This window comes from Pseudophryne corroboree, chromosome 8, assembly GCF_028390025.1.
Source record: "Pseudophryne corroboree isolate aPseCor3 chromosome 8, aPseCor3.hap2, whole genome shotgun sequence".
NCBI classification, from domain to species: Eukaryota; Metazoa; Chordata; class Amphibia; order Anura; family Myobatrachidae; genus Pseudophryne; species Pseudophryne corroboree.
The window spans coordinates 79,331,767-79,453,662 of record NC_086451.1 but is presented as its reverse complement, the minus strand read 5'-3'; the positions used below and the strand labels follow the sequence as shown (position 1 = coordinate 79,453,662).

Here is a 121,896-nt window from a genome sequence, read left to right as displayed (position 1 = left end):
CAACGCCTTGTCTACCCTGGGGGAGGATTCCCAGCGTAACCTGTCCGTTGGCGGGAAAGGATACGCCATCAGCAATCTCTTGGAAATTACTACCTTCCTATCAGGGGAATCCCACGCTTTTTCACATAATTCATTCAATTCATGTGACGGGAGAAAAGCCACTTCTTGCTTTTTCTCCCCATACATATAAATCCTTTGGTCAGGGACAGGATTTTCCTCAGAAATGTGTAACACATCCTTCATTGCCACAATCATGTAGCGGATGGCTTTAGTCATTTTAGGCTGCAACTTTGCATCATCGTCATCGACACTGGAATCAGATTCCGTGTCGACGTCTGTGTCAACTAACTGGGATATTGGGCGCTTTTGAGACCCTGACGGCCTCTGCGCTGTGGGAGCAGGCATGGGTTGAGACCCCGACTGTCCCAAGGCTACATCTATATCCAATCTGTTATGTAAGGAGCTTACATTATCATTTAACACCTTCCACATATCCATCCAATCAGGTGTCGGCCCTGTCGGGGGCGACACCACATCTATTTGCACTTGTTCTGCCTCCACGTATCCTTCCTCATCAAACATGTCGACACAGGCGTACCGACACACCGCACACATACAGGGAACGCTCTGACTGAGGACAGGACCCCACAAAGGCTTTTGGGGAGACAGAGAGTATGCCAGCACACACCTCAGCGCTATATAACCCAGGGATTACACTGTACCTTAGTGTTTACCCAGTAGCTGCTGTGTGTATATATATATATATATATATATATATATATATATATATCTGCGCCTAAATTTATGTGCCCCCCCCCTCTCTTTTTTACCCTCTATTGCACCTGTATACTGCAGGGGAGAGCTTGGGGAGCGTCCTTCCAGCGGAGCTGTGAAGAGAAAATGGCGCTGGTGTGCTGAGGAAGAAGGCCCCGCCCCCTCAGCGGCAGGCTTCTGTCCCGCTTCTCATGTGTAAAAATGGCGGGGGCTTGCACATATATACAGTGCCTGACTGTATATATGTATACTTTTGCCATCAGGTATCTTAATTGCTGCCCAGGGCTGCCCCCCCCCCCCCCCCCACCACCACCACAGTGAACGGAGTTACCTTAAGTGAAGACAGGAGTCTTCTGCCGCCGATTTCGATGTCTTCTTGCTTCTGTACTTCTGGCTCTGCGAGGGGGACGGCGGCGCGGCTCCGGGAACGGACGATCAAGGTCAGGTACCTGTGTACGATCCCTCTGGAGCTAATGGTGTCCAGTAGCCTAAGAAGCGCAACTTAGCTGCAGTGAGTAGGTTTGCTTCTCTCCCCTCAGTCCCACGTAGCAGAGAGTCTGTTGCCAGCAGAAGCTCTCTGAAAATAAAAAACCTGACAAAATACTTTTTCTAGCAAGCTCAGGAGAGCCCACTAGGAGCACCCAGCTCTGGCCGGGCACATATTCTAACTGAGGTCTGGAGGAGGGGCATAGAGGGAGGAGCCAGTGCACACCAGATAGTACCTAATCTTTCTTTTAGAGTGCCCAGTCTCCTGCAGAGCCCGTCTATTCCCCATGGTCCTTACGGAGTCCCCAGCATCCACTAGGACAGAGGTTCTCAAACTTGGTCCTCGTGGGCCCACACAGTGCATGTTTTGCAGGTAACCCAGCAGGTTCACAGGTGTATTAATTACTCACTGACACATTTTAAAAGGTCCACAGGTGGAGCTAATTATTTCACTTGTGATTCTGTGAGGAGACCTGTAAAACATGCACTGTGTGGGCCCACGAGGACCAAGTTTGAGAACCTCTGCACTAGGACGTTAGAGAAAAGTTTTTCCCCAGCAGCGCTGTATAATATGTAAACCGCCAATTATGTGCCGCCCCCTCTCTTTTAAGCACCCTTTCACCGTGTGTAAGCAGGGGAGAGTCCGGGGAGCTTCCTCTCAGCAGTGCTGTGGAGAGAAAATGGCGCTGGTGAGTGCTGAGGGAGAAGCCCCGCCCCCTCGGCGGCGGGCTTCTGTCCCGCTCAAACTTAGTAAAATATGGCGGGGGTTCTTTTATATACATGTACAGAGCCCACCTGTACATGTATATAGTCTTTTTGCCATGCAGAGGTTTATATTGCTGCCCAGGGCGCCCCCCCCCCTGCGCCCTTACAGTGACCGGAGTATGTGAGGTGTATGGGAGCAATGACGCACTGTGCAATACCTCAGTGAAGCTGAAGGCTTCTGTCTTCTGTACTTCTAGCTCTGAGGAGAACGGCGGCGCTGCTCCAGGGGTGGACGCCCAGTAAGAACCTGCGTTCACCCCCTCTGGAGCCAATGGTGTCCAGTAGCCGAGGAAGCAGAGCCTATCTTTGACAAGAAGGTCTGCTCCTCTCTCCTCAGTCCCTCGATGCAGGGAGCCTGTTGCCAGCAGTGCTCCCTGTGAAAAAGTAGTAAAAGGTAGAAAAAAACCCAAACAAAAATGCTTCTAGGCAGAGAACTCTGGAGAGCTCTCTGCAGTGCACCCATCTTGCTCTGGGCACAGTGTAAAACTAAGGTCTGGAGGCGGGGCATAGAGGGAGGAGCCAGTGCACACCCAGAGTCCAAAGCTTTCTTAAAGTGCCCTATCTCCTGCGGAGCCCGTCTATTCCCCATGGTCCTTACGGAGTCCCAGCATCCTCAAGGACGTTAGAGAAATTACCAGTATGTTTTTGGATATTCATTACTATAATCAATTTAGTCTCAAGGGCATACACGGTGCGATTCTGCCTATGTGATTTCCCTTGATCACCCCAGAGCCAAAATCCAACGATATTGACTATACACATGGTACGATTTTGGCTCAGATTGATTTTTACTATGGTCAATTTGACTATACAATGTACTAGATTGTTTACCTGCCTGCAATCTACTTTTACTCCTGTTGCCAGCCATGTGGGATCGCGCATCGGCATCACAAGCTGAATACACACTGTGCAATATGCCCCAACCCAGATGTAATTAACGTCAACTCATTTTCCATAATTTATTTGTTGCAGGTTATTGTATTTGGAAAGTGGGCGGAAACAATAGGGAACATTATTACTTTGGGGAGATTCATAATAGTGGCAGGTCTGCTATACAGAGAAAGCATTCCCAGCTATACAGTCACCAAGCCTTACAGTGTAATACAGAGTTTCCCAAACTGCACCATTACAGTCCAGGTTTCAAGGATAGCCATGCTTGAACACAGGTGACTTAATTAGTAGCTCAGTTAATTTGATGTAACCATGTGGACTCAATCATGGATATCCTTAAAACCTGGACTGTAATAGCACAGTTTAGGAAAGGCTGGTGTAATAAAATGCAACAGATGTGCAAGATGTTACATCAAGTGTTCTTTAACACCCATACACATAACATGAAGCTCAGATTACTGGGAGAATCATTACTTTGTAGCTTTTCACTGACCTGAACGCAAAGATCACAAAGATTGTGTAGAAAAGTTTTATTATTCGGCATAAATGACAAAACATGACAATTCTATACACCCGGACATGCCACTCTCCCCAACACGATCTCTTTATGCTTGGATGTTGCCCTTTGCTGTGTATGCTGTGTAGTATAATAAAATGCCAATCAATGCAGCGAATACCTCTGTGGATACCCAAGGACCGTTCCATGCACCCTGAAAATGAGCACAGAATACAAAATTATTCTTTAACCGATAAAAACGCAGCAAGTAAGATCTTATGAATTACATGTCAGACCTATGAATGTGTTTAGTATAGAGGAGCGTCGAGCACCTGTATTCTGCATCAGTCTGACAGGATCCCGACACTACAGTGGGGGGACCCTTCTCAAATTCACAGACAGCAGCATGTTACAGTACATTCTCTGTAGATGGTAAGCAGGGCCTTCTTTCCTCTCTGTATTTCTGTTATTACCCAGTTTCGTTTTACTACTGTTGTGTTCCCAATTGTAATGCATAACAGAAAATCCTGGCACAATATAAATAAATTACACTCAGTCTTTTCTGTGGCTTCCCACTCCCCCCCCCTTCTTTTACCAATATCAAACTGCCCCTCCACATCGCTATAAAACAGACACCCCAAATAGGCCCAACTCGTCTGCTGAAGTATCCTTTGGTGACATGGACATTTTATTTCATTGGCTACATTTTATGAAAGAGCGGACTTGAACTGCACACCCTACCCTTAAAATAAAAGTGCAACCTTGGCTGAGACTTGTAGTACCATACAAGAAAGGTTAGTCAGTAGCAAATACAATGGAGGCAACCAATGTGCACTACACAGTGAATGCTGCAGTTTATTATACTATTTTTGATGTGCAGTAAGGTCAGTGGCTGGGGAGGCACAGGCTCGTATCACAGCCTGATTTACTCGAAAAACCACCACATATGCATGGAGTACGCTAATGGGCAGCAATCACGGCCTTATATGCAACCAATCCTGAGATGACACCTCACAGATCACACAGCCCCCATCATCACAAATCACCCTGCCTCTACACAGTGTGCCACAAGCCAACACGTGGGGGAAGAAAGAGCGAGAAAAGAGATGGGTCCATGCACTGCAGTAGTACTGGAAGCATACTGCCATATACCGTCACGCTGCTGCTGTGTACAGGATCCTATCCCACCAACAGGGGGCACTGTTCAACCATAGGGTGGTGTATAGATAAATAAACATAGTCCCTTCAGCATAACCGTTAGGCTGCGGCATTTCCGGGGACAGCAGTACGGGAAGGGGGCAGGGAGCATAGAGGAGAGGCTGTCGAGATTGTGCAGCTGGGCAAAGAAGCATGAGCACAAGACGCATCCTCCCTGAGGCAGATATGTTAGTGCCTCACTAGGTCCTTTTTCTATGCAGTATTATTGGCTGCAGCAGGGCTCCGCCCCCAGCTCCAGGCACTGACTGACATACAGAGGGAAGCCAGAGCCGGTGCCTGCCTCCTCTCTCCTCCTGGAGCACAGCATACTTGCTGACATTTGCCTATGAAAATTAGTAGAATACAAAGAGGATATTTATAAGTTATAAACATCTTCCTTATATTCTAATAATTTTTATAGTAAACACTCTGGAGTAGAAGGACAGGAGAGGCTCTGCCTCCCCTGATTAGAGATATACACACACACGAGAAAAATAAGAATTTACTTACCGATAATTCTATTTCTCGGAGTCCGTAGTGGATGCTGGGGTTCCTGAAAGGACCATGGGGAATAGCGGCTCTGCAGGAGACAGGGCACAAAAAAGTAAAGCTTTACTAGGTCAGGTGGTGTGCACTGGCTCCTCCCCCTATGACCCTCCTCCAGACTCCAGTTAGGTACTGTGCCCGGACGAGCATACACAATAAGGGAGGCATTTTGAATCCCGGGTAAGACTCATACCAGCCACACCAATCACACCGTACAACTTGTGATCTAAACCCAGTTAACAGTATGACAACAGAAAGGGCCTCTTAAAGATGGCTCCTTAACAATAACCCGAATTAGTTAACAATAACTATGTACAAGTATTGCAGATAATCCGCACTTGGGATGGGCGCCCAGCATCCACTACGGACTCCGAGAAATAGAATTATCGGTAAGTAAATTCTTATTTTCTCTATCGTCCTAAGTGGATGCTGGGGTTCCTGAAAGGACCATGGGGATTATACCAAAGCTCCCAAACGGGCGGGAGAGTGCGGATGACTCTGCAGCACCGAATGAGAGAACTCCAGGTCCTCCTTTGCCAGGGTATCAAATTTGTAAAATTTTACAAACGTGTTCTCCCCCGACCACGTAGCTGCTCGGCAGAGTTGTAATGCCGAGACCCCTCGGGCAGCCGCCCAAGATGAGCCCACCTTCCTTGTGGAGTGGGCTTTTACAGTTTTAGGCTGTGGCAGGCCTGCCACAGAATGTGCAAGTTGAATTGTGTTACAAATCCAACGAGCAATCGACTGCTTAGAAGCAGGTGCGCCCAACTTGTTGGGTGCATACAATATAAACAGCGAGTCAGATTTTCTGACTCCAGCCGTCCTTGCAATGTATATTTTTAAGGCTCTGACAACGTCCAACAACTTGGAGTCCTCCAAGTCGCTAGTGGCCGCAGGCACCACAATAGGTTGGTTCAGATGAAATGCTGATACCACTTTAGGGAGAAAATGCGGACGAGTCCGCAGTTCTGCCCTATCCGAATGGAAGATTAGATAAGGACTTTTATAAGATAAAGCCGCCAATTCAGATACTCTCCTGGCAGAGGCCAGGGCTAGTAACATAGTCACTTTCAATGTGAGATATTTCAAATCCACCTTTTTCAATGGTTCAAACCAATGGGATTTGAGGAAATCTAAAACTACATTTAGATCCCACGGTGCCACCGGAGGCACCACAGGAGGCTGTATATGCAGTACTCCCTTGACAAAAGTCTGGACCTCAGGGACAGAGGCCAATTCTTTTTGGAAGAATATTGACAGGGCCGAAATTTGAACCTTAATGGATCCCAATTTGAGACCCATAGATAATCCTGATTGCAGGAAATGTAGGAAACGACCCAGTTGGAATTCCTCCGTCGGAACCCTCCGATCCTCGCACCACGCTACATATTTTCGCCAAATGCGGTGATAATGTTTCACGGTGACTTCCTTTCTTGCCTTAATCAAGGTAGGAATGACTTCTTCTGGAATGCCTTTTCCTTTTAGGATCTGGCGTTCAACCGCCATGCCGTCAAACGCAGCCGCGGTAAGTCTTGAAAAAGACAGGGACCCTGCTGTAGCAGGTCCCTTCTCAGAGGTAGAGGCCACGGTTCGTCCGTGAGCATCTCTTGAAGTTCCGGATACCAAGTCCTTCTCGGCCAATCCGGAACCACTAGTATTGTTCTTACTCTTCTTTGCCGTATGATCTTCAATACCTTTGGTATGAGCGGCAGAGGAGGAAACACATACACTGACTGGTACACCCAAGGAGTTACCAGTGCGTCCACAGCTATTGCCTGTGGATCTCTTGACCTGGCGCAATATTTGTCCAGTTTCTTGTTGAGGCGAGACGCCATCATGTCTACAATTGGTCTTTCCCAACGGTCTATTAACATGTTGAAGACTTCTGGATGTAGACCCCACTCTCCCGGATGAAGATCGTGTCTGCTGAGGAAGTCTGCTTCCCAGTTGTCCACGCCCGGGATGAACACTGCTGACAGTGCTATCACGTGATTCTCCGCCCAGCGAAGAATCTTGGCAGCTTCTGCCATTGCACTCCTGCTTCTTGTGCCGCCCTGCCTGTTTACATGGGCGACCGCCGTGATGTTGTCCGACTGAATCAACACCGGCTTTCCTTGCAGGAGAAGTTCCGCCTGGCTTAGAGCATTGTAGATTGCTCTTAGTTCCAGAATGTTTATGTGAAGAGACTTTTCCAGACTCGTCCATACTCCCTGGAAGTTTCTTCCTTGTGTGACTGCTCCCCAGCCTCTCAGGCTGGCGTCCGTGGTCACCAGGATCCAATCCTGAATGCCGAATCTGCGGCCTTCTAATAGGTGAGCCTTCTGCAACCACCACAGAAGTGACACCCTTGTCTTTGGTGACAGGGTTATTCGCAGGTGCATCTGCAGATGCGACCCTGACCATTTGTCCAACAGATCCCTTTGGAATATTCTTGCATGGAATCTGCCGAATGGAATTGCTTCGTAAGAAAGCCACCATTTTTCCCAGGACTCTTGTGCATTGATGTACTGACACTTTTCCTGGTTTTAGGAGGTTCCTGACCAGATCGGATAACTCCTTGGCTTTTTCCTCTGGAAGGAAAACCTTTTTCTGAACCGTGTCCAGAATCATTCCTAGGAACAGCAGACGAGTTGTCGGGATTAAATGGGATTTTGGAATATTCAGAATCCACCCGTGTCGTCTTAGCACCTCTTGAGATAGTGCTAAAGCTGTCTCCAGCTGTTCTCTGGACCTTGCCCTTATTAGGAGATCGTCCAAGTATGGGATAACTAATACGCCTTTTCTTCGAAGAAGAATCATCATCTCGGCCATTACCTTGGTAAAGACCCGAGGCGCCGTGGACAATCCGAACGGCAGCGTCTGAAACTGATAGTGACAGTTTTGAACAATGAACCTGAGGTACCCCTGGTGTGCGGGGTAAATCGGAACGTGTAGATACGCATCCTTGATGTCCAAGGATACCATAAAGTCCCCTTCTTCCAGGTTCGCTATCACTGCTCTGAGTGACTCCATCTTGAACTTGAACTTTTTTATGTAGAGGTTCAAGGACTTCAGATTTAGAATAGGCCTTACCGAGCCATCCGGCTTCGGTACCACAAATAGAGTGGAATAATACCCCTTTCCTTGTTGTAATAGGGGTACTTTGACTATCACCTGCTGAGCGTACAGCTTGTGAATGGCTTCCAACACCCTCTCCCTTTCGGAAGAGACGGTTGGTAAGGCAGACTTCAGGAAACGATGAGGAGGATCCGTCTCTAATTCCAACCTGTACCCCTGAGATATTATCTGCAGGATCCAGGGGTCTACCTGCGAGTGAGCCCACTGCGCGCTGTAATTTTTGAGACGGCCCCCCACTGTCCCCGAGTCCGCTTGAGAGGCCCCAGCGTCATGCTGAGGTTTTTGCAGGAGCCGGGGAGGGCTTCTGTTCCTGGGAAGGAGCTGCCTGTTGGTGTCTCTTCCCTCTTCCTCTGCCTCGTGGCAGGTACGACAAGCCCTTTGCTCTCTTATTTTTGTAGGAGCGAAAAGGCTGCGGTTGAAAGGTCGGTGCCTTTCTCTGTTGGGGAGTGACTTGAGGTAAAAAAGTGGATTTCCCGGCAGTAGCCGTGGCCACCAAGTCTGATAGACCAACTCCAAATAACTCCTCCCCTTTATACGGCAAAACCTCCATGTGACGTTTTGAATCCGCATCGCCTGTCCACTGTCGTGTCCATAAGGCTCTTCTGGCTGAAATGGACATAGCACTCACCCGAGATGCCAGTGTGCAAATATCCCTCTGTGCATCACGCATATAGATAAATGCATCCTTTATTTGTTCTAACGACAGTAAAACATTGTCCCTATCTAGGGTATCAATATTTTCAATCAGGGATTCTGACCAAACTACTCCAGCACTGCACATCCAGGCAGTTGCTATAGCTGGTCGTAGTATAACACCTGCATGTGTGTATATATTCTTTTGAATAACTTCCATCTTTCTATCTGATGGATCCTTAAGTGCGGCCGTCTCAGGAGAGGGTAACGCCACTTGTTTGGATAAGCGTGTGAGCGCCTTGTCCACCTTAGGGGGTGTTTCCCAGCGCGCCCTAACCTCTGGCGGGAAAGGGTATAATGCCAATAACTTTTTTGAAATTATCAACTTTTTATCAGGAGCAACCCACGCTTCATCACACACGTCATTTAATTCTTCTGATTCAGGAAAAACTGTTTGTAGTTTTTTCACACCATACATAATACCCTGTTTTACGGTATCTGTAGTATCAGCTAAATGTAACGTCTCCTTCATTGCCAAAATCATATAACGTGTGGCCCTACTGGAAAATACGTTTGAATTTCTACCGTCGTCACTGGAATCAGTGCCCGTGTCTGGGTCTGTGTCGACCGACTGAGGCAAAGGGCGTTTTACAGCCCCTGACGGTGTTTGAGGCGCCTGGACAGGCATTAATTGATTGTCCGGCCGCCTCATGTCCTCAACTGACTGTTTAAGGGAAGATAAACCATCACGTAATTCCACAAATAAAGGCATCCATTCTGGTGTCGACCCCCTGGGGGGTGACATCTGCATATTTGGCAATTGCTCCGCCTCCACACCAATATCGTCCTCATACATGTCGACACCACGTACCGACACACACCGCAAACTCACAGGGAATGCTCTAATGAAGACAGGACCCACTAGCCCTTTTGGGGAGACAGAGGGAGAGTCTGCCAGCACACACCACAAAGCGCTATATATACAAGGGATATCCTTATATTAAGTGCTCCCTTATAGCTGCTTTAATATATATATATATAGCCATTAATGTGCCCCCCCTCTCTGTTTTACCCTGTTTCTGTAGTGCAGTGCAGGGGAGAGACCTGGGAGCCGTTCTGACCAGCGGAGCTGTGACAGAAAATGGCGCCGTGTGCTGAGGAGATAGGCCCCGCCCCTTTTTCGGCGGGTTCTTCTCCCGCTATTTTTCCAGTCAGGCAGGGGTTAAATATCTCCATATAGCCCCTATGGGCTATATGTGAGGTATTTTTAGCCTTGTATAAGGTTTATATTTGCCTCTCAGAGCGCCCCCCCCCAGCGCTCTGCACCCTCAGTGACTGCCCAGTGAAGTGTGCTGAGAGGAAAATGGCGCACAGCTGCAGTGCTGTGCGCTACCTTATGAAGACTGAGGAGTCTTCAGCCGCCGGTTTCCGGACCTCTTCACGCTTCAGCATCTGCAAGGGGGTCGGCGGCGCGGCTCCGGGACCGGACTCCACGGCTGGGCCTGTGTTCGATCCCTCTGGAGCTAATGGTGTCCAGTAGCCAAGCAGCAAATCCACTCTGCATGCAGGTGAGTTTACTACTTTCCCCCTAAGTCCCACGTTGCAGTGATCCTGTTGCCAGCAGGACTCACTGTAAAGAAAAAAACCTAAACTAAACTTTCTCTAAGCAGCTCTTTAGGAGAGCCACCTAGATTGCACCCTTCTCGTTCGGGCACAAAATCTAACTGGAGTCTGGAGGAGGGTCATAGGGGGAGGAGCCAGTGCACACCACCTGACCTAGTAAAGCTTTACTTTTTTGTGCCCTGTCTCCTGCGGAGCCGCTATTCCCCATGGTCCTTTCAGGAACCCCAGCATCCACTTAGGACGATAGAGAAAATCAAATAGGATAAACTCCCCTCCTACAAATCCTACACCTGCCCATCTTAAAGTATAGCAATTTGTCACCAGGGCACATTTTCTATTAAGACGAGGCCTGCGCTTCAGAGGGGAGCGGGGAGATTGTGTATTACTGAGAGAAATTTTCTTCCCTCCACCAATACCTATTTAAACTAAGAGCGGTATCTGATCACCAGGAGCTCTCCTATTGGACTCTGATGCAGACACTTACCAGGGATTATGCTTCGGGTGCCTCAGGCACTCAAAGCATAATCCACGGTAAAGAGCTACCGCAGTCGTGATAACGCATAGGATCGGGGACTTGTCCCCGAACCAATATGTTTCAGGCGATCGTGGTTTCAATGTTGGGTGATAAAAACGGCCTCTAATTGGATACCGCAATAATGACCATCGGTCATTAATCACGATATCTCGCCGTTTTGATCAGCTGAAACTGCATCAGGGCCAATAGGATGCCGCCCTAAGTTTCAATGGTACAGGGATGAATGGGATTACTTAGAATATCAACTGATGGCACCCAATTCTGTCTTAAAGTGACAGTTGGTAGAAAGGTGCAGTATATAGATCCATAATATACTTTCCCCTGTGCTAGAAAAATTAGCCAAGTCTCTTGAATCCTAAATATACAATTTGCTTTCAGTCCGTTAATATGCTTAAAGACAGGAAGACTGATAAGCATGCATCAAAATACCAGTTATTGCAATATCAAACCGACTGACTTTACTTAAAGGGCTACATTTGGGAAGCTTACCCTGTGATCAACATCAACAGTGAAAAGAGGCTTGATGGCAGAAATATCTTCATTGTTCCTCTGGGCCTATAGATTAAAGTAATCATTAGTATATACTGGATACATTATTTACAAAGTTAACAGAACGTAGATCCCCTTTGCTGCTGACCTTTCTCAGTAGACTGTACGACTCTTCGTCAAAGAACTTGACTTCATAGGTCCCAGAGCGAGCATTCTTGTGTTCCAAGCTCCAGGAAACCTAATATGAGATCAGTAAACATGAACAAACAATATGAAAGCAACACGTGTTTGCTAGAGCTCGTAAGCTGAAAACCAATTTTAGGTATCGGCGCACCTCACAGTAAAATTATCAATATACAGTTTAACTAGGTTCTGCAGGAATATGTTTTTTTTTTGTTTTTTTTTGCTGCTGTCCATTCAACAGGCCTTCTGGTACCAAACTTCCAATATAAAATGACCAAAGGAGCATAGCCCAGAGTTATCAGCTCCCTAGGGCACATTTATTTTTTTTAACTGGGGGATGATGGGTATAGAGGGGGAGGAGCTACACATGACAAAGATTTTTTTAAATGCCAGCTCCCTCTAACCATGCCTCTATACCCCAGAGTACACATCCCCATATAGAACACTAATAATTAAAAAGAAAAAAAGAAGAAAAAAAAAAAGGATTTTAGTACCTACCAGTAAATCCTTTTCTCCTAGTCTGTAGAGGATGCTGGGAACTCCAAAAGGACCATGGGGTATAGACGGGATCCGCAGGAGCTTGGGCACACTGAAAAGACTAACTGGGTGTGAACTGGCTCCTCCCTCTATGCCCCTCCTCCAGACCTCAGTTATAGGAACTGTGCCCAGGAAAGACGGACATTTAGAGGAAAAGATTTTAGTTCAAACTAAGGGCTAGAACATACCAGCCCACAACCACAACATACCGTACAACCGGAGTAACAGTAAACCAGATAACAGTATGAATTTAACTGCAGCAACAAGCTGAAACAACAAATACACAACCTGTGTGTAAACCAATGCAACTAATAAGAACACACTGCAAGTAACAGTCCGCACTGGGATGGGTGCCCAGCATCCTCTACGGACTAGGAGAAAAGGATTTACCGGTAGGTACTAAAATCCTATTTTCTCTTACGTCCTAGAGGATGCTGGGGACTGCAAAAGGACCATGGGGTCTATACCAAAGCTCCAACACGGGCGGGAGAGTGCGGACGACTCTGCAGCACCAATTGAGCAAACATGAGGTCCTCCTAAGCCAGAATATCAAACTTGTAAAACTTAGCAAAGGTGTTTGAACCCGACCACGTAGCTGCTCGGCAAAGCTGAAGTGCCGAGACCCCTCGGACAGCCGCCCATGATGAGCTCACCTTCCTGGTAGAATGGGCCTTCACTGATTTCGGCAACGGTAGCCCAGCCGAAGAATGAGCTTGCTGAATCGTACCACAAATCCAGCGTGCAATAGTCTGCTTCGAAGCAGGATGACCAATCTTGTTGGAAGCATACAGGACAAACAGCACCTTTGTTTTCCTGGCCACCGCCGTTCTGGCGACGTAGATCTTCAAAGCTCTCAACATCAAGAGACTTTGGAACTGCCACAGCATCTGTAGCCACAGGTACCACAATAGGTTGGTTAATGTGAAATGAAGAAACCACCTTCGGCAGAAATTGTTGACGAGTCCTCAATTCCGCCCTATCCGAATGGAAGATCAAGTACGGACTCTTGTGTGACAAGGCCGTCAACTCAGACACCCGCCTGGCAGACGCCAGAGCCAACAGCATGACCACCTTCCAAGTGAGAAACTTTAACTCAACCTTACGCAAAGGTTCAAACCAGTGAGACATAAACTGTAAGACCACGTCAAGATCCCATGGAGCCACAAACGGAGGATGGATATGCATCACTCCCTTCACAAATGTCTGAACCTCAGGGAGAACAGCCAATTCCTTCTGAAAGAAGATAGATAAAGCCGAAATTTGCACCTTGATGGAACCAAGTTTCAGGCCGGCATCGACGCCTGCCTGCAAAAAATGGAGAAACCGACCCAAATGAAATTCTTCCGCAGGAGCAGCTTTAGTCTCACACCACGAAACATACTTTCTCCAAATACGGTGATAATGTTTCGTCGTAACTTCCTTCCTCGTCTTAAGGAGAGTGGGAATGACCTCCCCGGGAATACCTTTCCGAGCTAAGATTTGGCGCTCAACTTCCATGCCGTCAAACGCAGCCGCGGTAAGTCTGGAAACACGCATGGTCCCTGCAATAACAGGTCCTCTCTGAGAGGTAGTGGCCAAGGGTCTTCCACAAGTAATTCCTGAAGATCTGGATACCAGACCCTTCTTGGCCAATCTGGAACGACAAGAATTGCTTGCACTCTTGCTCGTCGAATGATTCCCAGCACCTTTGGAATGAGGGGAAGCGGAGGGAACACATACACCGACTGATAGACCCACGGAGTTACCAGGGTGTCCACTGCTCTGGTTGGGGGGTCCCTTGACCTGGAACAATACCTCGGAAGCTTCTTGTTGAGGCGAGACGCCATCCTGTCGATCAGCGGAGTTCCAACGCTTCGTCAGTTCTGCAAATACCTCTTGATGAAGAGCCCACTCTCCTGGAAGGAGATCGTGTCTGCTGAGGAAGTCTGCTTCCCAGTTGTCCACTCCCGGAAGGAAGACTGCTGACAGAGCGCTCACGTGCTGTTCCGCCCAGCGAAGGATTCTTTGGCCTCCGCCATAGCCGCCCTGCTCCTTGTTCCGCCTTGACGGTTTATATGCGCCACCGCAGTTATGTTGTCTGATTGTATCAGGACAGGCCAACCCTGAAGAAGGCTTCTTGCTTGTAGCAGGCCGTTGTAAATAGCTCTAAACTCGAGAACATTTATGTGGAGACAAGCTTCCTGGAGCGACCATTTCCCCTGGAAATTTCTTCCCTGGGTGACTGCGCCCCAGCCTCGGAGACTTGCATCTGTTGTCAACAGGACCCAATACAGGATACAGAATCGGCGCCCTCCTAGGAGGTGAGAACTTTGTAGCCACCACAGGAGAGAAATCCTGGCCCTGGGAGATAGACTTATCTTCCGGTGCATGTGCAGGTGAGACCTGGACCACTTGCTCAGCAGATTCCACTGAAACGCCCGGGCATGAAACCTGCCAAACGGAATGGCTTCGTACGCCGCAACCATTTTCCCCAGAACCCGAGTACATTGATGAACTGACGCTTTTTGGCCTCAGAAGCTCCCTGACCATCATCTGGAGTTCCAGAGCTTTGTCTTCCAGAAGAATCACCTTCCGCAAGCCCGTGTCCAGAACCATGCCCAGAAAGTGCAACCGAGTGGTCGGGATCAACTGAGACTTTGGCAAATGTAGCAGCCAACCGTGTTGTCGCAAAACGGACAGAGACAAATCCACATTTCTTAGCAACCGTTCCCTGGACCTCGCCTTTATCAGGAGATCATCCAAGTACGGGATAATGGTAACCCCCTGCTTGCGAAGGAGTACCATCATTTCTGCCATGACTTTGGTGAAAATCCTCGGGGCCGTGGAAAGCCCAAACGGCAACGTCTGAAATTGGTAATGAGAATCCTGTACCGCAAACCTTAGGAAAGCTTGATGCGGAGGATATATCGGGACGTGTAAGTAGGCATCCTTTATGTCGACTAACGCCATAAAGTCCCCCGCTTCTAGGCTGGCAATCACAGCTCGAAGAGATTCCATCTTGAACTTGAAAACCTTCAAGTATGGATTGAGGGACTTTAGATTCAGAATCTGTCTGACTGAACCGTCCGGTTTCGGTACCACAAAGAGGCTCGAGTAGAACCCCTCCCCCCGTTGGGACGGGGGAACGGGAACAATGACCCTCCGTTGACACAACTTTTGTATTGCTGCCTTCACCACCTCCCTGTCCAGAAGAGACACTGGTAAGGCTGAAATGAAGAACCGGTGAGGGGGCACCTCCTGAAACCCCAGCTTGTATCCCTGAGATACTATATCTAGGACCCAAGGATCCAGGCCTGATTGAACCCAGACCTGACTGAAGATCCGCAGACGGCCCCCCACCGGTCCGGACTCCCCCAGGGAAGCCCCAGCGTCATGCGGTGGACTTGGTAGAGGCAGGGGAGGACTTTTGGTCCTGGGCGCCTGATACTGCAGGCGACTTTCTTCCCCTTGCTTTACCCTTTGATGCGAGGAAGGACGAACCTTTTCCACGCTTGTATTTATTGGGACGAAAGGACTGCATCTGCTGATGTGGTGTCTTTTTCTGTTGTGTGGGAACATAAGGAAGAAAAGATGACTTACCCGCCGTCGCGGTAGACACCAGATCAGACAAGCCGTCACCAAACAAGACATTACCTTTGAAGGGAAGAGCTTCCATAGCTCTCTTGGAGTCGGCATCAGCATTATGTTAAGCGCCTTGAGTCCTATTGGAGAAATAAATAAAATAAATTTATGATAAAATTTATTATAAAATTAAAATTATTATTATTATTATTATTCCACTGATGAATCCACAGTGCTCTCCTGGCCGAGATCACCATGGCATTGGCTCTTGATCCCAAGAGACCAACATCCCTCACCGCATCCTTCATGTAATCTGCAGCGTCCTTGATATAACCAAGGAGTAAATTTACTAAGATGGGAGTTCTATTTAGATAGATAAATGAGAAGTAGAAGGGCAACATCCTATCACCTTCTAGAAGATAATACCTGGAATCTGATTGGCTGCTATTGGCAACATCCCATCTCAAATAGAACTCCCATCTTAGTAAATTTACCCCCAAGAGTTAAAAGAACATTATCTTTATCAAGCGTATCCATATCAGCCGCTAAATTCTCAGCCCATTTAGCAATAACACTACTCACCCATACCGACGCCACAGCAGGTCTGAGCAATGCACCCGTATTAGCGAAAATGGACTTCAGAGACGTCTCCAGCTTGCGATCCGCCGGATCCTTGAGAGCTGCCGTATCAGGGGACGGAAGCGCCACCTTCTTAGACAACCGGGATAGAGTCTTGTCGACATTCGGAGATGACTCCCATTTTTCCCTGTCATCAGAGGGGAAAGGATACGCCATGTAGATTCTCTTGGGAATCTGCCACCTCTTTTCCGGCGACTCCCAAGCCTTTTCGCAAAGAGTATTCATTTCATGAGAGGGGGGAAACTTCACCTCCGTTTTTTTCCTTTTGAACAAGCAAATCCTTGTTTCCTGCACCGCAGGTTCGTCAGAAATATGTAAAACATCCTTTATAGCCACAATCATGTACTGAATACTCTTAACTAACCGTGGATGTAAAGCAGCCTCAGTGAAATCGACATCGGAATCAGAATCCGTGTCGGTATCCGTATCTACCAACTGAGTAAAAGGCCGCTTTTGCGACCCTGATGGGGTCTGCACCTGAGACAAAGCATCCTCCATGGATTTCCTCCATACCAGAGTCTGAGATTCCGATTTATCCAACCTTTTAGACAAAGAGGCCACATTTGTATTAAGCGTACTTAACATAGTAAGTAAATCAGGTGTCGGCTGCACCGAAAGGGCCAACTCCAGACCCACATCTGCTCCCCCAGCAACCTCCTCCGGGGAATAACACTCAGCCTCAGACATGCCAACACGGAACGTCGACAGACACACACACACACCGCCTCAACTAGGGGACAGACCCACAAGGAAGCCCAGATAAACACAGAGGGAGTATGCCAGCTCACACCCCAGCGCCTATATATCCCAAAACAAAATATATGTGGACAGCGCTGCTATGGATTATGCACCAATAACTGTGTCCCGCCCCCCCCCCCCCCTCCCCTCGATCAGCTCCCTGTTCTTTTAAAGGAGCTTGGAGGTCCCTGGCCAGCGTTCTCTGCAGCGGCGTGGAGGAGAGAAAATGGCGCTGATGAGCTGTGCGGCTAAGCCCCGCCCCTTCCCAGAGCGCTTCAGCCAGCTAAATATGAAATTAAGAAAATGCCGGCGGGGGTCTGAAAAACGGTGCCGAGGCAGCGAACTGCCTTCTGCCAGCTCCCAGACCCAGTAACATGCTGCCCAGGGCGCTCCCCCCCCAGCAAACCTGCACCCTGTGAGTGCCGTTGGTGAAGGGTGTGGGAGCATGGAGCGCAGCGCTACCGCTGCGCTGTACCTCGTTACTGGAGTCTTCTGCCGTCACTGAAGTCTTCTGGATACTCACCAGACTTCTTTCTTCTGGCTTCTGTGAGGGGGGTGACGGCGTGGCTCCGGGAACAAGCAGCTAGGCGCACCAAGTGATCGAACCCTCTGGAGCTAATGGTGTCCAATAGCAGAGAAGCAGAGCCCTTAAACTAAGAAGAAGTAGGTCCTGCTTGTCTCCCCTCACTCCCACGCTGCAGGGAGCCTGTAGCCAACAGGTCTCCTTGAAAATAAAAAACCGAACAAAGTCTTTTCCAGAGAAACTCAGGAGAGCTCCCCTAGTGAGTGTCCAGTCAGTCCTGGGCACAACGTCTAACTGAGGTCTGGAGGAGAGGCATAGTCCAGTTAAAGTCTTTTCAGTGTACCCAAGCTCCTGCGGATCCCGTCTATACCCCATGGTCCTTTTGGAGTCCCCAGCATCCTCTATGACGTAAGAGAAAAAAGAAGAAGAAAAAAGATTAAATTAAAAAAAAAAAAAAATTATATTATTATATCTCCTATATAATAGCCCTATTCTGTGATCTTGTGATTCATTTGCTAACGCTGGGCGGAGTCACAACAGTGGGCGGAGTTAGTCAAATGAGTCACAGATCTGGCCAAATCTATAGGACACTAGGAGCAGCTGCAGAAGCAGATAGTATGGACATGGCACAGGCAGGGTGCATACCTCCCAGCTTTCACACACACACACTCTCACACGGCAAAAAGGGGGCGTGGCTTCGCGGGAGGGCCCCCGTTTTCGTCAGTGAGGGGGCATGCCCAGCGCTCTGTGAGCTGCTGGCATGCCCCCAGGGGCTGATTATGAGTCCGGGGGGCACAGGGTACTTGAGACAGGGGAGCCCTATCTCATTGCTGTGCCTGCTGTGGGTTGGGGGCGTGGCCTAATCGCGGGACGCGAGGCCACGCCCCATTATGCAAATTCCGGGATTTTTTTTTTTTTTTTTAATGGTATTTTGGCCCCTCAGCTAGAGGCAAATCCAGAGGAGGTGGTCGCTCCCCCCTACACACCCGCACAGGCAGAAGAAAGCAGGGAGACTGCTGCCTCCCTGCAACACCACAGACCTGCCAATACGCAGCAGCGTGTGCTGATTGTAGCACAATGCTGCCGCTGCTGCTGGCAGGACGGGGGAGCTTCTGAGCTGGGACAGAGCTACTCCAGCCAGGGGGCCCCCCAAAACTGTGGGGCCAACGGTACGTACCGCCTGCCCCCCCCCCCCCCTTAATCCGGCTCTGCTGCTGGAACCCCCCCTTAATCCGTACCCCCTGATGCCCCCTCTCCCTCTGTCTCCACTATTCACCGCTGCTCTGCTAAGCAGAACAGCGAGTACAGGAGCTTTCCAACTGCCCCCCCCTGCGACCCGCGGGTGGGACAGCGGGACAGACCCCAAAAAATGGGACTGTCCCGCGAAAATTGGGACATTTGGGAGGTATGGGGGTGTGTGAGGGGGTATGCCATACTTGACCCCCACATCAGCATACTCAGCAGGGTCTCTCTGGCAGGGAGGAGCGTCACATTCTGGCACACTCCACGCTTCTTAGCTGTAGTTTTGTGGGTCACCAGCCGCTGTGCACTTTCCGTACTGCCTCTGTTATCTCCAGCCCCTGCGACCCCACCGCTAGCTGCAGCGCTGCCACCCGCAGTGAGTTGCGCCCAGCTCCTTCACACACTTTAGCCGGCGGGTAGCGCTGCAGAAGTCCGCGCTGCTTGCAGGCTCTGACCCCCTCCTCCCTCCAGCATCAGCGTCTCCTGGGAGCTAACCAGTCACTCCCAGTCTCCCCTTACCATAGTGCCCAGCAGCCGTGAGGTCCGCGCCACGTGCATGCTATGACCCCCTCCAGCATCTCCTGGGGGCTAACCAGTCACTCCCAGTCTCACCTTACCACAGTGCCCGGCAGCTGCGCGAGGTCTGCGGTGTGTGACTGAGGAGGGGGGGAGTGATGCGGACGGGCAGAGGAAGCAGGAATACAGCCTAAGAGAGTCAGCCCTGCCAAGTCTCCACCAGCAGCAGATGCCAACAGGTTGGAGTGGAACAGCAGCAGCCAGCAGCAGTGACTCCGGTAAGACACATCTGTCTGTCACCACTGTTCTGTCCCTAATACCAATCTCTCCCGTGCCCTGTGTTCTGTCATGTCCCTGTAACCCCTGGCCTTGACCTGCCACCCTTATCCTGGCCCTTTCACCCTTATCCTGGCCCTGTCACCCTTATCCTGGCCCTGCTACCCCTATCCTGGCCCTGTCACCCCTGTGCTTGCCCTGTCAACCCTATACTGGCCCTGACACCCCTGTCCTGGTCCTGCCGCCCCTACACTGACCCTGTCACCCCTATCCTGTCCCTGTCATTTCTGTCCTGGCCCCGTCACCCCTGGCCCCGTCACCCCTGTTCTGACCCTGTCACCCCTGTCCTGGCCCAGTCAACCCTGTTCTGACTCTGTCACCCCTGTCCTGGCCCAGTCAACCCTGTTCTGACTCTGTCACCCCTGTCCTGGCCCTGTTACTGCATACCCTCCAACTACCTTTTTGGCAGGTACAGTACCCGCAGCACCTCCAGACCTCTCCCCAATGCACCACACCTCCGCACCTTCCCCTCCCCCACATGCTGTGCCTCCAGACCCCCTACATCACCCGCAGCTCCCACTCCTCCGCCCCTTCACCACCCCCAGCAATCTCCAGGCCCCCTCCACCATTCACCCCCCTTATATGTCTCCCCCACACCTGCCCCCCTCCACCCGCAGCATCTGCAGACACCCTCCTCCATCCGCGGTCCCCCCCTCACCCACCCCTCCCCCACCTGCCCCACCACCACCTGCAGCACCTCCGGACCTCCTTCCCCATCTGCCGCAACACCCGTATCTGCCCCTCCCCTACCCATGGCGCCTACGGACCCCTACCCCACCAGTGGCACTCCCGCCCCTTCCCATCCCACAGCACCTCCGGAACCCTTCACCCATCTGTAACATCCCCACACCTGCCCCTCCCCCACCTGCAGTGGCTCCGGACCCCTCCCCCATCTGCATCCCCCACTCCTCTGCCCCTCCCCCACCCGCAGCACCTCCCAACCCTTCCCCATCCGGGCCCCACCCCCACTTCCGCCCCCCCTCCATCCGCAGCATCTACAGACACCATCCGCAGTACCCCCCGCACCCGCTACATTCTGTACATTGTGGTCTGCAGGTGCTGTTCACGCCGTCGCAAGGGGCTGCGCCTCCTTCACCATCGCACGCCCTTTCATTGTGCAATATTTAACCACTAACAAAGGAATGCAGGTGATACTCCATATAACACAAATATTGAACCCCAATATATTTGTGTGTAGTGATCCGTCACTCTCTGGTGTAGGCAAATGACTGTCCGGTTCCCTTACTTGACCCTCTTGTGCAGGAAGGTAATTCTAGTGCATGGACGTACGGCACTCAGGACTCTTAATAAATTGAAACGTTGACAGTCAGAAGGGCCTGCTTTGCCTGGATTACCAGAGTCCTGAGTGCCGTACATACACACATTATATTATATTATATATATATATATATATATATATATATATATATATATATATATATATATACACACACACACACACACACACACACACATATACATATACATACACATATACATACATACATACACACATATACATACATACATACATATATATAAGTCTGGTTAGTCAAGCGGTTCATATTCAATTTCCTACCTGATATCTACCAATGTCCTGGCCCCTGGTGACAGGAAATTGTTTTCCATTCACATCTGCATAAAGAGCAACGTTCTGCAAAGAGGGAAAAAGCAGGAGCTTGGTCAATACAATGGAAGTAGATATTTTACAAGTTATTTGTATGCAAAAACAGTGAACGTTCTTTGACGGCAGCAATATACAGCATGAAATAAGGCCACAGTAACACACATTGTTTGTATAAGCTTTTCCATACTGTAGTAATGACTCTTCCAGTACTGGCTTTTCTGTAAAAATCATAGCCTCATCCTACACAGGGCACAAGTCCCCAGTGCCCAAGGAACCTCTCTGTGCAGTCTGCCTGCAGCCGCCGGATTCCAGGGATCTGTGGTGCGGCCATGCACTTGTAATCAGAAAGACCAATAGCAATCCACTATCTGTGATAACACAGAGCCATTTCACACTCAAAAATCCGGACAAAAGTCTGAGTTTTTTTGCTAGCAGTGCCACACACACACACACACACAGCTTTGAGCCGTGTTTAATGCTGTCCACATGTGCAGCAGCACGGCACAAACAGCCCATTCACACACACACACACACACACACACACTGCCTTCAGGGGCGGCACAGCCACAGCCCGGCAGTTGTCCTATTCAGTGGCTAGATCCGGCTGCTACACGACGACCAGGCCATGTCCGTGCTGTGTTGAAGGACTCATCCGGCTTAAGTATTCACTACAATCCTGGCACAGCAAACAGCCGTCCGGGAGTTTGCCATGCCGGTCAAGACCAGCTAGCGTGAAAGGGGCCCAATAGCGGACTAATCCTTTTGCTCACACCCACATCTGCAACCATTTCAAATTAGTGAGCAGAAGTAACCGCCATGTCCATCTAGGAGTGTAGCTTTAAGTAACTATAAATCAATAATTTTCATTGGAAAATAATAAGAATTTACTCACCGGTAATTCTATTTCTCGTAGTCCGTAGTGGATGCTGGGGACTCCGTAAGGACCATGGGGAATAGCGGCTCCGCAGGAGACTGGGCACAACTAAGAAAGATTTAGGACTACCTGGTGTGCACTGGCTCCTCCCTCTATGCCCCTCCTCCAGACCTCAGTTAGGAAACTGTGCCCGGAAGAGCTGACACAATAAGGAAAGGATTTGGAATCCCGGGTAAGACTCATACCAGCCACACCGTACAACTCGTGATACTATACCCAGTGAACAGTATGAATAACAACTGAGCGTCTCAAACAGATGGCTCCAAACAATAACCCTAAAGTTAGGCAATAACTATATACAAGTATTGCAGACAATCCGCACTTGGGATGGGCGCCCAGCATCCACTACGGACTACGAGAAATAGAATTACCGGTGAGTAAATTCTTATTTTCTCTAACGTCCTAGTGGATGCTGGGGACTCCGTAAGGACCATGGGGATTATACCAAAGCTCCCAAACGGGCGGGAGAGTGCGGATGACTCTGCAGCACCGAATGAGCAAACTCAAGGTCCCCCTCAGCCAGGGTATCAAACTTGTAGAATTTAGCAAATGTGTTTGAACCCGACCAAGTAGCAGCTCGGCAAAGTTGTAAAGCCGAGACCCCTCGGGCAGCCGCCCAAGAAGAGCCCACTTTCCTCGTGGAATGGGCTTTTACAGATTTAGGATGCGGCAGTCCAGCCGCAGAATGTGCAAGTTGAATCGTACTACAGATCCAGCGAGCAATAGACTGCTTTGAAGCAGGAGCACCCAGCTTGTTGGGCGCATACAGGATAAATAGCGAGTCAGTTTTCCCGACTCCAGCCGTCCTGGAAACATAGATTTTCAGGGCCCTGACTACGTCCAGCAACTTGGAATCCTCCAAGTCCCGAGTAGCCGCAGGCACCACAATAGGTTGGTTCAAATGAAACGCCGATACCACCTAAGGAAGAAATTGGGGACGAGTCCTCAATTCCGCCCTATCCATATGGAAAATCAGATAAGGGCTTTTACATGACAAAGCCGCCAATTCTGACACACGCCTGGCCGAAGCCAAGGCCAACAGCATGACCACTTTCCACGTGAGATATTTTAGTTCCACGGTTTTAAGTGGCTCAAACCAATGTGACTTAAGGAAATCCAACACCACGTTGAGATCCCAAGGTGCCACTGGAGGCACAAAAGGGGGCTGAATATGCAGCACTCCTTTAACAAACGTCTGAGCTTCAGGCAGTGAAGCCAGTACTTTTTGGAAGAAAATCGACAGAGCCGAAATCTGGACCTTAATGGAACCTAATTTTAGGCCCATAGTCACCCGACTGTAGGAAGTGCAGAAATTGACCCAGCTGAAATTCCTCCGTTGGGGCCCTTCTGGCCTCACACCACGCAACATATTTACGCCATATGCGGTGATAATGGTTTGCGGTCACCTCCTTCCTAGCTTTAATCAGCGTAGGGATGACTTCCTCCGGAATGCCCTTTTCCTTCAGGATCCGGCGTTCAACCGCCATGCCGTCAAACGCAGTCGCGGTAAGTCTTGGAACAGACAGGGTCCCTGCTGCAGCAGGTCCCGTCTGAGCGGCAGAGGCCATGGTTCCTCTGATATCATTTCTTGAAGTTCTGGGTACCAAGCTCTTCTTGGCCAATCCGGAACAATGATTATAGTTCTTACTCTTCTCCTTCTTATTATCCTCAGTACCTTGGGTATGAGAGGAAGAGGAGGGAACACATAAACCGACTGGTACACCCACGGTGTCACTAAAGCGTCCACAGCTATCGCCTGAGGGTCCCTTGACCTGGCGCAATATCTTTTTAGCTTTTTGTTGAGGCGGGACGCCATCATGTCCACCTGTGGCCTTTCCCACCGGTGTACAACCATTTGGAAGACTTCTGGATGAAGTCCCCACTCTCCCGGGTGGAGGTAGTATCTGCTGAGAAAATCTGCTTCCCAGTTGTCCACTCCGGGAATGAACACTGCTGACAGTGCTAACACATGATTTTTCGCCCATCGGAGAATCCTTGTGGCTTCTGCCATCGCCATCCTGCTTCTTGTGCCGCCCTGTCGGTTTACATGGGCGACCGCCGTGATGTTGTCTGACTGGATCAGCACCGGCTGGTGTTGAAGAAGGGGTCTTGCCCGACTTAGGGCATTGTAAATGGCCCTTAGTGTGTAGGGAAGTCTCCTGACTCGACCATTGTCCCTGGAAGTTTCTTCCCTGTGTGACTGCCCCCCAACCTCGAAGGCTGGCATCCGTGGTCACCAGGATTCAGTCCTGTATGCCGAATCTGCGGCCCTCAAGAAGATGAGCACTCTGCAGCCACCACAGCAGCGACACCCTGGCCCTTGGAGACAGGGTTATCAGCCGATGCATCTGAAGATGCGATCCGGACCACTTGTCCAACAGATCCCACTGAAAGATCCTTGCATGGAACCTTCCGAATGGAATTGCTTCGTAAGAAGCCACCATCTTTCCCAGGACTCGCGTGCAGTGGTGCACCGACACCTGTTTTGGTTTTAGGAGGTCTCTGACTAGAGGATGACAACTCCTTGGCCTTCTCCTCCGGGAGAAACACTTTTTTCTGTTCTGTGTCCAGAACCATCCCCAGGAACAGTAGACGCGTTGTAGGAACCAGCTGCGACTTTGGAATATTCAGGATCCAGCCGTGCTGTTGTAGCACTTCCGAGCTAGTGCTACTCCGATCAACAACTGTTCCCTGGACCTCGCCTTTATAAGGAGATCGTCCAAGTACGGGATAATTAAAACTCTCTTTTTCCGAAGGAGTATCATCATTTCGGCCATTACCTTGGTAAATACCCTCGGTGCCGTGGACAGACCAAACAGCAACGTCTGGAATTGGTAATGACAGTCCTGTACCACAAATCTGAGGTACTCCTGGTGAGGAGGGTAAATTGGGACATGCAGGTAAGCATCCTTGATGTCCAGTGATACCATGTAATCCCCCTCGTCCAGGCTTGCAATCACCGCCCTGAGCGATTCCATCTTGAACTTGAACCTTCTTATATAAGTGTTCAAGGATTTTACATTTAAAATGGGTCTCACCGAACCGTCCGGTTTCGGTACCACAAACATTGTGGAATAGTAACCCCGTCCTTGTTGAAGGAGGGGTACCTTGATTATCACCTGCTGAGAATACAGCTTGTGAATCGCCTCCAGCACTGCCTCCCTGTCCGGGGGAGCTGTTGGCAAGGCAGATTTGAGGAAACGGCGAGGGGGAGACGTCTCGAATTCCAGCTTGTACCCCTGAGATACTACTTGTAGAATCCAGGGATCCACCCGTGAGCGAGCCCACTGGTCGCTGAAGTTCTTGAGACGGGCCCCCACCGTACCTGGCTCTACCTGTGGAGCCCCAGCGTCATGCGGTGGACTTAGAGGAAGCGGGGGGAGGACTTTTGTTCCTGGGAACTGGCTGTATGTTGCAGCTTTTTCCCTCTACCTCTGCCTCTGGGCAGAAAGGACGCGCCTCTAACCCGCTTGCCTTTCTGGGGCCGAAAGGACTGTACCTGATAATACGATGCTTTCTTTGGCTGTGAGGGAACATGGGGTAAAAATGCTGACTTCCCAGCTGTCGCTGTGGAAACGAGGTCCGAGAGACCATCCCCAAACAACTCCTCACCCTTGTAAGGCAAAACTTCCATGTGCCTTTTAGAATCTGTATCTCCTGTCCACTGCAGAGTCCACAATCCTATCCTGGCAGAAATGGACATTGCATTTATTTTAGATGCCAGCCGGCAAATATTCCTCTGTGCATCTCTCATGTATAAGACAGCGTCTTTAATATGCTCTATGGTTAGCAATATAGTGCCCCTGTCTAGGGTATCAATGTTTTCCGACAGGGAATCTGACCACGCAGCTGCAGCACTGCACATCCATGCTGAAGCAATAGCCGGTCTCAGTATAATTCCTGAGTGTGTATATACAGACTTCAGGATAGCCTCCGGCTTTCTATCCGCAGGCTCCTTTAGGGCGGCCGTGTCCGGAGACGGTAGTGCCACCTTTTTTGACAGACGGGTGAGCGCTTTATCCACCCTAGGGGATGTCTCCCAACGTGACCTGTCCTCTGGCGGGAAAGGGTACGCCATTAGTAACTTTTTAGAAATTACCAGTTTCTTATCGGGGGAAGCCCACGCTTCTTCACACACTTCATTTAATTCATCAGATGGGGGAAAAAACCACTGGTAGTTTTTTCTCCCCAAACATAATACCCTTTTTTGTGGTACCTGGGGTAATATCAGAAATGTGCAACACATTTTTCATTGCCGTAATCATAACGAGTGGCTCTATTGGAGTGTACACTAGTCTCATCGTCGTCGACACTGGAGTCAGTATCAGTGTCGACATCTGTGTCTGCCATCTGAGGTAGTGGGCGTTTTAGAGCCCCTGATGGCTTTTGAGACGCCTGGGCAGGCACGGGCTGAGAAGCCGGCTGTCCCACATCTGCTATGTCGTCAAACCTTTTATGTAAGGAGTTGACACTGTCGCGTAATTCCTTCCACATGTCCATCCATTCAGGTGTCGACCCCGCAGGGGGTGACATCACATTTATCGGCACCTGCTCCGCCTCCACATAAGCCTCCTCATCAAACATGTCGACACAGCCGTACCGACACCGCACACACACAGGGAATGCTCTGACTGAGGACAGGACCCCACAAAGTCCTTTGGGGAGACAGAGAGAGAGTATGCCAGCACACACCAGAGCGCTATATAATGCAGGGATACACACTACACACAGTGATTTTTCCCCTATAGCTGCTATAATACACAGTTTGCACCTAAATTTAGTGCCCCCCCTCTCTTTCTTACCCTATTGAGCCTGGAAACTGCAGGGGAGAGCCTTGGGAGCGTCCTTCCAGCGGAGCTGTGAGAGGAAATGGCGCCAGTGTGCTGAGGGAGATAGCCCCGCCCCCTTCTCGGCGGACTTCTCCCGCTTTTTTCAGGATATTTTTGGCAGGGGATTTTACACATATATAGTCTTACTGACTATATTATGTGTTTTTTTGCCAAGCTAAGGTACTCTTATTGCAGACCAGGGCGCCCCCCCCCCAGCGCCCTGCACCCATCAGTGACCGGAGTGTGTGGTGTGCATGGGGAGCAATGGCGCACAGCTGCAGTGCTGTGCGCTACCTTAATGAAGACCGGAGTCTTCAGCCGCCGATTTCCTGGACGTTCTTCTTGCTTCTGGCTCTGCAAGGGGGACGGCGGTGCGGCTCCGGGACTGGACGACCGAGGCTGGGCCTGTGTTCGATCCCTCTGGAGCTAATGGTGTCCAGTAGCCTAAGAAGCCCAAGCTAGCTGCAAGCAGGTAGGTTCGCTTCTTCTCCCCTCAGTCCCTCGTAGCAGTGAGTTTGTTGCCAGCAGATCTCACTGAAAATAAAAAACCTAAATATACTTTCTTTTCTAAGAGCTCAGGAGAGCCCCTAGTGTGCAACCAGCTCGGCCGGGCACAAAATTCTAACTGAGGTCTGGAGGAGGGGCATAGAGGGAGGAGCCAGTGCACACCAGGTAGTCCTAAATCTTTCTTAGTTGTGCCCAGTCTCCTGCGGAGCCGCTATTCCCCATGGTCCTTACGCAGTCCCCAGCATCCACTAGGACGTCAGAGAAAATAAGATTTTACTCACCGGTAAATCTATTTCTCGTAGTCCGTAGTGGATGCTGGGGACTCCGTAAGGACCATGGGGAATAGCGGCTCCGCAGGAGACTGGGCACAGCTAAGAAAGAATTAGGACTACCTGGTGTGCACTGGCTCCTCCCACTATGACCCTCCTCCAGACTTCAGTAAGGATACTGTGCCCGGAAGAGCCGACACAATAATGAAAGGATTTTGAATCCCGGGTAAGACTCATACCAGCCACACCAATCACACCGTATAACTCGTGATATTATACCCAGTTAACAGTATGAACATAACAGAGCCTCTCAGATGGCTCAACAATAACCCTTTTAGTTAACAATAACTATATACAAGTATTGCAGACAGTCTGCACTTGGGACGGGCGCCCAGCATCCACTACGGACTACGAGAAATAGATTTACCGGTGAGTAAAATCTTATTTTCTCTAACGTCCTAGTGGATGCTGGGGACTCCGTAAGGACCATGGGGATTATACCAAAGCTCCCAAACGGGCGGGAGTGCGCGGATGACTCTGCAGCACCGAATGAGAGAACTCAATGTCCTCCTCAGCCAGGGTATCAAATTTGTAGAATTTTGCAAACGTGTTTGCCCCTGACCAAGTAGCAGCTCGGCAAAGTTGTAAAGCCGAGACCCCTCGGGCAGCCGCCCAAGAAGAGCCCACTTTCCTCGTGGAATGGGCTTTTACAGATTTAGGCTGTGGCAGGCCAGCCACAGAATGCGCAAGCTGAATTGTGCTACAAATCCAGCGAGCAATAGTCTGCTTTGAAGCAGGAGCACCCATCTTGTTTGGTGCATACAGGATAAATAGCGATTCAGTCTTCCTGACTCCAGCCGTCCTGGAAACATAAATTTTCAAGGCCCTGACTACGTCCAGTAACTTGGAGTCCTCCAAGTCCCTAGTAGCCGCAGGCACCACGATAGGTTGGTTCAAGTGAAAAGCTGATACCACCTTAGGAAGAAATTGGGGACGAGTCCTCAATTCTGCCCTATCCATATGGAAAATCAAATAGGGGCTTTTACATGACAAAGCTGCCAATTCTGACACCCGCCTTGCCGAAGCCAAGGCCAAAAGCATGACCACTTTCCACGTGAGATATTTTAACTCCACGGTTTTGAGTGACTCAAACCAATGTGACTTTAGGAAACCCAACACCACGTTGAGGTCCCACGGTGCCACTGGGGGCACAAAAGGAGGCTGAATATGCAGCACTCCCTTGACAAATGTCTGAACTTCAGGCAGTGAAGCCAGTTCTTTTTGGAAGAAAATCGACAGAGCCGAAATCTGGACCTTAATGGACCCCAATTTTAGGCCCATAGTCACCCCTGACTGTAGGAAGTGCAGAAATCGACCTAGCTGGAATTCCTCCGTTGGGGCCTTCCTGGCCTCACACCACGCAACATATTTTCGCCATATGCGGTGATAATGTTGTACGGTTACATCTTTCCTAGCTTTAATAAGCGTAGGAATGGGTGGCGTGGCCTAACGGGACATGGAGTAGCAGCTCGGCGTGAGTGCTCTCCACTCCCGTATATCCGTTTGGACATCCTGTGTGGACCCCCCCGAGCCCAAAATACCTTGGCGGACAGGGGAAGGTCTGGGGCAGCTGTGAGACCGTCGGGAGCCGCCGGACGGGCGCGGACTGCGGAGACTCGGAGCGCCAAAGTTTCTCCTTTCTGGCCTCCCTCTGCATCTAATATGGCGCCGTGACTTCCGGTCCCGGCTCTCTGGCGCGGCCCCTGGAGAACGCGCTGTGCTGGAGCTGATCACACGGGGAACGATGAGAGACCCTGCCGGAGCCTGCAATACTCCTTCCAGCTACTGTGTGCTGTACTACCCGCGTCCCCCCCCTCATCTGGGGGAATAAGGTACTTGACTGCTGGACCCTGTACACCATTCTCCTTGCTCCCTCTAGTGCTGCAGTAAACCGAGATACCCTCAACCCCCCCTCATATCTTCTGTGCTGCCTGAGTGCTAGATAGCCCTGGGCTGGGAAGCCCATATATTATAGGGGTCGGGTATCCTCCTCAGTGGTCTCCCCTGCATGTTTCTGAGGAAAGGCACTGAACTGCTATATATGGTGGTCTGAGGAGCTGAGACTGTGTCCTGCTGTTTCCAGTGTGTGCATACTTCACTGTTATTCTGAACCACATAACCTCTGGGTTGCTGATTGATACTCTCTGATCTACTGATTCTGCACTACTATAAGATATCTACAAAATGGTGAAGAATCATCATAAATCAGCTGCGGCCCGGCTCGCACAATACTCGCATACCCCCAGAGGGCGCGCGGCGGCGTCGGATGGGGGTGGAGACGCCCCGACACCGGGGTCCCCCAGCCACTCGACATCCTCCGGCGATGCCTCGGATGATGTGCTGCATAAAGTGTTGGAAGCCCTGGCGGCTAGCGAATCCCGTCTCTCTGACAAGATAGGCCAAGTACAAGCCGACCTGACCATAATTCACCACGATATCCAAAAGATTAGAGAGCGGGTCGGTGAGGTCGAGACACGAACATCCACGCTGGAGGATAAACTCCCCCCGCTTAGCTCCCGTGTCACAGCCATGGATGGTCAGCTGTCCGATATTAAAAGCAAGATGCTAGACATGGAAGGCAGACTGAGAAGGAATAACATCCGTTTTGTGGGGCTCCCGGAAAAAGAGGAGGGCAGCTCCCCTGAGCAGTTCGTGGAATCTTGGCTGAAAAATTCTCTTGGAGCTGACTCCTTCACGCCATTCTTCACGGTGGAACGAGCCCACAGAATTCCTTTCAGGCCGCTGCCGCCGGGTGCGCCGCCGCGCACACTCATAGTGAAATTCCTTCACTATCGAGATCGGGATGCAGTTCTATCCTTGGCACGCACCAAGAGGCCCCTGATGTGGAATGGCTCCAAAATTTCAGTGTTTCCGGACTTTGCGCTGGAGGTACAAAAGGAACGTGCACAATTTGTTCCGATTAAAAGACGCCTCAGGGAACTTAATCTACAGTATGCAATGCTGTTTCCCTCTAGGCTGAGGGTAGTGGCGGACGGAGAATCAAGATTTTTTGCTACACCTCGGGACGCTGCTCTGTGGTTGGATCGATGGGCCCCGGCCAGACGGGCGCTTGCTCCTGATCCTTAATGTGTGATGTAAAGTCCTATGTCTAGGCTGGTACTTCTTACTGTTATCCATATCGCAGTGCATTACTCGGCTAACACTGCATTGCTCCTGCCAAGTTTACTTTCTGATTTTGTTGATGTCTCTGTTTAGGGCTCGGGGTGGGATCTCCTCACCTTTTTTAGCTGAGGGAGGGGGACCTACGCTTTTTGTCTTTGGGTCATTTTACTCATTGCCCTCACATGTTAGGCTAATTTTTGTTTTTTTTCTCTTTGTTGTAAGGGAACAGGTTAATGGGGGAAGGTATGCCCCAGTTCGGGAGGGTATACAGGGTGGGGGAGGGGCAGGATGGGAGGGAACGTATTTTGTTGTTTGTTTTCTTTTTTTCATTTTTTGTATGTGTTGCAGACGCTATGGGGTTATTGATTTTTACTACTGCATCTAGTTTCGAGGTAGAGGGTCTGGCGGGGATACGCGGGACCGACCATATCTTATGTTTTGTCCTGACTTATGGCTTCTAACCAACTCAAATTATTATCCTGGAATGTCCGGGGGCTAAACGATAAGGTCAAGCGTTCACTAGTGCTTCGACATGTGAAACAATATGCTGCAGATATTATTTGCCTCATGGAGACCCACTTAGTGGGGGCAAAAGTCCTTGCTCTTAAGAAACCGTGGGTGGGATGGGCTTACCACTCCACCCACACGACACATTCACGGGGTGTGTCAATCCTAGTTAGAAGGTCGGTCCCGTTTGTCCTTGATCAGGTCCAGCTGGACCAGTGGGGCAGATATGTCTTTATAAAATGCCAAGTTTATGCTATGTCTGTACTTATCCTGGCTGTTTATATACCGCCCCCTTATTCCCCGGCGGTTCTTAGAAAGGCAGCTGAGTTTATCGCGATGTATCCGAATGTTGCAATAGTCTGTCTTGGAGACTTTAATAATGTCCTCGACCATGCTCTAGATCGAACTAGAAGGTCCCCTGATGCTCCTGTGATGCGGAGGGGGGACTTTGCGCTACTGGTGGACAGTCTGGGCTTGGTCGATGCGTGGATGGCTCGTCATCCTGGTACACGACAGTATACATGTTTTTCTCCTACCTACTCATCCTTTTCCAGGATAGATCTGGCCCTCACTTCTAGGGGCCTGCTGCCGCGGGTGATTGATGTTCACTATGCTACTAGGGGCATATCAGACCATTCCCCGGTAATCCTTAGTCTAGATATGGGAGATGTTAGGGGGGCACGGTTTTGGAGGTTTAATCCCTTTTGGCTGACCCAGATGGGCACCGATGCGGAGTTGGAGGAGATATGGGAGGTCTTTCTGCGGGAAAATCAAGGTTCGGTGTCTGACACAATACTATGGGATGCCTTTAAGGCACATGTCCGTGGCACCCTGATCAAGAGAGTGGCAGCTTTGAAATCTGGCTATGCCCGGGATGAGCGTAACCTTGAAGCTAACCGTAGAGCTCGGATTGGACTGGATACTTTAACTAGGCCCCGGGACTCAGGTGGTCTGGCTCTCCCGAAACTTAGATTTTATTACTTAGCAGCTCAGCTGTTCCACCTTATTCCTTGGGTATCTGATCCGTCCAGGGACCTATTAATCTCTAACGTCTTACTAGCGCTTAACATAAATTTGACACCCCTTCAGCTCTTACTTAGTGATAATGTAGCACTCCTAAAGATGCCGTTGGTCAAACAAGCGATTATGGTTTGGAGACAGATACACTCCATGTTAGGAGGAGAGGGATGGGATCCTGACACCCCATTGATGCACACTCGGGCTCTCACACACTTTACATCCCTACATGTAGGTTCGGTGTGGGGACGCTGGGGGGTTTACTCCATTAATCACTTATATTCCTCGGGTACATTCATCTCCTTTGGACAAATGCAAACTGAGTTTAATATACCCGCATCCTACTATTACAGATATATTCAGCTTCGCCATGCTTGCACGTCTCAGTTTGGGGCTGCTCCGCCTCTCCTTCGGAAGTCTCCGGCCCACCTGCTCCTGACCGATAACCTAGGAACGGGGTCTATCTCCGCTCTCTACTCCGCTCTGCTCGGTGCCCATCATTCTAACAGTCTCTTACACCTTAAAGCCAAATGGGAAGTAGATGTGGGACCGATCTCCCTGGAAATATGGGAGGAAGCCCTGGGGGCTGCGCGCGCAGCTACCACATCGGCCCGTTTTCAACAGATACACCCGTTTATATTACACAGAGTCTACATCACTCCCAGACGTCTTGTCAATATGGGGGGACGGAGCGACTCTAGATGCCCGAAGTGTGCCTCTCTTGACGGTACCTTCTGGCATCTATTATGGACCTGCCCGGTGGTGCAGGACTTTTCGCGGGAGGTGATACAGATTATAGCCGCTACGGGAATCCCCCTAGAAGTGTTTACTCCCCTTGTGTGTACCCTCGGGGTCATAGACGAGGAGATACTGGATGCCCATTCCAGAAGATATACTCTTAACCTATGTGCTCTGGCAAAGGTACTGATAGCACGCTCATGGATGGCGGCTGCCGGCCCCGACGTTAATAAATGGATACCACTAGTGAATTCGGTTGCGTCCCACGAAAAATTTGTTTACATTTCTAGGAAAGCCCCGGTAAAATATTACAAGATATGGGATAGGTGGCTATCGTCACCATGGTGCCAATATACCCATGCCTCTCCCCACTGATAGCCTAGGTTGGTCTTTGATTAATTTATATAATACTACATGACCTGATGTGATGTACAAATGATGCTTAGTGCGGTTATAATGTAGTTGTCTGCAACTCTCGTTATATGTTTATGTTGTTATGTAGCTCTTTACAATAACTGTTGAACCAAGAACGAATACACGGAGCACATGCTTTGGTTTTTCTTTCTTTTTATTTTTGTATTGTTATGTCATGTATGTTTGCCAGAAAATCAAATAAAAACACATTGAATTTAAAAAAAAAAAAAAATAAGCGTAGGAATGACTTCCTCCGGAATACCCTTTTCTTTTAGGATCCGGCGTTCAACCGCCATGCCGTCAAACGCAGCCGCGGTAAGTCTTGGAACAGACAGGGCCCCTGCAGCAGCAGGTCCTGTCTGAGCGGCAGAGGCCATGGGTCCTCTGAGATCATTTCTTGAAGTTCCGGGTACCAAGCTCTTCTTGGCCAATCCGGAACAATGAGTATAGTTCTTACGCCTTTTCTCCTTATTATCCTCAGTACCTTGGGTATGAGAGGAAGAGGAGGGAACACATAAACCGACCGGTACACCCACGGTGTCACTAGAGCGTCCACAGCTATCGCCTGAGGGTCTCTTGACCTGGCGCAATATTTTTCCAGCTTTTTGTTTAAGCGGGACGCCATCATGTCCACCTGTGGCCTTTCCCAACGGTTTAAATCAGTTGGAAGACTTCTGGATGAAGTCCCCACTCTCCCGGGTGGAGGCCGTGCCTGCTGAGGAAGTCTGCTTCCCAGTTGTCCACTCCCGGAATGAACACTGCTGACAGTGCTAACACGTGATTTTCCGCCCATCGGAGAATCCTTGTGGCTTCTGCCATCGCCGTCCTGCTTCTTGTGCCGCCCTGTCGATTTACATGGGCGACAGCCGTGATGTTGTCTGACTGGATCAGAACCGGACGGTTTTGAAGCAGGGGCTTTGCTTGACTTAGGGCATTGTAAATGGCCCTCAGTTCCAGAACATTTATGTGTAGGGAAGTCTCCTGACTCGACCAAAGTCCTTGGAAGTTTCTTCCCCGAGTGACTGCCCCCCCAGCCCCGAAGGCTGGCATCCGTGGTCACCAGGACCCAGTCCTGTATGCCGAATCTGCGGCCCTCTCTGAGGTGAGCACTCTGCAGCCACCACAGCAGAGACACCCTGGTCTTTGGAGACAGGGTTATCAACCGATGCATTTGAAGATGCGATCCGGACCATTGGTCCAACAGGTCCCACTGAAAAGTTCTGGCATGGAACCTGCCGAATGGAATCGCTTCGTAGGAAGCTACCATCTTTCCCAGGACTCGCGTGCAATGATGCACCGACACCTGTTTTGGTTTCAGGAGGCCTCTCACTAGAGACGACAGCTCCTCGGCTTTCTCCTCTGGGAGAAACACTTTTTTCTGGACCGTGTCCAGAATCATCCCTAGGAACAGTATACGTGTCGCCGGAACCAGCTGAGACTTTGGAATATTCAGAATCCAACCGTGCTGGTGTAGCATCTCCTGAGATAATGCTACGCCGACCAACAACTGCTCTCTGGACCTTGCCCTTATCAGGAGATCGTCCAAGTATGGGACAATTAAAACTCCCTTTTTCCGAAGGAGTATCATCATTTCGGCCATTACCTTGGTAAATACCCTCGGTGCAGTGGACAGGCCGAACGGCAACGTCTGGAATTGGTAATGACAATCCTGTACCACAAATCTGAGGTACTCCTGGTGAGGATGGTTAATGGGGACATGCAGGTAAGCATCCTTGATGTCCAGAGATACCATGTAATCTCCCTCTTCCAGGCTTGCAATAACCGCCCTGAGCGATTCCATCTTGAACTTGAATTTTCTTAAATATGTGTTCAAGGATTTCAAATTTAAAATGGGTCTCACCGAACCGTCCGGTTTCGGTACCAAAAACATTGTGGAATAGTAACCCCGTCCTTGTTGAAGTAGGGGCACCTTGACTATCACCTGCTGGGAATACAGCTTGTGAATTACCTCTAACACAGCCTCCCTTTCTGAAGGAGTCGTTGGTAAGGCAGATTTGAGGAAACGGCGGGGGGGGGGGGGGGGGGTAATGTCTCGAATTCCAGCCTGTACCCCTGAGATACTACTTGAAGGATCCAGGGATCTACCTGTGAGCGAGCCCACTGATTGCTGAAGTTTTTGAGACGGCCCCCCACCGTACCTGGCTCCGCCTGCTGAGCCCCAGCGTCATGCGGCGGACTTAGCAGAAGAAGCGGGGGAGGACTTTTGTTCCTGGGAAGTGGCTGTATGCTGCAGCTTTTTTCCCCTACCTCTGGGCAGAAAGGACGCGCCTCTACCCCGTCTGCTCTTTTGGGGGCGAAAGGACTGCACCTGATAATACAGTGCTCTCTTTGGTTGTGAGGGGACATGTGGAAAAATGCTGACTTCCCAGCTGTTGCTGTGGACACTAAGTCTGAAAGACCATCCCCGAACAACTCCTCACCCTTATAAGGCAAAACTTCCATGTGCCTTTTGGAATCTGCATCCCCTGTCCACTGCCGGGTCCATAACCCTCTCCTGGCACAAATGGACAGTGCACTTATTTGATGCCAGCCGGCAAATATCCCTCTGTGCATCTCTTATGTAAAAGACAGCGTCTTTAATATGCTCTACGTTTAGCAATATAGTGTCCCTGTCTAGGGTGTCAATGTTCTGACAGGGAGTCTGACCATGCAGCTGCCGCACTGCACATCCATGCTGAGGCAATAGCTGGTCTCAGTATAATACCAGTGTGTGTGTATATAGCTTTTTGGAGAGCCTCCTGCTTTCTGTCAGCAGGTTCCTTTAGGGCGGCCGTATCTTGGGACGGCAGTGCCACCTTTTTTGATAAGCGCGTAAGTGCTTTATCCACCTTAGGGGGTGTTTCCCAACGTGACCTATCCTCTGGCGGGAAAGGGTACGCCATTAGTAATTTTTTTGAAATTACAAATTTTTTATCAGGGGAAGCCCACGCTAGTTCACACACGTCATTTAATTCTTCAGAAGGGGGAAAAACTACGGGTAGTTTTTTCTCCCCAAACATAATACCCTTTTTTGTGGTACCTGGGGTCACTTCAGAAATGTGTAAAACATTTTTCATTGCCTCAATCATATAACGAGTGGCCCTATTGGACATTACATTTGTCTCTTCGTCGTCGACACTGGTATCAGTATCCGTGTCGACATCTGTGTCTGCCACCTGAGGTAGCAGGCGTTTTAGAGCCCCTGATGACTTTTGAGACGTCTGGGCAGGCACGGGCTGAGAAGCCGGCTGCCCCACATTTGGCATGTCGTCAAATTTTTTATGTAAGGAGTCGACACTTTCGCGTAATTCCTTCCACAAGTCCATCCACTCCGGTTTCTGCCCCGCAGGGGGTGACAACACATTTATAGGCACCTGCTCCTCCTCCACATAAGTCTCCTCATCAAGCATGTCGACACAGCCGTACCGACACACCGCACACACACAGGGAATGCTCTGACAGAAGACAGGACCCCACAAAGCCCTTTGGGGAGACAGAGAGAGAGTATGCCAGCACACACCAGAGCGCTATATAATACAGGGATTAACTAAATTATATCCCCTTATAGCTGCTATATATGTATTTTGCGCCTAAATGTAGTGCCCCCCCTCTCTTTTTTTACCCTTTTCTGTAGTGTAGACTGCAGGGGAGAGCCAGGGAGCTTCCTTCCAGCGGAACTGTGAGGGAGAAATGGCGCCAGTGTGCTGAGGGAGATAGCTCCGCCCCTTTTTTCGGCGGACTTTTCTCCCGCTTTTTTATGGATTCTGGCAGGGGTATTTATCACATATATAGCCTCTGGGGCTATATATTGTGATATATTTGCCAGCCAAGGTGTATTTATTGCTTCTCAGCCCCCCCCAGCGCCCTGCACCCTCAGTGACCGGAGTGTGAAGTGTGTATGAGGAGCAATGGCGCACAGCTGCAGTGCTGTGCGCTACCTTGGTGAAGACTGATGTCTTCTGCCGCCGATTTTCCGGATTCTTCTTGCTTCTGGCTCTGTAAGGGGGCCGGCGGCGCGGCTCCGGGACCGAACACCAATGGCCGGTTCCATGCGGTCGATCCCTCTGGAGCTAATGGTGTCCAGTAGCCTAAGAAGCCCAAGCTACCACCAGTTAGGTAGGTACGTTTCTTCTCCCCTAAGTCCCTCGCTGCAGTGAGTCTGTTGCCAGCAGATCTCACTGTAAAATAAAAAAACCTAACATATACTTTCTTTCTAGGAGCTCAGGAGAGCCCCTAGTGTGCATCCAGCTCGGCCGGGCACAGGATTCTAACTGAAGTCTGGAGGAGGGTCATAGTGGGAGGAGCCAGTGCACACCAGGTAGTCCTAATTCTTTCTTAGCTGTGCCCAGTCTCCTGCGGAGCTGCTATTCCCCATGGTCCTTACGGAGTCCCCAGCATCCACTAGGACGTTAGAGAAATAGGATTGTACAGTAAAGATGCTGGTTTTAATGAAACTGCTACCAGAATCCATAGGGAGAAAACAACGACTAACCCCACTACCAATTCATATCTGCAAATGACTGTACAACTCACTTCAGTGGTCAAGGCCTACAGTAACAGACCTGCCAATGGTTCGGAGTAGCGTTTTTCTCTTGCATGGGATACACTATGGAGAGGTCATTATCTGGACCCCACCATAAATCCATTGCCATGCAACTAAAGAGAGCAGGATGAGGAAAGGGTTTGCTTAGTTGTGTGCTAACTCACCTGTGCCCCATTTGTGCAAGTCAGAGAGATCTCTACAATGAAAACCACTTCAGAGGATATGACAGCATCTGAGGTAGTATAGTAGGATGGCACAATGACGGGATCAGTGCAGGTCTCAGCTGAAAAGGAAACATGGTTTAGACACGTAAAAATTGAGCAGTAAATGCTACACTTAGTGGTAAAACAAAAAAAAAAAAAACCCACACACACAAATATCCATGCAGTCCTAAACTCTAAATCACATCTGTTTTTAAAGCATGTAATATTTAAACTGGTTTATTTAAAAAGACTTTAACTGTTGAGATGCTCAGTTTAAGAAAGCGCTGTGTCACCCAAGAGGAGACAGCTGGTGACACGAGAGTAGACAGCAGTGACAAGATCAGTGGAAGAGGTAAATTAAAGTATAAAGCATAAAAAGTGGTGTTGGAAGGCTTAAGCAGCTGATAAGCTCACAGAGAAGATGTGTAGAGGGGGGCAACAACAGATCATTGGGGTACACCAACTTGAAGGAGAGGGGAAGAGGCAAGAGGAGCAGTCGGCAAGGAAGATGGTGAACCTTGAGCATGCAGTGACGCTGTGGCTGATGGAGTAGAGGATTATCAAGAGGGTGGTGAACAGTGGAAGATAAGTAGGGAGAAAAGAGATGGCTGGTGGCCTAAAGGTGCATACACGGTGTGATTTTCCTTGCAATATGAACTATATAGTGCATATCGTGCAGGCAGCCCACAATGACTACATCGGTGGTGCCGGACTCCAGCCACATAGTCCATGTCAGGCATTTCCTGCATCGCACCGTGTGTATGCACCTTTAGAGCAGCTTGCGTCACATGGAAAGATTGAAAGCCAGACTGTAGTGGGTCGAGGAGACAGTGGAAGGAGAGAAAGGTAATAGTTGGGCAGTTGTAGAGGTAAAGGGGATGTGAGAGCTACAGTGCTATAGGTGGTGGGAGGGAAGGAGAGACATGGTATAGGGAGGGATTCTTAAGAACAAGGGAAACCTGGGACTGGGTGAAAATGAAGGAAGGTGCCATTGATAACACATATACAGTTTTGCAGCAAAAAGCTAAGGGGTCTATTCATGAAGCAGTGAGTGGAGTAGTGAGCCAGTGGAGAAGTTGCCCACGGCAACCAATCAGTCTTGAGGTACATGTATAAAGTGCATTCTCCACACTTTTCACTTCTTCGTGAATAGACCCCCTTGTATAAACACAAAATAGTCCCATAATATTGGGATAATACTTACCTAGAGTAGATACACAAGCACTTACAGGTACTGCATTAGATATCATCTCTTAAAGCAAGTTGTTAATCATACAATGTGCATGTGGTACAGGACTGAATGGGGAACGTGCAACTTCACTTCCTCGCTGCCCAATGTACATCAGTAAAAGGAGTATGTGCAGCTCACTTCAGCGGTCAGGCCTACAGGGACCTGCCAATGGTTCGGAGCAGCGCTTCTCTCTAGCATGGGTGACACTATGAGGGGATCACTGGCAAAGCCCACCATAAATCCATTCCCATGCCCGGGCAAGCATCAGTGGCTGCAGCTGGGATTCGAACCGGGCTCCGCAGCACTGAGCTGCTCCATAGTCAGAGCCTCTAACCACTGAGCCACCGCCTGACATCTGCTCACACAGCCTGCTCCGCACAGCCACATTATGGGTGACCCTACAGAGTACGGATCCCCCAGACATTGCCATGGCCTATGCTACCGCCGGTCACTTATTACGGCCGGGCAGAGTCAGGGGATCGCTATACAGATCTATACGCAGTATATATGTGACATATGGACATGTATGTGCGACCCGCACTCACCAGTACAACCCGCCAAGGCCAGCAGCACGGCCACCAGCACACGCACCGCTCCTGCCATAGCTGCGGGTAAGACACGACAGCAAAACCGGCTGCTACTGCTGGATATTCTAGGAGAAGGAGGGAGGAGTCTCTCTAGGACACCTCAGCTTGAAATGCAGTGCCCAGTGGGATACATTTTAACCGGCGCCATATTTAGTGTGGGCACCACCCTAGCAATTAGAGGTCCGGACCCTTTTAAACGACCTGCCCCACAGAATAGCTCACACCTCAAAGCAAATAAAAATGCGGCAGTAACAGGTTTAAAATGAACCGATGCGTAACCCTGAGTCCCTGCTCTGCTTGAAGCTGTGGGCGGAAGGACACTTTCCGTCATTTGATCGTGTTTCTTCGGCGCATGCGTAATAATCAGCAGCGCACATTTCAGCGAATGCGTGATAATTAGCGACGCACATATTTTGGCGCATGCTCAATAGTGGTCACTTGGTTATTGGACGCGCAGGTCATCATCTGTACATGCGCAGATGGTTGCTGGCATAGCGCACTGCAACGCGTTCCCTCCTCCAACATGGCTGCCCGCTCTGTGTCCGCTGGTTACCGGGTTCTGCTGTCAACTCTGCCCGTGAGGGCTGGCATCAGACAACAGGTAGTGCTGGGACTTGTTACTGATTGCCATTGACTGTACAATAAATCTGTAAAAGCACTATTCATGACATCAATGTATTAATATGACTAGCGTCTTCAATGCCAGAACAAACTCCATTAACAAATATTAATAAGGCTCTATAGTTACATGAAATATATCCCGGGCTTTCAATATACTCCCCTGTTTACTATTTGTTATTAAATATCACCATATCGCTGTGCAGAGGATGTGTATGGTGTGTTCCTCTGTCCCGTAATCACTAACCCATGACCTTCTCTCCAGGGGGGACATGTACTAAGCAGTGTGATAAAATTGGGTTAGTAAGCCAGTGGAGAAGTTGCCCATGGCAACCTATCAGCTGCTCTGTATACTTTTATAGTATGCAAATCATAAATGTTACAGGAATGCTGTTTGGTTGCCATGGGCTCTCTTCCCCACTTTTAGCACTGTTTAGTACATCTCCCCCTTAGTCTGTTCCAGATCCGCCACTGCGGTGGGAGCTGTTGGGGTATGCTGTCACTGCACGTGATGGAGGCGGGTCAGGTCATAGCGTGTTATTATATAGATACACATCAGGTGACCTGCCTATTGGAGCACACAGTCTACTTTCTCTAGCATGCTCACTGCACATATCGGTGGTATTTGTTTGACCAGAGTAAATACACCTACCGGTATGTTTAGGGAGGAAACCCATGCAGATTCCACACGGATAGCAACATGCTACAAGAAATGTATTACACTTTTTTTCTAGACCCTATTCAGAAAACAGACAATCATAGTGGGTCATTCTGACCTGTTTGCACGCTGCCGTTTTTCGCAGCGCAGCAATCAGGTCACTACTGCGCATGCGTATGTACCGCAATGCACAGGCGCGTCGTACGGGTACAAAATGGAACGTTGCTGTTCGATGGATTTAACGAAGAATCCATACGCACAGCCGATCGCAAGGAGATTGACAGGAAGAGGGCATTTTTGGGTGTCAAAACTGACCGTTTTCTGGGAGTGTTTGGAAAAATACAGGCGTGTCCAAGCGATTGCAGGGCGACTGTCTGACGTCAATTCCAGGACCAGACTGGCTGAAGTGATCGCAAGGGCTGAGTAAGTTCAGACCTACTCAGAAACTGCATAAAATGTTTTTTGCAGAGCTCGGTTGCACAGGCGTTCGCACACTTGCAAAGCTAAAATACACTCCCCTATAGGCGGCGACTATCTGATCGCAGCGCTGCAAAAAGTAGCTAGCGAGCCATCAACTCGGAATGACCCCCATAGTCTTTAGTAAAAGTAGTGATTGATTCACATTTAGTGATGTATTATTATTATTATTAGCCTTTATTTATATGGCGCCACAAGGTTTCCGCGGCGCCCAGTTACAGAGTACATAAACAAAATAATCAAAACAGAAAAATAGTGACTTACAGTTGAAGACAATATAGGACAAGTACAGGGTAAATAAACATAGCTATAGCAGCAGATGACATTGAAATAAGTATCAGGATGGCAGAAAACCGTGGTATTTGGTGCAGTTGAATACGGTTTAAGCGAAGGATAAGTATATGATGGTTGAGGACCCTGCTCGTGAGAACTTACATTCTAAAGGGGAGGGGATTGTTATTATGTATGGTTATTATGTGGAATTGCCTGTGCTGTTCACAAGTGCATATATAAAGCAACAGACAAAGAAAATCTAAGCTGTAAAGCTTGTCTTGCACTAATGGTTCCCATACACTTATGAGATAATCGGTGCTATCCTTCGATTTCGACCACATCTGTGAGAGAAATTGAAGGATTGTATGCACATTTTAGGTACCTTGATGCGCGGGCACGCCGCTCGAATATCGCGTCTCAAGATATTATGTGCTGCACTTAATATTTCTCGCATCGCAGTGCGATCGCATGTGGTTTTAAACCCACATGAGATATATCGCACTGCGATGTGCAATGGGCACTCACCGGGAGCGGCCAGAGGCCGCTCCCACTCGGCGGTGACGTGCCCATCACGTGATTACCATGCGATCTATCACATGATCGCATGGTAATCACTTTGGCAGTTCAGGTGCGATTTCATCCCACCTGAACTGCCGGTGCGATGCCCTGCGATGTCGCGTCACGGGGCATCGCACAAGTGTATGGCTAGCATTAGAATTGTTGCCATCATGAATAGTAACCTAGGGTCCTCAGTCAGCACTGTTCTCCAGAAATTCAGTTGTTTCCGGCATCTATTATTCTCATCTAAACGGGAAAGTACAAACTCCCAAACGATTATCAGGATTCAATTGTGTTTGGATGCGCATGCATATCGTGCAGGTCTCGCCCAAGCAGACAGTTTAACTGCATAAAACAGCTAAACCCGTCTAAAGTACTGCTTTAGGCGTCCAAACTACTGTTAGGGTGTTGAAAGTGCCGACTTAGCGCACATTTCTTCTCACACCTCAGGAGGCTGTAAGATGAAATGGAAATAAGGAGCTGCTGTTTGCAAAAGACTGTTGCCTGGGACAATGCCCATTCATTCCATCCAGCCACTAGGAGAGTGCTGCAATTATTATCAGAGTGACTGCTCTACTATTCAGCTGCCACTAAAAATCCTCTATTATAAAGATCCAGAGGTATAAGATCGCCAAGGAGAAAGCGCTGTCCAGTGACTTGGTATGCTGGGCACAGCTGCTAATAAGCAGATATAATACTCACTGGTCACGTTTTTAATGTGATGTTATTGGAGGACTTTGATCTAGTCCACCTTCATCACATATGGTCATCTTCTACTGTCTAATGGGCCCTACACACTGTGCGATTTTAGTGAAAGATATGAACGATCTCGTTCATTAATGAATGAGATACCGTTCATATCTGTCAGTGTGGAGGCTCCAACGATGAACGATGCGCAGCCCCGCGCTCTTTCATCGCTGGTGCCCCGTCACCTGTGCATGCAGGCCAATATGGACGATCTCGTCCATATTTGCCTGCACTTCTATGGTAACGGGGGGAGTGAAGAAACTTCACTCCCCCCGTCACTCCCCCCTTTCCCCCGCGCCGCCGGGTCGCCCGTCTGCTATATCCGACGTCGGGCAGCTCAGCGGCGGATCGGTATGTGTGTAGGGCCCAACACTTGACTGGATTGGAGAACTGCAGTTATTTGTTTGAAATCAAATTAGGTGTTTTGTATCATACAGATTAAAGTTATGTCATCTTGGATCCAAACTGGTATACTGACTGTATCCTATGGACACATATTTGTATGATATGAGATACACAGTGCTAGAAAAGTATGCCTAGTTAAGTGGCCTGTGGATACATATCAACCCTCTGCTCCAGTGAAACAGTGCTTTATATGGACAAATACAACGGTAAAATGCTTGCTTTATTTTTCCATAGGGATAATCTTTGAACAAGATGATCGGTCAGCCATGGGAGTACCCTCCTTTTATGTGGAAGTTGTAATAGGTGGTGCTTAAGCACCTGTGCAGAAATGGTTCTGTAACTCAGAGCAACCAGTTACTATTATTTTCCAAGCACATTTTAGAAAACAAGACATAAAAGCACCTTTTATGCATCATTATCTCTGCACCCGTTTTTATAAATGTCCCCCATACTAATATCAAATAAATGTTGCAGTTTATCAGGTTACTTTCAATATGAGGATCACAGTTGTTCCCATTTGCTTCATTTTTAGGCTTTGCCTGCTGTCTACGCTCAGCACAGGGACTATTCATCGGTAAGTGTCCTTGTACAGTCTATGTTTTATTTACACCCCCCTTCAAAGACCTCAAATACTGTACATTATTATATCTACTGGTGCTCAGTGTAACCATGCTTGGTATAAACATAGAACCATTGTATATCTGGCCTCAGTAACTGCAGAACCATCCTAACGATAGGTTGGTAGGATCTCTACTGGTCATTGGATGAACACTATTGTCCTGTGTGTGAGGCCCTTCTCCAACAGTAGTAATGGGCCTTATTGTTGGCCAAAGTTGATCTGACTGTACATGCCGAGCACCAAAAGTTAATATGTAGATTCTATTGTAATCCAAATATATGAGCCCATTCTTTTGTGCCCTTTCATACAGTATAACATTCACTGTTAGATAAACATTTTCCCAAGTTTAGTTCTGCTAAATGTCTAACCACATGATGATATCAGTACAAATATATAACTAATCCCGAAACCAAGTTCTTCTAAGTCTCTGACTGTTGTTTTCTCTCTTTTAACAGCAACAAATCATAGTAAGTATGTACACGTTATACCTTTTATCATTTTCTTGTGTGCGCTCTTTATGTTACATTACTGATCTGCATGTAGAGTTACACCATTTATCACATAAGTGCCTTTGGTACTGTAGGTATGTTTCCCAACATCTGACATAGTTTTCACCATCCCCCAATCTGATCTACTCTCTTGTCTAGGGCTAATCCCAAAAACAGTGATAATTATTGTTTCAGGTGTTTAAATAAGATTTTACTCACTGTTAAATCTATTTCTCGTAGTCCGTAGTGGATGCTGGGAACTCCGAAAGGACCATGGGGAATAGCGGCTCCGCAGGAGACTGGGCACAACTAAAAGAAAGCTTTTAGACTACCTGGTGTGCACTGGCTCCTCCCACTATGACCCTCCTCCAAGCCTCAGTTAGGATACTGTGCCCGGAAGAGCTGACACAATAAGGAAGGATTTTGAATCCCGGGTAAGACTCATACCAGCCACACCAATCACACCGTATAACTCGTGATACCATATCCAGTTAACAGTATGAAACATAACTGAGCCTCTCAACAGATGGCTCATAACAATAACCCTTCAGTTAACAATAACTATGTACAAGTATTGCAGACAATCCGCACTTGGGATGGGCGCCCAGCATCCACTACGGACTATGAGAAACAGATTTACCGGTGAGTAAAATCTTATTTTCTCTAACGTCCTAGTGGATGCTGGGAACTCCGAAAGGACCATGGGGATTATACCAAAGCTCCCAAACGGGCGGGAGAGTGCGGATGACTCTGCAGCACCGAATGAGAGAACTCAAGGTCCTCCTCAGCCAGGGTATCAAATTTGTAGAATTTAGCAAACGTGTTTGCCCCTGACCAAGTTGCAGCTCGGCAAAGTTGTAAAGCCGAGACCCCTCGGGCAGCCGCCCAAGATGAGCCCACTTTCCTCATGGAATGGGCTTTTACTGATTTAGGATGCGGCAATCCAGCCGCAGAATGCTACAGCTGAATTGTGCTACAAATTCAGCGAGCAATAGTCTGCTTAGAAGCAGGAGCACCTATTTTGTTGGGTGCCTACAGGATAAAAAGCGAGTCAGTTTTCCTGACTCCAGCCGTCCTGGAAATATAAATTTTTAAGGCCCTGACTACGTCCAGTAACTTGGAATCTTCCAAGTCCCTAGTAGCCGCAGGCACTACCATAGGTTGGTTCAAGTGAAAAGCTGATACCACCTTAGGGAGAAACTGGGGACGAGTCCTCAATTCTGCCCTATCCATATGGAAAATCAGATAAGGGCTTTTACATGACAAAGCCGCTGAAGCCAAGGCCAATAACATGACCACTTTCCACGTGAGATATTTAAAATCCACAGTTTTAAGTGGCTCAAACCAATGTGATTTTAGGAAACTCAACACCACGTTGAGATCCCAAGGTGCCACAGGAGGCACAAAAGGGGGCTGAATATGTAGCACTCCCTTTACAAATGTCTGAACTCCAGGCAGTGAAGCCAGTTCTTTCTGGAAAAAAATCGACAGAGCCGAAATCTGGACCTCAATGGAACCCAAGTTTAGGCCCATAGTCACTCCTGACTGTAGGAAGTGCAGAAAACGACCCAGCTGAAATTCCTCTGTTGGGGCCTTCCTGGCCTCACACCACGCAACATATTTTCACCAAATACGGTGATAATGGTTTGCGGTTACTTCTTTCCTGGCTTTTATCAGCGTAGGAATGACTTCCTCCGGAATGCCCTTTTCCTTTAGGATCCGGAATTCAACCGCCATGCCGTCAAACGCAGCCGCGGTAAGTCTTGGAACAGACAGGGCCCCTGCTGTAGCAGATCCTGTCTGAGCGGTAGAGGCCATGGGTCCTCTGATATCATTTCTTGAAGTTCTGGGTACCAAGCTCTTCTTGGCCCATCCGGAACCACGAGTATCGTTCTTACTCCTCGTTTTCTTATTATTCTCAGTACCTTTGGTATGAGAGGCAGAGGAGGGAATACATAAACCGACTGGTACACCCACGGTGTCACTAGAGCGTCCACAGCTATTGCCTGAGGGTCCCTTGACCTGGCGCAATATCTAGTTTTTTGTTTAGGCGGGACGCCATCATGTCCACCTGTGGCCTTTCCCAACGGTTTACCAACAGTTGGAAGACTTCTGGATGAAGTCCCCACTCTCCCGGGTGTAGGTCGTGTCTGCTGAGGAAGTCTGCTTCCCAGTTGTCCACTCCCGGAATGAACACTGCTGACAGTGCTAAGACGTGATTTTCCGCCCATCGGAGAATCCTTGTGGCTTCTGCCATCGCCATCCTGCTTCTTGTGCCGCCCTGTCGGTTTACATGGGCGACTGCCGTGATGTTGTCTGATTGGATCAGTACCGGCTGGTTTTGAAGCAGAGGCCTTGCCAGACTTAGGGCATTGTAAATGGCCCTCAGTCCCAGAATATTTATGTGTAGGGACGACTCCTGACTTGACCAAAGTCCTTGGAAATTTCTTCCCTGTGTGACTGCCCCCCAGCCTCGAAGGCTGGCATCCGTGGTTACCAGGACCCAGTCCTGTATGCCGAATCTGCGGCCCTCTTGAAGATGAGCACTCTGCAGCCACCACAGTAGAGATACCCTGGTCCTTTGAGACAGGGTTATCAGCCGATGCATCTGAAGATGCGATCCCGACCACTTGTCCAAGAGGTCCCACTGAAAGGTTCTTGCATGGAACCTGCCGAATGGAATTTTGCTTCGTAAGAAGCTACCATTTTTCCCAGGACTCGTGTGCAGTGATGCACCGATACCTGTTTTGGTTTCAGGAGGTCTCTGACTAGAGATGACAGCTCCTTGGCTTTCTCCTGTGGGAGAAACACTTTTTTCTGTTCTGTGTCCAGAACCATCCCCAGGAACAGTAGGCGTGTGGTAGGAACCAGCTGTGACTTTGGAATGTATAGAATCCATCCGTGCTGTTGTAGCACTTCCCGAGATAGTGCTACTCCGACCAACAACTGCTCCTTGGACCTCGCCTTTATAAGGAGATCGTCCAAGTACGGGATAATTAAAACTCCCTTTTTTCGAAGGAGTATCATCATTTCTGCCATTACCTTGGTAAAGACCCTCGGTGCCGTGGACAGTCCAAACGGCAGTGTTTGGAATTGGTAATGGCAATCCTGTACCACAAATCTGAGGTACTCCTGGTGAGGATGGTAAATGGGGACATGTAGGTAAGCATCCTTGATGTCCAGGGATACCATGTAATCCCCCTCCTCCAGGCTTGCAATAACCGCCCTGAGCGATTCCATCTTGAACTTGAATTTTTTTATGTATGTGTTCAAGGATTTCAAATTTAAAATGGGTCTCCCCGAACCGTCCGGTTTCGGTACCACAAACAGTGTGGAACGGTAACCCCGTCCTTGTTGAAGTAGGGGCACCTTGACTATCACCTGCTGGGAATACAGCTTGTGAATTGCCTCTAGCACAGCCTCCCTGCCTGAGGGAGTTGACGGCAAGGCAGATTTGAGGAAACGGCGGGGGGGAGACGCCTCGAATTCCAGCTTGTACCCCTGAGATACTACTTGAAGGATCCAGGGATCCACCTGTGAGCGAGCCCACTGATCGCTGAAATTTTTGAGGCGGCCCCCCACAGTACCTGGCTACGCCTGTGGAGCCCCCGCGTCATACGGTGGACTCAGAGGAAGCGGGGGAAGAATTTTGATTCTGGGAACTGGCTGACTGGTGCAGCTTTTTCCCTCTTCCCCCGTCTGTGCAGAAAGGAAGCGCCTTTGACCCGCTTGCTTTTCTGAAGCCGAAAGGACTGTACCTGATAATACAGTGCTTTCTTAGGTTGTGAGGAAACCTGAGGTAAAAAAAATTTCTTCCCAGCTGTTGCTGTGGATACGAGGTCCCAGAGACCACCCCCAAACAATTCCTCACCCTTATAAGGCTCTATGTGCCTTTTAAAGTCAGCATCACCTGTCCAGTGTCGGGTCTCTAATACCCTCCTGACAGAATGGACATTGCATTAATTCTGGATGCCAGCCGGCAAAATATCCCTCTGTGCATCCCTCATATATAAGACGATGTCTTTAATATGCTCTTATGTTCGCAAAATAGTATCCCTGTATGACAGGGTCACAGACCACGCTGCAGGAGCACTATCTGCAGGTCTCAGTCTAGTACCTGCCATTCACCCTCTGTGTAGTACCTGAGTGTGTAAATACAGACTTCAGGATAGCCTCCTGCTTTTTATCAGCAGGTACCTTCAAAGTGGCCGTATCCTAAGACGGCAGTGCCACCTTTTTTGACAAACGTGTGAGCGCCTTATCCACCCTAGGGGATATCTCCCAGCGTAACTTATCCTCTGGCGGGAAAGGGTACGCCATCAGTAACTTTTTAGAAATTACCTGTTTCTTATTGGGGGAACCCACGCTTTTTCACACTTCATTCACTCATTTGATGGGGGAACCAAACACTGCCTGCTTTTTCTCCACAAACATAAAACCCTTTTTCTCTAACGTCCTAAGTGGATGCTGGGGACTCCGTAAGGACCATGGGGAATAGCGGCTCCGCAGGAGACTGGGCACATCTAAAGAAAGCTTTAGGACTATCTGGTGTGCACTGGCTCCTCCCCCTATGACCCTCCTCCAAGCCTCAGTTAGATCTCTGTGCCCGAACGAGAAGGGTGCACACTAGGGGCTCTCCTGAGCTTCTTAGTGAAAGTTTTAGTTTAGGTTTTTTATTTTCAGTGAGACCTGCTGGCAACAGGCTCACTGCATCGAGGGACTAAGGGGAGAAGAAGCGAACTCACCTGCGTGCAGAGTGGATTGGGCTTCTTAGGCTACTGGACATTAGCTCCAGAGGTACGATCACAGGCCCAGCTTGGATGGGTCCCAGAGCCGCGCCGCCGGCCCCCTTACAGAGCCAGAAGAGGTCCGGAAAATCGGTGGCAGAAGACGTCCTGTCTTCAACAAGGTAGCGCACAGCACTGCAGCTGTGCACCATTGCTCTCAGCACACTTCACACTCTGGTCACTGAGGGTGCAGGGCGCTGGGGGGGGCGCCCTGAGACGCAATAATAAACACCTTGGATGGCAAAAAAATGCATCACATATAGCTCCTGGGCTATATGGATGCATTTAACCCCTGCTAAAATACATAAAAAAACGGGTGATAAGGCAGCCGATAAAGGGGCGGAGCCTATCTCCTCAGCACACTGGCGCCATTTTCCCTCACAGCTCCGTTGGAGGGAAGCTCCCTGGCTCTCCCCTGCAGTCACTACACTACAGAAAGGGTTAAAAAAGAGAGGGGGGGGGCACTAATTACGCACAGTATTAACTATACAGCAGCTATAAGGGGAAAACCACTTATATAAGGTTATCCCTGTATATATATATATAGCGCTCTGGTGTGTGCTGGCAAACTCTCCCTCTGTCTCCCCAAAGGGCTAGTGGGGTCCTGTCCTCTATCAGAGCATTCCCTGTGTGTGTGCTGTATGTCTGTACTTTTGTGTCGACATGTATGAGGAGAAAAATGATGTGGAGACGGAGCAGATTGCATGTAATAGTGATGTCACCCCCTAGGGGGTCGACACCTGAGTGGATGAACTGTTGGAAGAAATTACGTGACAGTGTCAGCTCTGTATAAAAGACAGTGGTTGACATGAGACAGCCGGCTACTCAGCTTGTGCCTGTCCAGACGTCTCATAGGCCGTCAGGGGCTATAAAGCGCCCGTTACCTCAGATGGCAGACATAGACGCCGACACGGATACTGACTCCAGTGTCGACGGTGAAGAGACAAATGTGACTTCCAGTAGGGCCACACGTTACATGATTGAGGCAATGAAAAATGTTTTACACTTTTCTGATAATACGAGTACCACCAAAAGGGGTATTATGTTCGGTGAGGAAAAACTACCTGTAGTTTTCCTTAATCTGAGAAATTAAATGAGGTGTGTGATGATGCGTGGGTTTCCCCCGATAACAACTGATAATTTCTAAAATGTTATTGGCATTATATCCTTTCCCGCCAGAGGTTAGGGTGCGTTGGGAAACACCCCCTAGGGTGGATAAAGCGCTCACACGCTTGTAAGGGCTCTATCCTCTCCTGAGATGGCCGCCCTTAAGGATCCTGCTGATAGAAAGCAGGAGGGTATCCTAAAATGTATTTACACACATACTGGTGTTATACTGCGACCAGCAATCGCCTCAGCCTGGATGTGCAGTGCTGGGTTGGCGTGGTCGGATTCCCTGACTGAAAATATTGATACCCTAGATAGGGACAGTATATTTTTGCCTATAGAGCATTTGAAAGATGCATTTCTATATATGCGTGATGCACAGCGGAATATTTGCCGACTGGCATCAAGTCTAAGTGCGTTGTCCATTTCTACCAGTAGAGGGTTATGGACACGTCAGTGGTCAGGTGATGCGTATTCCAAACGGCATTTGGAAGTATTGCCTTATTAAGGGGAGGAGTTATTTGGGGTCGGTCTTTCAGACCTGGTGGCCACGGCAACAGCTGGGAAATCCACGTTTGTACCCCAGGTCGCCTCTCAACATGAGAAGACGCCGTATTAGGCGCAGTCTTTTCGTGGATAAGCGGCCAAAAGGTTCCTCATTTCTGCCCCGTGACAGAGGGAGAGGAAAAAGGCTGCAGAAATCAGCCAGTTCCCAGGAACAGAAACCCTCTCCCGCCTCTGCCAAGCCCTCAGTATACGCTGGGGCTTTACAAGCAGAATCGGGCACGGTGGGGGGCCCGTCTCAATGAATTTCAGCGCGCAGTGGGCTCACTCGCAAGTAGACCCCTGGATCCTTCAGGTGATATCTCAGGGGTACAAATTAGAATTTGAGACGTCTCCCCCTCGCCGTTTCCTAAAGTCGGCTTTACCGATGTCTCCTTCTGACAGGGAGACAGTTTTGGAAGCCATTCACAAGCTGTATTCCCAGCAGGTGATAATCAAGATACCCCTCCTGCAACAGGGAACGGGGTATTATTCCACACTGTTGTGGTACCGAAGCCGGACGGCTCGGTGAGACCGATTCTAAATCTAAAATCTTTGAACACTTACATACAGAGGTTCAAATTCAAGATTGAGTCACTCAGAGCAGTGATTGCGAACCTGGAAGAAGGGGACTACATGATGTCTCGGGACATCAAGGATGCTTACCTTCATGTTAAAATTTACCCTTCTCACCAAGGGTACCTCAGGTTTATGGTACAGAACTGTCACTATCAGTTCACACGCTGCCGTATGGATGGTCCACGGCACCCCGGGTCTTTACCAAGGTAATGGCCGAAATGATGATATTCCTTCAAAGGAAGGGAATTTTAGTTATCCCTTACTTGGACAATTCCCTGATAAGGGTAAGATCCAGGGAACAGTTGGAGGTCGGTGTAGCACTATCTCAGGTAGTGTTGCTGCAGCACGGTTGGATTCTCAATATTCCAAAATCGCAGCTGGTTCCGACGACTTGTCTTCTGTTCCTAGGGATGATCCTGGACACAGTCCAGAAAAAGGTGTTTCTCCCGGAGGAGAAAGCCAGGGAGTTATCCGAGCTAGTCAGGAACCTCCTAAAACCGAGCCAAGTCTCAGTGCATCAATGCACAAGGGTTCTGGGTAAAATGGTGGCTTCCTACGAAGCAATCCCATTCGGCAGATTCCACGCAAGAACTTTCCAGTGGGACCTGCTGGACAAATGGTCCGGGTCGCATCTTCAGATGCATCAGCGGATAACCCTGTCACCAAGGACAAGGGTGTCCCTCCTGTGGTGGTTGCAGAGTGCTCATCTTCTAGAGGGCCGCAGATTCGGCATTCAGGACTGGGTCCTGGTAACCACGGATGCCAGCCTGCAAGGCTGGGGAGCAGTCACACAGGGAAGGAATATCCAGGACTTATGGTCAAGCCTGGAGACATCACTTCATAAATATCCTGAAGCTAAGGGACATTTGCAATGCTCTAAGCTTAGCAAGAACTCTGCTTCAAGGTCAGCCGGTGTTGATCCAGTCGGACAACATCACGGCAGTCACCCACATAAACAGGGTGGCACAAGAAGCAGGAGGGCAATGGCAGAAGCTGCAAGGATTCTTCGCTGGGCGGAAAATCATGTGATAGCACTGTCAGCAGTATTCATTCCGGGAGTGGACAACTGGGAAGCAGACTTCCTCAGCACGACCTCCACCCGGGAGAGTGGGGACTTCACCCAGAAGTCTTCCACATGATTATAAACCGTTGGGAAAAACTCGACAGGTATTGCGCCAGGTCCAGGGACCCTCAGGCAATAGCTGTAGACGCTCTGGTAACACCGTGGGTGTACCAGTCAGGGTATGTGTTCCCTCCTCTGCCTCTCATACCCAAGGTACTGAGATTGATAAGATGGAGAGGAGTAAGCACTATATTCGTGGCTCCGGATGGCCAAGAAGGATTTGGTAACCGGAACTTCAAGAGATGCTCACGGAGGATCCGTGGCCTCTACCTCTAAGAAGGGACCTGCTCCAGCAAGGACCCTGTCTGTTCCAAGACTTACCGCGGCTACGTTTGACGGCATGGCGGTTGAACGCCGGATCCTGAAGGAAAAAAGGCATTCCGGATGAAGTCATCCCTATCCTGATCAAAGCCAGGAAGGATGTTACCGCAAAAACATTATCACCGCAATTGGCGAAAATATGTTGCGTGGTGCGCCTCGATGGTGGAAATTCAACTGGGTCGATTCCTACATTTCCTGCAAACAGGAGTGTCTATGGGCCTGAAATTGGGGTCCATTAAGGTTCAAATTTCGGCCCTGTCAATTTTCTTCCAAAAAGAACTAGCTTCAGTCCCTGAAGTTCAGACGTTTGTAAAAGGGGTACTGCATATACAGCCTCCTTTTGTGCCTCCAGTGGCACTTTGGGATCTCAATGGAGTTTTGGGTTCCAAAAGTCACATTGGTTTGAACCACTTACATCTGTGGAGTTAAAATATCTCACATGGAAAGTGGTCATGCTGTTGGCCCTGGGCTGGGCCAGGCGCGTTGCAGAATTGGCGGCTTTATCCTGAAAAAGCCCTTATCTGATGTTCCATTCGGACAGGGCGGAATTGAGGACTCGTCCTCAGTTTCTCCCTAAGGTGGTTTCAGCGTTTCACCTGAACCAACCTATTTGTGGTGCCTGCGGCTACTAGGGACTTGGAGGACTCCAAGTTGCTAGACGTTGTCAGGGCCCTGAAAATATATGTTTCCAGGACGGCTGGAGTCAGGAAATCTGACTCGCTGTTTATCCTGTATGTACCCAACAAGCTGGGTGCTCCTGCTTCTATGCAGACTATTGCTCGTTGGATTTGTAGTACAATTCAGCTTGCACATTCTGTGGCAGGCCTGCCACAGCCAAAAATCTGTAAATGCCCACTCCACAAGGAAGGTGGGCTCATCTTGGGCGGCTGCCCGAGGGGTCTCGGCTTTACAACTTTGCCGAGCAGCTACTTGGTCAGGAGCAAATACGTTTGTAAAATTCTACAAAATTGATATCCTGGCTGAGGAGGACCTGGAGTTCTCTCATTTGGTGCTGCAGAGTCATCTGCACTCTCCCGCCCGTTTGAGAGCTTTGGTATAATCCCCATGGTCCTTACGGAGTCCCCAGCATCCACTTAGGACGTTAGAGAAAATAAGAATTTACTTACCGATAATTCTATTTCTCATAGTCCGTAGTGGATGCTGGGCGCCCATCCCAAGTGCGGATTGTCTGCAATACTTGTACATAGTTATTGTTACAAAAATCGGGTTATTATTGTTGTGAGCCATCTTTCAGAGGCTCCTCTGTTATCATGCTGTTAACTGGGTTCAGATCACAGGTTATACGGTGTAATTGGTGTGGCTGGTATGAGTCTTACCCGGGATTCAAAATCCTTCCTTATTGTGTACGCTCGTCCGGGCACAGTATCCTAACTGAGGCTTGGAGGAGGGTCATAGGGGGAGGAGCCAGTGCACACCAGATAGTCCTAAAGCTTTCTTTAGATGTGCCCAGCTCCTGCGGAGCCGCTATTCCCCATGGTCCTTACGGAGTCCCCAGCATCCACTACGGACTATGAGAAATAGAATTATCGGTAAGTAAATTCTTATTTTTTTTTAGTGGTACTTGGGTTAATGTCAGAAATGTGTAACACATTTTTTATTGCCGGGATCATGTAACGGATGTTCCTCGTGGATTGTGTATATGTCTCAACCTCGTCGACACTGGAGTCAGACTCCGTGTCGACATCTGTGTCTGCCATCTGAGGGAGCGGGCATTTTTGAGCCCCTGATGGCCTTTGAGACGCCTGGGCAGGCGCGGGCTGAGAAGCCGGCTGTCCCACAGCTGTTACGTCATCCAGCCTTTTATGTAAGGAGTTGACACTGTCGGTTTATACCTTCCACCTATCCATCTACTCTGGTGTCGGCCCCACAGGGGGCGACATCACATTTATCGGCATCTGCTCTGCCACCACATAAGCCTCCTCATCAAACGTGTCGACACAGCCGTACCGACACACCCCACACACACAGGGAATGCTCTGACTGAGGACAGGACCCCACACAGCCCTTTGGGGAGACAGAGAGAGAGTATGCCAGCACACACCAGAGCGCTATATAATTTAGGGATTAACACTATATTGAGTGAATTTTTCCCAATAGCTGCTTGTATATACAATATTGCGCCTAAATTTAGTGCCCCCCCTCTCTTTTTAACCCTTTGAGCCTGCAAACTACAGGGGAGAGCCTGGGGAGCTGTCTTCCAGCTGCACTGTGAAGAGAAAATGGCGCCAGTGTGCTGAGGGAGATAGCTCCGCCCCTTTTTCGCAGACTTTTCTCCCGCTTTTTTATGGATTCTGGCAGGGGTATTTATCACATATATAGCCTCTGGGGCTATATATTGTGATATATTTGCCAGCCAAGGTGTTTTTATTGCTGCTCAGGGCCCCCCCCCCCCCCCCCCCCCAGCGCCCTGCACCCTCAGTGACCGGAGTGTGAAGTGTGTATGAGGAGCAATGGCGCACAGCTGCAGTGCTGTGCGCTACCTTGGTGAAGACTGATGTCTTCTGCCGCCGATTTTCCGGACCTCTTCTGGCTCTGTAAGGGGGACGGCGGCGCGGCTCCGGGAACGAACACCAAGGCCAGTTCCATGCGGTCGATCCCTCTGGAGCTAATGGTGTCCAGTAGCCTAAGAAGCCCAAGCTAGCTGCAAGCAGGTAGGTTCGCTTCTTCTCCCCTTAGTCCCTCGATGCAGTGAGCCTGTTGCCAGCAGGTCTCACTGTAAAATAAAAAACCTAAAATAAACTTTCTTTCTAGGAGCTCAGGAGAGCCCCTAGTGTGCATCCAGCTCGGCCGGGCACAGAAATCTAACTGAGGCTTGGAGGAGGGTCATAGTGGGAGGAGCCAGTGCACACCAGGTAGTCTAAAAGCTTTCTTTTTGTTGTGCCCAGTCTCCTGCGGAGCCGCTATTCCCCATGGTCCTTTCGGAGTTCCCAGCATCCACTAGGACGTTAGAGAAATTGCGTTGGGCGGCCGGGATCCCAGCGGTCCTCGTACCAACACTGGGATCCCGGCTGCTAGAATGTCAGCAGGGGGGCAAGTGCAACGAAGCTCGCCACAGGTTTTATTCCCACTGTATGGCTGTCGTGGACACCCGTGAGTGGGAATAGCCCCTGTAGCCGGGATTCCGGCTGGTGGCATTGTTAGTGGTCGGTATCCTGATCGTTGTGATCCCGACTGCCGGCAACGTAACTACATCCTGGTTTAAATGATCCACAGATTAAGATACTGCAATCTTAGTTTAGATGCAGGTCGCTGTGCGTGGTGACTAGCAGTCTTGGTGCTGGATACCTAATGTGCTAACCGGTACTCATTACTTTCCCTGAGACATAATGCCTTCCTGACCTGTCTGGTTATAGCCCCCGCCTGCGAAGTATGGAGGAAGGCATACTGTGGCCATGATCCCTGGAGATGGCATTGGGCCAGAACTTATGCTGCACGTTAAAGAGATTTTCAGGTGAGCGGCTCCTACACTGATAGAATGCTATAGATTTGTAGCCCGCTGCCCTGTTACTGTAACAATGAACCTGATGTGGTTTCAGACACGCCTGTGTGCCAGTGGATTTCGAAGTGGTGAATGTTGACTCCTCTTGTATAGATGAAGAAAACTTCCAGGATGCCATTACTGCCATCCGGAGAAACAGGGTGGCACTGAAAGGTATTTCCCTGCCTTAAGTCTCCTTGAGACTTGTTCATTATGGGGGATGGGGAGGGGGGTCGGGAGCGGCTGGGGGGGAGGGAGCGGCTGGCACCTGGACTGCACACCTTTAACACTAAACATAAATGGCCATATGTAATAGAGTCCGAGTTTGCCGGAGGTGCGGGATGATGGCCGATCTCTGACATTTTTTTTAAAGCGGCAATTATTTACAAGGCATGATTTTGCCTTGTTAATGATTGCCCCTTTAGAAAAAAGTCAGCGATTGGCTGGCATCCCGCACCTCTGACAAACTCAGACCCTGTTACATATGCCCTAATGAGAGTTGCTACCATGCAGATACTTGTAGTGCCACACACACAAAGAAAATGTAGGTGCACGCTCCAAATATTACTAATCAGAATAACTGTAATAAATTCTGCAGTATAACATGGAGTGAAATTGAGACTCTTAGCATAATTTTGGCCAAAAGTATGGGCATACCCACCGCCTCCAGGTGACCTCATCAGGTAGGTCCCCAACATTACTAAGGTTCAAGTCCAGGGCACAGGACCCCCCCCTCCCCCTCCCCTCCAGGCTAGCCCAACGAAACCGCTCAAGGCACCTCACTAGTGGGAAATAGCAAGTAAAGTATTAGACGGTGTTTGATAAGAAGCAGCTGTTATGTGTTAGAAGTGTTAAGCTGGGTACACAGTAGACGATGTGTGTACCCAGCAACATCGCTGGCGACGGAACCTGGCAGGGGGAGCGGCAAATGCACACACACTTGGTGACATAGGGGGCCATGGTGCACTCGGCAGTATGGCCCCCGCTAGCAATGTCGCCTGTTGGCCCTGCATGCAGGGTCGATGGAGGATGTCGCTGACGACGCGCGGGAGCATGCATCGTCAGCGACATAGTGGGTAACTACTAGACGGATGTAACGCAGTTTTGCCTTGTAAATGTTCGCTGCTTTAAAGAAAGTACGATTTCGGCTGGAATCTCGGAGCTCCGGCCGTCTGACTCTGCATTACATCCGGCCCTTTGTCTAGTGTGTACCCAGCTTTACATAGGTGAGCGATAAAAAAAGAAGGTGCTGAAGAGTACTAAATTGAGTGTTACATCATGATGCCCTGAAGCGGACCGGTCACACCAACCCAGGAGGCCTCACGCCCCAAACTCTACCTCAATACTGCCATACTAATATACATTTATTAAGGTCTTAAGGACTTGTCCAGCGCAGAAGATCTAAGTATGTTTATTTGTTTTGCTATCAGGTAACATTGAGACAAACCATAACATGCCTCCCTCTTACATATCGAGAAATAATTTGCTACGGTAAGTGACAATATAATATGTATCCTGTTACACAGTATATTATTTGTACAGTTTCAGTTTAAAAAAAAACAAAAAAAAAACCCCATTATTCTATAGATCATTAAGTTTGTGGTAAGAAAGGAAAGTAAACTGCAGCCACTTCTTAATTATCTCATTGTTGAGCCACGGCTTCAAAATAAACCACGGTGGTCACTCGGTTTTTACACTCTGGTAAATAAAGTATTTTATAACATTGAAAGCAGCATTAAGACTCCTCCCCCCTCCCTTGCATATACAAGTTGGCAGATGTATCAAACCTTCCAAAGAGGAAAAGTGGAGAAGTTGCCCATATCAACCAACCAGCATCTAGCTATCATTTTGTAGAGTGTACTAAATAAAGGATAGCTAGAATCTGATTAGTTGCAATGGGCAACTTCTCCCCTTTTCTTCTTTAGAAACTGCAAAAGAAGTTTTAACCTTATAATCTTTGCTGCACCAACCAATCATCTCTTAACTTTTATTTCTCTAGCATCCATAATGGATACTGGGGTCACTTAGTACGATGGGGTATAGATGGGGTCCAAAGGAGCCGGTGCACTTTAGATTTCTTCAACTGGGTGTGCTGGCTCCTCCCCTCTATGCCCCGTCCCACAGCCAGTCCATTAAGGAGTTAACTGGTAACGCATTCAGGGGACCATGGAGTCTGCCTAATATGATAATTCATGTGACTAAGAAATTCATATACAGCCTTACCTTCCCTCCAGAGGATAGAAAGGTCTGGAAAAACCCCTAAAGTAGATAACTCAATATAAAAAAATAAACAGGAATACCTGTTCAAAGGGGGTTGTCTATCAGAGATTGGCATTGCTGCCTCACATCACTGGGGTCGGGGGGGTTCTGTGCCCTTCATGACCCTGGCGTTGTGGAGTTTGTATGTTCTCCCTGTGCCATACCTCCCAACTTCTGTCTCTAGCAAGGAGGGACATCTGCGTGTGCGGGCCACCCAAAAAGGGGGCGTGGCTTCGCAGGATGGCCCGCGATCGCGAGCCACACCCCCGTTTTCGTCACTGAGGGGGCGTCTATTCACTGCTGCTCTGCTAAGCAGAGCAGCGAGTGCAGGAGCCTCCCAACTGCTCTCCCCCCCCCCCACCACCACCGTGGGACACTGCAGCCCGCGGGTGGGACAGCGGGACAGTCCCAAAAAAAGGGACTGTCCCGCGAAAATCGGAACAGTTGGGACGTATGCTGTGCTTTCCCACGAAATGGAAAACTGATGTCTAATACATAACCACAAGCTTAGAGACCCATCTCTGTAGGCTGCTTGATTACGCAGGCCATTGGTACAGAGGCCGGTAACCTTTAGCAGGGTTAAAATGAAAAGCATCGCCAGCTGGCTTTATGATGCTTATGTGGCATATGCAGGAGTTTAAAAGCTTCCTATGTGAGACGGTTACAAAAAAAAAAAAAGGCATTATAAATGCCTGTACATCGCCTTTCAGCCTTCTGCCCAAGATCAAGAATAGTATATGTTCTTATTGTTCATGTTTGATACGTCCCCTATCTGGGAGCCATATATTATATGAAAATTTAGAACAGGGAGATGGGTAAACAGCTTGCTCTGTCCACTCCGCACATTAGCCGGGTACTGCAGTACTACTATGACACTCTCTGCTCGCAGAGCTTATGATTACGTCAGTGGTTAGTGAATGCTGGGTTCAGGAATCTCATGGATCACTACCGGTGGGTCCACGTACCTACCGTCGTTGCTACACCCACCAGATGTGCTTACCTGAGATCATCAAGTATTGGGGGCAGTGCCAGTGGTGCCTCAGGAGAAACAGACCTGTTTTACAGGATCACAAAACAGAGCACCAAGTCTATTTCATGAATACTTCTGAATAAAGGTGGTCCTTGACTCCTAAGGGATTCCAGGCTAGGGGGCTTTCTAAAATATGTCAGCATATTTAAAAAAAGCTCCTGCCAGGATCCCTGAGTAAAAGATCTGTTTACCCTGGCATAAAGAGTGTGTTTAAATTCACTCCACTTCACATTCTGAAGAATCACTGGAGATATTACAAGAGGCTGTACTAAGACTGGGTCAGACCCAAGCTATAGTTCCAGTTCCGCCTCGTATAGAAAACAGGGGATACTAATCCAACCTGTTGTGGTACTGACTCCGGACGGTTCGGTAAGGCCCATTTTAAATCTAAAATCCTTGAACCCTTACCTAAAGGTCTTCAATTTCAAGATGGAATCCCTGCGAGCAGTGATTGCGGGTCTGGAAAAACAGGAGTTCATGGTTTCACTGGATATAAAGGATGCTTATCTCCTTATCCTGATTTGGCCGCCCCACCAGGCTTACCTGTGGTGTGCCCTGTTGAACGACCACTACCAGTTCCAGACTCTGCCCACGGCTCCGAGGGCCTTCACGAAGGTGATGGCAGAAACGATGTTTCAGCTCAGAGTCCAGGAGGTCAACATCGTCCCTTACCTGGACGATCTCTTGATAAAGGTGAGATCCAGGGAGCTTCTATTGCTCAATATCAACCAGACTATTCAGCTTCTGTCACATCATGGGTGGATTCTAAATTTACAGAAGTCTCACCTGGAGCTAACTCATCGGCTCCTGTTCCTGGGAATGTTTTTGGATACAGTGGCTCAGAAGGTATTCCTCCCAGAGGACAAGGCAAGGACGCTCCAGGAGATGGTCTGAGCGGTTCTAAGGCCAAATCGGATATCCATCCATCTTTGCATACGGTTGTTGGGAAAGATGGGAGCCTCTTACGAGGCGATCCAGTACGGAAGGTTCCATGCCAGAACATTTTAGTTGGATCTCCTGAGCAAGTGGTCCAGATCACATCTTCAGATGCATCTGATCATACGCCTCTCACCTCAGGCCAGGGTTTTCCTCCTGTGGTGGCTACAGTCCTCAAACCTACTGGAAGGTTGAAGTTTCGGGATTCAGGATTGGATCCTCACAACGGACGCAGGGCTGGGGAGCTGTCACCCAAGGGGCTCAGTTCCAGGGCAGGTGGTCCTCCCACTAAGCCTTACTTCCGATCAACATTCCAGAACTTCGGACGATCTACAACGCTCTGCTATAGGCCTCTTCTCTGCTTCAGGATCAGGCCATTCAAGTTCAGTCGAACAACACCATGGCAGTGGCATACATCAATCGACAGGGAGGAATAAAGAGCAGAGCCTGTATGAGAAAAGTGTCAAGGATACTCCCCTGGGCTGAAAGAAATGCAAGAGCAATGTCAGCCATCTTTATTCCAGGGGTGGACAACTGGGAAGCGGACTTTCTGAGTCGTCATGACCTACACCCGGGAGAGTGGGGGGGCCTCCTTCCACAGGTGTTTCGGCAGATCGACCTGATGGCTTCTCGGCTCAACAAGAAGCTTCACTGGTATTGTTCAAGAACCAGGGACCCTCAGGCAATAGCAGTGGATGCACTGACGACACCGTGGCCTTACCGGGTGGTCTACCTGTTTCCGCCGATTCCGTTGCTCCCAAGGGTGCTATAGAGAATCAGGCATCAAAGAGTCCAGGCAATTCTAATTGCCCCTGACTGGCCACGGAGGGTGTGGTACGCGGATCTTCTGGACATGTCCGTTGAAGACCCTTGGACTCTGCCACTGAGAAGAGATCTTCAACAAGGACCGTTCGTCTACCCGGACTTACGGCGGCTTCGTTTGACGGCATGGAGCTTGAGCGGAACATCCTAGCTCGCAAAGGCCTTTATTGCAACCATGGTTCAGGCCAGGAAGCCTGTAACGTCAACTCATTACCATCATATCTGGAGGAGGGATGTCTCTTTGTGCGAGGTGCGCACGTGTCCTTCTGCAGATTGTCGCCTGTGACGCTTTTTGCGTTTCCTACAGGCTGGAGTGGATATGGGCCTACGTCTGGGCGCCCTCAAGGTCCAGATTTCGTCCCTCTCTATTTTTTTCCAGAAGAAGTTGACAATGTTGCCAGAAGTTCAGACTTTCTTGCAAGGGGTACTTCACATTCAACCTCCCTTTGTGCCACCAACGGCACCCTGAGATTTGAATGTGGTCTTGGAGTGTCTACAGTCCTCCTGGTTTGAACCTTTGATGGCGGTAGAAGACAAGTACCTTACGTGGAAGACAGTAATGTTGCTGTCCCTGGCTTCTGCTAGGTGTGTCTCAGAATTGGGGTCCTTAATGTGTAAAAGTCCATACTTGGTCTTTTACGAAGACAGAGCAGAGCTCAGGATTAGGCAGCAGTTCCTGACGAAAGTTGTCTCTGCATTCCACTTGAACCGACCTATTGTGGTCCCGTCTAGTTCTGGCTCTTCTGCTCCTCTGGAGGCATTGGATGCTGTGCGAGCTTTGAAGATCTATGTCAAGAGGACTGTTTGGATCAGAAAGACGGATTCCCTGTTTGTGCTCTATATGATGCGCAGAAAAAGGGTTGCTTTGCTTCTAAGCAGTCCATTGCTCGTTGGCTTAGGCTTACTATCCAACAGGCCTATGTGTCGGCAACCTTACCTGTTCCTCGGTCTCTGAAGGCCCACTCTACAATATCGGTGGGGTCTTCCTGGGCAGCTGCCCGTGGAGTCTCAGCCTTGCAACTATGCTGAGCTGCTACCTGGTTGGGGTAGAACACCTTTGTGAAGTTCTACAGGTTTGATACCCTGGCCAAAGAGGATACCCAGTTTGGGCAGGCGGTTCTGCAGATATCTCCGCACATTCCCGCCTGTTCTGGAAGCTTTGGGACGTCACCATCGTACTAAGTGACCCCAGTATCCCTTATGGATGCTAGAGAAAATAGGATTTTGGTTACCTTCCGGTAAATCCTTTTCTCGTAGTCCACAAGGGATACTGGACGCCCGCCTCAGTGCGTTGCCTTTTTTGCAGGTTTTTCTTCTGTAAAAGTTTACCTGTTCAGCTGTTGCTGTTTTGTTACCAGCCGTTGCTGGTCGGTTTATGTTGTGGTGTGCTGGTGTGTGAATCTCTCCACTCGTTGTTATGTTCCTTCTCTCAAGTATGTCCATTCTCCTTCAGGCATAGTTTTACCTGGACTGGCTGTGGGAGGGGGCATAGACGGGAGGAGCCAGCACACCCAGTTGAAGAAATTTAAAGTGCACCGGCTCCTTTGGACCCCATCTATACCCCATCGTACTAAGTGACCCCAGTATCCCTTATGGACTACGAGAAAAAGATTTACCGGTAGGTAACCAATATCATATCTTTTTTTTTCAAACACAGGACAGTTAGGAACTGATTAGTTGGAGCACCATTTCAAATACATAATGAGTGATAACAAGAATGTCGATTGTTATTGAATATGCCCCTTTCTTCTTATAGCTAAATTAATCTGCACGGGGGATGCCTATAAAAGGAAATTAATGTCTATTGTTTGTGAGGTGTTTTTTTTTGGGGGGGGGGGGGGGGGGGGGGTTGGTGGAAGTAGAATCAAGCAGGGCATACACTATACATTATTTGATTATCTGGCAGATCTGGCTGGTTGGAATGAGAATCTGGTAATGGATGAGAGCAAATGGCAATTTGCTCCCAAACACTGGAAAAGAGACAAAAAATTGTATTCAAACAAATTGGTTAAATCACAGAGTTAACCAATTTGGCTGAACTACGTTATTAATTTCCAAACACTCCCCATATAATAATTATTCTCCACCTCCCCTTCCCCCCCACCCAGAGCCCTGTGTAATTCATCAGCTTGCCAATAACTAGTATTTATTCTCTTCCTGCCCCCACCACTTTGTACGTCATATATTATGTTAGCAGCAGGTGGAGGAGAGAGTGTCTCTGATAATCACACACCACTCTATTAACCGTGGTCGCATGCAGATGTATGATGTCACTGGGAGGGTCCTGCACACATCAGCCAATCTGTGATAGTGGGTGGGTTCAGTAGGTCGGCACACATGCACCTATGGAAGGAGGGGGCACTAAAATGGTTTGTATTACATTGGGAGGTGGCAGGCTAACATGTAATGCCCTGCAACAAGTAATGTGGTAACACATACACAATTTATAGGGAGGATACGTACCTCTGTTTAGTTATGTTATAGTTATTATTAACCTCCAGTAGACTGAAATTCATTGGCTTTCAAATACCATCCTTTATATTTTACTTAATACATTACTTTATCTTTCATCTTTGGTTATAGTTTTTTTTTTTTTTTAAACCTTTATATCTTCGCAGTTGATTGTACATGACCCAAAACTGCAGAGTGAATACAATTGTTCATATCTTAGATATAATTGCATGAGAGCTGTATGATATCCAATGTGCACAAAATAAATAACTGTCCTCAATGAATTAAGGGCTTTATTCAGGTTTGTTAGGAAACCAAAAAAGCACACTAATGGACAAAACCATGTGGGTAATTCTGAGTTGATCACAGCAGGAAATTTTTTAGCAGCTGGGCAAAACCATGTGCACTGCAGGGGGGGGGGGGGGGGGGGGGGCAGATGTAACAGGTGCAGAGAGAGTTAGATTTGGGTGGGGTATGTTCAAACTGACTAAATTGCAGTGTAAAAATAAAGCAGCCAGTATTTACCCTGCACAGAAACAAAATAACCCACCCAAATCTAACTCTCTCTGCACATGTTATATCTGCCTCCCCTGCAGTGAACATGGTTTTGCCCAACTACTAACAAAATTCCTGCTGTGATCAACTCAGAATTACCCCCCATGTGCACTGCAGCGGGGGCAGATATAACGTGCAGAGAGAGTTAGATTTGGGTGGGGTGTGTTCAAACTGACATCTAAATTGCAGTGTAAAAATAAAGCAGCCAGTATTTACCCTGCACAGAAACAAAATAACCCACCCAAATCTAACTCTCTCTGCAAATGTTATATCTGCCCCCTCCCCTGCAGTGCACATGGTTTTACTCATTAATGTGCTTTTTTGGTTTGCTAACAAACCTGAATAACCCCCTGTGTACAAAAAGAGGCACTGTATTTAGTAAAAACACAAAATGCTTATGTATAAGCCAATAGATAAACACCTGAAACACTATTAAACATCCGAGTATATTGCAACGATCATTGTGTGATTTCTCTTTTATATCTCCAGTACAAGCCTAGACCTTTACGCTAATGTTATCCACTGTCAGAGCCTGCCGGGGGTGCAGACACGCCATAAGGACATTGACATCCTGATAGTGCGTGAGAACACGGAGGGAGAGTACAGCAGCCTAGAACATGAGGTCAGCCATCTGCAGAGACATCCTAGTCCCAACCCTGTGCATTCTTCTTTGTAACTGAATACATTGTACACCAGAAGATACAGTTAGAGGAGGTGGCCTAATTTGTTACATTTATTAATGAACACTTGTAAGATTGTTCAATTTATTTCTAAGAATTGAGCATTGTGTAAAATTTACAACAGAAACCTTGGATAAGGCAACATATGCAGATATACTGTACGTCCGTTCTGTTTTTGTGAGCTGAATGGACCATTTGATCTCTGTGGAGAGATGTAAGTGTTCACACAGCTGTCTTCTCAAGGAGATGATGCAGGGTGCAACTTATTCTGCATTCATCGTCGTTCCTGCTCTGTTTATAGACTATAAATTCCACAAAACGATCACTTACGAGTACAGAGTTGATTTGACATTGTTCAAAATAGTGACACAAAATATGACAATTTGCACCTGTGCGTGTCTCTATTTACATGAGGTTTGCTCTTCTATAGTGGGCACAATTATCAAGTATAGTATCCTGTCAGGATCAAAGATGATTTCTTGCTGCAGTTTGGGCAATGCTAATAAAGTTTTTTTTTTCCGCTATGACTTCAGTTTGCGATGCAATTCTATTTTCCCTTTTGATGTTTGTAGGGTGTTTTAGCAACCACTTGTAATTAGCACCTTCATGGCATGTAGTGCTTTGGGCGCCCAGCTATTTTGAATGCTGTAACAACGATCTGATTACATATAAAATGTCAAATAGGGAGTTTTTAAAATGTCATTGCACATACTGATAAACTCTTTTGAAACTTTTATTAAACTTAAAGGGTGTCTCCTGTTAAAAATAAATTATTTCCATAGTCATTACAGTTTGTTTTTCCAGAATTTTATTTTTGACGCCATCTTTACAGATTCAGCATGTCCAGCAATGGCTACGTATGTACTATAGTGTTCTTTAACACATGACATTATTAAGGCAGAGCTATCGGAGTGTCCAGGGCCATCAATGTGGCAGTGGACAGGCAGAGAGAGAGTCAGAAGTCCTGTGCAGCCCCTGGTTAATACACCGAGGCCAGATCTGAATTGTGCAGATACTTAAGGTTGTGGCCACAGTTAATTATTTATTAATAGGAAACAGTAAATACTATGTCTACAGGCCAGTTAACCACGATTGCTGCCAGAATGTCTACCAGCAGCTTCACGGGATATAGATTCGAGAAGATTACTTCTTGCAGCCTATAGAGGTACAAGCAGCGGTCAGCCTAAAGTAATTGCCCTAATTGAGTCACCCCGTGTGAGTGAAGCATAAAGTTCATATTTTGGGAGTTAACCTTTAAACAAGCAGTGATGATTTAGAATATTATTAGCTTGTCGGTCCATTTTCTAACAACTTTACCTTGGGTGTGGTATACAAGATCTACAGTCATTAGGTCAACCTCATAAAGTCGACATATGAAAGGTTGACACAAAAATGCTCGACACACTTTTCTTTTTGCATTTTTAGGGTTAGTGTGGATAGTTTTTTAATCAGGAGCCACCATTTGTAGAAACGCGTTCCCTCACGGGCCCGCTACGCTTGCCTCGCTTTGGGCACAGTGCCTCACTCGTTGGCCACAAGATTACTAAAGGCTATGATTTGTGACATGGATAGTCAAGGATGTAAAAAGTCCAAAAACATGAAAAATCCCCCAAAACATGTGAACCTGCCAACCTTTCATGTGTCGACCTTTTGTCCATGTCCACCATGTGCCTGTTGACCATATAGGTTTGACCTAATGACTGTCGACCCATTGTCCGGAACCCCTCTACCTTAGGGTTGGGTCCACCAGTCCCTAACCTTTTTTGGACCATGTTTTGGGGGGGCAGGAAGGACAAAATAAGATCGACTTTTAATGGCTTTGCATAGATTTTATTGTATCATTGTCCCTTTTATTTCTTATTGCAAAAGTTAGTTATAGAATGCTAAAGGAGATTACTTTATCTTTTGCTTTGCAGAGTGTGTCTGGAGTGGTGGAAAGTCTGAAGATCATCACTCAAGTCAACTCTCTACGCATCGCAGATTATGCCTTTAAACTGGCACGAGAGAAAGGAAGAAAGAAGATCACAGCGGTGCATAAAGCCAACATCATGTATGATACAGTAGCAGCACCATCTTTAAACTGATGCTATCTTTGGCATTTTTTGTGATATGCCTTAAATTAGTATACGTTCACCTCACATGCTCACGGCTCTGTCCGTCATTGTTCTTGAATAGCAGGTTACTAAAGTCCAAGTAGCAAAGAGAAATAATGTTAACCATTTAAATCTGGTGTTCTGAACTGTGCCATATTAGTTATGCCCCTAGGTTGGCCATAAGATAATTGCAGCCACAGTTGTGGGATGATGGGAAGGTGAAGAGAACATCTGATTGTTTCTACAGGAAGCTGGGAGATGGTCTCTTTCTTCAGTGCTGCAAGGAGGTAGCTTCTGGGTATCCCGACATCACCTTTGAGAGTATGATTGTGGATAATACCACCATGCAGGTAAGTGAATCAGCTTACCATTCACTCGTGGCTCTTTATAATATGATGGCAGAGGGCAAGATTTGGCGTTGTCACAGATCTGCTTTTGTACCATTTTACTTGATACAGCATTGTGTAGATGTTCAGTCTGTCCTTTAGGCCATTCATCGTAGTGTAGAACGACTAGAGCTGGTGATCGTTATAACTTACCGTATGTATTTCCTGTCTCTCTTGAGCAACCTTTCCTTTATTGCAGCTCGTGTCCAACCCCCAGCAATTTGATGTCATGGTGATGCCCAATCTTTATGGGAACATAGTGAACAATGTCTGTGCAGGACTGGTTGGTGGCCCGGGTCTTGTGCCTGGAGCTAACTACGGCCGTGTGTACGCTGTATTTGAGACGGTAAGGTGTTTCGATAGCTTGCTGGGGTTATTTCTTTACAATTATTATTATGATTATTATTTCTTTATCACATTAGGTTATGTACAGGACAAGTGGCTCATGTGTGAATTTGGATTTGGTAACATGCAAAAGGATAATAGTAATGTTTATATAGCGCTTATCTCCAAAAGGACTCCAGGGGTAAAATGTAATAGCCGCAGGAAGCAGGCTGTGCGGGACGTCGTGTGAGTCTGTCTGGATTTTTAAAACTGTAATCATTTACACGGCAAAACCAGGTTGGTTTTGCGATGTAAATGATTGCCGCTTTAAAAATCCAGACAGACTTGCACGAAATCCCGCACAGTCTGCTTCCTCCAGGCTATTAAATTTTATCCAAACTGCTCTACAATTTCAGAAAATAGGACCATACTGAAAAGGAGGCAGACGTTTTGGGTGCACTTCAGTGGTCACATGGGGTGGATACAGGTTACCAAATAGAAAATAATGTAGAAGAGAGAACGCAAGATATAAGAATCCCATACAATATGGAAAGCAGCATGCTGCCAGGAAAGTCTGTAGGCCTGTGTAGAGCGAGGACTTTGCTGGCATAGAGTGGGCTGGCATGAATTTCTATGATTTTGCTCTTATTTCCCTTTGAAATAAGTAAGCCAGGGTTGGCATTCAAGCAGAGCAGTCATTACTGAGTTTCTCTCTTTTTTTTTTTTTTTTTTACAGGCTACCAGGAATACAGGAAAAAGCATTGCCAACAAGAACATCGCAAACCCCACTGCAATGCTGTTGGCCAGCTGCATGATGTTAGACCATCTGAAGTATGACCGACCATACACTAATAACGCCATTCACCCCTTGCATACTGTAGGATGTAGAAGACCCTGCTGTCTGTCCCTCTATTCAGCATTTGTTACTGTAACGAAGCTGCTCTAGTACTAACAGCCTTTTGTTTTGACAGGTTGCACAATTACGCAGCCTGCATTCGGAAAGCTATTCTGGGCAGCATGAATGAACACCGGGTAAGTTAGGCGGTGTAGTCTGATGTGCGGCTAAGCAGCTGGATTTCACGGCTCTGTCTTGTTCCACTCTGGCCGCGTACCGAGTCATAATCTCGGAGATGCTGGCCACATCTGAGACCGTGTTTCCTGGGCAACAGAGTCCACTTCTAAATATACAAGTCACATACAAATACAGGGTTACTCATTTCAGTAATGGGATAACTGGTTTCTCTAGAACCTTAGGGGGGTATTCAATTAAGTGCTTTCTTTTTTTTCGACTGGTCGAGAAAATGTCAATAATTCAACACAAGGTATTCAATTGCGGGCGTTTTCGCCCATTTTTAAATCCATTTTCGCCCATGACGCTTAATTTATTATTATTTTTTGTTGAATTGGTATGGGCGAAAATTGCACCAAAGAATGCGCAAAAACGTCTGTGAATTCGCCAAAACACGTGTATTGGCGGCAAATCAGCCGATACATGTTTTCGCCAGTGCCTGATTTTTCGACCATAGGTCAAATGTAAATTCGACCTAAAAACGGGCAAAAAGTGCAGTTTTTTTGACTGGTCAAAAAGACTGCACTAATTGAATACCCTCCTCATTCTCTAGTGATCTAAGTAGTGTACATATTGCTCAGTCCCTATGAAATGATTGGGGAAACCTTTAGACCTATGTTTCCAGGCTTCTTTCCTGCCTCCGGTACATATTTATGTGCTATATGTGGTAGGACGTTATACTTGAACTTAGCACTGTGTCCTACGTCATTCCCACAAATTAATGCACAGTATTGCTTAAAGATCATGTGACCTGTCTGATCTAGGGCATGGGTCTTCAACCTACGGCCCTCCAGGTACTGTGGAACTACACATCCCAGCATGCCCTGCCACAGATTGCTATTAAGGCATGCTAAAACTGAGGCAGGGCATGCTGGGATGTGTAGTTCCACAGCAACTGGAGGGCCGCAGGTTGAAGACCCATGATGTAGGGCAGGCGTGGGTAACCTTTGGCCCTCTAGCTGTTGTTGAACTACACATACCATTAGGTATAACAATAGCGCTGATAACAGTTGATCACATACAGAGTCAGCTTACATCAATAATGATATTCCACTTGTTCAGTCACTCAATACTCTATGCGTAGCAATCCACTGGTGGATGTATTCACCTCTTTTAGAGGGAGGGATTCACCTTTAGATAATCCAAAAACAAATGGACATGGTGCAAGTACAGCCAGATAATTTGGATAAAAGGTGATTTTAATACAAAAAACTCACAAACAGAGAAAGAAAATAGGCATATAACCACTTTTGTGGGTTAAGGACATATGACCAGGCATCAACACTGTTACCCTCCCAGATCGTTAACAAGGAAGCAGATCGGAGTTCCGGAACCTCGAATCCACTGGTAAACAGGAAGCCGTTCAGTCCAACAGTAGTCCCCAGAAACGTCAGTCACCACGCCAGGCGTGGTGACTGACGTTTCTGGGGACTACTGTTGGACTGAACGGCTTCCTGTTTACCAGTGGATTCGAGGTTCCGGAACTCCGATCTGCTTCCTTGTTAACGATCTGGGAGGGTAACAGTGTTGATGCCTGGTCATATGTCCTTAACCCACAAAAGTGGTTATATGCCTATTTTCTTTCTCTGTTTGTGAGTTTTTTGTAATAAAATCACCTTTTATCCAAATTATCTGGCTGTACTTGCACCATGTCCATTTGTTTTTGGATTATCTAAAGGTGAATCCCTCCCTCTAAAAGAGGTGAATACATCCACCAGTGGATTGCTACGCATAGAGTATTGAGTGACTGAACAAGTGGAATATCATTATTGATGTAAGCTGACTCTGTATGTGATCAACTGTTATCAGCGCTATTGTTATACCTAATTGTATTGTATTTCCGATTGTTCTGAGACTGGTGAGGAGTCTCATCCTAGGTATACCTAAGCTGCAGGTGATTATTGGCGCGGTGTGCAAATTATATACCTTTACTTGAACTACACATACCAGCATGCCCTGCTACAGTTTTGCTATTTGGCGATGCTAAAACTGTTGCAGGGCATGTTGGGATATGTAGTTCAACAACAGCTGGAGGGTCGCAGGTTCCCCACCCCTGATCTGGGGCATTGCATAACAAAACTTACAACTTCAACATACTGTAGCCCTCAGGAAACCCAGCCTATAAACATTTGTAAATTATCTATACTTATACTTCCCAACATTTTAATTAGGACACGTTTCCTCCCCTTAACTAAAAACACGTCTGCATTGGTGCTGGCAGCTATAAACTGCATACACTTATCAACGCTCCCTGCAGTAAGGAACGGTTTTGCTTTTTCTTGAAATCTGTACTGCCTTGACTAAGTCAGGACTAGGGGTGGCATCGGAAGGGTGCCAGCGAACAGGGGTGCCATAGCACCATGTCTTTTGATGGTATGTAGCCATTGCATTGTAACCACTCAATAGCAGTCTGGTCAGGTAGGTTTCTGCATTCATCTTTTGAAATCAGGGCAGCATAGATGGTGTAATGTCATTAATGGCATTGATTTGATTAGGTATTACTGCCTCAAAGCACCGAGGTCTTGGGTTCAATGCCCACCACAGCCCTGGCTGAGTGGAGTTTGTGTATTCTCCCCCTTACCTGCATTGGTACTCCAGTTTCCTCCCACAATTCAAAAATATACTGGTAGGTTAATTGGCCACTGACGACAATGATCCCTAGTGTGTATGTGCATGTACATGTGGTAGGGAATATAGATTGCAAGCTCCACTGGGGCAGGGACTGATGTGAGTGGCCAAATATTCTCTGTAAAGTGCTACAGAATATGTGTGCGCTATATAAATAACTGGTAATAAATAAATAATTAGCTGTGACATTATAGTGGCCTGTGAGCTCTGTATTGGTTTCCTTGTTTATTTATAAAGCCACCCCATCCAGCCCAATGTTCAGTACAAATACATAAAACTTACCGTGCCTCTACTTGTAAAATGTATATGGTTTCTCTTCCTCACAGATGCACACCCCTGATATTGGGGGACAGGGCACCACCTCAGAAGTTGTTCAGTCCATTTGCAGGCAGATCATTATAAAGGATGGCCGAGCAGTCACTGTTTGAGAGGTGAGGTCACTCTGACTCTGCTGGTGGTGTAGTACATTAAGATGGCAGCATGCCAGTCACTTACACACACGGCGGAGGCAGTCCATTTTGTGGGTTTAACCAATAATAATGAGAATACAGCCTATCAGTTTACCTCTAACTAATGACATCACTGGAGCTTCAGGCGTATGCTTTTAGTGATGTCACATATCTCTAGGAATTTACATATATTGAATATTAGTTTAGCACACAAGTACACTGTGCTTAGGGGAAATGTATATTCATGGACTAAAGCTGCTATATCATTCCTGCAGGATTGTGTATGTACTTGCACAAGTGGACTTGGCCTCACACACTCCACCATTACTACTGGATCTTTATCCAACACCCTGTCCTGCTTTTTCATGTAGCTGGCAATGAAGATGTTTCTATGCTGATCATTACAGACAGTGACTTGCTGGAGGTCTTCAGTAATGACGAGGATTATAAACCAATTTGCTATGTAACATGTTGGAGTTGCAGTAATCTATTTATTCTCTTGGGTCAGCTGTATGCTTTAAATGAGCTGTGTTGTGTTTTTTTATGTTTGATTTATTCTTGTATTGTCATCTTTGTTGCTGTTCAAAATAAAGTGATCCACAAACCAGTTTATACTGTGCTCATTGATTATGGTACATGTGTGTACAAATATAAGCACTGCGGTATACTTTCTGAAGTTTAATAAAGTAGTGTCCGTTATTCACATTATAACACAGAGTAGTACCCCTTATGCAATTGTGAATTTCTAATTATATTAAATAAACATTTCAATGCCAGCGTTAATATATACTGCGGACGCAAGGCGCATCTTATTACCATATTCTATAAAAGTACGCTGAAATATGGTTACAGAGTTAGTTATAAAAGAAGCAGTTGCAGTTACATAAGAATCCGTTACAGCCAATATACATACGCTTAGTTTCACTGGTTTCAGGCTGCCAGTCATCAGGTAGGAGACTTCTGATAAGGGTGTGTGTGTGTGTGTGTGTGTGTGACAGTGAATGAGAATGTATGAGTGTGAATGAGAATGTGTGTGAGAGTGTATATGTGTGTGTGTGAGAGTGAATAAGAATGTATCGGAGAGCTGCCTGCTTTTGGGTCCCTATTTTTATACAGTAAAATAATGGGTGTATACAACAGTGGGTTTTATCTGCTTCCATTGGTCCAGAGGCCAGACCTCTCAAGAACTCGACGGCTCATAGGCAGTGTGAGGGCTTTTGTCCTATGTTGCAAACACATGTGTTTGCCCCCAGGACCATGCTGTGAAGCCAGTTTCAAATCTTCAGGAAGTCCTTTGTATTAATACATTTGGTCATAACTATTTGTTGCAAAGTGCTACAATCTACCCATAGCTATCAAATTAATACACACATTCTCCTGATCATTTTGACACTAAGCATGATATAATTAACTTGATCCGTTCCAATAATACATATATATCTGATGTTACACTCTATTATATAAATACCATATAATACAAGTCTGTTGCTGGACATGTTTTAACTATGTGTAATTTATGTGTTGTATGAAATATGTGTCTGTGTGCATCTTTATGGCGTTTATGGCGCCTTTTACCGTATATACACCCACCACGCTGCAACACGCACGCCGTGTGACTCTATGCATGATGTATGGTAAAGAAGCATGGTGCATCCATACACGTCAATTGCGTCCTTACGCTACCACCGAGAAGCGCCAATCTGTGTGTAGTTTGTATTGTCTTCTTTTTCCGACTTTAACACAATTTATGCCACAATGTAGTACCCCTTATACACATTACACCACACAGTAGAGCCCCTTTTACACTTTATGCCACACAGGATACATTGTATCGTTCATCGTATCCCTGGGCAGTGAATGGGATCGCATGCGAAATATCGTATGCTAAATGACCGCATACAATGTATCGTATGCGATATAGCCGCCGGCGGGGAGTTGTCGAAGTATCGCATGCGAGGCTGCATGAGATACCTCTGCTTAATGTATGGCCACCTTAACTTCTGATGCAGGGCAGATTAACACCGCCCAGTTCGGTGGACTGTTGCAGCTTATAAAGTGAGATTCTGAGGTGTTTATTGGCCCAAATGAATTTCTGCATCTTTTAACCACTTAACTGGCATGGTCAGATCACATGCAACTGCGCCGCCCCACTGTGTCCTCCAGTTTTTGACAAGGTGATCCCTTCTGCAGATGTACTGTATAAAATATATTTAAACATTTTACAAAATACTTTTCTCTAACGTCCTAAGTGGATGCTGGGGACTCCGTCAGGACCATCGGGAATAGCGGCTCCGCAGGAGACAGGGCACAAAAATAAAGCTTTAGGATTAGGTGGTGTGTACTGGCTCCTCCCCCTATGACCCTCCTCCAAGCCTCAGTTAGGTTTTTGTGCCCGTCCGAGCAGGGTGCAATCTAGGTGGCTCTCCTAAAGAGCTGCTTAGAAAAAGTTTTTAAGGTTTTTTATTTTCAGTGAGTCCTGCTGGCAACAGGCTCACTGCATCGAGGGACTTAGGGGAGAGAATTTCAACTCACCTGCGTGCAGGATGGATTGGATTCTTAGGCTACTGGACACCATTAGCTCCAGAGGGAGTCGGAACACAGGTCTCACCCTGGGGTTCGTCCCGGAGCCGCGCCGCCGACCCCCCTTACAGATGCTGAAGATTGAAGGTCCGGAAACAGGCGGCAGAAGGCTCTTCAGTCTTCATGAAGGTAGCGCACAGCACTGCAGCTGTGCGCCATTGTTGTCACACACTTCACACCAAGCGGTCACGGAGGGTGCAGGGCGCTGCTGGGGGCGCCCTGGGCAGCAATATTTAATACCTTTATGGCAAAAGAATACATCACATATAGCCATTGAGGCTATATGTATGTATTTAACCCATGCCAGATATCTAAAACTCCGGGAGAAAAGCCCGCCGAAATAGGGGGCGGGGCTTATTCTCCTCAGCACACAGCGCCATTTTCCTGCTCAGCTCCGCTGTGAGGAAGGCTCCCAGGACTCTCCCCTGCACTGCACTACAGAAACAGGGTAAAACAGAGAGGGGGGGCATTTTTTGGCGATATTTTGATATATTTAAGCTGCTATAAGGAACAACACTTATATAAGGTTGTTCCCATATATATTATAGCGCTTGGGTGTGTGCTGGCAAACTCTCCCTCTGTCTCCCCAAAGGGCTAGTGGGGTCCTGTCTTCGATAAGAGCACTCCCTGTGTGTCTGCTGTGTGTCGGTACGTGTGTGTCGACATGTATGAGGACAATGTTGGTGTGGAGGCAGAGCAATTGCCGATAATGGTGATGTCACCCCCCAGGGAGTCGACACCGGAATGGATGGCTTTGTTTATGGAATTACGTGATAATGTCAGCACATTACAAAAATCAGTTGACGACATGAGACGGCCGGCAAACCAGTTAGTACCTGCCCAGGCGTCTCAGACACCGTCAGGGGCTGTAAAGCGCCCTTTACCTCAGTCGGTCGACACAGACCCAGACACAGACACTGAATCTAGTGTCGACGGTGATGAAACAAACGTATTTTCAAGTAGGGCCACACGTTATATGATCACGGCAATGAAGGAGGCTTTGCATATCTCTGATACTGCAAGTACCACAAAAAGGGGTATTATGTGGGGGGTGAAAAAACTACCTGTAGTTTTTCCTGAATCAGAGGAATTAAATGATGTATGTGATGAAGCGTGGGTTAACCCAGATAGAAAAGTGCTAATTTCAAAAAAGTTATTAGCATTATACCCTTTCCCGCCAGAGGTTAGGGCGCGCTGGGAAACACCCCCTAGGGTGGATAAGGCGCTCACACGCTTATCAAAACAAGTGGCATTACCGTCTCCTGATACGGCCGCCCTCAGGGATCCAGCTGATAGGAGACTGGAAACTACCCTAAAAAGTATATACACACATACTGGTGTTATACTGCGACCAGCCATCGCCTCAGCCTGGATGTGCAGTGCTGGGGTCGTCTGGTTGGATTCCCTGACTGAAAATATTGATTCCCTGGATAGGGACAGTATTTTATTGACTATAGAGCAATTAAAGGATGCTTTCCTTTATATGCGAGATGCTCAGAGAGATATTTGCACTCTGGCATCGAGAGTAAATGCGATGTCCATATCTGCCAGAAGGAGTTTATGGACGCGACAGTGGTCAGGTGATGCGGATTCCAAACGACATATGGAAGTATTGCCGTATAAAGGGGAGGAATTATTTGGCGTCGGTCTATCGGATCTGGTGGCCACGGCAACTGCCGGAAAATCCACCTTTTTACCTCAGACCCCCTCCCAACAGAAAAAGACACCGTCTTTTCAGCCGCAGTCCTTTCGTTCCTATAAGAACAAGCGGACAAAAGGACAGTCATATCTGCCTCGGGGCAGAGGAAGGGGTAAGAGAGGGCAGCAAGCAGCCCCTGCCCAGGAACAGAAGCCCTCCCAGGGTTCTGCAAAGCCCTCAGCATGACGCTGGGGCCTTACAAGCGGACTCAGGAGCGGTGGGGGGTCGACTCAAGAATTTCAGCGCACAGTGGGCTTGCTCACAGGTGGACCCCTGGATTCTGCAGGTAGTATCTCAGGGTTACAGGTTGGAATTCGAGAAGTCTCCCCCTCGCCGGTTCCTAAAGTCTGCTTTGCCAACGTCTCCCTCAGACAGGGCGACGGTATTGGAAGCCATTCACAAGCTGTTTTCTCAGCAGGTGATAGTCAAGGTACCCCTCCTACAACAGGAAAAGGGGTATTACTCCACGCTATTTGTGGTACCGAAGCCGGACGGCTCGGTAAGACCTATTCTAAATCTGAAATCTTTGAACCTGTACATACAAAAATTCAAGTTCAAGATGGAGTCACTCAGAGCAGTGATAGCGAATCTGGAAGAAGGGGACTTTATGGTGTCCCTGGACATAAAGGATGCTTACCTGCATGTCCCAATTTGCCCTTCACATCAAGGGTACCTCAGGTTCGTGGTGCAAAACTGTCATTATCAGTTTCAGACGCTGCCGTTTGGATTGTCCACGGCACCTCGGGTCTTTACCAAGGTAATGGCCGAAATGATGATTCTTCTGCGAAGAAGAGGCGTATTAATTATCCCTTACTTGGACGATCTCCTGATAAGGGCAAGGTCCAGAGAACAGCTGGAGGACGGAGTAGCACTAACCCAACTAGTGCTGCAACAACACGGGTGGATTCTGAATTTTCCAAAATCTCAGTTGACCCCGACGACACGTCTGCTGTTCCTGGGAATGATTCTGGACACGGTTCAGAAAAAGGTGTTTCTTCCGGAGGAGAAAGCCAGGGAGTTATCCGAACTTGTCAGGAACCTCCTAAAACCAGGGAAAGTGTCTGTGCATCAATGCACAAGAGTCCTGGGAAAGATGGTGGCTTCTTACGAAGCGATTCCATTCGGCAGATTCCACGCAAGAACTTTTCAGTGGGATCTGCTGGACAAATGGTCCGGATCACATCTGCAGATGCATCAGCGGATAACCTTATCGCTACGGACAAGGGTGTCTCTTCTGTGGTGGTTGCAGAGTGCTCATCTGTTAGAGGGCCGCAGATTCAGCATACAGGACTGGGTCCTGGTGACCACGGATGCCAGTCTGAGAGGCTGGGGAGCGGTCACACAGGGAAGAAACTTCCAGGGAGTATGGTCAAGCCTGGAGATGTCTCTTCACATAAATATACTGGAGCTAAGAGCGATTTACAATGCTCTAAGTCTGGCAAAACCCCTGCTTCAGGGTCAGCCGGTGTTGATCCAGTCGGACAACATCACGGCAGTCGCCCACGTAAACAGACAGGGCGGCACAAGAAGCAGGACAGCAATGGCAGAAGCTGCAAAGATTCTTCGCTGGGCGGAAGATCATGTGATAGCAGTGTCAGCAGTATTCATTCCGGGAGTAGACAACTGGGAAGCAGACTTCCTCAGCAGACACGATCTACACCCGGGAGAGTGGGGACTTCATCCAGAAGTCTTCCACATGATTGTGAACCGTTGGGAAAAACCAATGGTGGATATGATGGCGTCCCGCCTCAACAAAAAACTGGACAGGTATTGCGCCAGGTCAAGAAACCCTCAGGCAATAGCTGTGGACGCTCTGGTAACACCGTGGGTGTTCCAGTCAGTGTATGTGTTCCCTCCTCTGCCTCTCATACCAAAAGTACTGAGAATTATACGGCAAAAGGGAGTAAGAACGATACTAGTGGCTCCGGATTGGCCAAGAAGAACTTGGTACCCGGAACTTCAAGAGATGCTCACGGAGGATCCGTGGCCTCTACCTCTAAGACGGGACCTGCTTCAGCAGGGACCGTGTCTATTCCAAGACTTACCGCGGCTGCGTTTGACGGCATGGCGGTTGAACGCCGAATTCTAAGGGAAAAAGGCATTCCGGAAGAGGTCATTCCTACACTGGTAAAAGCCAGGAAGGAGGTGACTGCACAACATTATCACGGCATTTGGAGAAAATATGTTGCGTGGTGTGAGGCCAGGAAGGCCCCCACGGAGGAATTTCAAGTGGGTCGATTCCTACATTTCCTGCAAACAGGATTGTCTATGGGCCTCAAATTGGGGTCCATTAAGGCTCAAATTTCGGCCCTGTCGATTTTCTTCCAGAAAGAATTGGCTTCAGTTCCTGAAGTCCAGACTTTTGTAAAAGGAGTACTACATATACAGCCCCCGGTTGTGCCCCCAGTGGCACTGTGGGATCTTAATGTAGTCTTGGATTTTCTCAAATCCCATTGGTTTGAGACGCTCAAATCGGTGGACTTGAAGTATCTTACATGGAAAGTAACCATGCTACTGGCCCTGGCTTCAGCCAGGAGAGTATCAGAATTGGCGGCTTTATCATATAAGAGCCCATATCTGATTTTCCATACGGACAGGGCAGAACTGCGGACGCGTCCTCATTTTCTGCCTAAGGTGGTGTCAGCGTTTCACCTGAACCAGCCTGTTGTGGTGCCTGCGGCTACTAACGATTTGGAGGATTCCAAGTTGTTGGACGTGGTCCGGGCATTGAAAATATATATTTCAAGAACGGCGGGAGTCAGAAAGTCTGACTCACTGTTTATATTGTATGCACCCAACAAGATGGGTGCTCCTGCTTCTAAGCAGACGATTGCTCGTTGGATTTGTAGCACAATTCAACTTGCACATTCTGTGGCAGGCTTGCCACAACCTAAATCTGTCAAAGCCCATTCCACAAGGAAAGTGGGCTCATCCTGGGCGGCTGCCCGGGGGGTCTCGGCATTACAACTCTGCCGAGCTGCTACTTGGTCAGGGGAAAACACGTTTGCAAAATTCTACAAATTTGATACCCTGGCTGAGGAGGACCTTGAGTTCTCTCATTCGGTGCTGCAGAGTCATCCGCACTCTCCCGCCCGTTTGGGAGCTTTGGTATAATCCCCATGGTCCTGACGGAGTCCCCAGCATCCACTTAGGACGTTAGAGAAAATAAGAATTTACTTACCGATAATTCTATTTCTCGTAGTCCGTAGTGGATGCTGGGCGCCCATCCCAAGTGCGGATTGTCTGCAATACTTGTACATAGTTATTGTTACAAACAAATTCGGGTTGTTATTGTTGTGAGCCGTCTGTTCAGAGGCTCCTACGTTTGTCATACTGTTAACTGGGTTCAGATCACAAGTTATACGGTGTGATTGGTGTGGCTGGTATGAGTCTTACCCGGGATTCAATATCCTTCCTTATTGTGTACGCTCGTCCGGGCACAGTATCCTAACTGAGGCTTGGAGGAGGGTCATAGGGGGAGGAGCCAGTACACACCACCTAATCCTAAAGCTTTATTTTTGTGCCCTGTCTCCTGCGGAGCCGCTATTCCCCATGGTCCTGACGGAGTCCCCAGCATCCACTACGGACTACGAGAAATAGAATTATCGGTAAGTAAATTCTTATTTTTAAACTATATTAAATAAAAAAAAATAAAAAACCTATATGAATGGTTTTGATGGGAAAAATCATCGGATAAGTGGTTAAAAAAGCAAAACCAACCTGATTTTGCTTTTTTTTTTGTGTAAACTGTTTTTATTAGTCAACGTAGTATTCAGAAACATTACAGAAACATTTTCAAAAGACAGAAAGGAGGGCATACAAAAATATCGCATAGCATATATCCATCAGTACACCACACATAGAGCGCCCTTAGCCGAAAAATATCTGTCTGCATTTCTGTCATCATTAAAGCTTATAAGAGAAGAGCATAATATCAAAACAGCATCAGTGAGTGGGAAAGAGAGAAAAAAAAACAAAGAAGAAGAGAAGAGGAAAAGAGGATAAGCAAGGAAAGGTTAGGGTGGGCAGGGTCAGGTGTGTCGGTCTGCATGGTGCGGGCAGACTATTTGGGGAGCGTATGGGTGATCTCTACCAATCCTGAGTCTGGGCCGCAGTACTGAAACAGCATTATCAGAATATGGGTATGGGTATAGATAATGATACAGATATGAATATGGGCCTGTTTACCAACATGAGGGGGGGTTATGTCGCAATATAGGACCCATACTGCGATGTGTCTTTAAAGTCGTACCAGGGAAACCAAATAGCTATGAAGTTAACTGTTTTCCCAGATGAGAAGGAAACCAGGTCTTCCATGTCCAAAAAGTGATCAATCTTTGTGAACCACATTTTAATTGAGGGTGGAGAGGTAGATCTCCAAAGAATTGGGATCACCGCTTTAGCAGCGTTACAAAGGTGTCTTAACAGGGAATGTTTGTAGGAGTATGATCCTGCGGAGGTGTGATTAAGGAGCCAGAAATCTGGATCTCTTGGGATTTTGTCACCTACTATCTGTTCGGTGCATTTAAATACTTCTGCCCAATATGGAGTTATAAGAGGGCAATCCCACCAAATATGTATAAAACTCCCTGGGGCATTTTTGCATCTCCAACACATATTCGAAAGAGAGGGGAACATTCTGTTAAGAACACGAGGGGTCCTATACCACCTATATATAAGTTTATAAAGGGTCTCTAATGTCGAAATGCATAAAGAACTCGCCTGAGCGTTCTTAAACACGGATTCCCAGTTAATTTGAGTAGGTAGCCCCGACAATTCCCTTTCCCAGGAAGCCATGAAGGTAGGAGGTTGTGGGAAGAAATTTTCCATTATCAACGTATAAATTTGTGAAATAGTATGTGTGGGTGAACTGGGGGAGGTCTCTAGTTACATCAGAGAAGTTCTTGGGAGATGATATGAAATGGTGGACCTGCAGGAACCTCCAAAACTCAGCACTGTGTAGGTTCCAAGAGGACTGAACATCTGAAAAAGAGCGCACCCTACCCGAGCTCACCAGCTGACCAACTCTAAAGATCCCAGCTTCTGCCCATGGGGCGAAAAGCAGTCCCTTGGAGGCCCGGGGCAAAATCGGAGTTATAGAGAAAAGAGGTTAAGGGGGACCATTTGGAGGATATATAACTCTGGGATCTCAGCTTGGCCCATAATTTGAGCGTGGGAGAGACCGTGGGGTGTGACACCTTCGGGAGGGAAGGAAGCCAAGGTGCAATTTCTATATAATATGGGAGACAGCCCTCCTCCAGGAGGACCCATTGTTTGCGATCCTTGGGACGTGTCCATTCCAGTATCCTATTCAGGTGTACTGCGTGGTAATAGTTAGGGATATGTGGGAGTTGTTGCCCTCCTTGATGTTTTCTCCTGAACAAAATATCATGTTTAAATCTAGGTGTATTACCACCCCATACAAAAGTACGGATAAGCCTCTGGACATCTCGAAGCCATAGCAGGGGGATGTGTATCGGAAGGGTCTGGAGAAAGAATAAAATCCTGGGGAGGGCATTCATTTTAACTACGTTGATCCTTCCGAACCAGGACAGTCTCAGCTTTTTCCACAACAGGAAGTCTAAACGAAGCCTAGACAGTAAGGGTTTAAAATTTAGGGAGAACACTTTGGATAAGTCATTGGTCAGTAATACCCCCAAATATTTTAATTTATGATCATGCCAAGTGAAGGGGAAGGCTTGTTTCAAGCTTTCTACTATTGCAGGAGGTGTAGTTAAGTTCATGGCAATAGATTTGGAATAATTTATTTTGAAGTTAGAGAGGACTCCAAACTTCTCAAACTCCACCATTAAGTTTGGCAGAGAGGTGACCGGATTCGTGATTATTGCGAGTAGATCATCGGCATATAATGCCAGTTTGTATTCGGTTCCCCTTACTAACAGGCCCGAAATATTTGGGTTAGCCCTAATGCTTCGGGCTTGTGCTTCCATGCAGAGGACAAAGAGCAATGGGGATAGCGGGCATCCCTGTCGCGTACCGTTGAAGATTGGAAAGGAGTCAGAAAGGGTGCCATTAATCCTAATTTTGGCGGATGGGGAGGTATATAGGGATAGGATTCTGTGGAGACAGGTGCTACCAAGTCCCAGATGCCTCAATATTCCGGTCATAAAATCCCAGTCCACTCTGTCAAAAGCTTTTTCTGCATCGGTTGACAGGAGGATGGATGGGGATGAGAGCTGACCCGCATAGTGAATCATACTGAGCACTTTGGTGGTATTGTCCCTGGCTTCTCGGCCTAAAACAAATCCAGCTTGATCTCCGTGTATCAAGCCAGGCAACAGTAGTTTAAGGCGGTTTGCAATCAATTTAGCGAAAAGCTTTATATCAATATTTAATAGGGAGATTGGGCGGTAGCTCGAGCAAAGACTGGGGTCTTTACCCTCTTTGGGTAGAACTGCAATATGGGCTTCGAGAGATTGTGGGGAGAAGGGCGATTGATCAGATATAGTGTTAAAGGCTCTTGTGAGTATGGGGATCAATTTCTCTTTAAATGCTTTGTAATAGGCAATAGTATATCCGTCGGGGCCGGGACTCTTGCCATTAGGAGAGGATTCAATAACTCTGAACCTCCTCTGTAGAAAAAGGGGTGTCTAGATCTTCTGCTTCTGTTGCGGTCAGTGTAGGGAAATGTAAGGTCCTTAAATAGTCAGCTATGGCTTTTTGATGGGACGACCTATCAATTCTGCCGGTTGGGCCGGAGAGGTTATACAGAGTATAGTAATATGTCTTAAAGGCCCTGGCTATGTGAGGTGTCTGATGTTGGGGTTGGCCATGATTGTCTTTAATTGTATGAATGAAAGTAAGAGCACGTTGTTCTCTAAGTGCTTTGGCCAGTAATTTTCCAGGCTTGTTGCCCCATTGATAGTATCTGCTACGGCACTTCCGATAAGAAAACTTGACTCTATCTGAGAGTAACTTATTCAGAGCCGCCCTAGCAGTTTCGAGATTGGCGTAGTGTTGTGGGGTTTGGGATTTTTTATGTAGAAGTTCTAGAGATTGTATTTTAGACAGTAGATCCTCTCTGAGTTTCTCTCTCTGCTTTTTGCGTAAGGATCCTATTTGAACACAAACCCCCCTGATGACACATTTGTGTGCTTCCCATACTGAGACTTTGGAGATGTCATCTAAGTCATTGGTACAAATATAAGAGTCCAAAGCATTATCAATTCGGGACTTACAGTCTGCATCTTGTAAGAAAGTGTCATTGAAACGCCAGGACCATTGGCGATGTGTGTTGGGAGGTAAGCGTATGGTGAGGTTGACTGGGGCATAATCGGACCATACAATCTGTCCTATAGAGGCCTCAGACAGAAGGTGTAAGTGTCGGTGACTTAAAAATAAATAATCAATCCTGGAGTATGTCTGGTGTGGATGTGAGAAATAGGTGTAATCTATATCAGTGGGGTGTGTCAATCTCCAAGTGTCGATCAGCTGGTGGTCAAGCAGAGCACGCCTCATTCCCCTATGCTCCCTCTCTGGCTTGCAGGAGATCTGTTTAGAATTGTCCTGGCGAGGATCCAGGGTCCAATTCAGATCACCCCCCATCACTACCACCCCCTCCAATAGAGGTTCCGCGTCTTCTAGAACGGAGGATAAAAAGGAGGGTTGTTTAGCGTTAGGGGCATATATATTTAAAAAGGAGAAACGTTGGCCATGTATGTCGCATTTCACCAGCAACCCCCTACCTTCAGCTATTCTGTGGGAGGCTACATTGAGAACAGGCAGATGGCGGGCAAGTAGGATGGCTACACCTAGTGTCTTACCAGCCGAGTTATTGGACAGGAAAACATGCGGGTAGTAGTGACATTTTAGGGACGGTGCGTGTCCTATCTTGAAGTGTGTTTCCTGAATAAAAGCAACGTCTATTTTCTCGTCTCTAAGCCATTTAAGAAGTTTAGACCTTTTTTCAGGAATGTTCAGCCCTTTGACGTTAAGGGTAGTTACGTGTAGATCACTCACCCCCATTGTCAGTCAGATCCAATCGTTTCACGATAGTCTTCCCATCGGCAGACCTTGGGAAAAGTGGGGGAAAAACAACAGGGGGGGGAGATAGGAAAAAAAGAAAAGCAAAGAAATAGAAAGAAAAAACTGCGGCGGGAAAATCTCCGCCAAAAAATACTTTAACATTAAGCCGAAGTGGTATTACTACCAAAATTGCTGCAAAAAGGACAGGAGCGGAATCCTGCCGACTCCCGGTCCAAAGAAACAGGGGATGCAGCATATTGGGGTCCTGCGGGGGGTTCAGGACAGCGACCACTCCCAAAATAGAGACTCGTTAAAGATACGGTATTACCGAGATATGCACTAGGCATATGTGGAACATGAAAAATATAACATACAAATATATAAGTAGATATATTGGCATAAGAGCGTACAGACAAACCTCAAATTATCAAGCCGGGTTTCAGTAGACTTTAGTGTCTGTACACTGTTATCCATCCACATAAACAAGAATAAAAAATAAAAATACATGACAACATAAGGGAAGAAAAAAAATATAAACAAAAACAAAAGCAAAAACCGATCACATTGGTGAACAACACATTGCACTGTGAAGAAAGAGAAGTACTCAATGTATAGCGTATTCAACAAGCAAATTCACATCCACTCGGGACGAGGCATCTCATTCAAGGAGGCTTCGGAAGTCGTGGGCCAGGAGTGGATCCCCGCATCCGCGGGGTGCGAACCTGCTGCCACGCGTCATCTGGAGGGAGTACAACAGGTAAGTCCGGAAGGTGGTGAAAGGCGTCCCAGTCAGGAACCGGAACCGGGGGGATACCTGGAGTCGTGAAGAAAGCCAGTAAGTCCGACGGTCTAGAAAGACTTGCAATTTTGCTGCCGTGAGAGATCTGGAGGGAGAATGGAAAGCCCCATCTGTACTTCAACTCGAGCTTCCTGAGGGAGTCCGTAAGAGGTTTCAAGGCGCGACGTTGTTGTAAGGTTGACCAGGCAAGGTCAGGGAATATCTGGATCTTGTCACCCTTAAATTTAATGTTGTCTAGTTGACGGGCCGACCTCATTATCTCCTCTTTTTGGGCGTAATAGTGGAGCCTACAAATCACGTCCCGTGGTCTGTCGGAGGGCAAGCCTCGAGGACGAAGGGCTCTGTGAGCTCTGTCGAATATAATGTCCTTATTCGGATCCAGGTCAATAAGTTCCCCAAATATCTTAGATAAGGCGTCTACCAGTTCTGTTTGTTGGACGCTCTCCGGCAGGCCCCTGACTCTAATATTATTTCGCCGGCCGCGATTATCCATATCCTCAATGCGCGACTTTAAGAAGGAGATATCGTCTCGTTGGTGGCATAGTACTTCCCGAAATTTAGTCAAAGAGTCCACAGCAGACGATTCATGGCGTTCTAGGACATCAACTCGAGTCGCGATTTGAGACATATCTTGTCGGAGCGCTGTCACTTCCTGAGTAATGGTGGATAGCAGACGGGTCTCCAAGGCCGAGAAGTCTTGTTTCGTTGGAAGTGATCGTACATGAGACAATATTTCACTTATCTCCGCTGATAGGGAGAGGGCCTGTGAGGGCTCCGGAGACCCAGGGGAGGCCATGTCGTCCACCGGGCCGTGTACACTCGAGAAGGTCGGGACGTTAGAAGGAGCAGAAGGGGTCGAGGTTGGAGAAGTTAGGAACCGACGTAAATCTGATGAACGTCGGTTCGCGGGGGTTGGGATCTCGTCCGGCTTAGTCTTGGCCTTCTTTTTTTTCTTTCCCCCTTTCACCATGAGATCGGTCTTTAGATATAGCTGTTTAAGATTACACTTTCACATTTCCTCGGAATTATATAGCATGAGGGCCGTCATCGTGCAAGAACCCCCCTCGTGGTCTTAGGGTAGCATCAGGCAGGCATGCACTAGGCTAAGGGCCCATTCTTACACTTGTAGTGGTGGTGCCACTGATATGGTCCGATCGGGGTGCAGTCACCGGACCCCAGGCCACCGGGCAGGGAGTCAGCCAACAAACACAGAGAAATTATTAAATGGATGAATGAATGGATGGATGGATGGGTGGATGGGTGTGGGGAGTATTGTGACTGTATTTGTAACGTTTTATATCGTGACCATGCCTATATTATCCAGCCCCACGGGTCCCCCTTCTCTCCTTTGCACATGTAGCTGCAGTGAAAGTACAGTACAGTACCTTTCACTGATCCCAAAATGGCCGCCGGGCGCCTCCTCTCGCCTTTTCGTCCGACGAGCTGCCGGGTCCCCGTCACGCTGGAAGCTTCGAGCAGAGAGGGGACAACTAGCCGCATCAAGCGGCCGGCGGCAGGTGAGTCTTTAGGGCTCCGTGTGATGTACACGGCCCACGTAGCGGGTCCCGGAGCCGTCCCTGGCCTACTATTCAAAATCGAGGCCCCGGCTTCTTCCAGCCCCGTAGGCCGCAATCCGCGGGAGCAGTTAAAACTGCTCCCCGATTCCGCGGCACCACAGGTTTCTCAGCCGGGGGGCACCAGGAAGGCGGCAGATGACTGAGGGTGGCCTAGGAGGCGTAGATAGCAGGGAAATAGGTAGTTAGTGATATGGGTCTCAGGAGCTCTCCACAAACACTTCTGCCTCCTGCAGACCCCAGACCACGCCCCCGATTTTGCTTTTTTAAATGATTGCTGCAAAAATACATTCAGACTCGTCAGAATCTACCCAGAGCCTGCACCTCACTAGCCCATTAGTCTGGAAATGGCTTATGTACAAAACAGATAGATAGATAGATAGATATCTTATCTATCTATCTATCTATATATCTATCTATCTATATATCTATCTATCGTATATATATTATACACTGCTCAAAAAAATAAAGGGAACACTAAAATAACACATCCTAGATCTGAATGAATGAAATATTCTTATTAAATACTTTGTTCTTTACATAGTTGAATGTGCAGACAACAAAATCACACAAAAATTATCAATGGAAATCAAATTTATTAACCCATGGAGGTCTGGAATTGGAGTCACACTCAAAATTAAAGTGGAAAAACACACTACAGGCTGATCCAACTTTGATGTAATGTCCTTAAAACAAGTCACAATGAGGCTCAGTAGTGTGTGTGGCCTCCACGTGCCTGTATGACCTCCCTACAACCCACACAAGTGGCTCAGGTAGTGCAGCTCATCCAGGATGGCACATCAATGCGAGTTGTGGCAAGAAGGTTTGCTGTGTCTGTCAGCGTAGTGTCCAGAGCATGGAGGCGCTACCAGGAGACAGGCCAGTACATCAGGAGACATGGAGGAGGCCGTAGGAGGGCAACAACACAGTAGCAGAACCGCTACCTCCGCCTTTGTGCAAGGAGGAACAGGAGGAGCACTGCCAGAGCCCTACAAAATGACCTCCAGCAAGCCACAAATGTGCATGTGTCTACTCAAACGATCAGAAACAGACTCCATGAGGGTGGTATGAGGGCCCGACGTCCACAGGTGGGGATTGTGCTTACAGCCCAACACCGTGCAGGATGTTTGGCATTTGCCAGAAAACACCAAGATTGGCAAATTCGCCACTGGCGCCCTGTGCTCTTCACAGATGAAAGCAGGTTCTCACTGAGCACATGTGACAGACGTGACAGAGTCTGGAGACGCCAAGGAGAATGTTCTGCTGTCTGCAACATCCTCCAGCATGACCGGTTTGGCAGTGGGTCAGTAATGGTTTGGGGTGGCATTTCTTTGGGGGGCCACACAGCCCTCCATGTGCTCGCCAGAGGTAGCCTGACTGCCATTAGGTACTGAGATGAGATCCTCAGACCCCTCGTGAGACCATATGTTGGTACGGTTGCCCCTGGGTTCCTCCTAATGCAAGACAATGCTAGACCTCATGTGGCTGGAGTGTGTCAGCAGTTCCTGCAAGACGAAGGCATTGATGCTATGGACTGGCCCGCCCGTTCCCCAGACCTGAATCCAATTGAGCACATCTGGGACATCATGTCTCGTTCCATCCACCAACCCTTGTTGCACCACAGACTGTCCAGGAGTTGGCGGATGCTTTAGTCCAGGTCTGGGAGGAGATCCCTCAGGAGACCATCCGCCACCTCATCAGGAGCATGCCCAGGCGTTGTAGGGAGGTCATACAGGCACGTGGAGGCCACACACACTACTGAGCCTCATTTTGACTTGTTTTAAGGACATTACATCAAAGTTGGATCAGCCTGTAGTGTGTTTTTCCACTTTAATTTTGAGTGTGACTCCAAATCCAGACCTCCATGGGTTAATAAATTTGATTTCCATTGATAATTTTTGTGTGATTTTGTTGTCAGCACATTCAACTATGTAAAGAACAAAGTATTTAATAAGAATATTTCATTCATTCAGATCTAGGATGTGTTATTTTAGTGTTCCCTTTATTTGTTTGAGCAGTGTATATTCCTTCTCTCCATCTTACTGCTGTTCAACAGGCAGTTTAATACATGGGCTACATTATTGGTATGTCTGTGAGTTAATGTATGTATGCAAGTAGACAATTATTGAATTTGGGTAAAAATGTCAATCTGATAATATTAAATATTTATTTGCCTATTAAACTGTATGGAATCATAGATATGTGTCGCTATAACGTGGTATATTGCATTGGGGTCTACTGAATCATTGTATACATACTGTAAATGGTGTGATTAGGCTGTGGAGAGGGTGGTGACTGGAGGACCCAAGCAAATGAAAGAGTTGTGGACATAGCAAATCTAGCTTTTGTGGCATCTTGTACCAAGTGCACTCAGCATAAAACACCTTGTAAAGCGCCTATGGGTCCACTTCATCTGTTGTTAATTCCTCAGCATCCTTGGATACACATCTCAATGGACTTCGTCACAGATCAACCAGCATCTAAAGGTTTTACCACCATCTGGGTGATTGTAGATGGATTTTTCAAAAATGGCTCAGTTTATACCCTTGAAAGTTCCTCTATCAGTACCACAGTTAAGTCAGGTATTCATCTCTCAGATCTTTAGGCTGCATGGATTACCAACCGAGATTGTCTATGAAAGAGGAGTCTAGTTTGTCACCTGCTTCTTGAAGGCGCTGGAAGGCGCTTCCTTGTTCCAGATAAAACTCAAATATTCAACAGCCTATCATCCCCAGAGTAACGGCCAGATGGTACAGGTCAATCAGGATCGAGAGACTTTCCTGAGACTCTACTGTATGTATCTTCTTCTTAGGATGATTGAGCAGACATACTTCCCTGGACAGAGTTCATAAACAACACTCACCACCCTTCAACTCAAGTAACTCCTTTCTGTGCAGGTTTCGGTCATCACCCTAAAGTACCAGAGTTTTCATCAATACCAGCACTTTATGTACCAGCAGCCCAAGCAACCATCCAGAATCTTGCTCAGATCTGGAACAAGGTTCATCAAACTTTAAAGAAATCTTCTCATCGTTACAAAGTGTTTGCTGATCGTAAAATTTCTGCTATTCCTCTGCTGCAGGTCGGTAATAAAGTGTGGATTTCTACAAAGAATCCTCATTTAAGAGTTCTTTCTATGAAATTTGCTCCTAGATATGTTGGACACTTCGTCATATCCAAAGTCCTTACTCCTGTGGCGTATCAACTTTCTCTACCACCATCCCTCTGGATTTCCAACACTTTCCACATTTCTTTACTGAAACCGTGAATTCTGAATCGCTCCCAAACCCTGATTCCCAAGGGACCTCAAGTTTGAACTAAAAGAGGGAATCTTGGACTCTCATTTTCAATATGGACATCTACAATATCTCATTGACTGGAAGGGATGTGGCGCTATGCGCTGATTTCCACACTGCTGCCCGCATGCGTGCCAGAAGGGTGGGGGGGTGCATGGTCCGGACAACAAAGGTAGGAATTTTCATAATAGTACAACTCATATGATCTGGAGAAAAGGTCTTGGGTCTTTTCAGAAGACGTCCATGCTCCACTTCTCATCAAGAAGTTTCATACCAATTTTCAAAAGAAAGCCAAGGAGTGTTCAGGGACCACTCCTAAGAGAAGCGGTAACAAACGAGCGCGTACATCGCTGCCTGCTGGGCGCTCTCTCACCTCTCCCACTCCAGGATGGTGCGGCCGCGTGTCTCTGCGGCAGCCACGGGCCATTACCCATCTCCCCTCTCACCAGTGGAGTTAGGAAGCCGCATCAGCGGTGAACAACCAATCATCAGAGACCCAGACGGACTTAGATCTTGCAAAGGCACTTCCTGGTTGTCAGTGCTTTGTAGTCCTGTGGAGACCTCTGCCAGGTATCCCACTGTCTAGCAGTCTGTCTACTGACTCCAGTGCAGTTATTACCCTATCATTTGCTGACTCCAGCAATCCTGAGTAGCTATCCATGCTACAGCAATCCGAAATAGCTGGTACTGCTCCGCGGCCCAGCATCTAAGTCTGAATAGCTGGCCATGCTCCATCAATCCGGAGTAGCTGGTACTGCTCCAAAGCCCAGCATCTAAGCCGGAGTAGCTGGTCGTAACCCAGCAATCCTGAGTAGCTGGTACTGCTCCGCATCCAAGCATGTAAGCCTAAGTAGCTGGTCATAACCCAGCAATCCTGTATTGCTGGTACTGCTCTCATCTTTAGTTGAAGATTCAGAATGGGAGGAACCAGCTTCATCATCTGAAGTGTTCTCTGATTCTTAAAAATGTGTAGATTGTGAAGATGTTGCTCCATGTCTATGATTTCAAATCCTTGGGCCTGTCAGCCTTTTTTTTCTGAACGGCAGCCGAGGTGTGAAGTAAATCCTGAACTGGATGTGGCATAATCCAGGGGGAATGTTGCATGTAAGGGTTAAATGGGTATTTCATACCTGGTAAAGTAGCTGGCGCCATTCGCTCAGCTAAATTGGTTAACGTCTGTGAAAAGATGTCCAAGGTGGTTCATGTGTTTGAACAGGTGCCTGGCTTTAAGCCGGTTTATTAAGAAGGCTTTCATGGAAATCATAATTTGCATATAACCAATCTTTTTCTAGGTCTTGAGATGTTAACCCTGCTCTGCAGGACAAATGATGTTAATGTAGGTACCTCTTTACCCTTGCCTTTCTTGGACATAGCAACAATTTTTAAATCACACACTCAGTGTATAACTACACATCAATGGCCCTCATTCCGAGTTGATCGGTCGCAAGGCGAATTTAGCAGAGTTACACACGCTAAGCCGCCGCCTACTGGGAGTGAATCTTGGCTTCTTAAAATTGCGACCGATGTATTCGCAATAATGCGATTACTAACTACTTAGCAGTTTCAGAGTAGCTCCAGACTTACTCTGCCTGTGCGATCATTTCAGTGCTTGTCGTTCCTGGTTGACGTCACAAACACACCCAGCGTTCGCCCAGGCACTCCCACCGTTTCTCTGGCCACTCCTGCGTTTTTTCCGGAAACGGTAGCGTTTTCAGCCACACGCCCCTGAAACGCCGTGTTTCCGCCCAGTAACACCCATTTCCTGTCAATCACATTACGATCGCCGGAGCGAAGAAAAAGCCGTGAGTAAAAATACTTTCTTCATAGTAAAGTTACATGCGTACTAAGCGGATTTTCACTGCGATGCGATGAAAAATACCGAGCGAACAACTCGGAATGAGGGCCAATGTGACAGTCCTCACTCTATATGATTTTTAAAGTGAAGTACAATCAGATCCTACCCTGCTTTGCACTGGTATTGAGAGTATGAATCATTATAGAGAGAAAGCAAAACTGACAGAAACAAAGTTTAAAGCCAGCAGCCGCACTAGCAATCAGTCACATAAAATGCATTAGTATACATTTGAAAATGAGGGTGGTCTTCAGTATGCCGGTTGTCGGGATCCCGGCGCACAGTATACCACGACCCCCCTGGAGGGAGAATAAAATAGCGTGGCGCCACCGTGCCCGCAGCGTGGCGAGCCCGCAAGGGGCTCATTTGCGCTCGCCACACTGTCGGTAAGCCGGTGGTCGGGCTCCCGGCGCTGGTATGCTGGTCACCGGGAGCCCGACCGCAGGACTACCATACTACACCCGAAAATGAGCTGTTTCAACTACACAATACATATAAGTAGGTAGGAAAAAACATTACTGCATTACCATATACTGGAGGAACTAGCGTATTCAGACGCAGTGAATAATACAGCAGTAAATGTTCACAAATGCTCATTTGCATCAGGCACTTTCTCTGACGTCCTAGTGGATGCTGGGAACTCCGTAAGGACCATGGGGAATAGCGGCTCCGCAGGAGACTGGGCACATCTAAAGAAAGCTTTAGGACTACCTGGTGTGCACTGGCTCCTCCCACTATGACCCTCCTGCAGACCTCAGTTAGATTTCTGTGCCCGGCCGAGCTGGATGCACACTAAGGGCTCTCCTGAGCTCCTAGAAAGAAAGTATAGTTTAGGTTTTTTATTTTACAGTGAGACCTGCTGGCAACAGGCTCACTGCAACGAGGGGAGAAGAAGCGAACCTACCTAACTGGTGGTAGCTTGGGCTTCTTAGGCTACTGGACACCATTAGCTCCAGAGGGATCGACCGCATGGAACCGGCCATTGGTGTTCGGTCCCGGAGCCGCGCCGCCGGCCCCCTTACAGAGCCAGAAGCAAGAAGTGTCCGGAAAATCGGCGGCTGAAGACTTCTGTCTTCAACCAAGGTAGCGCACAGCACTGCAGCTGTGCGCCATTGCTCCTCATGCACACCACACACTCCGGTCACTGATGGGTGCAGGGTGCTGGGGGGGGGGGGGCGCCCTGAGCAGCAATATTAACACCTTGGCTGGCAAAACTGAAACCATATATAGCCCTAGAGGTTATATAGGTGTAAATTACCCCTGCCAGATTTACACAAACAGCGGGAGAAAGCCCGCCGAAAAAGGGGCGGGGCTATCTCCCTCAGCACACTGGCGCCATTTTCTCTTCACAGTGCAGCTGGAAGAAAGCTCCCCAGGCTCTCCCCTGTAGTTTTAGACTCAAAGGGTTAAAAAGAGAGGGGGGGGCACTAAATTTAGGCGCAATATTGTTTATACAAGCAGCTATTGGGGAAAATTCACTCAGTTATAGTGTTAATCCCTACATTATATAGCGCTCTGGTGTGTGCTGGCATACTCTCTCTCTGTCTCCCCAAAGGGCTTTGTGGGGTCCTGTCCTCAGTCAGAGCATTCCCTGTGTGTGTGCGGTGTGTCGGTACGGCTGTGTCGACATGTTTGATGAGGAGGCTTATGTGAGGCGGAGCAGATGCCGATGAAATGTGATGTCGCCCCCTGTGGGGCCGACACCAGAGTGGATGGATAGGTGGAAGGTATTAACCGACAGTGTCAACTCCTTATATAAAAGGCTGGATGACGTAACAGCTGTGGGACAGCCGGCTTCTCAGCCCGTGCCTGCCCAGGCGTCTCAAAGGCCATCAGGCACAGATGTCGACACGGAGTCTGACTCCAGTGTCGACGAGGTTGAGACATATACACAATCCACTAGGAACATCCGTTGCATGATCCCGGCAATAAAAAATGTGTTACACATTCTGACATTAACCCAAGTACCACTAAAAAAGGGTTTTATGTTTGGGGAGAAAAAGCAGGCAGTGTTTTGTTCCCCCATCAGATGAGTGAATGAAGTGTGTGAAAAAGCGTGGGTTCCCCCGATAAGAAAGTAATTTCTAAAAAGTTACGGATGGCGTACCCTTTCCCGCCAGAGGATAGGTTACGCTGGGAGTTTTCCCCTAGGGTGGATAAGGCGCTCACACGTTTGTCAAAAAAGGTGACACTGCCGTCTTAGGATACGGCCACTTTGAAGGTACCTGTTGATAAAAAGCAGGAGGCTATCCTGAAGTCTGTATTTACACACTCAGGTACTAGACTGAGACCTGCAATTGCCTCAGCATGGATAGTGCTGCTGCAGCGTGGTCTGTGACCCTGTCAGACAGGGATACTATTTGGACTAACATAAGAGCATATTAAAGACGTCGTCTTATATATGAGGGATGCACAGAGGGATATTTTGCCGGCTGGCATCCAGAATTAATGCAATGTCCATTCTGCCAGGAGGTTATTAGAGACCCGACACTGGACAGATAATGCTGACTTTAAAAGGCACATAGAGATTCTGCCTTATAAGGGTGAGGAATTGTTTGGGGATGGTCTCTGGGACCTCGTATCCACAGCATTAGCTGGGAAGAATTTTTTTTACCTCAGGTTTCCTCACAGCCTAGGAAAGCACTGTATTATCAGGTACAGTCCTTTCGGCTTCAGAAAAGCAAGCGGGTCAAAGGCGCTTCCTTTCTGCACAGAGACAAGGGAAGAGGGAAAAAGCTGCACCAGTCAGCCAGTTCCCAGGATCAAAATTCTTCCCCCGCTTTCTCTGAGTCCACCGCATGACGCGGGGGCTTCACAGGTGTAGCCAGGTGCGGTGGGGGCGCGTCTCGAGAACTTCAGCGTCCAGTGGGCTCGTCCACAGGTGGATCCCTGGGTTCTGCATGTAGTATCACAGGGATACAAGCTGGAGTTCGAGGCGACTCCCTCTTGCCGTTACCTCAAATCAGCAAGCTGTACATTCAAGCAGGTGAAAATCAGGGTACCCCTCCTTCAACAAGGCCGGGGTTACTATTCCACAATGTTGTGGTACCGAAACCAGACGGTTCGGTGAAACCCATTCTAAAATTGAAATCCTTGAACACTTATATACGAAGGTTCAAGTTAAAAGTAAAATCGCTCAGGGCGGTTATTGCAAGCCTGGACGAGGGAGATTACATGGTATCTCTGGACATCAAGGATGCTTACCTGCATGTCCCCATTTACCATCCTCACCAGGAGTACCTCAGCTTTGTGGTACAGGTTGTCATTACCAATTCCAGACGTTGCCGTTCGGTCTGTCCACGGCACCGAGAGTATTTACCAAGGTAATGGCTGAAATGATGATACTCCTTGAAAAAAGGGAGTTTTTAATTATCCCGTAATTGGACGATCTCCTGATAAAGGCGAGGTCCAAGGAGCAGTTATTGGTAGGGGTAGCACTATCTCGGGAAGTGCTACAACAGCACAGCTGGTTCCTACGACACGTCTACTGTTCCTGGGGATGGTTCTGGACACAGACCAGAAAAAAGTGTTTCTCCCGGAGGAGAAAGCTGAGGAGCTTTCATCTCTAGTCAGAGGCCTCCTAAAACCAAAACAGGTGTCGGTGCATCACTGCACGCGAGTCCTGGAAAAAATGGTAGCTTCCTACGAAGCAATTCCATTCGGCAGGTTCCATGCAAGAACTTTTCAGTGGGACCTGTTGGACAAGTGGTCCGGATCGCATCTTCAGATGCATCGGCTGATAACCCTGTCCTCAAGGACCAGGGTGTCTCTGCTGTGGTGGCTGCAGAGTGCCCATCTTCTAGAGGGCCGCAGATTCGGCATACAGGATTGGGTCCTGGTGACCACGGATGCCAGCCTTCGAGGCTGGGGGGCAGTCACACAGGGAAGAAACTTCCAGGGACTTTGGTCAAACCAGGAGATTTCCCTACACATAAATATTCTGGAACTAAGGGCCATTTACAATGCCCTAAGTCAAGCAAGACTCCTGCTTCAAAACCAGCCGGTACTGATTCAGTCAGACAACATCACGGCAGTCGCCCATGTAAATCGACAGGGCGGCACAAGAAGCAGGATGGCGATGGCAGAAGCCACAAGGATTCTCCGATGGGCGGAAAATAATGTGTTAACACTGTCAGCAGTGTTCATTCCCGGAGTGGATAACTGGGAAGCAGATTTTCTCAGCAAACACGACCTCCACCCGGGAGAGTGGAGACTTCATCCAGAAGTCTTCCAAGTGATTGTACACCATTGGGAAAGGCCACAGGTGGACATGATGGCGTCCCGCCTCAACAAAAAGCTAAAAAGATATTGCGCCAGGTCAAGGGACCCTCAGGCGATAGCTGTGGACGCTCTGGTAACACCGTGGGTGTACCAGTCGGTGTATGTGTTCCCTCCTCTGCCTCTCATACCCAAGGTACTGAGAATAATAAGAAGGAGAGGAGTAAGTACTATACTCGTGGTTCCGGATTGGCCAAGTAGAGCTTGGTACCCAGAACTTCAAGAAATGATCTCAGAGGACCATGGCCTCTGCCGTTCAGACAGGACCTGCTGCAGCAGGGGCCCTGTCTGTTCCAAGACTTACCGCAGCTGCGATTGACGGCATGGCGGTTGAACACCGGATCCTAAAGGAAAAAAGCATTCCGGAGGAAATCATTCCTACGCTGATTAAGGCTAGGAAAGATGTGACCGCAAACCATTATCACCGCATTGGCGACAATAGGTTGCGTGATGTAAGGCCAGGAAGGCCCTAACAGAGGAATTTCAGCTGGGTCGATTTCTGCACTTCCTACAGTCAGGAGTGACTATGGGCCTAAAATTGGGTTCCATTAAGGTCCAGATTTCGGTTCTGTCGATTTTCTTCCAGAGAGAACTGACTTCACTACCTGAAGTTCAGACATTGTAAAGGGAGTGCTGCATATCCAGCCCCCTTTTGTGCCTCCAGTGGCACCTTGGGATCTCAACGTGGTGTTGAGTTTTCCTAAAATCACATTGGTTTTGAGCCACTTAAAACCGCGGATATGAAATATCTCACGTGGAAAGTGGTCATGTTATTGGCCTTGGCTTCGGCCAAGCGTGTATCAGAATTGGCGGCTTTGTCATGTAAAAGCCCTTATCTGATTTTCCATATGGATAGGGCAGAATTGAGGACTCGTCCCCAGTTTCTTCCTAAGGTGGTATCAGCCTTTCACTTGAACCAACCTATTGTAGTGCTTGCGGCTACTAGGGACTTGGAGGATTCCAAGTTACTGGACGTAGTCAGGGCCTTGAAAATGTATCTTTCCAGGACGGCTGGAGTCAGGAACACTGACTCGCTATTTATCCTGTATGCACCCAACAAACTGGGTGCTCCTGCTTCTAAGCAGACTATTGCTCGCTGGATTTGTAGCACAATTCAGCTGGCGCATTTTGCGGCTGGACTGCCGCATCCTAAATCAGTAAAGCCCATTCCACGGGGAAAGTGGGCTCGTCTTGGGCGGCTGCCCGAGGGATCTCGGCTTTACAACTTTGCCGAGCTGCTACTTGGTCAGGGGCAAACACGTTTGCTAAATGCTACAAATTTGATACCCTGGCTGAGGAGGACCTTGAGTTCTCTTTCGGTGCTGCAGAGTCATCCGCACTCTCCCGCCCGTTTGGGAGCTTTGGTATAATCCCCATGGTCCTTACGGAGTTCCCAGCATCCACTAGGACGTCAGAGAAAATAAGATTTTACTCACCGGTAAATCTATTTCTCGTAGTCCGTAGTGGATGCTGGGCGCCCATCCCAAGTGCGGATTGTCTGCAATACTTGTAAATAGTTATTGTTAACTAATCGGGTTATTGTTGGGAGCCATCTGTTCAGAGGCTCCATTGTTATCATACTGTTAACTGGGTATAGTATCACGAGTTATACGGTGTGATTGGTGTGGCTGGTATGAGTCTTACCCGGGATTCAAAATCCTTCCTTATTGTGTCAGCTCTTCCGGGCACAGTTTCCTAACTGAGGTCTGGAGGAGGGTCATAGTGGGAGGAGCCAGTGCACACCAGGTAGTCCTAAAGCTTTCTTTAGATGTGCCCAGTCTCCTGCGGAGCCGCTATTCCCCATGGTCCTTACGGAGTTCCCAGCATCCACTACGGACTACGAGAAATAGATTTGCCGGTGAGTAAAATCTTATTTTTTCACCTACTCAATACCGCCAAGGTAGGTAGGAACTCAGTGCTGTATCACCTGCCTCAGGAGAGCAGAATACAGGAATACTTAAACCTCACTTCCGTATTCGACCATGCCGCTAACAGGCGGTTGAGAGAAACAGCCGCACCAGCGAACACAGCCGCACAGCTACTCAGACTGAACAGTAATGTTTAATCATCTCAGACAGAAGCGGAAATATCAGTTCATGGAGGGAAACTCTGAGGAAACTGGTCATGAACTGGAGGGAGGGGCAAACCAGGAGAGCATCTTACTCCCCACTGCTGACATCAAATCCACAGATCGCAGCCTCTACTAATCCCCAGAATCTATGATCCCTGAGGGCTAGCACTGGTGCACCCAAGGTGGCAGCCGCGTCAGCGACTTTCTGGTAGTCTCCACCCGAGACAGTAAGGCTGCATTATATGCGTCTTAAACAGCTAACCGGAAAAAGACGCCATATCTTTTCCCCGTTCTCTGGCCGCAGCCTGGGATTGTCAATGTGGACTTGCTAGCACATCCAGCTGACACCCGCTGAAACAGCAGTGTTTACACGGAGGTAACCGTTGTCGTGACCCGGCGGAGAGTTGTTGGAGCGACTCTTTCTTTTATGTGTTTAAGAAGCATAGAAGGACTGCTAAAAAAAAAAACAACTATATATAATAATAAATCTTGTGCCTGCAAAAAGGACAGCCACACCGTTTTCACAGTGGTCCAGCTCCTGCCGCACCAAACAAAAAACCTGAATTCCCTGAGCCAGGAGGCGGAGTTATAGGGAGGCTGGACAGTTGCATCCTGGGAGCTCAAAATCTTTAATCGTTTGGTGTCTGTTCTTCTGATACCATCTATTACCCTAAGTAGATCCTGTGGACCCTGAAGGAGAAATATTTTTTAATACATTTTGTCAATCAGATGTTTTTATTTTTGGTAATGATTTTTTGGTTATTTGTTCCTGATGGACTCCCTTCTTTCATATGTGAGTGACCTCACATTTACAGGTCTAATTATGGGCATAATGAACACCAGATAATACCGTGGGCCACATACTGTGAAAAGACTTCCTGACTTTGGCTTTTCCTCCTGGCTGTGACTCTTCTGAGCTCTTGGTACTCATTGATGTGTTCTGCCAGTGTCTCCTAGATTCTACCTGTGCTCCACGATCCACTGGATGAGAACTTTGGACTACTCTAGATTCTAAACAGACACAACGTTTACAAACACTGCAGCTCAGGATCATTATGTGGCCTCTGCTCACCTTTGCCATGAGAACACCAGGACCAGGCATACCAGCCCTGCATCCGAGAACATCGGGACTGTCCCCGGGCCTACCCCTCAAGGGGAGCAGAGAGCTGAGGGAGGAGAGCACCAGGACCGGGGTCAGCAGGGACATTTCCATTGGACATTAGTGTGCTCCCCACATTCTCTCACCCACCCGTACTGCTCCCATGAGACCACATTTCTAATTTTATTAAAATAATACGTCTCTATTTCCCCCCTTTCCGTTGGTTACCTGCAAATGTGTTCTTACATTGTGTTTTTTTTTCTTTTCCTCCTAACAGTGTACTTCCACCCCACCGTGTGCTATTCCTGTAATGTGTACCTACACTAACTGCGCACCCTGCCAGTGGCAACCTACGCAGTGCACCCCAGATGGTTGCCTTGGAAGGCTCCTCCGCGGGCAGTATGTACTTCACGTGGATTTTTCCATACAGGGTATATCATACTACTACACAAGTGTCAGTTTTCCCATGTATGCCTTGGCCCTTGTATGGCTTACCTTACACAGTGTAACCTTCGTAGTGCACCCAACATGGCTGCCTCATCTGGTAAGCTTGTGGATGGGATGACAAATACATGGACCTGACTGTTTTGTTGGGACCCTACTCTGAGCGGTAGGACACTGCAATCACCCATTTGCGTCATTTATAGGGGTAGACTTACGCAGTGCGCAGAAGATGGCTGTCTCACCTAGTACCTGTGAGGGTGGCATACACAACCCGTAGAGTTTATAACCCAAAATGCCAACAACCCTGCATTATGCTTACTGTGTGCTCTAGGTATAACTTTTCTATGTGTGGCTTATCTGTTGCTGCATGACTTAAATCTTCTGTATTATGTGCATTTTTTTTTTTATGTCTGTAAAGCACCTTGAGTCCTGTAGGAGAAAGAGCGCTATATAAATAAAATTATTAGTATTTTCTGCAGAAGGGGGACATAGGTTTCCACAGGGAAACCTTTGGGGTGTAGAGATGGATCTGGATCCAGCATCAACGGGTAAAGCTTTAGCTGTCCCAGGATGCATTGGGGCCCTCCTCTATAACCCTGCCTCCAGGCACTGTGAGCTCAGTTTTGAGGTTTGTGCCTGAAAGCTTTTATTTTTGACTGAATTAGATTTTTTTCTCTGGGCTGGCAGGGCTGAAAGTAAAGGGGGACTTCAGCGCTGCAGCTCCATCACCCCACCAACTAGCGCCGCATACTCCCGCTGGCTTGCCTTGGTACTTGACGTCCATGGCGATATGCATAACTGGAACGCTTCCTGGAATTGCGTGGCCGCTACCAGGGGGCAGGTAAGAGGGTCTTCTAACGGGACCCGCCATTTAAATTGCGTTCTGCCGCGGTCTGAGGAGACGGACGGCGGTGCTGGCGTGGACACTGTCACCGAGCAGGGACCCCACTAAACCACCAGGGCATAAGGGCACAAGTCAGGTGTATTAACACCTAATTTAATAAGACCCTGTAGTACCTGGAGTGGAAGACCAGCATAGGGGGAGGAGGAGCTTGAACGGTAGCCCCTCCCCTGGCTCTGGGTGCCATCTACTGCGGGTTTCCCATCCTAGAGCTGCCTCACTCACCCACTTCCCTCACAGAGACCCGGGCAGCCATCTTACATCATAGCAGCAGCAGGTCTCCGGGATTGCTGGGCAATGTCTCTCTAAAAATGCCTGAACAGGACTGCTTTTTACAAACACTTGAGTAGCCTACCTGTCTCATAAGACAGCGTTAGTTGAGAATAGTAGTTGGGCAGATGTATTAACCTGGATAAGTGCAAGGTGATAAAGGCACCAGCCAATCAGCTCCAATATGTAAATTAACAGTTAGGAGTTCATCGGCTGGTGCGTTTATCACCTTGCACTTATCACTGGTTTATCACTTCCTTATGCCTTCTTCGGGTTAATACATCTGCCCCAGTGTTCCTTGCAGATTATTTGTACGCTATATCCTCCGGTCTCAGGGCTGTGTTGTGATATAAGGGTCCATTACAGTATTAACGTTATATCATTTCTGCATTGCTTGTGACTGAGTGCCTTTACCTGCTGTCTGGTTTCTCTTTCAGTGTATCTCAAATATCTCTCCCTATTATTCTATACCCTGGGCTGAGGTGCGTTTGGGTTAAGAATAGGAGTAACACAGGTTTAATCTATATGCATACTGTATATAAGTATATTTATATCTGTCTCACAGTCACATCAATCTCTGTACTGTTTACATTGCATTTATCGTACAGTGTCAGTCTAGTTTGTTTCCATTATCACAATGTCTAACAGAAAGGGCCGTAAACCGACGGAAGCCCCTGTGTTAACGTCATGCAGAGTGTGCTCCCAGTCATTCCGCTGCTCCTGCCCCTACTCAGGAGCCCCCATGGACAGTATTCTCATCATTATTGGGTACCCTGGTAGAACGCCATGCGCCTCCTTGGGGCCTGCCTCTGGCACTACCTCCTCAAATTGTTTTTATGGTGATTCCGCCATGTGCGGACAATTTGTCTAATCAACTACAGCAGGCTACTTCTTCCTCACAATCTACAACCCTCTCTGATGTATCATCTGAAGAGGAGGAGCATACAGTTCTCTCTGACACAGACTCCTGTACTGCAGATGAGGAAGCTCCCATGTTAATAGATGTCCCAGCCCTTGTGAATGCTATTAAGCATATACTCCAACTCTCTGAGGAGGTGGATTCCACTACAGTGGCTAAGAATACTGATAAATTCAAAAAGCAGAAGGTGGCTAAAATTGAATGACACCATTCTGATCATTTATTGGACATCAGACGGGAAGTTCCCTGTCTCCAAAAGGGCTTTAGCTCGTTATCCTCTACCTGCAGAGCTGTGTAACAAATGGGAAAATCTGCCGCCGGTGGATTCTCATGTCACCCGCCTCGTGGTGTCATCCACTCCGCCGGTTACTACTGTCACCTCCCTAAGGGAACCGACAGATAAAAGTATTGAAGGTTGCCTGAAACCTATTTACTCCCTCACAGGGGCTGTTCATCAGCCCACTATAACTGCTTCTTGGGCGGCAAAGGCTACAGAAGCATGGATTCAGGTGCTAGAGGAGGAGCTACCCGCGGATATCTCTGACGAAGCCAGACAATACCTGTCTCACATTAAAACTGCTTCTTGTTATATTCAGGAAGTATCATCTGAGGTGGGAGTGTTGACCGCCAAGGCGTCTGCTACGTCCGTTCTGGCGTGCCACATTCTATGGTTGAGACCGTGGAAAATGGACATGGATTCCAAGAAAACATTGTAAATCCTCCCCTTCACTGGGGACATTCTGTTTGGGGAAGAATTAAACAAAATAGTGTCTGATTTGGCAGCTGCAAAGACAGTTTTTCTCAACCTTATTAATCCTCAGAAGGCTAAAAGCACCACCTTTCGCTCCTTTCGGCCTCAGGAAAAGCGAAGGGTCAGTCATACCCTAGACAGTCTCGCAATTCCAAAACCGCCAAGCCTAAGGCTAAACAGCCCTGGCCGGCCCGTCAGCCTGCCATAAAATTTGACAAGACGGAACAGGCCTCCCCGTGGGGGATCCCAGTATGGGAGGCCGTCTTTGGACACGACCACATCGGACACTTGGGTGCTATAAGTTGTCTTTCACGGGCTGTCTCGTTCAATAGACGTCCCTCTCACCAGTACTTCACCATGGGTCTTCCATCAGACCCGCTGAAGGCGCAAACTGTGGTCGACTCTCTCCTTCACACAGGAATGATTGTGCCTGTCCCTACATCCCTCGACATTACTCGACCATGTTCATGGTTCCTAAACCTAACAGGTTGTTTCACACATCCCTTTGCATAGCAAATGTCCTAGGCTGTTCATCTGCCTTTTATCTTGTACTCTCCAAGGGGCCGCGACCTGCAGTGTTTCTGTGACAAGTCCAAACTTCCTTTCAGGAGTCCCTAGTGAAGACCAGGTTCCCGTTAGACTCTATGCCCTTGGTTAAGTCACGATAAACCATACAAGACAAGAAAACTAAAATTGTCATGAGTCTTGACACAGGCTTTGTACTCTTAAGTTGACTTCTGCTCCTCAAACAGCTTTTTTGTATTTTAAATAATGTTTATAGACTTCATAATTGCTGGAGTATAATTCAAAGAGAAGAAAGAACACTTCTTTTTTGTCGCACTCTTAAGAAAAGCTTTTCTTAATCTAAATTGTATGATGTAAAGATTAAAATTTAATAATGAGTTTATTCCCAATCCAAATCCCAAATTTGGGCAGTATGCAGCGAGAGAAAAAATTTGTAAGTTAGGTCCTGAATTAGACTCTGCTCAACGGACCCTGGTTGAGAGGAAAATAGGAATTTATTCTTTCCTTGAAAATGACAAAGCAGAAATGCACAGATATTTAAGCAAGCTTATGGAAAGTGGGCCAGAGTGGCTAGGTATAGTCCTAGGTATCTAAATGCTAGATTGCAGATAATAGTTAAGAAGAGAGTGAAGGTGAATCTGCTGTCAACGTTAGACTGGAGTTGCTCCAAAGATCCGGACCTATATTCCCTGGTGGTCTCCCACCAGGTACTGGCTCGACCCTACACCAGAGGTTCCCAAACGCGGTCCTCAAGGCACCTCAACGGTCCAGGTTTTTAATGTATCCATGCTTGGCCACAGGTGACTTAATTAGCACCTCAGTCAATTTGATTTAACCATCTGTGCTGAGCCATGGAAATACCTAAATCCTTTTGGGAACCTCTGGCCTAACACCAAAAGCAGATCCATCCTGCTCTATCCTAAAAAAAACCTTATTTTCGTGAACTCTCATTAACGGTTCAGGAGATACATATACTAAAACATCAGTGACCTACTACCACACCACACTGCATATGCCCAATCTCGTCTGATCTTGGAAGCTATACAGTGTAGGGCAGAGGTTCCCAAACGCGGTCCTCAAGGCACCCCAACGGTCCAGGCTTTAAACGTATCCATGCTTGGCCACAGGTGACTTAATTAGCACCTAAGTCGATTTGATTTAACCATCTGTGCTGAGCCATGAATATAGCTAAATCCTGGACTGTTGGGGTGCCTTGTGGACCGAGTTTGGGAACCTCTGGCATATCCTATTTTCCTACAACCATGGTCTGTGCAACTTTTATTCTGAAGACTTGTGCCAACACTTCCTTCATAGGTTATAATAACTCTTATATGCAGTGTCGGTTAAGCTGCTTTCAACAACTTTGATCAAACATGCCACTGCTATCGGGTAAAGTGTCCGTGTGTACTATTCCTAAAACATACAGATATTTATGTTAATAGTGTCTATGGGCCTGTTCCAGAGATGGACTTGCGACAAGTCGCAGTGAGGATTTATTAGTAAGTGAGTGACAGTCTGGGAGCTTTTGTGAGCAGTAACTCAAACACAGGCGCGTAGGGCGTGTCACAGCTTGCCTCCAGTGGGCGTCTTAGTACAACGCCCGGTGGCTGTGACCGTTGCATATTTTTGTACAGCAGATGCATACTAAAAAGCATAATCATTGATCAGGCGCTTAGCAATGGCAGGGTTCCTGCAATGAAGCTAGATGCACAAGGTCTGTTATGCTGCTTAGGTACATACCAGGATTTAGTATCTGCTATTTAATCTGTCTATTAGTTCGGTCATCTTACATGGAAATGATGCCACATAATAACCTTTTTTTATATATCAATTTAATAACAACATACACACTTTGAATAACTCAAATCCAGAGGCATATATTTCTAAATTAAACACAATGCAACCACCCTGAAAGAAAATGATTGATCAGTAACTGTCCAGACATACAGAGCAACAGTAAACAGGGAACCGTGCTAACACTGGTGTGTTAATGAACAATGAGAGTATGAATGAGGCAGTTATCGGTGTGCAATGCTTGACTGCTTAAAATACCATGTACATAACTCAATCCTAATCAATCTACCTTAGCCGACTATGAAATTTCATTGGTACACAATTTCCATCACCAAATGATCTGGATGTATTGCTTGGGAAGATGTGCCATGTGGTGTGGAGAGACAGTTAAGGTGATCTTGATAAGAGATTCGGGTCTTCACATTATGGGTCACTTTCTTATTCTTTATGCTTTACCACGCCACTGTGAAGGTGCCTATACAGCAGTGTGATTTTGCCCGATTTCATCCGATGCCGATAAATCAGATGAAAACTAGCAAATCACGTGCTTTACCTTCCATCCGATCCACGGTCCCGTGAGCATTGGATCGGAAGTACTGCACTATAGATATCTCTGATCCCACGGGCATGGCTGGGAGCGCATACAATACATCGTATGCAAAAGGGCCGCACTGCCGTCCAGGAAGCTGCTGAGCGGTTCAAGGGAAATCTTATGCGTATGTGTATGGCGACCTTTAGATTGCCATTTTCCCAAAGGCCACGTGTGTATAAGGATGTGAGGTTAATGTACTTGTTTGTCCCAGCGGGTCTGGTTGTAACCTCTACTCCTGAGGTTCTCAAACGCAGTCCTCAAGGAACCCCAACGGTCCTGGTTTTAAGTATATCCATGGTTCAGCACAGTTAAATAATATTTAATGAGGTACTAATTAAGTCACCTGTGGTCAACCATGGATATACGTAAAACTGGACCATTGGGGTGCCTTGAGGACCACGTTTGCGAACCTCTGGTCTACTCCCTTCATTATTGTACTGCAGCTGATGGCCCATTCACAGATAAGTAGGTGGCAGTGCTGACAATGCATCATATAGACGGCTGAACAAATGTTATCTTTAGAAGCCGATCTGTAGGCAGATCAGCACCACATGTAATAAATGTCACCCCCAATTTGTATATACCAGTGGTTCTCAATCCGTCCTCAAACCATTCATGGCTTCCAAGTCACCTATGGATCTTTAAATGTGGTATTTGGTAAAACACCTGCGCCCAACTAGAACTAGAAGACATGGAAAATATGAACTGTTTGGGGTCTTGAGGACAGAGTTTGAGAACCACTAGTATAGACTAATTCAATGGGGTATACAGTAGAAGCAATAGAATGTGAAGAAAAAGAGTGAATTAGTATACAGTATATCCTTGTGTAAGACAGTGGTGGTGCAGTATATAGGATGATCTGTAACTGAGTGAAGAAATGCAGGTATATATATTTGTCTGTCAAATGCTGTCGAACTCAGTATGCCTTGCTACGGCAATCTAAATCTGCGGCAGGCATGCTGTGATGTGTAGTTTCACAGGTTGCCTACCCTTGGGTCTATAATATGATCCATATTTACAGATAGAGTCGGGAATTGTTTACTGAATACCCCTCGGAAACCTGAGTTAAAAAATATAGTTTGGCTTTTAAATTTATTCCTTCGAAAACATGTTTGCAAACTGAATTATCTGAACCTAATTTAGTGTTATTACAGGAATGCAGTACCAAATTCTACTCCGTCACAAAGTAGTAATGAGAAAATAAGGGCCTGTCGCATCATCCACACACATATACCGGAATATTGCACGAAAATTTGGTAAATATCCAAAAATTTAAGAAAACTCAAAGTAACAATTTATTGATACCCATTTATCCAAACAAACTATACACGAAACAGAGGCCCTGATTTAGAGATGGAGGCAGTTCGTATAGTAACTCTGGTGGTCATTCCGAGTTGATCCGAGTTGATCGTTCCCTCGCTATCAGTAAACGCTATGCCTCCTCCCACTGGGAGTGTATTTTAGCTTAGCAGAAGTGCGAATGAAAGGATCGCAGAGCGGCTACAAAGTTTTTTTGTGCAGTTTCAGAGTAGCTCAAAACCTATTCAGCGCTTGCGATCACTTCAGACTGTTCAGTTCCTGTTTTGATGTCACAAACAAGCCCTGGGTTCGCCCAGCCACGCCTGCATTTTCTCAGCCACGCCTGCGTTTGTCCTGGCATGCCTGCGTTTTTTCGAACACTCCCTGAAAACAGTCAGTTGCCACCCAGAAATGCCCACTTCATGTCAATCACTCTGCGGCCACCAGTGCGACTGAAAAGCTTTGCTAGACCCTGTATGAAATTACATCGTTCGTTATAATAGTACATTGCGCGTGCGCATTGCGCTGCATGCGCAGAAGTGCCTTTTTTGCCTCATCGCTGCGCAGCGAACGAATGCAGCTAGCGATCAACTCGGAAAGGCAGAAGCAGCTGCTATACGAATCTATGCAAAACCAGCAGGAGGCATCTTTTTAGACATATAGGGCCCTATTCAGGTTGGATCGCAAAGAGCGATCCAACCGCAAAAACTGCCAAGTACCCACGGACACATGCGCTGGGCCTGTCCTGCACATGTGCTCACATTTACAGCGGGAGGGGGGCGGCAACATTCCGTGTCCAAGGTGGAGATGGAGCGTTGCGGGGGTGGCAACTGGGCCACGGAGGCGTGGCAGTGCGAACAGGGGGTGTGGCGTGATCGGGACGGCTGCGTGACGTCACGCGCAGCCGCCACAATCAAAAAGATGGCAGGGGGCCTCCTGCGGTCACAGCCAGGCTGCATGGCAGGAGGCTTCCTTACTTTTAGCGATCATGCTGAAATTGCGGTGCGACCGCAATTTCAGCGTGGTCAGGGGCGGTTAGCATGCTGGGCGGCCTTACCCTGCGATGGGCGGCCCCCAGCATGCAGTCAAAAGGATTGCACATTCTGCTACTTAGCAGAATTTGCAATCCTTACTGAATCGGGTCCATCGACGGCTCCTACCGGCCTCTGTGACCGCATTGGATCGTTTGCGTGAGTAACCAGTAGGATACGCGGGATGGCCGAGCTGTTCATGCTGCAGAGGCCAGGAAATCTGCATCCAAAGACGCTGACCCTGGCCTTGCCACTCCGAGAAAACAGCGGTGACATGCCCCCATTTTCAGGAATGCTGGGCAGCTCTGCCCACCCTTTCACCCCTAAACACCGGCAGCCAGTCAATGAGGCAGCGGCTTGGGGCCACTGCTTGCGAGAATTAAGGAACTGCACATACCCAGAGCCCCACTATGTGACACGTCCAGAACCCATTAGGCCCATAGATGGTAAAAGTGTGTGTTAGCCAACCAAGCTGTCAGTATAGAGCCAAATATTAGTCACCTATTGAAGGTAACCGTAATGACATCGGTTCCATATAACAAAAACTAGGGAGGGGTGCGATTCAGAGATGTACGCAAATGCTGTTATAGCTGGGAATTTGTATGCAGCGACTGTGTGAAAATATGCAAATGTAGCAGCCGCCTGAATTTGTATTGAGACGCACACAGGTGGCTTCAAAGATGCCAGTGGCTGTATATAAAGACGCAGCATCAGTTGCACAATGGCCCTATGATCACACAGCATGGCTGCAGTAGTAAGACGCTGGAGACATTATAGCTGCGTATGGGAACGCAGTCACAGCCTCAAACACTCTCCGAGAAGGTTGCAATTATCCTATGTACTTTCTGCCACTCCTTGTTACCCTGACTCTCACTCACTTTTACAAATAAATCCTCTCTGCAACCATCACAAGACCATCTTGACACATGCGCAGTGCGACTTAGATGCAAGCCCAGACCACCGATAATTGCTCATCTGCAAAAAAAACTGGGTTTGTGTACGTCTCTGAATCAGGCCCCAGGGCCAATTGATAAATTCAGAATGTGTTTCTCTTTTTTAGACACCCATATAAGCGGTTAACAGATATTGAGGTGTATATAATCTGCAAAAGTGAACTTTGTAGTGGCTCTGCCAACAGCGGAGAGGGGGGTTGTCCAGCTTGCGCTGTTGGCTCCAGGTCAACTGCACATGCAGGTTATGTAACCCTCCTGCCATGCTGCAGGAGTCAGTCTCTAAACCTCAGACTCTGCAGACTCCCCTCCAGCCATGGGTGCAGGAGTCAGTCTCCAAACTTTTGACTCTGCAGACTCCCCTCCAGCCATGGGTGCAGGATTCAGTCTCCAAACCTCTGACTGCAGATCCCCCTCCAGCCATAGGTGCAGGAGTCAGCCTCTGTACCTCTGACTCTGCAGAACCCCCCACCCCCCTCCCAATCCATGGGTGCAAAAATCAGTCTCTGCACCTCTGACTCTACAGACCGCTCTCTGGCCATGGGTGCAGGAGTCAGTCTCCAATCAGAATGCCAGCATGATATTAATGTGGGAAGGATAAAGATCCATTAGTCCAACTGAACCCAATAAATGTTCTTCTGTCATGGAACTTTATACTATTGGGTTGGTAAATGTAACATCAAGGAGACTAACACACAAACATGGCGCCTTATGATATAATACTATGAGTATGACAAACTGAGTAACCTGAAACTTATATGATGAGATTGTTGTATAATGTTTGGATAGTTTAGTTTTAATAAAATGTATTAATCTTTATTTTTGATACATTAGTATTAGGTAGGGAATAGGGAATAATACACAGTTCCTAGTATTATAATTTGTTTTTTTGTCATGTATGAAAACCTCTCTGCGTATTTTAGTAATTTTCCAGCATTACTTATATGGGTACACTGTTTACTTTTCGACAAAGACCCGCTATCTGAAACCAAGCCACAACAGGTAACGCAGACAGCTCACATTGCGAGTGGCACTATCCATGCAGTCCCATTCAAAACAGCTACATGGAGAGGATGTTCCGGGTGGTAGGAAGGGACCCGGCAGGGACCCACCCTTCCCCCTTCCTAACTTGCTACATTGACAGAGTATTTAACAAGCATAGTTTATTCAAAACCCATTAGATGCCATTGTCCACACAAGTAACCACTTTTTGATACAACAGTCACGCACACTAAATATACATTGTTTTGTTTATTGCGTCACCCACACGTTGTGCTGAGAAGCCTCTGACCTGGTAAGAGTTCAGGTGTAGAGTTTTAGATTGTGCGTCAGACAGATGCTTTGGCTCCTGTATAAGTATACCCATGTCCGTATTCGCCTGTCACTTGTATAAAATAGGTCTAGTCACTTACATAGTTATCTGTCTGCGAACCAGCATTTGTCCAGTGTAATGTGTCGGGTCTAGGCAGTGGGTCACTGCTAATTACTGACAAATGACTAATATGGCTCTTGACGCTGACATCAGATGTGAAAATTAGATACTGGATACGGTTACACATAATGCACTAAGGTGAATTCGATCCTCAGGAAGAAAAACTCAGCTTATTCCAGTCCCTACATCAACAATCACAAGTCTTCCTTAGTGTTTTTCACTTTCCTAACTTCAGTCTGCAATAGCTGCCCAGAGTACAGGCGCACTGGCTACTTCCGTCACTTCAGTGGACGTGTCTGCAGCCCACACTTGGAACCACCATTTTGTGGGTTTAATTATGAGAAAGCAGCCAATCAATTGACTGGGAACTGATGACATCACTACTCATTCCAGTGAATTGAGATGCTGAATAATGTAGGTCACAAAATGGCTGCTTCCACTACGTGTTGGGGGGACAGGTCCAGTCTGTGGACAAGAACTTGGTAACAGTCCACGTGTTCACCTACACAATACAATCTATACTTTTGTACTTCTGTCATGTAAAAAAAAAAAAAAAGATAAGAAAATAATGTCACAACATAAAAATAGAACATCTGTTATAGATTCTTTCATCCAACATTCCTACCACTATGGGAGCTGGGAGAAATACAACAGTCTTCCCTGACCCATGTTCCATATGATACAATAGTATCAGGTGATATAGATATCACGGAACGAACATAGGTGGACTAACCATTGGCTCAGTTATTTTGATAAATATATTTATATGCATACAGGGAAGTATTATGTCAGATATGTCTGGGTATTGCAACTGGTTCCCTTTATGAATATGCTACCTTTAATAGATGCCATTGTTAACTTTAGGAGAAGGGTTTGCTAACAACAGTGACTAGTGAGGGTTGAATATTGGCAATGTAAGCAGGTGTACTCCACTGATGTCTGACTAGACAGCACACTTTTTGGAGTCACAGTGCCCAAGACTATCAGATTTGTTTTCGTGGCACCCCTAGGCCAAAAGTTTCTTAATTTAATATTTATTTCTAAATTTGTCAGTAAGTAAACGGTGTTTATATGTCATCCTTAGGTTCAATTGTGTGGTGAGGGACAAGACTTGGTCTTGGACCACCAAACCAAGGCACCCCTGCAAGTGCACCGCAGCACCCCAGGGTGGCACGGCACACAGTTTGAGAACCACTGGCATAAGGGAAACCTGTCAGCTCGATTCTGATCTGTAACGCATTGCACAGCTGCAGGGAAGCAGCTGTGCAATGCCGTACAAATAAAATGCAAATGCAGCAGTAGGAGATAGATGCCTCCTGCCTGCATCTGCGAGATCCCAGTGCTGCGCCTAAGGACACAGCGTCGGATCACCATCGTGATCATCGGCCGCGACTCATGATGCTAGCAGTCCGAGGTCAGTCTGCGTAAGCTAAAGCTTATTCAGACTTGCCACAGGATCCATATAGCTGGGTCCAGCAAGTCTGCGTCTGACAACACAGAACCTGGTCCTGGCATGCCAACACAATGCGAGAAGTGGGGGTCACACCCCTCCTCTCCCAGTTTAGAAGACCAGTGACCCACAAACATCAGATTTGTACATAAACAATTGGGTTTGTGTGCAAATCCGAATTAGGCCCAGTATCCGTTTACTTGTAGTAATCAGGGCCATTGCGGAGACACTGAATGAGGTACTGGTCTGAGTAAATCAGGCATGTCCAAACTGCGGCCCTCCAGCGGTTGTGAAACTACATATCCCAGCATGCCCTGACACAGTTTTGCTGTCAGAGAATGCTAAAGCTGTGTCAGGGCATGCTGGGATGTGTAGTTTATCAACAGCTGGAGGGCCGCAGTTTGGACATGCCTGGAGTAAATTGTTAGGCTAGATATTAGTTTAAACAAAAACAGTTGATATCACTGTGTGTAGGTGACAAGTACACTGTAAACTCTAAGGGGTAAATTTACTAAGATGGGAGTTCTATTTAAGATGGGATGTTGCCCATAGCAACCAGATTCCAGGTAATATCTTCTAGAAGGTGCTAGATAAATGAGAAGTAGAATCTGATTGGTTGCTAAGGACAACATACCATCTTAAACAGAACTCCCATTTTTGTCAATTTTCCCCTTATAGCCTGTACACTTCGCCTATTCACAGTGCAGAAAGCAGCTCTGTATGGGCCCTTATGAATTCAGTGCGAACTAGTGACTCATTGATTAACGGGGTACAAAGTGCATTATGCTTTAGTGATGTCAATTATATTCTCGTGCATATTGGTATGGCTCACAAAATGGCCGCCTCCAACAAGTGGAAACAATAGATAGACTTTAAAATGAACTATGTAAAACAAAAATATCTGAACTTGTGTCTTTCTTGACATGGCTGGAAGCACTATTGGAGAAAGAAAAGACCCCCCTCATACATCAGCACTTGTATTGCCCAGCTTTCCTCTATCACTCACAACGCCATTCAGTCATTCTCATTGTTGCTCTCCAAGATGGCGGATAGGTGGCCAATGTGTCTGTTTAGGTTCATACGGTGTGACCTTCACCCACTAACCAGGAGTCTCATCCAAATTATTAATACAGTGTTCGTCATCTGTACAATCAGGTCCTTTATATGACAGACGTCCACTCGCCAAAGCCGCCCACACAGAAGATATGCACAGCAGTGGTTAGGAGTTCAGCCAGGGGTGCTGCAGGCACTGTGCGGCTGTGGCCCTCTTTTCTGGAATAAACTCCAACATGGGCATAAGAAAGTCAGAAAACTGGGTGGCTTCTTCCAGTGACCACTCGTACTTCTCCACAAGGACCTCATACAGTCCCCAGTGCTTTAGGTTTTGTATGTGCCGAAGGTCCCCTATAAAACAGGAAAGAGTCAGGGCCGCACTCCCAGCATGCACAGGGAAAACTGTAACCATTTATCCACAGCAGATACAGTCAGTGAATGCAGCCTTCGAGTCACTAGGAACTGGTAACATCACAGAAACAAAAACCATGGCTAAAATCCCGTAGTAACATCACTCCAACATCCATTATAAGGCATTACTGATAGTGAATATTAATATTCGCTTTGATCAGTGTAAAGGCCCATACACATTAGACGAGAAAATGAAAGATCTCGCTCAGAAGAGCCGATCTGAGCGAGATCTTTCACAATCTCGTCCAGTGTGTACACTTAATCTCCCGCGCATCGTTAACGACCCCCTCCTTCTTCTAAACATGTACAGATGAGGAAAGTCCTCGTTAACGACAGCCATGCTGCAGATGCAGCATGGTCGTCGTTCCCCCCACCACCCCCACCGTCGCTCTCTTCCTCGCCAGCATACATACTTGCCGATGCCAGCACCCCGCCACCACCAATATCTGCGTTGGCGGGGATCGCCTAGTGTGTACTAGGCTTAATAATACAAAGTAGCCTAAACAAAGCTAAGGTCTGATTGGCTGAATTGTGTTAGTGCACATTCTGGTATTAACATTCTGCTAATAAATAGGTCTTAAGTCATAAACATTGAGAGTCAGCTATTTGGCCTGATTGACAAACAACATGATTGGTTTCCAATTTGCCCACACTCACGTTGGTGACCTACGGAAACAAAGATGATCAGACCGCTGATCCTAAACATTCCATCAGTACAGTTGGGCTGATGATGAAGTACACACCCAAAGCCTCAACACCTCCTGCATTACTTTCTGGGAACTGTGGAATTCCACACACATTTCAATCATTCTTGGCCATTCTTTTCCAGTCAATGCAAGTCGCTTCCATAGCAATCACATAGGCGGATACGTGTGTTGCCAAATGTTGTTATTTTAAAACATTTGATCACTTAAATAAAATTACCCAGCAGTCATTTATATACAGCAAACCATCTGTGACTCCTTGGCTGCTGTGTAACACAGTGCGCTTCAGGTATATGCAAGCACTTACCTCTTCTTGTGAAGTACTCTCTGGAGTAACGTCCTGACAGTGCAAAATGTGGAGGAATATCTCCTAGAAGCTCAATGATGTGTGCAATGTGATCTGCAACAGGAAGCAATCAGTCACTAAGAAAAGATGACAATTCAACCCCAGTTACAGCGCCTCCCAGCAGCTAGGGACATGGAAGAGAGCAAGAGATATTGGTAGAGTCTCTCCAGAGCTAATTTCAGCTGTGCAGCAGATACAGGTAGGAGGTGATAAGTTCCCTGAGGTACAGTATGCACATCCCCCCGGGCCTAAGAACTACAAGTTCCAGCATCCGGAAAGATTGCCTCCTCTGCTGCATAGTGCCTAGCTCAGTGCAGCCATCAAAGAGGATGCCCCCAACGACTCAGCTGATAGTGGAGAGCATCAGGGCTGTGTACGACAAAACAGACCCAGGATCTCATCCTGAAAACCAACAAGGGATTTCCTGTCCCCCCTACTCTGGTACCATGACACCGGTGCATGGTCAGCACTGCTGCACCCACAGACAGTGACATCACAGGACACCCGCTCACCATCAAAGCCAATGCTAAACAGGGCCTATATTTTAAGTCGTATTACACTATATACTTTTGCTACTGTCAGAGCATTAGTAATAAGATGACATTTTAGGATTATATTAATGTATGTTTATTTTAACTATTTTTGTACACACAAATTTTGTTGTTGTTGTTTTTTAAAGGTGTATATTTGAATGTATTATTATTAACCTGGCTAGTGTTTGACATATTAGCTGTATGCGGTTAGGTTTTTACTTGCTTTTCATTTCCTTCATTTCATTAAAACTATTTATTAACATATATAACGTGCTATTACACCAAGGCTGTAATTAGATTACACGTATACTATTTTTGCATCTGGCATACCTTCGTCACGTGTGTAATCTTCCCCTGAGTGAGGTTCGAAAAGGTAATCCCCTGTCGCCAGCTCAAAAGCCTGTGGGAGAAGCAGATCTGAGTCTCCATCACCGAGTTATAATTTCCCACTTCCTTGGAAGCTCCGCAGCAGAACTACCTTCCCAGTGTGAGCTCAGCACAACATATACTCCTAATGTAACTTACCATACAAGCAGTGCTCCAGATATCAGCAGGCGTTCCGTAACCAGCACCAATCAGAACCTCCAGGGCTCGGTATTGCCGCGTCTGAATGTCATCGGTGAAATGTTTGTGCTGCGGACAGACAGAGCAACAGGCTACCCTTGTTACTTATATAGTCTCTGATTGGTCAAATTTATTATTCAGAGTCCTGATTATAAAGCACCCTTTATTTCCTTCCCCAAGATACTCACCACCCAGCATGCATTCCCCAAATCTGCAATCTTCACTGCAATTTTGTCTGCATTTTGTGGATCCAGGGGGTTAACCAGAAAATCTGCTGCTTTGAATGACACTATAGGGGAAGGAGAGGCATTTAGAAACAGGCTTATAACCATACACTGCGTACACTTATAGGTCTGTGCTGTACTTACAGTCCAGAGACAGAACTCCTCCTCTCTCCCGTCCTCCGGAGTACCCAGATATGGCAGAGCCTGAGGTGACAGAGAAGGCCGAACTGGAGAAGCCAGAGGTGTGAGTGTCCGGACTGACACATCGTGGACCAGCGCCAAAACCATTGCAGTTCTCGTACATGCTGGAGGATTGAGGGCTCTGGGCAAGACAGGTGGTACCGTCACTTCCTAAGGAGGAATCTGCACCCTCGCTGTCCCCAGGGATGGATGGGATAGGGTCTGATTATGGTAGTAAAAAGGATATAAAAATGATTTTATAATGCAGTATTTCCAAATCCATTAAATAAAATCAGCATTAAGCATGTAATACACAGATACATTAGGCTCAAAGAGCTGAAAATGGTGGGCGGTATAATGATACTAACTACAGAAAAGTTCCTGGGCAGTTCCCAAGCAACTCTGTGAATGTTGGGCATTTTTTGGCTGAAAATGCGTCTGATTTGCATCACTTTGCAAATAGGACGCACAAGCCGCTTATGCTGATTAAAATGATATGTGGCATGCCTACATTCTGTGTTCCAGGAAAACTCTGTAACGTTGCATTTCGTATGCAGATACAGCCGCAGTCGCACACAGATGCATTTTCTGCAAAAAAAAAAACAACTAAGATGGATTTAAACGGAAAAAGTAACACATAAAGAAGCTCAGCACTACTGAGTCATGCCACGGCATTACTAGGGTGACGTGCAAGAAAAAGTAGGGAAATTACCCTGAACCCAGAGAAGTAGAAAATAAGATTAACAGTATAGATGACTATTAGTGGCCATAAGCAAAGTACCTGAAGTCTTAAAACAGGAATGGGAAACCTTCGGTCCTCCAGCTGTTGTTGAACTACACATACCTGCATGCCTTTCTACAGTTTTGCTATTTGGCATGCTGGGATGTGTAGTTCAACAACAGCTGGAGGGCCGAAGGTTCCCCATCCCTGTCTTAAAAGATGTCAAATGGCTGATTTTTCTAAACTACAATATAAACCTGTAGAATATTTTGGGGTGCAGGAAAATGTTTGCAATGTGGTTTTTAATTGTTTTTAAGCAAGTTTAAAAACTATTGAGAATAGAGAAAACCAAAACACCTGTGACTCCCATCTACAAGTTCAAAAACCACTTTCCCATTCGCAAACAAATGCCTACTCTCCCGAAACAGACGGGAGGCTCCCAAATCTTGGGTGATGCACCCACTTGCCTCGAAGAGCATTCAAGTCTCCCGCAGCTGCTCCCCATCCCGATAAAGTGAGCGTGCGATGACATGACAAGCGATGAATCGCACCATCAAAGCCACGACTATCGTCTCCCAATGCCAGTCATCTCAGCATTGTATAGTGGGTAGGGGCCGGAGGGGGCAGTCAGATAGTTTGCAAATATGCATCAACAGAACACCCGAAAATACATGTTCCACCTGTTAAACCTTTTTTTAAGCTTTTTTTTTTTTGTCTACAGAAGATCACCTATAAACTGCCGTGTCATTATTGGACAATAAAGCTAATTAAATGCCTCCAAGTGCATGATTACTCATTGGGAGCGGTGTACCCGAGTTCTGACATTGGGGGAAATTCTGAGTTACATGTTACATCTACCGCCCGTGCAGTGCACAAGGGGGGTAATTCCAAGTTGATCGCAGCAGGATTTTTGTTAGCAATTGGGCAAAACCATGTGCACAGCAGGGAAGGCAGATATAAAATGTGCAGAGAGAGTTAGATTTGGGTGTGGTGTGCTCAGTCTGCAATCTAATTTGTAGTGTAAAAATAAAGCAGCCAGTATTTACCCTGCACAGAAATAAAATAACCCACCCAAATCTAACTCTCTCTGCACATGTTATATCGGCCTCCCCTGCAGTGCACATGGTTTTGCCCAATTGCTATCAAAAATCCTGCTGCGATCAACTTGGAATTACCCCCATGGTTTTTCCCAACTGCTAACAAATTTGCTGCTGCGATCAACTCAGGATTAGGCCCATAACACCTCCCCAGGGACTGCAAACTCAAATCCTTGTTAGCTCCTATTGAAACACGTGTTAACTGAATGAGGATTTTCTGAAGGAATAGCATAAAGTCGTAGCCGCATTTTTTTGCAGCTGCGTAACTGAACCACCCTCTTACTGTTTTCATATCAGTAAAGAGGATCATTTGCGCCAGGTGCTGCTAAAGAAGGTCACTTTATTAAATGGTGATCAGAATGTGCTGCCACCATTATACAGAAGCAGTCCAGTCTGGGGCGTTCAGGTTTGTGATATCACCATGCCAAGGAGTAAATACATCGGCTATGATCTCACATGACTCCCAACCTTCAAATGCCAAGGCTCCTTATGAGTAATAAAGAATGTGGCTGTATATGGATTATGAGGACGCAGCTGCGTCACTAAAGTCGGTGTCACCCAGTGCGGACTGCGCGCGTGATCTCGCATCCACGATGATACCCCCCTGGAGTATGACGTTCTCATCACACTGGGGCTAGCCCAGCGCTGGTTAACCTCCTGCTTTTCCTAAAACATTGTGTTGATGTGTGCATACATACACCATCCATCACCGCCGCTGCTCGGTGACTCCATCCGAGGGGGTAACACCAAAATAGGAGAGCAGAAAGAGACAAAAAGAAAGTTTATCCCTGTACCATGAAGCTATGACAGCCATACGTCAGGTGAGCATAGCGTTATAGTGCTAGTATGCAGCCTCTCATTGACATCACACGTGCTGCTAAGCATTCAGACAAAGCATCTAATTCAGTGTCATCAGGTCAGACCATAGTGGCCCTTTCTGTGGAATGCCTTGTGCTCCATCTTTCACAGCAGCCACTGGTGTCTATAGCTTGTTCAGTATCACAGATGGCCTCGCTGAGGCTGCACAGATAAGTGCCCCTGTTTGTCCAGCAGCTAATGAGAGGGAGGTGGGGCGCAGCCTCATACAAGGCACATCAGACTCCTTTCTCTTCTGTACAATGGGCTGCACTGAGCACCGAGAGATCTTCTGTGCTTTCTCAGTGTCATGGACCCTTCCCCAGGTCTGCGCCTCTCTATAAACATACAGTATCTGGAACCTGCCTGGTTAGTTTTTCGTCTTCGTTTTGACTAAGTCTCCACCTCATACAGATGTGTCTAGCCACAATACGCCACGTAGCACGCAGCGTAGCTAGGACACACCAGGGGACTATGCTAATTCATTTTATATGCAACATCTGTGTGTGACTGAGTCTGTATTGGAAAAAAGCTGTGGCTGCTACATTGCAGCATTTGGTATACTGATTCAGTCACAGTGTCACATATATTCAGCACAGTCGCCTAGTGCATTCTATTCGCATCGCATTGGCACCAAGACGCATTTTCTGCAAAAAAAGACGCCCAACGGGATCTGGTGCGCCATGCGGAGCTGTTTGGCGCCACTGCAGCAATGATGTATGAGGACACATCTGTATGACCTCACAATTTTTTTTCTAGATTTGACAGTAATTTAACACAGGTACCCTTATCTCTTACAACTTGTAAACAATGGATAAAATGTGTAAATCTGTGGCAAATTTCAGTGTACAATTACAGATATGTCCTCATTCATCTTTGCTGTAGTCACGCCAAGCAGCCCCCATGGTACGACAGGTCGCGTGAGAATCTTCTAGTGTCGGCCGTCTTATTTGCTAGAAATGCAACATAATGTGAGTAAGGCGCATGAGGAGACTGTGCTGAATGATTTGATATGTGACACCTGTATACTGTGTGCGACTGAGTCTCTAAATCTGTATACTGTAGCAGCCGCAGCTTTTTTCCAGTACAGGTTCTGTTCAGTATCAGTCACACATAATACACACGTGTCATATATCACATTAATCAGCACAGTCTCCTGCTGCGTCCGAGTCGCATTTTGTTGCGACTAAGACGCATTTTCATCAAAACAAAACGCCAGACGTTAGCAGAGTGGCACGGGACCTGCCAGCTCACTCACCCCAGGCATCTCCCACTGCATGGTGTATTGAGGAAGGATGTATGAGGACACATCCGTAAATGTCAATAAACTTCAAATATGAATCATTACGGGATTTCATTTTGAGTACTTTGTCAAAGGGTTTGGAATATTTCTTTTAACTTGACAAGTTACACAATACTTTGTGGATCGGTGCCGAAATATCCTACTTAAGTCCGTTACCGTCAACATCCGCAGCAACAAATGTGGAGGATGTGTTTAGGCAGATTAAGGGGGACATTTACTAAGCAGTGATAAGAGCGGAGAAGTGAGCCAGTGGAGAAGTTGCCCATGGCAACCAATCAGCACTGAATTAACATCTATAATTTGCATACTATAAAATTATACAGAGCTGCTGATTGGTTGATGGAGCAACTTCTCCACTGGCTCACTTCTCTGCTCATATCACTGCTTCGTAAATGTCCCCCTAATTCTTTTGCCTTTTGTGGATTATAAACAGAGAACAGTTGTCCTGTGGGCGGAATGATTTATGTCCATACAATTTATTGGGTGTTTGAAAATAAAGTATAAATAAACTTGACCATTTTTTCCTGTAGAGAAGAAGTAAAGCCCCATACACACTAGCCGAGTCCCCACCGACGCAGATATTGGGGGCGGGGGAGGGGGCTCGGCAAGTGCATACACACTTACCAATGAGAGCGGGGAAGGGAGCGACGGCAGGGGGGGAATGACACCCATGCTGCATCTGCTGTTATTAACGAGGACCTCCCTCATCTGTACATGTTCAGACAAGGGAGGGGGTCATTAACGACACGCATGGCTGTTATTAACGAGGACCTCCCTCATCTGTACATGTTCAGACAAGGGAGGGGGTCATTAACGACACGCGGGAGCGCGCATCATTAACGATAATGAGTGTACACACTAGGCGATATTGTAAACAATATCGCTCAGAAGGTCCTTAGTGTGTATGGGGCTTAACTGTAATATAAACGTATGTGTATATAAACACAACCAAGATATATCTATACTGTGGGGGATATCCAATTAGCCCCGGTAATTTACTGGGGCTAATTGTCCCACCAGGGGTATCTAATTAGCCCCGATAAGCCGGCGCAACAGAATCCCCGGAAACAGCCCCGTTTTTGGCCGAAAAGGGGGCTGTTTCACACAAAAACACACAGGTTTCACTGAACCTGTGTGATTTCGGGAGAAAGGTTTTTGTTGTGTTTTTACAGGCAATCAATCTGGATAGCCTGTAAAAAAAAAAAAAATCGTTGATACATCAAAAAAAGTCTGAAAAACGTCCGTTTTCGGACGTTTTTCGAACCCAATGTTTAACAGGGGATAATTGGTTATCCCCCTGTATGTACACATACTGTATCTAATTATGGACAAGATTTAGCAAACTTCCTAGAGATGACAAGTGGAGGTGTTGCCTTTGGCACCCAATCAAATGCTAGCTATCATTTATCGAGG

General features: G+C 47.5%; 3 protein-coding genes and 3 non-coding genes across 6 annotated transcripts in view; 2 read left to right on the top strand and 4 right to left on the bottom strand.

Moving 5' to 3' along the window:
* Nucleotides 1-3,431: 3,431 nt before the first annotated feature.
* SSR4 (signal sequence receptor subunit 4) lies at nt 3,432-40,727 on the bottom strand. The gene is made up of 6 exons (XM_063936731.1): nt 40,375-40,727; nt 38,560-38,678; nt 21,407-21,481; nt 11,701-11,790; nt 11,553-11,618; nt 3,432-3,626 (listed from the first exon to the last, which is right to left on the bottom strand). Exons 1-6 carry the CDS (start codon nt 40,430-40,432, stop codon nt 3,522-3,524), a joined length of 513 nt encoding a protein of 170 aa, XP_063792801.1. The 5' UTR covers nt 40,433-40,727; the 3' UTR covers nt 3,432-3,521.
* LOC134953853 (small nucleolar RNA SNORA42/SNORA80 family) lies at nt 38,371-38,506 on the bottom strand. Its single transcript, XR_010185822.1, has one exon. It is a non-coding gene; the product is annotated as a small nucleolar RNA SNORA42/SNORA80 family (small nucleolar RNA).
* LOC134953854 (small nucleolar RNA SNORA42/SNORA80 family) lies at nt 39,953-40,082 on the bottom strand. The gene has a single exon (XR_010185823.1). It is a non-coding gene; the product is annotated as a small nucleolar RNA SNORA42/SNORA80 family (small nucleolar RNA).
* A 142-nt stretch (nt 40,728-40,869) lies between the features above and the next one.
* On the top strand, nt 40,870-73,507 carry IDH3G (isocitrate dehydrogenase (NAD(+)) 3 non-catalytic subunit gamma). Its single transcript, XM_063936730.1, has 14 exons — nt 40,870-41,017; nt 44,685-44,726; nt 45,227-45,238; nt 57,094-57,191; nt 57,277-57,392; nt 58,649-58,709; nt 65,761-65,893; nt 67,868-68,001; nt 68,292-68,394; nt 68,630-68,776; nt 69,491-69,585; nt 69,726-69,786; nt 72,778-72,882; nt 73,176-73,507. The coding sequence occupies exons 1-13, from the start codon at nt 40,940-40,942 to the stop codon at nt 72,877-72,879; spliced, it is 1,182 nt and encodes a 393-aa protein (XP_063792800.1). The 5' UTR covers nt 40,870-40,939; the 3' UTR covers nt 72,880-72,882; nt 73,176-73,507.
* LOC134953693 (U2 spliceosomal RNA) lies at nt 60,176-60,358 on the top strand. The gene has a single exon (XR_010185717.1). It is a non-coding gene; the product is annotated as a U2 spliceosomal RNA (small nuclear RNA).
* Nucleotides 73,508-109,902: 36,395 nt separating the features above from the next.
* The window catches only part of SRPK3 (SRSF protein kinase 3), an 83,606-nt gene continuing 71,612 nt past the window's right edge, over nt 109,903-121,896 (bottom strand). Inside the window, exons 11-16 of the mRNA XM_063936718.1 lie at nt 116,472-116,729; nt 116,292-116,392; nt 116,065-116,172; nt 115,870-115,939; nt 114,968-115,060; nt 109,903-113,896 (exon numbers count right to left, since the gene is read on the bottom strand). Coding sequence (XP_063792788.1) covers nt 113,712-113,896; nt 114,968-115,060; nt 115,870-115,939; nt 116,065-116,172; nt 116,292-116,392; nt 116,472-116,729 — 815 coding nt within the window. The 3' untranslated portion in view covers nt 109,903-113,711. The remainder of the gene's footprint in view (nt 113,897-114,967; nt 115,061-115,869; nt 115,940-116,064; nt 116,173-116,291; nt 116,393-116,471; nt 116,730-121,896) is intronic.

Excerpts from the sequence above, each read along its gene's own strand:
- SSR4 (XM_063936731.1), bottom strand. The coding sequence starts at position 40,432 with ATGGCAGGAGCGGTGCGTGTGCTGGTGGCCGTGCTGCTGGCCTTGGCG. Across the intron at positions 38,679-40,374 it reads GGCCTTGGCGGGTTGTACTG|CTGAGACCTGCACTGATCCC; the intron begins GTGAGTGCGGGT and ends TTTCCTTTTCAG. Across the intron at positions 3,627-11,552 it reads CTGTTGATGTTGATCACAGG|GGTGCATGGAACGGTCCTTG; the intron begins GTAAGCTTCCCA and ends GCTCATTTTCAG.
- IDH3G (XM_063936730.1), top strand. The coding sequence starts at position 40,940 with ATGGCTGCCCGCTCTGTGTCCGCTGGTTACCGGGTTCTGCTGTCAACT. Across the intron at positions 58,710-65,760 it reads TCGAGAAATAATTTGCTACG|TACAAGCCTAGACCTTTACG; the intron begins GTAAGTGACAAT and ends TTATATCTCCAG. Across the intron at positions 69,787-72,777 it reads GCAGCATGAATGAACACCGG|ATGCACACCCCTGATATTGG; the intron begins GTAAGTTAGGCG and ends TCTTCCTCACAG.